This window comes from Thunnus albacares, chromosome 9 (assembly GCF_914725855.1).
Source record: "Thunnus albacares chromosome 9, fThuAlb1.1, whole genome shotgun sequence".
Lineage (NCBI taxonomy): Eukaryota > Metazoa > Chordata > Actinopteri > Scombriformes > Scombridae > Thunnus > Thunnus albacares.
This window is the reverse complement of record NC_058114.1, coordinates 11,839,214-11,945,048: the sequence shown is the minus strand read 5'-3', so window position 1 is coordinate 11,945,048 and position 105,835 is coordinate 11,839,214. Positions and strand designations below refer to the sequence as shown.

At 39.0% G+C, this 105,835-nt stretch overlaps 5 protein-coding genes and 1 long non-coding RNA gene across 11 annotated transcripts; 3 read left to right on the top strand and 3 right to left on the bottom strand.

The window, feature by feature from the left end:
* Positions 1 to 2,044: 2,044 nt before the first annotated feature.
* Positions 2,045 to 23,937, top strand: ptprc (protein tyrosine phosphatase receptor type C). Its single transcript, XM_044361500.1, has 30 exons — positions 2,045 to 2,153; positions 2,266 to 2,375; positions 7,265 to 7,279; positions 10,146 to 10,163; positions 10,372 to 10,650; positions 10,751 to 10,981; positions 11,076 to 11,195; positions 11,576 to 11,704; positions 11,795 to 11,950; positions 12,609 to 12,749; positions 13,792 to 14,000; positions 14,105 to 14,162; positions 14,318 to 14,426; positions 14,704 to 14,741; positions 15,158 to 15,267; positions 15,514 to 15,604; positions 16,213 to 16,289; positions 16,473 to 16,509; positions 16,619 to 16,716; positions 17,178 to 17,303; positions 17,482 to 17,639; positions 18,000 to 18,135; positions 19,591 to 19,740; positions 20,179 to 20,269; positions 20,425 to 20,561; positions 20,861 to 20,995; positions 21,165 to 21,281; positions 21,443 to 21,603; positions 22,155 to 22,290; positions 23,121 to 23,937. Exons 2-30 carry the CDS (start codon positions 2,312 to 2,314, stop codon positions 23,415 to 23,417), a joined length of 3,624 nt encoding a protein of 1,207 aa, XP_044217435.1. The 5' UTR covers positions 2,045 to 2,153; positions 2,266 to 2,311; the 3' UTR covers positions 23,418 to 23,937.
* Positions 7,771 to 30,943, bottom strand: LOC122988862. The gene is made up of 4 exons (XR_006404906.1): positions 30,931 to 30,943; positions 24,756 to 24,762; positions 19,550 to 19,554; positions 7,771 to 8,588 (listed from the first exon to the last, which is right to left on the bottom strand). It is a non-coding gene; the product is annotated as an uncharacterized LOC122988862 (long non-coding RNA).
* On the bottom strand, positions 23,446 to 34,435 carry abhd8b (abhydrolase domain containing 8b). Its single transcript, XM_044361501.1, has 5 exons — positions 34,046 to 34,435; positions 29,562 to 30,368; positions 28,362 to 28,532; positions 27,851 to 28,067; positions 23,446 to 26,790 (listed from the first exon to the last, which is right to left on the bottom strand). The coding sequence occupies exons 2-5, from the start codon at positions 30,356 to 30,358 to the stop codon at positions 26,506 to 26,508; spliced, it is 1,470 nt and encodes a 489-aa protein (XP_044217436.1). The 5' UTR covers positions 30,359 to 30,368; positions 34,046 to 34,435; the 3' UTR covers positions 23,446 to 26,505.
* A 2,535-nt stretch (positions 34,436 to 36,970) lies between these two features.
* On the top strand, positions 36,971 to 41,233 carry dda1 (DET1 and DDB1 associated 1). Its single transcript, XM_044362651.1, has 5 exons — positions 36,971 to 37,296; positions 38,321 to 38,401; positions 38,590 to 38,641; positions 38,882 to 38,943; positions 39,127 to 41,233. Exons 1-5 carry the CDS (start codon positions 37,288 to 37,290, stop codon positions 39,229 to 39,231), a joined length of 309 nt encoding a protein of 102 aa, XP_044218586.1. The 5' UTR covers positions 36,971 to 37,287; the 3' UTR covers positions 39,232 to 41,233.
* A 119-nt stretch (positions 41,234 to 41,352) lies between these two features.
* On the bottom strand, positions 41,353 to 83,689 carry ano8b (anoctamin 8b). Of its 5 annotated transcripts, none has more exons than XM_044362649.1 (21): positions 83,254 to 83,689; positions 64,709 to 64,819; positions 63,460 to 63,592; positions 55,003 to 55,141; positions 54,808 to 54,904; positions 54,445 to 54,561; positions 54,130 to 54,257; positions 53,582 to 53,743; positions 53,347 to 53,499; positions 52,933 to 53,059; positions 52,619 to 52,674; positions 52,407 to 52,481; positions 52,070 to 52,204; positions 49,334 to 49,581; positions 48,897 to 49,056; positions 48,312 to 48,725; positions 47,420 to 47,611; positions 46,959 to 47,090; positions 45,942 to 46,052; positions 44,976 to 45,450; positions 41,353 to 42,242 (listed from the first exon to the last, which is right to left on the bottom strand). In XM_044362649.1, exons 1-21 carry the CDS (start codon positions 83,426 to 83,428, stop codon positions 42,223 to 42,225), a joined length of 3,360 nt encoding a protein of 1,119 aa, XP_044218584.1. In that variant the 5' UTR covers positions 83,429 to 83,689; the 3' UTR covers positions 41,353 to 42,222. The 5 variants fall into 5 exon arrangements, with proteins under 5 accessions (XP_044218584.1, XP_044218585.1, XP_044218580.1 ...); XM_044362650.1 differs by having other exon boundaries at positions 45,165 to 45,450; XM_044362645.1 differs by having other exon boundaries at positions 41,353 to 45,450.
* Positions 83,690 to 86,491: 2,802 nt separating this feature from the next.
* gtpbp3 (GTP binding protein 3, mitochondrial) lies at positions 86,492 to 105,586 on the top strand. Of its 2 annotated transcripts, none has more exons than XM_044361137.1 (11): positions 86,492 to 86,830; positions 88,381 to 88,649; positions 89,602 to 89,688; positions 90,591 to 90,673; positions 91,498 to 91,617; positions 96,141 to 96,213; positions 98,892 to 99,035; positions 100,901 to 101,066; positions 102,593 to 102,723; positions 102,884 to 103,070; positions 103,617 to 105,586. In XM_044361137.1, the coding sequence occupies exons 1-11, from the start codon at positions 86,766 to 86,768 to the stop codon at positions 103,846 to 103,848; spliced, it is 1,557 nt and encodes a 518-aa protein (XP_044217072.1). In that variant the 5' UTR covers positions 86,492 to 86,765; the 3' UTR covers positions 103,849 to 105,586. The 2 variants fall into 2 exon arrangements, with proteins under 2 accessions (XP_044217072.1, XP_044217071.1); XM_044361136.1 differs by having other exon boundaries at positions 88,378 to 88,649.
* Positions 105,587 to 105,835: the final 249 nt, after the last annotated feature.

Here is a 105,835-nt window from a genome sequence, read left to right as displayed (position 1 = left end):
ATATGACAATGTTGACACAGATTAGACAGGACGAGCTGTTAGATATTTTAAAGTCAGAATTGGATTTGTAGGCTTCGTTTGTAGGCTACACACAAGGAAACTGATTGGACAGGCCCTGACCTTAACTACACCATTGTTCCTCTCTCTAGCTCTGTCACACACGGACACACACAAACACCATGTAAGACACTGCACACGAGAATCATAGCTGATTAAAATTTGTAGTATGTAGTATTGGTTTTCAATAGTCATCAGCACATTGGGATAATACAACTGAATTTTCTAGACCAGCAAACCTCTGCACTGGAGTGGCCAGCTGTCCTTAGTCCACTGAAATGTGCTCACAGAGGCAGCCACCAATAGGTGCAATAGTACTGCAATTTATTTTCCATTTCTTAATTTTCTGTATATCCATACAATAAACAATAAAAATGTAAGTAACTCTGCTCAGTGGATTCCTCTGCATGAAAGAAAATGTGCTTGGTGCTCCACTTTTGGTTTAATATGTATGTGATTCTTGTAAAGGTTAAGATGTTGGCATTTCTAATCACATACAGTTGTGCTTATTTCAGTGATGTCATATCTGACAGAATTAAGAGACAACAGCCTCAGCGAAAACACTTGTCTGCCTTTGAGGACAAAAAAACAAAAAAAATTACACTGGATAAAGTGTCACTCAGATTGCATGAACATGACACTGCTTACTTAAGAGCTACTTCCTGATTACAAGAATCTATACTCTCAAGAAGTGGAAATAGCTTAATACCAAATGTTTCACTGTTTTTTGAGGAAATCCATATTTAGATGTTCATACTAAAAATGCAAGCTGGTTGTCGGAAACATGTTGCCATTGGGTTTCAGGTTTGAACTTATTTCCGCATAATTATCATATTGCGTAACAAGAAAGCAACTGATGTTAACACCTTTAAAAGTTTGATGCGATTTATGTGTTCTTGACTGTATTTTGTAGACTATGTATAGGGAGATTCATATTATTCTGCTTCACCCTATCGACTTACAGTTTCATACTGTACAACTGCTGTAGGATTAAGTAAAAGTCTGAGCCTCTATCGGCTCAGTATCTCACTGCATCAACTAAGAAATGGGTCTGTTTAGTTACATGTATTATTTCATTTAACTGCATGAAATAACTGACTGTGTTTCATCCAGATTCACATCAGCACCCAGTGTGTGAGTCTCACTCCCTGGAGAGTTTCTCAACTCCTTTCTTTCCTCTTTTATCCCCTATTTTCTTGTGTATGTAAACAGAAGTAAAGCATTTTGGGCTCCAAGGCAGAGCATGATGATCAAACACTGTGCACGATCAATGACTTTGAAGAGATCTAACATCCTTTATGAATGTATTTCACAGAAGGAACAGCAGAAATGAAGAAATTCACTTCTGGAGCCAATGGCCACATGTTTTCTCTCTTTAGTCTGCAAAAAAAAAAAAACAGAGAACAGAGTTTAAGAAAGGAAAGACAGCATTGCTTTTCTTGGGCGTTGCATTGCTAGCTCCTCGTGCGTTTTTTGACTAAATGGCCAACAGTACATACAGTACTGTAGGCCTGTAAGCTTAAGAGCAGGGAGGAGTCTGTGAAGAAGAAGATGAACTCTAAAGAAGTTTCACTACTGTTTCTCTCGTGTCTCAAATATGAAGTTCTGAAGAAGAATCTGGTTTTGAACAGAAGTTCTACCAACTAGACAGAAGACTAACCTGCACATCTATGTGTGTTAACATGACCAAAACTTCAATTCTGCCATATCAATGTCTGTTGATATGGCATTAAACTGAATTTTAAAACAGCTGTGACTCAAGCATGTATCTAAAAGTCTAATATATCAATTAAAATAAAAATAAAAATAAATAAAATCTCCACCTTAAAAATAAACTTTACTCTTTCCACTTTTCACAAGTCAGATTGTTTTCACACTTGAGCAAAAAGCAGGAGGTGGATTAGATGATAGATGAGAAGACTTCCTGTTCTTAGTGGCGTCGCTGAAATGAAGCTTCCTGTTACTGAACGTTAAGGTAAAGGCACTCTCTTTTTGGTGTGACATCACTCCCTCTCGCTTGACTTGAAACCTAGAGGCGAGGTTTAGGGTTTGGGGAACAAGTCCAGGAAGCTGCGTCAACTGATAAGACAGAAAACGTATGTAGCTTAAAATAAGACAACGTTTTTGACTTATTTCTCTCTTAGAATTGAGTGAAGAATTGGAAATATAGCTTAAATTTGGTGTGATCTGCCTGTTGGTCCCCACTAGGACTAGACTGTATGGTGTGTGGCCGCACACACCCTAACTCCTGGACATGGCCCGTCTCTGCGGTCCCAAGATCCTCCTGCTCTGGACTGGGATCATCGGTTTAGCCTACTGTAAGTAACCATCTGCAATTTGGCGTTCTTCTGTGGAAAGTCAGTGGTGTTTTATGAAGTTATGTCCTCGTGTCTGTCATCTTAAAGTCTTCAAGAAGTAGAAAAAAACATCTGTAAATGATGCAAAACATGAGTGAGGATGAGGTCTCTTAATCTAAAGTCATAACTTAACTGTTTTTGAAGTTTTAGCATATGGTTGTTTAGCAAGTGATTCATGAGAAAAGGTGAAACACATTCCACGCCTGAGATAGAGACATGAATCTGTCAGCGCAAACGCTTGACAATTTGCCTTTTTTGAAAAACCGGGAAACATCACCGCACAGAACGTAATCATTTAAAGTAAAAACTAAAAGGGCAGAAATGACAAGCTACAGTATATCATGTCTTTGAATTATGTTTCTACATTTCTTAAACTTTCTAAATCCAAGAACACAATACAGTACAGCGCGTACTTGTGATGTGAGAAGCCAAAAAAGTGACAGGTTCGTGAGCCCCTTTGGCAAAAGAATAAACAGTTGTGTTCAATCAAAGAAATCTGTTAATAAGAAGACGCTTTTTAAACGTGTTCTTTCATTTGGTATAAAGCTATGGGAATTTTTGCAATCATGTTTCTGTTCTGCTTTGACATTGTGTGTGTGTGTGTGTGTGTGTGTGTGCATACGTGCATGCGTGCATGCATGTGTGTGTATGTGTGTGTGTGCGCGCGTTTGCGTGCATATGTGTGTGTGTGTGTGTGTGTGTGTCTGCGTGTGTGTGTGTGTGCATGCGTGTGCGTGTCTGTGTGTGTCTGTGCATGTGTCTGTGTGTGTCTGTGTGTGGGTGGGGGGGTAGAGGTGGGGGTATAATGTCTGTCAGAGATGAGAGAATTTTTTGGGGTGTGTCCCTGCAAGCTCTTCACTTCAACCCCAGTGGCTCTGCGTGTTTTATATGATACACATCTGAGTGTGTGCGTGCGTGTGTGTCTGTGTGCGTGTATGCATGTCTGCGTGTGTGTGTGTGTGTGCTTTCAGTCAGACCCATCTTACCGCCTCTAGCATCACTCACAGTTCTGCTACTGTTCAACACATCAAACATTTTCTGATATTTTCAGCTTAGACGTCTTTTACACGAGCTGAAATAAACCTTTCTCACTCTATTTATTTCACTCTGTTGTCTTTATCTGTAGTTGAGGTCAGTGTTTGTCATTTGTCTGTAACGCACAGTATTTGTCAACTAGCGTGTGAAGTGAGTCATTGTGGTACACCGCATCAACAGTCATTTATTTCAAATTTTTATTTATAAATGTTCAATTTTCCAATGACCAACTGCTTTTTTATGAGTAAATTGAAGAGCGTTACAAAAACAGCAATGAGGCTACATTTTTAATAATTTTAAATTAATTAATTCAGCTATCTTAACATTTATTGGCATATAACTAGTGGTGGAAAGTTACTACATTTACCCAAGTAATGTACTTAAGTGTAGTTCTGAGGTACGTACACTTAACTTCCACTCCACTACATTTCATCGGGATATATTGTACTATTTTACTCCACTACATTTATCTTACAGCTGTAGTTATTTTTCAGATTAAGATTTTAAAAACTTATAATCAATATAAAAAATAAAATTTGTTGTTTTACAGTTAATTAAACCACCCAGAAGTACATAAAATAGTCAGAATTAAAACTACCCAGACCGATTACTACATTAAATTGCTGTTTAAATGTAAATTTATCGGTAATAGTTATCCGAAATAGTATGATATATAACAATATAACTAGGACGGCGGCCATTTTGCCTCAAAAGTGGGTACTTTTTCTTTTAGACTTGAAGTAAATTTTGTTGCTTTTACTCAAGTTCAGTTAGAAATGTGAGAATTTTACTCGTAACTGAGTGTTTTTATAGGCGGGAACCGCTACTTTTACCTGCGTAAAGCATCTGAACATTTCTCCGCACCACTTCATATGACATATAATAGCATTTAATTTATTTAGTTATTTTGAAGTTTAACATATCATTCAAAATGATACCTGTATATAAGGAAAATATTTATTAATACAGTGAATATTAATCTTGTATTAATCATTAATCATTTAATTTCACGTTTTATTATTTAACCAGGTATGAATGACTCTGACATCAAAATCTCTTCAAGAGAGACCTTGAAAAGAAGAAAGTATTAAAATAAACATGTATACACGCTTTTGAAACACACATATGTATGTATTTGGATCACAATATGATGGTGTTTTGCCATAAAATGTATATGGCAGACTAGTAAATTAAACTTTCTCTCAACAGACATACTACTCAGTGTTAAATCGAATTTAAAAACTTTACTAAACTTAGTTTGTCCATTTTATTTAGTTTGCTAATAATTCTTGTTGGTTAAAGAGTTACAAGGGTCAAAGATCATGTGAGCAATTTCATTTTCTTAAACAAACTGGGTGACAGATGTAAAAAATGGATGCAGATTTTCAAGCTTGCTTTAGCTACAGCAGGACTGAGCAATGTGATCAAAAAGTTGACCACTTCCGTGTTCCATTCTGAGTTGCCTTCATTTCCTGGCAGAGCAGCGTAGCGTGGGCCAAGCAGACTGAGACAGAGCACAAGTAAATGACTTGAGAATTCATGAAGAAAAGGGGAAGTACAATGTCTAAAATGAAGAAGTAAGGTGTTAAAAATGTTGAGCATGCTGCACGATTAAAGCAGTTTCTGGAAGGAGGGGGAGGGTGCTTGTCATAACCAGTGGACGGTGCTTTGCGGTGAATGCAATAAGAAGAAAGAAGAGGCAGAGGGGGGGGGGGGGGACTGATAAAGAGCACTGATAGAGAGAAAACTGACACACGAGAGACAGATCCGGACACTGTTTCGAAGCGAGTTAAATGGATTTAGGGACAAACATCTGGAGGAATTTGAGCTCTGATCATCACTAAACTGTAACTGCTGTCAACTTAACAACTTAACAACTTAATTTCATTTCTATGGTCGCCCTGCCTCCCTTCCCGTACCTCTTTCTTTTTCTACTTCTGCTTCTTTCTCTGTCAAACTTCTACAACACATGTGACTTTGAACAGGCTGATGTAACATTGTTACACCTTTTTGTCACACTTGGCCCTGAAGACACTGAAAAAGAAAGTATCTAGAGCACCAGTGAGGATTCAATTCATAATTAGTTTTAAAAACAAAGTAAATACTTAAAAACAGAATATGGAAGTTGTTTATGATACCACCACATTTACGTAAAAAGAAGAATTGCATTTCTCACACCCTTCACAGAAACTATTGAAACCAGTCACCACAGAACTATAAAGAGACATAAAGAGGCCGTGTAAAGTGGTGAAATGTCATTGCAGAGAGCATGCATTTCTGCTCAATACAGTGATACAAAGACGTGCTAAACCACATCCTGAGACTCATTGTTCAACTGTCCCCCATCACTTCATCATGCTCTACTTTTATTGTAAAGTGCAGTGAGAAAGGACAAAAAACAAGACTGCAAACACATGCATACGGTAAATTAATTCCTAAGAGCAGGGATGTAGTGAACACATGGATGAACACGCTTTTTTATCCCATGTCATCGTATTTACTGATGTAATATTAGAAGAGACATAAAAGATTTTAAAAATTCAACAGGGCATTGTAATAAGATTTTTTTTTTTTTTTGCATTTCTATTGACAAAAAACAAGAATAGAAGGGAAAAGGTGAAAGTCCATTTGCGCTTCAGTGTGAGCCAGCGATCTGGCCAAACAGAAACTAATTTTGCAAGTATGGGGAGGTTCGAAGTTTCGGTGCAAAGCAGGAAATAGCGGTTTGCTTTCTGAAAAAGCAAATGTGTCTCTGCACTGCATTGTCATAGCAACCAGGTTGTGCAGCGCTGCCTCAGACAGAGCTTCTGATGAAATGGTTGCTTTCCTCTTTTTGAACCGATAAAGCTTTGGAAGAGTTTTATCAATCAGATTGGAGGTGGACTTTCTAATTAAACTTAACAAGAAAAAAAAAACATTTAAAATATTACACTGTTGATGTTTTTGTTTGTTTTTTCTACATATTTATATGCATTATACTCTATACATAATAACTATGCTTAAAATCGGCAGTGTCTATGAGTATAAGATGGATGGCAATACGTAGGTTATCTAAAATATAGCATTTAATTATCATTACAACATTTAACATGCGTTATTTTAATTATGCCACCAGCGTGTGCCATACCTTTACCTAAGCCTCCCACTATTTCATACTCCATTTGTACTGTCTCATCTCTTCATGACCATAGCAGCGTCAAAGTCAGCATCTCCTACAAAATGTCATTAAATGAGCATCATATTCAAATGGGAATAATGTGCTCTATGCTCAGTGCATTACAGAAATATGTTGTGTTGTTAGTTACAAAGTAAACTACATGCAGAAATGTAACAATTAAGCTACATGATAAACTGGTGAAAATGATGTGTATTTATGAGATTTCCTAACCCATGTGCTTTTCACACAATCCTTTTATTCTAGTCTTACTGTAATTTTTATCTTAACACATTCACACAAAACAAGTCTATTGTTTTCTTTTTTGTGCTCATTTCAGAGAAAGCAGTATGAAGCTTAAGTGTATCACAGTCTTGCCTGTACAATTCTTATGTTCATATGCAACTAAATGGAAAAAAACCCTACAGTATGCCTGTCTATTTGGCGCGAATCACATCCCCTGTCCTGTACCTCTTACCTCTGCTGATATCGCCACAAAGCTACAGCCAGTTTAGATGGAAATGAATGTTTTAATAAAACAAATCAAAAAACCTATAAAATTCCTGTTTGTGATGTGTTTATATTTATGTTATTCTGCATAGTATTAATATACACCCTTTCATCACAAGTGTGTAAATATCTTTCTCTTTTGTTATTCCAGGTCAGGCTTCATCAGGTGAGTGACTACAACTAAATTCTCTTAATATATAACATTCAGTTGTAATTCTAATGTTTATAATGTTTACTTCTACCATCAGCTGTGCTATACCATGTACCATACCTTCACCTCAGCCTCCCTTTACCTCAAGCTCACTTTTAACTGTCTCATGTCTTCATGTTCATAGCAGCACAAAAGCCAACATCTTGTTCAAAATTATATGAAATGAACACAGCCTTCAAATTGAAATTATGTACTCTTTGCACAAAAAGTGGATACCCAAGTTCTGGGAAATTGTAGTAGTTGCCTAAATTAAGTAAGGTTTAACGCCAAAAAGAGAACAACCCCAAAAACACGTCTAACACCACCAACTACACACAAATAAAGTGTGAGAGGAAAAAATTGCAATATGCTATTTTTATTCACTAGTAACATTCAGTGCCAATGTATGAAGTAGTGTGATGTTCATATAGTCCAAAGAAAAGAAACTGATCCTTTTTAATCTCAATTTATTTTTTTGGAATTTCTTTCTGTCCTAATCTAACCAGTTAATTAAAGGTCAAATTATGGGATGGTCCCAGTGAGGGCCTTCATTCAGTATTCATGATGATGAAATATATTCATGATTTTTGCTTTTTGTCTAATTTGTCTGAAAGCCTGCAAAGCAAGTTATGAACAAAGTCAGATTTCTGATTTCTGAACTGATGATGTGATTTGCTCTGTTCATCCTCTTTGTAAAGATATACTAAAAGAAAGTAGAAACATTACAACAGTAGAATATTTCATTGCATCCCTGATCAGTATTTCTTATCATGTTGATGTGTTTTGAATGTTTAGGTTGGATAATTTAAGTTATGTGGCCCAAGGATCAGAGGATTTAGTTGTAATAATATCTACATGTATTTATTTTTGTTTTGGGGCAATGTCTCTCAAACAAAGTTAGTGTGGAGAATTTAAACAGAAAATGTATTCTTTAAAAAGTGAAGTAAGTTTTTTTTAAACAGTCACTTTTCATAAGGGCTGATAATAGCAGCTTTCTCCCTCACAGGAACAAGTAGGTTACTGGTAGTGATAGTAAGGAGGCAGTTTGAACATGAAAGGTATTATTTGGTGCTTCTGGTTTTATGGAATGAAATGTGAGAGATTATTATATGGTTTTCACAAGCAGGACAAAAAAATTTTCATCAAAGTTGAATAGGTCACAATTTCATCAGCTTCATCAGCTCTATCTAGTTTAATATTTAGCAGTATGAAGTGTACTCTATAAAGCATCTAAGCTGCCTATGCTATTGTGCATCTTGTTTGCACCTTCATCAATATAATGAGTCTTGAGAGGGGACAGATGCGACTGTAGATGACAGCAAAAGCAGAAGTTCAACCAGAAGAGACCAACATGACAATATAGATCATTGCGCAGCATATTTTAAAATATATTTACGATCCTAAATAATTTAGCCAAAAACCCAGAAAAATCTTTAATACTCAAAGTGAAATGGCAGGAAATTATTAACTTCCACCTGCTCCTTTTCAGACATGTAGTATTTTTTGGTTTGTTTACTGAGAGTTTGTTGCTCATGGTAAACTCTATTGGTCATTATTGTTTGTTTTTTGTTTTTATTCATGTTTGTTTTTATGTATGTTTCGAAATAAGTTTATGAAATGGGTGTTAAGTCTATGGAGAATTAATATGTGTGTGTAAGAAGTTCTGGGCTGAATTGGCCATCTTGGTTGAACTTCTGCTGAATTACTTTATTATGCAAATGGAAACTGCATTACAGGGTAGGTCGAAACAAACAAGGAAGTGTTTTGTTTTGGGGTTTTTTTACAACTAGTACAATATTAAGTGGTAGTTCCACTATGCCAGCTTCATAGTCCCACTTAACTCTGTCTTACCTCCTCTGCTCCTCAGGGCTACTTTTTTTGTTTTTTTTAAATTATTTCTTACCTTTTTAATTTTAAGACAAATGTGCAGTTGACATTAATGAGGAAGGTTAGACAAGAAGCAATAACAGATGAAATAGTTTAACACCATGAGAAGCAAACTGCTACATGAAACATCTTCCGTAATGTAGGAGATGTTATTGTGATATTGTGTCTGTCCTGATTTTTCGTATTCTTGGAATGTAGATGTTGTTTCAACCACCTCACCTGCACGCACTACCACAAATTTGAACTCATCTCCAGTAGTCAGCCCAACTTTCACCTCCTCAACTCCACGCACCACGGCAACTCCTGCCGTGGCTTCAGACACGCCTGCAGCTGCCAACACACCTTCACTCATCTTGTCAACCCCTCCCTCAAACACTTCAATTCAGAAAACCATTCCAACTAATGCATCTGATGGTAATGTATTCAGCCTCAGTTTACAGTTTTGTTTTCCACATTAGCGTTGCATTTGGCATGATATTTTCCTGAAATGGAAGTAAGGCATCATGTCAGGTAAGGCTGTTGCAAAATAGAGTATTTCTGCCAGAATGTGACCTCCATGATCTCCGTCCTCCAGCCAATGCCAATCTTACAACCTCCTCAAATGAGACCACACCCACAACCACTTCCACCAGCAACCAAACAGTCTCTCAGGCACTCGGCAATCAAACTCAGATCTCACCTCCAATCACCCAGTCCAACACCACAGTGACTCCTACCACCAAAGGTTGGAATTTTCTCATTTATATAGGATTGTAATAAGATTGTGTTGTGCATACACTCGCACTGTGGATAAAAGGGTTACAAATACTCTATAAGCTAAAGGCACATACTTTACCTTTAGTGTGCTTTGGGAGTATTTTAAATCACTTGTGTTGTTTAACTAAATGTTAATGTTTTTTGTATTTTTTATTCCTTTCTAATTTCTTTTGAATGTGTCCTCCACGCCCTGCACCAGCCCCGACACCTCCACAGTGTGAGTATCAGTTTAAAAGATAATCCATCTAATGTTGTTTTAATGTTTGTATGTCTCTCTTACTTTACAATGAATATGTTGAAAGTGGAGTGTACAGAATGATGCTCGGCATACACAGGAACGTTTTCAACACCTATATAAACAAGGTTAAAATAAATGGCAGGTGGTTCATCTTACTAACAGGTTTTACTGTGTATTGTTTGTACAGGTTCTTACACTGTTACACCTATCAAGTTTGGCCTCGAGATCGAGTTCAAAAACTCTCCCCTTGGCAACTACACCATAAATGTTAAAGAAGAAGGCCAAAATCAGATTGGAGGCAAAGCCATTTTTTTTCAGCACTCCAATCCAAACATAACAACACATAATATCATACACCTGAAGCCCTGTACTGACTACGAGCATAATGTGATATTTGACCATGCTGGCATAGAAATATCCTGTAACCACAGTGATAATAAAACTACAGTGAAGACAAATGAAATGAGTGAGTAAAAATAATTCATACTGTTGTATTGTATTTTTCTTTTTAATTTGGAAAAGAATGAAATTGGGAGAGACATTTGTGCATCACTTCTGTATTTCAGCTAAAGATGACATTGAACGTAGCAGCTGCATCCCTGGATATCTTTGTTACAAGAGTGACTGGGACATCAGCTCTGTGCAAATAAATAATATTGAAGCCGTGCAATGCCCAAGTGACAATAAAACGTTCTGTATCAAACCTGGTTATAATGACATTTGCACAAATTTGACGACAACCTTCACTCAAGAAAAGTGTGTGAACTCCTTTAACCACATCCAAAACATCAGTGCTGGTATGTATAATACAGTCTACATGTATTTTTAAATGCATGTTATGTAGACCTCCTTTCATCATGTTTTATATATGTGCTTTTTTCTCTTTTTCAGCTGAATTTTTAAATTCAAGTGAAATAAATGTGACTCCTCCCACTAAACTTCCTGCAAAAATAGACAGAAAAAATGTACTTCCAAACTGCACTGATCTCACCATTGATTACATCTGTTCTGGTAAGTGGTCAGACTGAAAGTAGAGAGACTTTGTTTGTCAGCAACATTATAAATGGATTTACATGGATACAGATAGTGATTCAAATCTGCATTTCCATTGTTTTGTACTCATAGTGTAAAAGAGATGAAGATGTAAAGTGGAGTAATTTTTGCAGGGGTAAAAAACATATTTTTCTAATAACTGTAGTGACATAAATTGTGTCTTCTGGTATGAAAGGAAGGTGGTGGTGAGGTATTGCTTTGTGAGCTCTGTGAATCAGTTTTGAATAGAATATTGGTTTTTGTTTTGAATGTCCAAATCTAAACTGTTTAAAACTGATCTTAAATTCTGAGGTAATATTAGTTGATGGAGAAATGTTGTCACCCTTCTGTCTCCTCAGATTCTGACAATAATCCCAAGAATTTGTCTGAGCTGGAGCCTTTTACAAAATACACCTGTACTGGTCAGATCAAGAGAGACAATGTCACCATTAAAAACACAACTGCTATCCATGTCAGGATTGACTGTGGTATGTTGTTGCAATGATAGCTTGTAATCTAAGATACTAAAGACCAGATTACTCAGTTCAGTGTTAAAGATGTGTGATGTGTTCTTACAGATTTTAAAATTGAAAATAAATCAAGCAACTCAACCGATACCTCCATTGGGTTGAACTGGACAACAACCAGTCAGAACTGTCAAGAGGTCCTTCCAAAACTCAAGAGGCTTTCATACGACTGCAGTTGTCGTTCACAGGATCAGACACATACAAACTGTAAGTAAAATTTTAAAAACCTTTTCCATTTTAGATCAATGTATATTTTGGAGTCTTGCAGATTAATTTGCTGGTCAGTTTATATGACAAGTGAGATATACAATGAAGACATTTAAAACTTCCATTTGCCTCAAGTATATAATTTTTTCTTCTGTGCTCACATTTTAGCACGTTGAGGGATAATAGGTGTAAATAAGCTGAGATGAAACGACAAGTCACACTTTGGTATAAGTTATTAATGAAAAATTAAAATCAATTAAATATGATACAGAAATAATATTGAGATGAAAGAGTTTAATTACCTTTTTAGAACAACATGATGAGAAACTGATTACAGCTAAAATTGTTGCACTTCATATGATTTGCTGGTTATTTATTTGAAATAGTTTTTAGAAAGTGTGATATTAGTTGATTCTCTGTCTGTCAGCCATGTAGTACATAGTGTATACAAAAGTGTTACCTCGCAGGACCAGACAGTGATCTACAGTCGCAGTGACACATTGATGATTTAGATATCTATATTCTTGTCAGTTAATGGTAACTCAACAAATGTTTCTTAACTATAGGTTCAGTCTTTTAACATCTCTTTATATGTTCCTGTTGTTATTAAATCGGACACCAAAAGCAGCTAATGAAAACTAAAATGTTACATCTACAGTTGACAAACAGAAACCAGGAGGAGCATGTAATGTTTCTGGACTGAAACCATACACCAATTACACCTGTGAAGTCCAACCCACCTACAACAAGACCAATAAACCCCAATCAACTGATGTTAAAGAGAAAACTAAGCCTGGAGGTAAGTAAACAGCAAACTGTCTTTGGAAAATATTACAGTCAACACTTATACATAGTTATATTTAGTTCAAAAGGGCTAAAAATGTATTATATAATGTTCATAGTTGAATATTAAGTTAAGATGACCACGAGCCAGTAAAAGTAACAGTTTTAACAACAGCACTGAAACTGTGAATATTTGGGGAGAAAACTGACATCACGTATTGAACTACAGCTACATTAAATTATGCTTAATATGGTTTCTAAATGAATCATGTCAATTTTTGGCATTGACTCAACACAAGATTTACTGTAATGAATTATTTAGTTATTATTTAAGAAAAGGATAGTAATCATAATTATAAACACAATTTATCTTACTTTTTATCATAATAATAATGATAATTAAGAATGATGTACTTTATATCGTTACTTGTCCCGTCTTATTTTAATTAAATGGTGATAAATATTGATAATCAAACAACATCTCATTCCCTGATAGCAATACCAATAATAATAATGATACCAATATATAGTATACTGTATATTATATAAGAAAATGTATTTTCTACATCACACACACATCCAAACCTTCCTCTTCCTCTCTCCATCTTCTCTACTTTTCCTCCGTTTTTGGCCTCTGCCCTCTGACAGGCTCATATTAAGACTCACCTTCTTCACATTCGACAACCAGTCAGTAGGACAAATGACAACCTGTGACCGTGACAGTCTGACAACCCCACTGAGTTTCAGGCACTCTGATTAGCCAGACTCCTAACACAGCTCCGGCCAACACATAACAGATGTGTGGGATAAATGGAATAACAAAAAGTAAAATTTTGAAAGCTGTTTTAAAATAATTTCGCAATTCCATTTCAAAATTCAGATATTAATTAATCATTTAAAGGAAATACTGATGCCCAAGACAATCAACACAGTAACACTAATGAGCTTAATCAGTGTTAAAACTGCTGGTATTTTAAACTCAACAATCACTTAAACTGTGAATAAGCATAAAGTGTTGCATCTAAAGGAAAATATGTTGTTTTTTCACTCTCTTACAGTACCAGGAGATTTTTCCATGTTTAAAATAAATGTTCCAGAGCATAATGTGATTAAAGTAACCTGTCGTGTGGAACATTTCCGTGGGCCTAAGGAGCTATACAGTGCAACTCTTCATTATAATAATGATTTCATTGAGAAGAAGAAATCACGAAACAATTGTGACTTTACATTCAAAGATCTAAGCTACTTAACGACCTACGACGTGGAGGTTTGTATAATCCTACTTTTCATTTAACAGTGTTGTTCAGTTTATTCCTCATACTTATATGAGTTCCATAATTCCTAAGTTAAAGGGATGATCTGTCTTTTCAGGTGGTTGCTTTCAACGGACACCACAGTAACACCAAGACAGAACGTGTTGACACTCGCTGTATGTGTGGTTTTAATTAATGCCATAAATTGCTTAGATAAAACATTTCATTCAGACTAACCATACATGTCAATTTCTGCACATTTTAATCTTTGATATAAATGCCACCCCTTTGATTTTTTTTTTTTTTTTTTGCCATAACCATCATTTTGCAGACAATGACAAAGCTCTCATTGGCTTTCTGGTCTTCCTCATCATCCTCACGTCTGTGGCCCTTCTCGTGGTCGTCTACAAGATCTTCATTCTGAAACGCAGAAAGTCTCAGTAAGCATTGCTCAGCATCTGTCAGCTTGCTTCCATTTGTTGTTGTTTTTTTTGTTTTGTTTTGTTTTACACAAATAAACCTCCATGTATCTACTGATAAAGTTCTACTACTTCATTCTACGTTCTACTAGTTTCTACTTTATTGCATTTGAATTACATTTGAGCCAGGAACCTACATTGCTGTACTCAAACTATTTGTTTAGCCCTCCTTACTCCATCCTATTTTCTATATAATTTAACTTCTTTCAAACAAATCTTCACTATTTTTTTTTCACAGCGACATGGGTGAAAACATGATGCTTATTTCAACAACAAGTGAGTAGATCTTAGTTGTAGACTTTAGATTTCCTGTTTTCTCTACAACAGCCATGTTCAAGTATGTAATAGATAACATTCACATGTAGCAGCTATTGTTATGATGTTTATAACAATCAGAATATACAGATATATTCCTTTATTCCTTGTTAGATAATGCAGAAGCATGTTTGAAGAGAAGTCATTTATAAAAACTGAGAAAAATATTCAAATATAACATTATATTTACAATACTATAGCATTACATAGGAGTAATTCATTACATATAACATTGTGTACTGTGTAATAATTTAACCCAGCCTGCTAATATTGAATGCATACAAACTACACATATAACAAGTATCAAACTACAAATTGCAGAATTTTCTGTTTGTATTTAAAGTGTTTCTCATTTGCTGACCGGTTTCCTGTTGTAGATGATGAGGAGAACCTGCTGCCTGTCGAACCAATCGCAGCGGACGCCTTGCTGGAAGCTTACAAGAGGAAACTTGCTGATGAAGGAAGACTTTTTCTGGCTGAGTTCCAGGTAACTTTTCTTTCTGTGTTTATATTATAATTTATTTTGGGTTTTTTTAGTTTTTTAGTTATAGTTTGCAATGGGGGGAGAAAGGGGAAGATGAGACATTGTACACTGTAATGAAAGTTGAAGAAACCAGCCACTTGGCCACCTACAGAGTACAAAGAATGTGAACAGTACTCTACAATTGCATGTATTGTATAGTGTTTTTGTCTTTCACACTAACTAATAACATGATTTGTTTCTTTTTTTCAGAGCATCCCCCGAATTTTCTCAAGGTACACCGTGAAAGAGGCCAAAAAGGCTTGCAACACCCCCAAGAACCGCTACGTGGACATCCTACCATGTGAGTCTGTCGTCTGTTTACTGTTTTGGTGCTGAGAGGTTCAGTGGGCACAGCTTGGTACAACACACAAGGCTCTTTAGATAAAAGCAGCAATCAGATGTGTATTGTGTATTTTTATTCGCTCTTTTTGACCATTAAGATGCACCAACATCACATCATCAGTCGAAATATACTACCCTGTAAATAGGTTTCAGCAACATGACAGAACTGTGATACTATGAGAAAATAGACTGTAGTAATTGAATGTATATTCTGTGGTAACTACCCCTCTGATATCTGTAGGTGTATAAAACCATTGTGGGAAATGTTGCAAATCAGTGAGCAGGAATATTTTATGGCAATATTGGATTCACATATTTTTAGTATAATAAAATACCTTGATTTTTAGGTAATAAATATCTAAAAGCAGTTTCTCAACTCAATTTGCAGATATTTTACAACAGTATGTTGTGATACAATGTATATTGTTATTTTGACATAAAATTAGTATACCAGCATATCAGTTAGACTTACAAATATGCTAAACACACATCATTAAGGTGTGTGTTAATTTCATTAAGGCTGTGTGAAGTTAATATACGTGATGTTGTTTCTCTGTCTTGAAACAGATGATTATAACCGTGTCCAGCTGACCACAGGAAATGGAGAGACAGGATGTGACTACATCAACGCCAGCTTCATTGATGTATGGAAAACAACCGGATCATACTACTTTTACATATAACACTGCTGGCACTGTAATAAAAAAATATAAAAATGATAGCAAGTATATTTGTCTGAACAGTGTACCTGCACTAAATAGACAAAGTTCATGACCTCTGTCTGGGAAGACACACCTTATTGAACATGTTTGATTTCTTATTCGCAGGGATACAAGGAATCCAAGAAGTACATTGCAGCTCAAGGTCAAATAATGCTCTCATATCCTTTACACACTCACTCAGTGAACTTGTATTATGTTTCTGTTTGATAAATGTGTGTGTGTGTGTGTGTGTGTGTGTATGTGTGTTTTAGGGCCGAAGGAAGAGACTGTGGGTGACTTCTGGAGGATGATCTGGGAGCAGCAGTCCTCTATCATTGTCATGGTAACACGCTGTGAAGAGGGAAACAGGGTAAGAACAGTAGTTTTGCCATTTTGTTGACTTTGGTTAAGAAACTCTCAATATTGTAAAGTTTGTACAACATAGTAATAATTAGTAAAACATTACACTGACAGAAAATATGATGTGAATGTTAGATTGTATAATATGTGATTAATGACAGTTGATACAATGGATACATAGGTATTTGTTTTTTAAATTACCAGTTCAAAACTGTACGGTATGTAAGTGTCAAGAGCAAATCTTCCTACGACTGACTGACTTGAGTATCTCATTCATTTTAACACACTCACACCATCAGATATAGACAAGCCCAAAATTCTGTGGCCTCATTTTTTGGAGAATGTTTTACCTGTTTGCTTTTAACATCCACCAACTACAGAACATATTTGACTTCTGACTTTCAGTGTGTTACAGATTTGCGAAACTGGGTTGTCACTGACTATCTGCTCCTCTCACATGTTGTGTTAAAGGTCAAGTGTGCGCAGTACTGGCCATCTCCAGACCGAGAGACGGAGATTTTTGATGAGTTTATCGTGAAGCTGAACTCAGAGGACCAATGCCCCGATTACACCATCCGCCACCTCAGCCTAACTAATGTGAGTCTCCATCAAACCCGCAGATAAAATGTTAAAAAAGGGCAGTATGCTATAGCTGCAGCCCACCCAGACAATACAATTTTGCGTGTATCTATTAATCTACAATATTAATAGCTCTGTGTAAGTGTTTATATGTCTTTATGGAGGTTTGCATATCCATTTTGGTTTGTATGTTCAGAAGAGAGAAAAGAATTCAGAGAGGGAGGTCACCCACATCCAGTTCATGAGTTGGCCAGACCATGGCGTCCCAGGGGAGCCCCACCTTCTCCTGAAACTGAGGCGTCGAGTCAACGCTTTTAAAAACTTCTTCAGTGGCCCAATTGTCGTCCACTGCAGGTAAATACACACAAGGTCACATTTTCTGGTCAGCTTACCTTCACTTCTATCAGTTTAAGATATTGACATGAAACAGAGCGTTAGGACCTCGTTAGGAAAGGTATAACTGGATCACTTTCTCTATACTAATGATCAAAATCCTTAGATTCTTTCATGCACTCAGTAGATCTGTTAAAGTGTCATTTTCAACTTGCATCTAATTGCTTCCATGACCACCTAAGCAGATTAAATGATGTGATTGGCAATCAAGGGACTTATCAGACCACTTCCGCTTGCTCATGAACTTCATCTATAAGTACCGTTCATTGACATGTACACTGACAGAAATATTTGAACACATTGTCATTCTCTCATGTGTAGCGCTGGAGTGGGCAGGACTGGCACCTACATTTGCATTGATGCCATGATGGAGGGTCTGGAGGCAGAGAACAGAGTGGACATCTACGGATACGTAGTCAGACTCCGCAGACAGAGATGTCTTATGGTTCAAGTCGAGGTAAAATGTCTGTTTAGACCATATTTTAAACACAGTATTGTATGTGTGTGTCTATGTGTGTGTGCGTGTCTGATTAGAATCAGCGTTAAGTTAATGTCGTTAAGTTTGTTGAAACATACAAGGAATCAGACTGCAGTTCTCAGTAATCCTCAGTGTGCTCACACTCAATGAAAAAAAAACACACAGGAAGGAAACCAACATGAACATACAGCTAAACAGAGATAATACAGCAAGACAAGGATACGCAAGCATAGAGACAGTCATTATGCACACAAAATATACATAAGGCATAGAAATAGTTAAGTGACAACAGCTGGACAAAATAAACATAACTGTCTATAAACAGGTTCAAACTGGATAACCATAACTATAATGCAGCTATACTATGTAACCAAACAAGTACAAATAGTAGTAATAATACAAGTAGAGTGCATGGCAGTGCAAAGAACACCGCAACAAATATTACTGGGAAGTACAATGAATTACTATACATACAATGGTGGCTTCATATGGAAATTAGTAAATGTTAAAGCAGGAAACAAAGGAACTGTAGATAGAATATGAAGGTAGGTTTATAAGTAAATGGAATAAAAGGTAAAATCAAAAAGCAATGTTGCAATTCCATTTTAAAATGTGTTTATTTGAAGACAGAATAAGAAAATTGAATAATTTATTGGCAAATATAATTATTTTGTTCTTTTATTCTGAGTTTATTGATGCATTATTTATTATGAGACAATGTGATAGTCTATAATTATTTCAGATGCACACTCCAGGCTCAATATATTTTAGTATCTCTCTTGTCAGATTTTAAAAAAGCATATTTTAATGAAATGTACAGCTATTACACCATACGTGTTTTATGTGTTACATTATGATAAAGTATAAATATGTAATACGTAAAGATATCAATATATGTTTGACATTTGGCATTGACGGGTTATTTTACAGGAAATGTATTGAGACCTCACATAGGCGGTTTAACTGTTCGTGAGTTTGATGGCATGTGGAAACAAACTGTTCTTGTTTGTGGTCATTTTGGCGCACAGTGCTCTCTAGCGCCCACTAGAGGCGAGAAGCTGAAGTAGGTTGTAGAGTATGTGTTTGATTATATACTGTATTTTTGAATTGCACATTTATTTAAGTGTAAGTACATTGAGTGCAGAACATAAGGAAGCTGACCATGAAGAATACTGATGATGATGATACAGTACATGCATAGTATTTCCTTTGTTAACTCTACACTAATCACAAAGGAGCAGGCAGTGATAAACAGAAATGGATGAGTTAGAGAGTAAACTTGGAGAAATCTGAGATGTGAATTGTGCAGAAGTTTCTGCAGCTCAGTAGCAGTTTGTCTTGTGTGTGTATTTGTGTGTACTGTCATGTATATTTGTTCTGTCTCCAACTGTACATCTGCTGTGTATTTAGAAAAGTGCATTTGTCCTCACATAGGCCCAGTACATCCTGATTCACCAGGCACTGCTGGAATACAACCAGTTTGGAGAGACTGAGATCCCCCTGTCTGAGCTCCACAGCGCATTGAGCACGCTCAAACAGAAAAGCAACGGCAATGAACCCACCTTGTTGGAGGATGAGTTTGAAGTATGACACTTTGTTATTTACCTTAAAGTGTATAAATTATCATATTTCTCTGAAAAGAAAAGCTTTGTGTGGACTAAAGTAAACATGATTACATTTGATCTAACCAAAGTAAGGCAATTACCAATGATGTTCACCTACATTTGATTTTAAGAAAACTGAACTGTGTGGTTGCACAGTAAACAACAGTGTGTAAGAAGGATTATTGACTAATAAATCACCTAGAAGCAGTTAACATGAAAATTTTTCATTATCACTAAAAATATGTTTTAATGTTTATCCTTTAAAATATATTTAAAAGCGTATTGCCATAGCCCTTTCCTGTTCCTTTATCTTTCTCCTCTTCTTATTAAATAATATTGAGGATATTACTGTTATATGTATCACTATTATCACTATTAATTACTTTATGATTAAAAAAAATGTTGTCTTGCAATTCAGAGACTGCCCAACTATAAAACCTGGAGGACATTCAACACAGGGATCACAGAAGAAAACAAGAAGAAGAATCGCTCCTCATCTGTTGTCCCATGTAAATATCAGCCTTACATGATACTTATTACATTTTACACTATAGAGATCCAGCTGTCAGTGTATGTGCACTTTATATGTAGTGTTCATATATTTTATATTCCAGAATAAATGTGTTAATTTTTTCACTTGTGTCTCAACATATCAACCCTTCAGACGACTACAACCGAGTGTTGCTGAAGCTGGATGAAGGACACAGTCGTGATAGTGATCACGATGAAGATGAAGAGGAAGAGTCATCGGATGAAGAGGATGAGGAGTCCACAAAATACATCAATGCGTCCCACATTGACGTATGTTACTTTATTGACACTTTGAGCTTATTTAGTAACCTTCTTTCTGTGTAAAATCGACCGCTCTGAACCTGGATGCCAGAACAAAAATAACAGTGTTTTGTCCAATAAAAGCACAAAAAACTGTTTTCCTCTGACTATCTTTCTTGATGTAGCGGGTATCATTTCATTAACTCTAAATTAATTCCCATCTTTCATGCCGCCAGCTAAATTTTAAAACAAGTCTAATTAAGTTTATTACATCTTATTTGTTTGGATGGTGTACAACAATAGATGGATGTGTTTTCTTGTCCACACAGGGTTACTGGGGCCCGCGCACCCTCATCACAGCACAGACTCCACTGCCAGACACCATCCCTGACTTCTGGACTATGGTTCATCAGAAGAAAGCATCCACTATTGTCATGCTCTCAGACGGCAGTGAGGGCGATGAGGTATTTAAAGTATCATGCATGCTGTCCTTGCACACAAATGTCCATACCATACACATATAATGTTGTAGGATTAAACGTGCCTTACATATAGCTGATATACCATACACACTGATGGTAGATATATTGTGAATAAATTTTTTCAATGTTTTGTGTATCTTCTTGTTCATAGGACTCTGTCTACTGGGATAAAGAGAAGAAAACATTTGGGGAAATTGAGGTAGAGGTGACAAGCACAGAAGCCTCCCCAACTGTTATCAGACGCAACATGCAGATCCGTCACGTCAAGGTAAGAGGACAGCCACCTATTTGTATTCAAGAGGCTTTAAGTTGTAACAAAGTCTGCTCTGTCTCCATATTTGTCACTGTCATCCTGTAATGTGACTCATCAACTCACCAGAATTTTACCATTACAAGCTATTTTAACCCAACAACGTCTTTTGTCAACAGAGGAAAGAGAGTCGGTCGGTGAAACAGTTCCAGTTCCTGAAGTGGGTGAACACAGAGCTGCCAGAGAAACCTCAAGATCTGACAGACATGATCAAGGACATCAAGCACAGCTGTGGCAGCAGTAAATCACAGGGAAGAGTGCCCATTTTGGTCCACTGCAAGTAAGACAACCTCAGAGGAAATGTCCTCTGCTACACAGAATCTTTTCATTTCAGCATTTCATATTGTTCACGTCACCTCGGCATATCCAGTTTTTAGCATAAGAATGACTCAACTTTACCAAATGCTAAGATCTCTGGCTTTCAAAAATCATTTTTGAGCCTGAAACCTCTTTTGGAACCAAACCTTCACCTACTTCAGTTTCAAGACAGTCCCGAGTTGTAATTCCACAAGATTGTCTAAAAATGTTTGATTAAAGTCACAGACTTTTTGATGCTCCTTCAACCTATATAATCACACACACCTGTTTGAAAATAAACAAGCATATAGAGAGAAACACTTTGAGCATCAGAGGAAGAGTAAAGAATTTTTATGGAGCCCTGAATTTTAACAGAACATTTTAAGGGGTGCTCTCCACCATGCCTCTTCTAATTTGAGCAAATTATAGTGGGTATAAGGCTTACATGATAAATTAAGGGTAAATAAATATCTTACTAAAAAAAATATTGTTATAGTAGTACTCAGTGAGTGTGTGTGTGTTCCCTTTCTTCAGTGACGGCTCATCCCGTTCGGGGATTTTCTGTGCTCTGTGGAACCTGCTGGACAGCGCTGAGACCGAGAAGCTGGTGGATGTTTTCCAAGTGGTCAAAACCATACGCAAGGAGAGACAGGGCTGTATCCCCAGCGTGGTAAGAAAGGAAAAGGAACCTAACATCTGTCTGCACACAGTTTCATACATTTTAATTCCAACAGCAGAAAAAGTAGTGCTATATATATAGCACTTGGCTGCTCAGTCAGACGATCTTCTGCAAAAGCTGACATGCTTAATTTAGACGTTTTTTTTTATGTCCCTTTAGTATCTGTTCATAAATCTACTGTGATATATTTAACAAAGAGACAAAGACTGAAATTCTGTCTATAAGGTGTTGTTAATTGGTTGATTTGAGGAAACAACCAGGAGGAAAGGTCATCCACACATGCTTGATGTTTTTAGTACCCTAAAAAGTGTGTTGAGTGACCGGATAAAGATGCCGAGATGCTCCACAGAATGATTTTGAAGGTCCACAGCTGTGAAACTTGAATGATATGTGATGATAGCTTACTTTCAGAGATATGGGTTCCATTCTGGATATGGTTTTAAAGGGTTTGTTTTATATGTAATGTTTCAACAGTTCATATTTAATGCCTGTTTTATTGGTCCTGTATTCAGGTGCATCACCTATGGTCAGAATTAATATTTACAAATACAAAAGCGTAAATGTAATGTTTTTCACACACCAGAAGCCCACACAACATTTGCTCTGACTCACTTTAAATGCTGAAAAAATTCAGTTTCTTTGCTTATAATACTATTTAGAAAGAATTGAAGCTTTTTCTGGTGTTCTGATCTGTGTTAGGCCTACTTAAGAAAAAATGAGCTTAAAGTCTACAAAGTGAATTGAAATATAAGGCTTATTGTTATAAGAAACTAGCATTGTATCATTATTTTTCCACTCAAACTGGTCTGTGTCTATTACAGGACCAGTACCAGTTCTTGTATGATGCCCTGGAGGGGGTCTACCCTGTCCAGAATGGGGAGGTGAAAGCAGCACAGGCCCCTGCAGCCGACTCGGTCCAGATTGTAAATGAAACCAAAGCAGCAGAGCAGCCTGAGCAGTTAGCCAGCACTACCAGCAACGACCAGCAGGGGGCAGCAGAGAGCGCTCCTCTGGTGGCTGATGGAGGGAAGGAGGAGGACAAAGTGTCCAGCAGCCCCACAGAGACAACGCCACTGGAGGACACCAGCAACGGCACCACTGTCACTTCGGATGTCTGAGAGGAGGAGCAGGTTTTTGCCACTTGTCTGGGAATGATGGCTTTGGTTTAATACTTTCCTTTGATTACTTTATGAATGTATAAATGTAAAGCTTTAACACAGTGTGGTTTTCTTTGAGATTTGTTAAAGAATTTGATCAAATGTTGTAATGTCGATCTCCAAAAAAATATGATTTAAGTTATAAATATTTTTAGTGAGAAATGTTTCAGGATGCAAATAGTTTTTTCTTTTAGCTAAGTTTACCTAAAATGCTGTTTTCAAACTAGGATTCCTTTGATTTATAGTGAGAGACATCTACATGAAAACTAAATTTTAAATATAGATAGAGGTTGTTATTTACATTCCACTATTACATTGCATTTTAAGTTTGAATTAGTTTATCCATTAATATCCTTGCTAAAATAATGGATGCTATAGTCTACATTTATATATCTGATATATCCGATTTTGAGTTCATAACATGTAATGTGACACTGTCCGATTTTATTAAATAAGACTTATAAGGAGTGTCTTATCTCTGCAGAGTACTTGTTTATTTGTCATTGCCATTTTGAAGTGTTGTTTTTCATAATTCTCTGTTAAAGCTGTCATATGTGTGTATTTGATCTGTATATATCACTTTTATGGCTAAGGTGACCACTAATCATTAGCCAGGTCTTACTCTCAACAAACACCAGTGCTCATCAAAAAACAGGTGCAGACATAGGAATCTAAAGTTTAGAAAGGAAGGGGTTTTTTGAAAGGGGAACTAGCACCTTAGATATATAAATTGTTAAAGTAAAGTTACAATATTGTAAAACACAATATAAAAGACAAAACTGTTGAAAATTCCCAATAATTTACTTTGATAACATTTTAAAATCAGCAGTTAATTTCTGGAATTATTGTGAAAGGCAAACAGTTACAAAAATTTAAGACACACAAGATATAAACATGGACAGTTCCTCAAATTCAGGACAATCATATCAGAAAAACATTCATGTCATTTCTCTGCCACGTGGAAAAGATTAGCTTCTGTGAGCTCCAGTCTCAATAAACATCAGCTGTTGCATTTCTCTGAACAAAGCTGCATCTTCTATTGATTCAGTGAATTCCCTGCTACAATTAATTAAATCGACCAACAATTACATCTCTAAAAAGCCATCACAAATACAAGTACAATGTATAAAAAGTATAATCTACATGTAAAAACAATCAAGCACTATTAAATCAGAGAGAAAACAATGAAATCTAAGTGTTATCTACACCTTCTACAAACCAAACTGATTGTTCAAGGTTAGAGATTCAGAGACGGTTTGTGAATCTAATAAATACCTGAATTCTTACAGCACGAAGAACATATCAGCTAACATAAAGACATACACATGATTGCCACGGTCAAATAACAGACAATTTAATAACTTCCTGGTGCTGTCTGCTCTGGTGTTCACAATAAACTGTGAAGGAGTTAAATAGAGTGTTATGATACACTCATGCAGTCAATGTTCTGCATGAGGACATTTATCTTAACACTTTGCCTCTCGTGATAAAACCCGACTCAAAAATACTTAGAAGAGAGGGAGGGGGTGGATGTGTCAAAATACAGTTTATATACTAATGTATTAGTAATATGCTAGAGCTTAACTTTACTTTTCCTCGGGGGAAAAGGTCAGTTTAGCATAGTTTTGGTGAGAAATAAATGCCTAATATTTATTGAACAATCAAAGTCTTCATTAGGGCAAATCCTCTGGCAAAGACAGGCTAATGCCCTAAAAAATCAATGTTTATGAAATATAATATATTTTAAAGCTGAATGGACAACATGTCTTGCAGGAAATAGATAGAAAACTCATTAAAAACAAGTCTTCGAATACTGCATAGAGGTTGATAATACAGTAGTGGGGATTTGAATTACCAAAGATGCTACAGTACATACCAGCACATGGCTACATTGCAAAAATAAAAACTGAATATCTTCAAAAGGCATCAAACATCAGTACAGTAGTGTGGTTAAGTCTAGGGGCATTTCTATAATAAAATCCTGGTTTTGCATTCACCTGATGCATCTCAATACTTCCCCTATTATTACTGATTAAACATTGCATCATGTACATTAGATTTTTGCAAAATATTTGGTCCATTCTGTCCATAAAAGGTTATGATTCACTGCTGACTGCTGCTAAATTTAGCAAGACAGACTTAACTGAGAAAACATTTCCCTGAATTTCTTGGAAGAAGCAGATTTACTTTCACTTCTGTCTTGATCAGCTTGAGGTCAGGTCACACCCCAAACAACCACAAAAGAAAAAGCTTTTTGTTTGACTGTTAAATAGCAGAGCCAGCTACATAAAACCTGTAAATACAGTGAGTAGGATGCTCATGCAGTGTGCAAAATTAACATTCACTTCTAAGGTGTGTCACTCTATAAAAAATACTACATTTACATTTTTAGTTGAGAAATATCATCCCACACAACACAGACAAACACAGAGACACTCTGTGGTTCAACCCAGCTGTGTTACATTTTTATATTAAACCTATAGTAATGATCCAGTCAGTTTCCAGAGATCTGTTTTACAAAAAGTTTCATACAAACCAGTTACTTTGCTTTGCTCAGAAATGGCAAAGATAAATGACAGTCTATATCTGAGGCATTCAATTGTTATCCTCTCTGACAGGTCACACCTTTACAAAAATTCAATTATTACTGTGCAACATTTGGCGCTTCACAACTGCCTCACAGTCTAGGCTGCATGTTTCTGTCTCTTGCTGCACTTACTCTCACATAACCACCTCAAGGCACAATCATACCTTCCCTAGTGTATGTTACAGACAGGAAGCTGTAAGCATCCTTGTCTGGTCACGTTATTGGAGAACCTTTTCCTTTGTCCTTCGGCTCTTCAGTTGACGTAATCAGAGTCAAACTCCCTGCACAGTGTTCCACCTTCACAACTCCAACCTTTCGCTAGACCAGTTCAGACAAACTGGCTATTTTGGCTCATCATCAGGTCCAACAGCTCAAACCAACAGCTCAGTTCATCAGGATACACAGAGTGCATGGCCAGCCATGATATAATGTAAAAACCACTGGAAGCTTCAGCTTTAATCTTCATTTTTTGGCCTTGCTGTCTGGCGTCTCCTCTGCACCATCGTTTGATGAGGTTTGCCTGGCAGTTGCAGGTCGGACCTTGGCGGGGTCAGATGTAGCCTTGGTGTTGTCAGATTGGGCCTTGGCAGTCTCTGGACGTGCTTTGGACTCTTTCTTTGGTGGTGGAGGGGTAGCGGGCTCCCAGAGGAAAAACTCATGCAGGAGTGTGTTGACGGGCTCAGGACATTCCATCATGATCATGTGACTGCCATCCTCCAGGACCTTTAGGAAGGCCATGAGGAGGATCTGAAAGAAAGCAAACAGCAAAAAAAAAAAAAAAAGTTACAGTTTGGAGTCATCAACAAAACACTGCCACTTTATATTTGGTGCCAAAGTACTTGTCTGGTGCCAGACCTCTGAATCACCCACATCAAAGAACTGGCAAATCAGTCTGATTTTCATGGTACCAAGGGACTAATGTAGTGGAGGGAAATTAAGTTTTAAAGTCCCACTCAACTCAAACATATGTTTCGCTTATTGTTACTTCGCTTAGATGTTTAACCATCGCTGTGCAGAGTGATGTATGTGCAGAGTTTGACACTAGAAGGCTGTTTTAACATTCATCTGCTGAAAGTGGAAAGTTTCTCTGAGCTCAACTTATATCTAAGTTAAAGAGATCTACTTACAAACATGATTTGTGACATCACAACAATTTTGGAGTCAATTATGGTTCAGTGTGCAACTGTGCAACTTACACACATTTAATATGAAAACTCAAGCGCGCATTTACTATGAATGGACTTTTTTTTATGAGGAAGGAAGAACAGATGTCATTTTAAGGATTTTAAGTAACTGAACGTTTTTGTGGAAACCCCATATTAGATGCAAATTATTAGACAAAGCAGAGTATTTTTATGTCTTCAAACATGTCTGGAGGGGAACTTTAAACTCTAATGCACATACACATATACTAAGAATGGACTATTTAGTGAAGTGAGAAACCCACAGTGAAGCATCCCACAATTTCATTTTTGCTTTCGTTTCTGGATTTTTTAATGAGGGAGAAGGAATAGATATTCAATAGAATAGAATTTTAACCAGGTAATTGAACTTTTTTTGTGGAAAAAACATATCAGAAACAAATATTAAAGCAGAGTATTTTTATGTCTTAAAACATGTCTGAAGGGGATCTTTTAGTTGGCTTGTCAAGTCAGTTTGGGTGGAGCACCTATAATTTTAGTAGGGTGCAGCCAACCATGATATGTTGTACTGTGGAAGTCACTAAAGGGAATACTTTGAGAGTCTATTTTTTCCCCCCAGTTTGCGTCACAATATGACATGCAGTTTCCCAGTTTGAATCCTTTACCTCTGCCATTCGCTGGTCCTCTTCAACAGGGACAAACTTGTCATGCATGCCGTGAACCAGCAGGATGGGCACAGTGAGCTCAGCATGGTAGACCTCGTCCCCCTCAGGCCAGTACTGCCCGCTCATCATGGCACGCAGCACAAAAGACGACACGTTGAAGGCATTGTTCTCTTTCAGCAGCTGCTTTTCCTTTGCACCCTGCCGAGCAAAACCAGCCCTGCAGAGGGCAGAGAAGAGGAGGCATAGACAGGCTTCATAAAACAGTATCAGGATTCTGAAACTCTGGGTGAAATAAACACACACGGTGCCTTGCCGGTAAAATTTGTATAAATATCACCCTCAACACTGTGAGCGACAGGTATGTGTGAATATCTCAGTTAAAAACAGAGCTGTTCTGAAAGTAAAATTACTGGTAAATTTATTCATGGTAGTTTTATCACTTTAAAGACAACCAAGTGAACCAAAAAGTCAGTGTTTGTCTCTATCTGTGTCACACTGCTGTCTGTCTTACTTGAGAAAGCTCCAGGCTAGCAGCGGGGAGAGGCAGTGAAGCACACATGTGGGCAGGTTGAAGATGGAGCAGAGGCTGGGTTCCAGAGCTGTGGGACCACCTCCGTTGATCATCACCATCTTGTGGATCTGTTCTGGATACTCGTGAGCCAGGAACGTACAGAACGACACACTAGGCAAGCAGAACAGAATCGTGGTTACAGTACAGGCTGTTGTTTGTTTTGAGGTATTTTTATTTTAATTACAACATACTGATATAGAAAGTCTGTTGGGAGTTGAACATTTTTAAGTATTTGGGGAACTTATAAAAATAAATCAAAGTACTGTATTCACATAATAGCAAATAGCTGCAACAGTATAAAACACTGTAATAAGTAACAAATTAGGTCTGCAAGAAATGATTAATTTTTATTTTGTTAATCTGTTGATTTTCATTTGATTTATCTTTCAGGCTTTATAATGTTTAAAAGTAGCAAAAATGCCCATCACTATTTTCTCAGAGCCTAGGGTTACGTCTACAATATGAATGCAACTAACGATTATTTTCATTATCAATAAATCTGTCAATTATTTTCTCGATTAGTTGTTTGGACTATAAAATGTTTGAAAATGTTAAAAATGTTGATCAGTGTCTCCCAAAGCTCAAGATGACTAACTCAAATGTCTTCTTTTGTCTTGACCAACAATGATAGTTTACTGTCATAGAACAGTAAATAAAACAGAAAATATTCTCATTTTAGATGCTGAGAATTCTCAAAACTATTACTTGATCATTAAAATAGTTGGAGATTACTTTTCTGCTCTACAAATAGCTTTTTTCCCCCAAAACCTTAAGTCACTTAAGTCAATTTATACAACTGATTGTTTCACTACAATTCTGTGAAGGTTTCTTTAAATGATAGTTGATGTAATGACACAATATGTAAATGAGAAACCCTGACATGCTCACATTGCCTGTCTAGACTTCTCATTCTACTTCTTAATACTATGGGAAACCAAACCAGAGACATGCACAAGTGAACAAAAAAGTTTTTGGCTTTGTACAATCTAAAATGTCTTTCTAAAGAAAAGCTTGTAACTGAAGATTTTAGAAAGTTATGGTGACATTGAACCAGATTTTTCATTTGATCCCCTGAACCCTCCAGGATGTTCTCTTTCAGTTCGACAGTGTGTTATGTGAAGGTTATGATATTAAATTTACCCATAAGAATGTCCTATGAGAATATTCCTCTTGCGTGCATATCTCTTGAAGATAAGTCTTATATCCTCAGCCAGGGCATAGAAAGTATACGCTGCAGCTATCTGTGGTGCTGAGCTGGCACCGTGACCTGCCAGGTCCGGGGCGATCACCTCATAGCCCAGCCGAGAAAAGAAGTCCAACTGGCTTCCCCAGATATCCAGCGAGCCTCCCACTCCGTGGATAAAGAACAGGGCCACATCTGGATGAGTCCCTTTACAAGCTGATATCTTCCTCTCACAGTCGATCACCACAGTGCGCTTGGGCTTTCGCCTGCGCTTCCTGGGTTGCTGCAACTGGTCTGGCTGACCGGCAGTAGGTGCCTCTCCCCCTGCTCCTGTTTCAGATGCCACATCTTTTCCTGCTGTGACAGAGTCAGACCTGGAATTAGGGATGCTGACGGGCGGTGAGGAGTTGCTACAATCTGTCAGTTCGACCTCTAGAGTGCTGTTGGGTTCTGTCTCTCCATTTTGGCCGTTTTTCAGCTCCGCACTCGCCCTGTCACCCAAGTTCTCAATGAATAGCTGTCCATTACGATATACTGTGATCTTCCGTTTGCAACTGACACTACCACCCTGCCCTGTGGGTTCCTCCACCACTGGCCGGTCAGGGATGATATGTCGAACCCGTAGGACCCGGCCTGGTTTCACCTCTACAAACTCGTAGCCATCAGCAGGTTCTGAGGTTTCTACAGGAACCACAATGTTGACTGACTTTGATGTTAGGCAGCAGAGAAGACCCTCCATAAAGCTGGTCAGCATGGCTGCCAGTCTGTAGGGAACACATTCAAACAAAAAAACACACACATAAATCAGGACACAAATACAAACGTGAATGAACAGGTACACATACACATTGTCAGTAATGTGAGTCAAAGGTACATGAATTATGAAAGGAACCATGAGAACAAGCAAGTTCTCCATTTAACTTAGCTAATCAGACTATTAGGACTGTAAAATCTGGTAAAATAGCTTATAGTGAAGCCTAACAATCCAAGTGTACCATATTAATCATTTTGTTATTTGTTTGTTATTATTAACTTTTTATCAGGCTTTAATTTTCTTTCGATCAACTTGTCAATTCATTGTTGCAGCTCTTAAAAATATCAAACTTTGCATAATACTTTCAATAAAACAAATGCAACTTAAAGCTAATTTAAAGACAAATAATTATATATTATAATTCTTTATAATATATAATTCTAATATATCTAGTTTTTTATTATTATATTATAAAAATAACATAAAGGAAGTGTTAAAATAAATATCAGCAAAGAATCATTTAAGTTCAAAGTGCAAAATATTTAATCAGGAGCTCTAATTAAGATGCATACTCGAACAAAAGAACATCCACCTTTTTTAAAAAACATGTCTGTTCTCATTTATTTTCAGGAGAATATTAAATCTCTACAACAAATGAGCAACTGGGAACCTTCAAATGTACCATTCAGAGAGGTAAACATGTTCTTTTGCCTTTACAATCTGGCGTCTAATTACAACTTAAACCCTTGCGACTTTCTGTCAGACGTAACTGAGCATCGTCTTCCCTCAGCGTAGCCTTTGGCGGTATTAATAGCTGGGGACACAAATAGCTCTGTGGGTTAAAGCTGCCCGCCATGTGATAACACTGCACAGGCCCACACTGCTGCACTGTCAGTCAAAACCTCACAACGGCCATTTAACAGTAATTAATGCTACTTTTTACAAGTTTAGTACAGTACGGATTTATGTTTCTTAAATCACATTCAATAATAAAGGAAAGTTAGATTATTATCTTGTCATAGCACTCCTTGCATGTTATAATAAATGTGTAGGGATGTTAAATGTGCACAACAACAACAGGTAAGGATACTGATTTTAACTCCTTGTTTTTAAATGATCTATTCATGCTGCACTATTACAACCACCTACAGTAACAGATTGGCTTCTTTGTGAGCTCTAAAGCGCCTCTTTTGAAAAAGCACAAAATATCTTTCACACCACAATTCACTATCAGATTAATATTTTTTTCTTTGGTATAGATGAGACTATGTATAATATGGGTCTCATTCACAATACAGTGTGTTTGGTTGTCAGTTGATTACCAGCCATGGCAACAGCAATGCAGCCAAGCAGGGTCTGCAAGTCTCTGCTGGTGGCATTATCCTACCTTCCTGTTGCTCCCCTCCCTACTAGAGGAGATTATACTTTCTAAGTCCACACAACACAATCTGCCTACAGTGTATCTCCTCTCTCGATGAAAACAGTCACACTGTACAGCAATAGTTTACCCCCTAATGTGTGATTTGTAGCATCTTTTTCTATACTTGCAACCCATCAGCTACTGCTTTCATCCGGGGATTATGGGCACAATGTAATAGAGCGTTCCTGCTTCGCTGGCTATTCTCGTGCCCTTTCTGCTTATACTTGCACATCCTCTTTCCAAACGGCAGGGTTGTACAGTGCTGTCTGTTTATTGACTGGAGGAGGCTGAGCAGGCCATTGTGATATTACTGAGGGTGTCACATTCACCTCTAATATTATCCTTGCATCAAAAGGCAATCACTGACACAAACAAATATGTTTCTTGAGTGGTCTACGTCAATTTCAAAAGCCTTTAAATACCCCTAAAAACTCCAATCCATCCATCACCTCCCACTTTTAAAGTACCACATCATCTTCATCCACCTCAAATGTTAGAATCAACTTTAAAAGACTGTTGCTGTGTGATAGTACCCAAATACAGAAAAGGTGCATGTCTTATGTCCCCTTTTCAGCATAGTAACCCCTTTTTTTCTAATCTAGTCTGTAGATATTATTCAATAAGCAGGAAAAAAGATGGCACTTTTTCTTTCATACAGTTGGAAAAAGTCCTTGCAGGGAAACATAGGGATAGAAGAACAGAACAGAAGACTGTTGACGTAATTCTGTGATCTGCAAGTCACTGACCAAAAGATTCTCTGATCTGGCAACATAAACTGTCCCACTCGTCTCTTAATTGAGGCTGAAAGAGTAGGCTGCATTACGCATGATGAGCCTGCATGTTGATTCATATTGCATTTCGTAACTCATCCGGTTGGGTGAAACACACAGACCGTCTTTTACCATATCTGTGATGGTAGTGATTAGTTGACTGATTCATTCCATTTCTGTTGGCCGCTGGCGCAGTCAGGTGTCATCTGTCTTGTTTACCGTCATCAGAGGGTAATGAGGGAGACCTCTCATTCACTTTCCAGCTCAGATTAATGAAGCTGGTCCAGAGATGAACCAGAAATTAGCCAATAACCTCATTGTCACAAGCCAGCTTCCCTGACTTGGTTGTTCAAATTAAAATGTAAAATGTTATGTTATGTGGAGAAAGCATTGTTTTCTCTTCAACAGCATCCCAGTGTTATTGATAGGTTTCATACTGTAATTGTAGGTGTTTGCCTTTACATTGTTGCTATCCTTTCTAATCGCAGTGAGTTTGATTCTTGTTGCAGTCCCTTAGTGACTTCTGTTGTCAGTGGCTGCAGGAGGCTGTTATATAACACAATCACAGTGGGGACTCGTGCCCAGAAAAGAGCAGAGACTGTCACATGGATTAAGAACAATTACAGTGCATTCACTGTTGATAGACCCTGGCTACTGTAGGTAGTGCACTTGCTTACTGTGGTGTATCATACTTTTATCAATGCATCCTGTAGTGATTTGAATTTGAATTAGTGCAATCCACTATCTTCAAAATAGGCCTAAGTCTTTCTTACAGACTGCTGCATGGAGAGAGGATGCACATTTTAAGCAATAGATGATCACTGTCTGTATGTTGCTTTGTATGAAAACAAATGCTCTAAACACAGCTGATGAGAAACACTGGCTTTTAATGAAATTCAAAAGTTATTTCGAAGCATTTAGCCAAAGGCTGGTGAGACAGATGCATCCGTTATTATGTCGATATGATAATGTATTCAAAAATAAACATATTTTGAGTCATTTCACGCATTATGTGCGGAATTCAATTAGTCTAAAATTGGACATTTTTGGTGACCATTAAACAAAAATGTAAAGCTGACAGATAGTTTAGGCTCATAATATAACACCTATTACACAACAGAAAAACAACTTTTCACAAAGGAAACGATACGAGAGCTTCATTGCGCACTAAAATAACATTGCTGCTTGTTGTAGAAGAATAAGACGTCTTTTACCTGATATTTTACGTGAAACAAAAGGTCCATCTATTCCTTAATAACAATCCGAGGTGAATAGGCCACTCACTGGGGTCTGATGCTGCATATGAGGTCAGAATATCCTTCCCTTTTAGTTCAATTTCATTTCAGAATTTTACTCTCGACACAGTAAATAACCTGCTTGCCTTTAAAGCGCAACTTCATATGCAGAAACCTAATCCTTGTCTGTTGCCAAACATTATCAAAACAATCTCAGTCCAAGAAAAACAAAAAATACATGGCAATACAGCAAAAAACATACCTTTATATTTCCAAAATTCCGCGTGAAATATGATCAGATTGATGCGGTTTTTCTTATGAGGCACCGAGGAAGTAGGGGAGCTATAATCTGTTGCAGTCAATCCAATAATCTAATTTATCTCCTGTCCAGTAGGTAGCCTCCACATGGCGGCCAGTATCAGCCTGTTGACAGCATATCTGTCTACTGTTCAGAGGCTCCAGGTGTGTCCCAGTGTTTCAGTTCCATGTTGGGATATTGGAGACGCGCCGGAGCGCAGCCGGATGTCAGCGGTGTTTTTACTCCAACAACTGAATTGTTGGTGCGTCCGAACCACTGAAACGTCCTGGTTGAGTTTGTGGATAGGGAGAGCTGCCCCCTGCTGCTCTGTGACGCAAGACAACCAGAGGATATGCTCATGCTCATGAAAAAACAGTGGTAAAAAAAAGTAAATAAATATATACATTTTACTGCCAGTAGTGTAAAAAGTAGCAAAACTGAAATTTTAGATTTAAAGTAACTTAAAAATTAAAGTGAAAGAAATGTGACAACAGCTTGTGCCTTATCTAAAAATATTCTTACTCTGTGGTAACTACAGTCTAACTATTCAAATGAGAATCTTATAAAAACCAACATTTTGCAAGTTTGCAAACCTCTGACCATCATAACTGGTATCTGAGGTGGTGTATAAGGGTCATGCATGAATCTACCAATGATTTCAACTGGCTTTCACAATGCAGTGTGTAGATGTTTTCATTAACTGACTCTGTAGTCAGAATTTGTGGATTGAAACTACAGTTGCTGCACAGAAAACTTCAGAGGAGATCAAGTTAGCTAAGTCACTATCTCCTTATAAATGTACTTGGTTTGCTAAATCTTTTTTTCTACTAAATATTTTACTTAACAGTGTAGCTTTTTCACTTTTGGCACTATGCTTGAAAAAGTTCCTATTGATAGTTTTATTCAATGCATGCCATTGCAGCAAGACATCCTCTTCTAGTTATTTGTTGTTATTTTTAATTTTAATCAAAAATATTCAAGTTACTATGGACAAATATTCCACAACAGCAAAGAATATCCACTTTGTCTTATTCAGTTCTCCAGCATCACAAGAAGCTGGTGCTGTTGCAGTTGCCATGGCTGTTGTTGCTAGGTAACTATATGTAAGGAGCCCATGAAGGCAGGTGCTAGGGTGAGGTGAGAGAGGACCACAGACATCAAGATGCAACCTCCTCATCAGCCATAACAAATTAAGGTTAATTTGAGGTCTATCATAATATACTGCATGTTGGTCATAAACTGGGATATATTGATATTGATAATACTGTATGTTTTAGCTTGAGATAGCTGAAATGAGCATATCTGGGTATCAAAGAACATTGAATAAAGGGGAAAAAAGGACAGAGGCATTGTAGCAGCTTTAAAACTATGTTTTTAAGCAGAACCATGAGCTTGAAACTGCAACAGTGCCTCTGTACTCTTGTATGTTTAAAATATCAGGGGCTTTCCTGGTTTAAGAAACATCATGGTGTCAGTGGTGTAATTGTCAAACACTTGGATTGTCTTCAATCATATGAGATTTCTGCTGCTTTTCTCCACAGGATGTCCTTGACACACTCCCAGATCGCTCATTAATGTGGTAAACTCACCAGTCCTCAAATCCAGGATATGTAATTATTTAATTAATTTTTTTTAAATACCCCATATTGTATCCATCTCCAATTTTGTTTGAAAAGAATAGCTGGATGTTTTTTATGTTATTTTGTCTCATGTTTTTTTTTTTTTTGTTTTTTTTTTTTAATTTTTTAGCCTAAGCTTGTTTTTTATGCTCTGGTCCTCAGAGAAATTATATTTCATTCAGCTATATTTTGGACATTGGTGGAAGAAGTACTGAGATCTTTTACTTATGTAAAAGTTGCCACAAAAAATACTCAATTACAAGTAAAAGTCCTGCATTCAAAATCATATGTAAGTAAAAGTACATAAGTTTTATCAGTAAAATATACTTAAAGTATTAAAGTAAAAGTACTTGTTTCGTCCCTCTGACTAATATATTATTATATATGACATCATTAGATTATTATTACTGAAGCATCAGTGTGTAGGCAGCAGGTTACTGTTGTAGCTGCTGGAGGTGGAGCTTGTTTGAACTACTTCATATACAGTTAGCTAGTTTAGTCCAGTGGTTCCCAACCTAGGGGTCGGGCCCCTCCAAAGGGTCACCAGATAAATCTGAGGGTCATGAGATGATTAATGGGAGAGGAAAGAAGAAAAAACAAAGTTCTGATACACAAATCTGTTTTAAGTTTTTGGCCTTTTTTTTTCTAATCTTTGATTTTTGGTGAAATATGGCATTATTATCATTATTATTTGAACATTTATTGAAATGAAACCATGTGAGAAGTTTAGAGGGAAAAATCACTATTTGGTGGAGCAGTTAACAACTCATAGACATCTCAAATGTGACCCGACTACACACTGCTTTTTGTAAGACGTCAAAAGCCAAAAAGGTTGGAAACCACTAGTTTCATCTTTATCAGTTCGTTGTATTTTAAAAGCTTCATGTATTATCCATTGTGACAAATCTTCATCTGAAAAGTAACTAAAGCTGTTAAAGTGTAGTGGAGTAGAAAGTACAATATTTTCCTCTGAAATGTAGTAGAGTGGAAGTATAAAGTAGTATCAAATGGAAATACTCGTACAAGTACCTCAAAATTGCACTTAAGTACAGTACTTGAGTAAATGTACTTAGTTACTCTCCACAACTGCTGTTTGCAGACGGAGGTCAGTAACGTCACATGCACTAAGTAATTCTTCCCAAGCTGTGACGCTTTTTACATGTTGCTGCCTGGTCAATATTTTAGGGAGGGGTCAGAGTTTGTTCTGCTTAATGATTGGCTGTTTGGTCGAGGGGCTAACACGTGGGGGCAAAATCAAGCCAATGGGCGCTTTTCGGGGGCGTGGCCAAGGAAGCATCGCTCCCACACAGCCATCATGCTAGCTGAGGAAGTCCTGTGTAACTAGCTTTGCCAACTCATGGGCTATTTTTTCTTGAGTTGATATATTTTTTTCCATGGGCACCGGGATCTAGAATGGAAACAATAATTTGTATGTGAAGGTCGTTGTTTTCTTTTGGCAAGAAGACCCGATAGGACAGCTGTGTCGGCTAACTGTTCAGTAAGCTAGCGCGGCTAACCGTAACGCACTCGACAACAGACGCCAAGTCACAAGTCGGCGACTCGACGTTGGAGATTTCAACCATTACCATGGAGAAGGTACATGCTTCACATACCAGTACAGAGCTACTAAAGTCAGCTCAAGCTGCGGTAGCGATATTAGAGGGCATATGTTAGTTAGCTGACTGGTAGCTGCTCGCCACACCTGCTTCTCCTGGTGGTTATTCATTCACTAAAGGCCGAACCGGCTTCGTTTTGTGCTCAGAGCTGCTCAGCTCCGACTCGCTAATTTGACACCACTTGCTTGTAACGTTACATTCAACCTCATGTCATCGCCTGCAGTTGGGAGGTTATTGGGGACGTTACGGGGCCGGCTGCAGGCCCGTTAGCGTGCACCGGGTATGAGGGAACGCCCAGCACAGCTGTCTGTATTCTGTATCCACAGTCACCGTGTTCTCCGCCTCCCTATCTAATCTAATATATGCATTACAGAACTCAGGATGCCTACACTGACGTCAATTGATGTTAATTTGTTGTGGCCAGTGGTGGAAAGTAACTAAGTACTATTTTGGGGTACTTGTACTTGAGTATTTCCATCTGATGCTACTTTATACTTCCGCTCCAACACATTTCAGAGGGAAATATTGCACTTTCTAGTCCACCACTTTTATTTTACAGCTTTATGTACTTTTCACATGAAGATTTTTCACAATGGATGATATAAGAAGCTTTTAAAATACAACACATTGATAAAGATGAAACTAGTGGTTTCCAACCTTTTTGGCTTTTGACATTTTACAAAAAGCCGTGTGTAATCGTGTAGCTAACTGTACATAAAGTAGTTCAAACTACCTCCACCTCCAGCAGCTACAACAGTAACTGCTAATATTTATGGACTTTAACTCAGAATGGAGTATTTTTACTTTGCTGTATTTGTACTTTTACTTAAATTGCCACAGGTGATTAACAACTGAAATGGGTATGCATGCAAAAAGTAGAATCACTATGGAAGAGAGATAGGCAGGAGACATGAGATTAATTTTAGAGTTAAGTCATAGATGAAAGGGAATATTTCAGCAAACCAGACCTGCAGGGTTAACTGATCACCTCACTCTTCCCACAGGCTGATTTCTTGAAAGGACTTCCTGTCTACAATAAGAGCAACTTCAGCAGGTTTCATGCAGACTCTGTTTGTAAAGCATCTGTAAGTAGACTATGGTGATATTTATTTCCTTACACTGTCATTAATCCCAATAGTCTAATATGTTTGCACATACATCAAGACAAATCACATAGATGCTGTGATGGTTCTTTAAATCATTTATACATTAAAAATGCAAAAAGTCGCATTCACAACTGTAATTTGTAACCTCTTACTGTCTTGTTTCACAGAATCGAAGGCCTTCTGTTTACCTTCCAACACGTGAATACCCTTCTGAACAGAGTAAGTACCAGACTCACAGCAAAAGGCTCAAGGTCAAAACAGTGGGAGAATAGTCATTTGAAACCATACATGTACTTTAAGGCTGTACCAACAGAAGCCTTTGTTGTAGTTTATCACTGACGTGTCTTCAATAAATGCATATTAACCAAGGCTAAACTGGCATTGTTTCAGACTGTGCTCTGAGCTGGTCAGCTTTAAATGTAATGTCTCTGTAATGTGCTGGTTGTGTTTTCTCTGCAGTTATTGTAACAGAGAAAACCAACATTCTCCTGCGTTACCTCCATCAGCAGTGGGACAAAAAGGTGAGCGTCGTCAGTTCTTCTGAGTTAATTTTTAAAATTTGGCTTTACTTGTCACCAGTCTTAATTAAGTCTCAGTTAATTGTGAGCCTCATAATACAATGATTAATCGTTGATAGCTGGATTACTATTAAAGTTTAATTGTGTGATTTTACTGACTGCTGTATAATCCTTTGTGTCAAACAGAATGCAGCAAAGAAAAGGGAACAGGAACAAGGTGAGGGCGACAGCCCAGCGCCCCCAAGGAAGATCGCCAGGACAGATAGCCAAGAGATGAATGAGGACTCATAAGTGTGTATGTGAGTGTGTGAGTGTGAGTGTGTGTGTATGTGTGTGTGTATACAGGGCATAGTCAATACAAACAAAGAACAGAAAGAATAATCCCACCTGAGCAAACACTTCTGGCCATTCTATACTGTGGCAGGATGCCTTTCCTGGCATGAAATTAAGAGTCACCCACAGAGAATTGGGGAAATTTCCGATAACAAAGCTGCCATTTATGACCTGCAGATAAGTGTGCATGGAAAAACATAATGATAAATGGTTGTAAATGATGTAGTTGGTTCTAGGAAAATTTTACAGCAATATCTTTTCCCTAGTTATCTCCCAAACTCACTGTTAGTCAGTGACACTTTGGCCTTGAGGACAGGACTTCATACTGATGTTTCTTTAATTTGTATTGACTATTTCCTGTGTGGATTAGTGTATGTGTATATGTTTGTATGCATGCAGAGCTGTGAGTGTGTATTGTGTGTTGTAATGTATGTGTGAGGTGAATGAATAGTTGGAAAAAGTGGCAGAGTAGATTTAAGATCAGTGATGGACTTGACAGATAAAGTCAGACTTTACCCTAAAAACAGTCTCATACTGGTACATGACTTGTGTAGCCTTCTGTCACCTGGAGAGTCTGTCCTGATTTGTGCAAAGATAACATTTGTTACTGTTTTAATTTTATTATAACTATTATTGTTTATGTATGGCAATGCGCTTCCTGCCAGCCACAGTGCCCACCCTCTCAGTTTCACTGCCTACTCTGCAACCACATGGGGGCAATTGCATTATTTCTCCACACTGTTTGAATCAACAGAACCAAGAATGCACTGTGAAGAACAGCACAAAGTAGAAGCAACTCTTCCAGATTTCCCCTTAGACGTGTATGTTTATGGTGAATATGCATAACTCCATTCTATCCGGGAACTTGTGCTTGTAGGATTAAGTGTTGTCTTGGTGTTTCTAAGAAATATTTTTGCATCTAGCACCACCTTCTGGCTAACTGAGGCTAGTATGAATATGATTGGCTCTGAGTTTTAGCTGTTCTGTCATCAATGAGTGTAAAAGGAAAAAAGAAGTTGAGCTTAATATGGAGTTGTAATTCCTAATGTCGGACTATTTTGCACAACTTGGTAACAGCACAGATAGTGAGGAAAAATATGTAAAGTAATGTCTGGAAAAGGGAAAAACAATACATTATGTGTAAATAATTGCCAGTACCAGAATTAGTTTATCCAATGAAGTATCTTTGTGTCTGCCTTTTTGTAAAATAATACATGCCCACGGATACAATAGGAAACGACCCATGTGAAGGTAAAGACGAGCCCCGGTGCCCAGTGGATTTTATCTTGCCTTGCATGTTGATGTTTTCACAGCTGGGCATTATATTCCTGGACCAGTAATAAAACTAAAGGGGTTTGGGGTTGTGGCATTATCTTGTGTGACTGTGGAAGGTATTAGCCTTAGAGGCCTTACAACCTGTCATCATGGTTTGGACCCTTTTCCTCTCCCAGCTCAGGTCCGGGATAGCTGTACTGTTCGTCCTGTACTTGTGACAGCCCTGGGTGGTTTTCGTCTTGAGAGCTGGCACAGAGGAACACTGGGGCTGAAAGGGGTATTATAATTTCAGCCATAGAGTGCACAATAAGCATGCACAGCAAAGTGCAGTCGCCATCCTGCCTTGTTCCTGAGATTCAGTTTGTATTGGTGTCACATACTGAGCAACACTGAATAAAGCTTTTTTTTTTATTTAAAGAAAAGATGTTCTTATCACTGCCCAGCAGAGTCACATCAAAGCATCCTGTTGTTCTGTAAGTCTATGCTGCAATGTGGGTTGACAGTGTGGTCAGTCATCCTCCTACCTACAGTGTAAATATCCTGTCTGTTTTTGAAGTGAAAAAAAAAAAAACACATTATGCTTCTGCTCAGACTGTTCTACAACACCCCAGGCCTTGCCCCATCTCATGTGTGTTAGATCAGATATGTTTTTAGCTTTACTGAAATAAAACTGGACTGAAACTGGGTATTTGTCATGTGGTACTTTAAATTGATCATTATGTTTCTAAAATCCTTGAACTAAGTGAGAAAAAAACTTGCACAGTGATGATTTTGCAGGGAACAAATTGGTCATGACACATGAAATGCATTTGAAATAGTTTTATTAACTATTTTTCAGGTCTTACAAAAATATGACAAAATAAATTAAAAGAAATAAATAGTCCCATTTCCCAGTATTTTTCTTTAAAAGATCTTTTTTTTTTGTACAGTGGTACATTGGAAGAGCATATGATGTTCAGTAAGTGAGGCTTCCATGAAGATGTCTAATCTTAAACTCTGAGGTTAGGGTCAGGATTTAATGTAGCTGTGGTGAGAATCTCACCTCTTCATATCCACTCTTAAAATCCAGAAGAAGATAGAACATTTGCTAAAGTCATTCAGTCCTATCCCTCTGATTTCACATAGTGTTTCATGGTGTTTGTAAAGTCTAAATAAGCCAAAAACCTTTTAAAGAACCGCTGTTGCTTTGATAGTGAATTTGAGACGTCTGATGAGGTGTCTCAGTTGTCTGAGCTGCTGTACTTCTGCAACGGACGCCTGTGCTGGGCCCGAGAAAACCGTGATGGTGCTGTCTCTGGCTTGGGATGCCTCTTGATGAAGTTTTCTACTGTATCCAAAACTGTCCAATATCTAGATTTACTTCAACCAAAGCTTATTTAAAGACCTCCATAATAACATTATTCAGAAGATGACAATATGTTGCTGCTGCCAAAAGTGCAAGGATGAAAGAAGCAATAAGTTGGTTAATGCTTTCTATTTCCATTCTATGAAGTTGTATGTTTTCCCTGAATAAGGAGGAACTATATAGAGGCCTAAGCTTAGTTTCACTACCAATGTCAGCACATTCCCTTATCTTCTCTCTTCTCACTTAACTCGCCTCTGCTTTGTTGCCGGTTTCTCCTTTCAACACAAACTTTCAAATGATATATGGAGTCTATTGCATCATGAAGTCATTCATCCCTGAAATCCAAATGCTGCAAGAAAAAAAAAAAAAGGTTTTGATGAGACTAAGCTCAGCTACACGGTGCCATCCTGATCTCTATCATGTGTCCTTTTAGCAATGACCAGCCTGTGAGAAAGATACAAAAGACACTGATCATATTGCATTTCTCTCAGCCTTGCACTTCTCATTTTACATTTATAATAAACAATGACTTCCAAATATAAAAAAGAACACAGATTGACAGTAAAATGATACCGTGACTACACAAATTAATGTCCTGTCTATGTCCTTATTGCATTTAATGTCATTAAGAGAATCTCACATTTTTGCCTATCTTGTCTTTTCTTTATGCATGTGATTGAAAAGGTGCACTAGACTTATTGTTAAGTTGTTACAGATATCATGAAAGCAGCAGCAAAATGCAGAAACTTGAAGGTCAATGTCATCACCACCCCGAGGTGAGACAGATTCAGTGAACGTAAAGCAGAGGATGAATGAGATTATTGGTATTATTTTAATTGTGAGTTGAGGGGGGCGTTCCTTGCATTAAACATGAGACAGGAAGGAGCTCATAGAGTGCTGCATTCACTGACATTGACGGTGAATATTGAGCGGACACAAAGAAAAGGTTTTGTAGCAGGGACATGGTGCATAGAGTCTGGCTAGGGATAATGCAGGAAGGATGGGTGCCGCGGGTGGAGGGGTTAGTTTAGACGTATAGTATTACAGATAAGTCTCCTGCAACTCAGTGTTATTGCCAAAATCCTTGCCAGAGGTGGTGGTATTGAAATGCATAGTTAATGTTTTCGTCTCTCAAACTACGGTGGTCTCTATGTGTACCTTTTCTAATGGCCATCTAATACATTTGTCTTTCAAAGCGCTCTAAAACTGCAGCCTGCTCCCCTTGCTGTATCACACACTGATGGCATGGGTAAATAGTCGATGGTACATCAAAATAAGTGGCTCAACAACACTGTTTGCTATGCAGATAAACTCTGGCACCACCTTCTGGACACCCTGCAGTAGTGAAATACTGGTTAATGGTAGATGATGGGCTTGATTACTCTTAACAATTTACAGTAGATCCATGGTGTACATGATCAACAGAACATACAGCACATATGTCTTGGGTTAACAGTATAATCCGAAAAATACCGCTTTGGTTGAAAAAGGAAATTCCCATCATCAGCACTGCAATAAAGCAATGCAGCAAATAGTGCGTATAAAAAGATATGGAGCTCAACAGAAATAAGAGCAACTATTGTAAAAAAAAAACAGAAAAATGCCTAATCTGAATATTTAGGAAAAATCCCTCGGTTGCTGGGAGCAGGGACCGGTGAGTAGATAGCATGTACTGTGTGTGAAAGGAGGAAAACAGAACGATCCAGCTTTTGCATAATGTTATGAGGCAGGCTGGTGTCGGCCCTCTCTCCTGCAGAGAGAGAGATATGTTTCTATGCAGGGCGTAAGGGTTTAGTGCAAATGTATCTTCTTTAACTCTGCGCTCATGGAATGGCGCACCATCTGTGTTTACAAGGCGGTCTACAAGCTCGGACGGGGAACAGCAAGCAACAGGCTTCCATGCTCCTTTTTCTCAAAATCACCTACGTCTACTTCTGCATTTATTTTTATTTTTTTTTGCTTTTTCTCTTGGGAAACATATCGGTATGTGACAGCTTGACTTACTAAGCTCTTTACTTTCTTTTCAAACAGATCTGATACTGCCACAGGATGGGAAGAAGTGTACAAAGCTCAGACATCACCTCAGCTTTGAAAATAAAGCTGGTGATATATCCGGGATGCTTATTAAGGGAGGGTTTGTGTGATGATTGATAAGAATTGCAGTACTACTTATAATTAAAACACTGATTGATATTGCTTTTCCATTTTTCCACTTCAATATAAAAGTGAAGGGCCCAAGAATTCTTCACAGTTAAAAATGAGACAGTTATCTAATAATCACTTGTGTTGTGATGGCTAAAAACACTCTCAGTAGTTATTCGATGTACAATCGGTGATCCTTTCATACCACTGTATACCTTTTTTTTTTTAAAAATCTTTTTCCTCCACAACAGGCTGTTACGTCCTAGTGGGAGGCCACCGAGATGCTTACAATTTCTGACTAGAAGAACTCAAGAAACACAGCTCTTTGCTTTAAAGGCTTAAAAACATTAGAAACGCAGCTCATGCATTTCTTTATGTATTGCAGACAAGGAAGGATTTGTATGTTTGTGTGTGTAAGGGAGTGCATGTGTGTGTGTATTTTCTGTCATGATAGGAGGGTTTCGTCTTTCTTAAGAAGCCTGTTTTTTTGTCTCTCAGCAAAAAAGGCAAACCAAATCAACAGTCACCTCTTATCAGTTTCAACTTTTCCTTTCTCTGCTTCAAGTACTTCGACACATGGCCTGTGACAGCACAGAAGGAAGGTTAGGCCTTTCCTCACAGTAAACACATCTTTAGTTGAGATGTAACCAAAGACAAGTTTGTTCAATCTGGAGCTACTAGACTTTCGGACCAACTGGGTCCAAGTCTGATGAATGTCCATTTTCTGACCCTTCCCCTCCAGGAGAGGGGATCTCATCTGGTACGCCATTCAAGTCAGACCTGGAAACTTGTCTATCTGACGTCTGTGATGATCCTTCCCCAGATCTGGGCAGCGGAGCCCCATTCACACATGTCCCCCCCTCAGATTTCCCAAAATTAAACAGTTTCCCAGGGTTGAAGGCTTTGCTGGGTGACTGAGAACGCTCCTGAGAGCTGCTACCTGATGATGAGGATGATGATGATGCTGTCGCTGTGGCGTTTGTGGCTGTGGTGGCAGCCGAAGAAGCCGCAGCACATTCCTTCTTATTCTCAGGTGACTTGAGGAATTTGAAGCTCAGGAACCCAGGCAGCTTTGGCTCACTGCCTGTGGGTGACTGAGGGGAGCGGGCACCACCCGAGGAGAACTTACTCTGCAGTGGGATGATCTGTTTCAGCTTCATCACGTTATTATTGGCCAGCAGAGAGCTGGGCCTCTTGGGCTTGTCTGACCCGCCGCCCCCTCCTCCACCACCACCGGGGCGTGATTTGCTGCCGTGACTTTTGTCATGGTGGTGATCCCCAGAGGAGTCGCCCTTGCTGTCGTCCCGCTCCCTTTCTCTACGGGCCATATGCTCCGCCTGCCTCTGCCTCTCCTCCTCCTCCCTCTTCCTCCTCTGCAGCTGCTGGTAATGCTGCTGCGCCTGCCGCTCATGCTTCTGCAGAGGAAAGGAAACATCCAGTGTATTTACTAGAATCAGCACTAACCCAGCTAACCATTACAATACTGCAGTGCTACCCATCGAACAAATCCCTTACTAAGAATCCTCCTAGTACAGAAGAGGCCAGCACATGTCTTTTCTTACAGTGCAGCTGATTGAACTTACAATACAAAGTTTTGTTGCTAAAATTTGACCAAAAGTTTAAAATAAACAATTTGTCTACAAAGGAATGCTGCAGTGCTGCAGTACATTCTGTTAGCAGCAGCAAGTCTGGCTCCTCTGACAGCTACTGCTATCGATTTTTATTATATTACAGTACAGAAATGACAGCGCAATACAGTACGCAAATAATAATAAAGGTTGGATTGGTGAGGGAAAAACACAGATGTGTCAGCTTGCTCAAACTGCCTGATACAACTTCATCCCTCTCTTGCAACTTTTCCATGACAAATAAAATTTTCCACATCTTACGCTGTCTCATAACTTACCTTAAAGGCCTCCCTGCGCTGATAATCCAGTTTAGCCATCTCCTCTCGGACCCATGTAGGAATGTCGGGAATGGCCACATGGATGATATACTTCAGGAGGATGGCAAAGTGCTGCAGACAGACAGGCAGGTAGAAAGAGGGACAAAACAAAAAATAGTTATATGAAAATACAAGGCAAATCAGATATAGAAGACAATGCATCAGAATATACTTACGAGTATGTAACTTGAACTAATTCTGGGACAACAACATTTGTGCCTTGATATTCTCCCTCTGATAGGCCTGACTTCTTTATCAGGCCAAGACAGAGCTGCAGGCTGTTTACCTTTTTCCGAATATAGGCAGCCACAGAGTGCAGAGCTGACAGAGCCAGAATCTAAATATATTACAAGTAGTTGGAGAAACATGAAGAGAGCTTTTAACTCTATAGGTTTATACAAAAGACTGGTAAATTGGAACTCATTTCACATGAACTATTTTTGATCAGCTTCAACAACATTCATGTTGCACTTCTGTCATTCACTTGGGTAATATAAGAGATTGTTGTTGTTTTTTTGCAGCACTGACTGATCCAACTAGTGTAGAACAGAGACTGTATGTGCATATCGGGCATCAGCACACACAGCATTTGCAACAAGCACATAACACAGTTCATATTACTGTTATGCATTGTGTTATGTATATACAATTGCAGTGCCTGACCAGCACACCTCCCACAAATTTCCTGGGTCACTTGATGATTCCATGTTGATATAAAATAAGTGTAACATTTGCTGAAGAGATTTAAGTATGTTCTGCCATACATCTCTGCTAATTCTCTGCAGGCAGAAAATACTGTTTATATACAATAGTAAACCTGTTTGCAGCCAAAATACCTGGCACATTTTCTGATTAGCATACAATTTGTGCTGGGTCATAAGAAAAGATGATGTTGAAAACGCTGGTGCCCTGAGAAAAAGCTTGCAAAAGCACTGCTCTAAGCACTTCAGATTGGCTAGCAGGAACAAGCGGTGGTACCTCGAGGATGACGATTGAGATGATGGCCATCTCAGGGCTGAGCCACGGGAAGAGACGCTGCAGCTGACCACACTGACCAATCAGGTAACAGTTCACTATGATGGCAATCAGACCCATGGCTTCCATCGCAGTCTGTGCAGGAGAAAAAAAAACTTAGATTATCCTGACACTTGTGGTACTATACACATAACATAGAAGAAGAGAATAATTTCTGTTATTTCAGTTCAATTCTGTTCAGTTACTTCATCTGAATTTATAAATTTAAAGCCATTATTAAATAGGTCTACTGTTTACTTAATCATCCATTGTACTCAACCTTCAAAGCCAGTGTTTCTGCATCTAGTCAGCATAATGTTTTTAACTGTCTCCGTCTTCAGGTGACAATCAATTCAATCAATTTAGGACTCAGTCAGAAAAAGCCTCATGAGCACTTCTTAATGTGCAAAGTGTATATTTCTGACCTGCCACTGGCCAATGCTCTCCACTCTCAGTCCAAAGGGCCTCTGCAGACCAGTGCAAAGCTTAAAGGCATCACTGCGGATCTCAATGATGTTGTTGATGAGAGCGCACATGGCAGCCAAGGGGAAGGCTGAGGAGAAGAGCACCACGTAGCCAAATTGGACAAACATCTCTTGGTAGTCCTGGAAGGTGTCCTGAGAGAAGCGAAGTGGATCGTTACACCAGATCTACCGTGAGTAACAGTACTTTGCAGCTAGAAGACAAGACTGCATTTCTGTGGCTCAAAATACCAAAAAAAGTTGTTTAGCTTTGATAGTCAATTATCACTGCTCTGTTTCAAAGTGTAAAGGGTGATAAATTATGTAGCAGACTGTATAAAGGGACTCCTCAGGATCTCTTAGTTTCAACAAAAACCTTAAAAAGGTGGTTCACCCAAATTACAAGAAAACATATTTTCTCTCTTACTCCTAGGGCTACCTACCTATCAGATTTTTATTTTATTATACACCTTGTCAGCAGTTTTCATAAGAGATTACCAGGACTTCTTTGACAGAAAATAGATCCAATGAAAACAAAGATTTTCCAACCCTGGAAATAGTTTCTGAACTGATATGTTGCTGTTTAATTTTTAAATGGTGTGAGCATCAAAAATTAAATTCAAGCCAGCCTCTTTTTATTAGGGGCAAGGCAAAATCTGAGAGATGGATATTTCTAAACCGGGGCGAATAAGACCAAAACTGTGCATGTGGCAAGACCACACACTACCAGTAGCAGTTAAGTGAGAAAATGTATTTCTTTTGTACTTTTAGTGAACTGACCTTTGAAATATTTTTAAAGGAAATCTTTTAAAATCAAATGCAGAGTTTTTTGTTTTGGTATATCAGTCCTTCTTACCTCATAAGTCTGCATGCAGCTCTCTATCTCAGCCTGAGTGAGTGTGGTGTTCTCTCTTTCCTCGGGGGGGTCAATCCATGAATCCCTTTTCGTTTTAGGTTCAACCCTCTCTACACTCCTGCCTCTTCTTCTGTGTCGCAATGATGTGCTGCTCTCAGGCCCAGAAGGCAGCTGGGCACCACTGGCGGCAGCAGCAGTAGCACCAGCAGCAGCAGCAGCAGCATTAATTCCCTCAGCTGCACCTGTCCCTGCCCCACCTGACTCTTTCACATCATGGATGCCGTTATCATCGTCGTCGTCACACATTTCAAACACAGAAGCGGGGTCCATTCCTTTTTCCACCATAGTAGGGCTTCCCTCCTCCAGGAAACTGTTGTCCATAGGTGGCACACTGCAGGCTGGCCTTCTGTCCACCTTCACAACAACATGATTAGCAACAATGAAAAACACTATTACTACTATTAAAACTACTGATTGTTGGTACTATATTTGTATAACACATTTCTTTCAACAAGTACTAAAATATAAGCATATGAACCATATTAACATCACATAAATTCATTATGTTATTACACAGCTTTGTACCTTCTCTATGAAGCTGACTTTCCTCAGTTTCAAACCGCAGTCGATCAGACTTTCCTCCTCCGTCTCTCCTTCACTGAACCTCCCGCTGTCAGCCTCGTCCCTCTCACCTCTCTCCTCTTCATCAGGCACCCCGCATCCCCCGTTCAAACACTTCTTTTCCCTAACAGGTGTAGAAGAGAGAGACAGACTTCAGATAAAACGTGTGTTAACCGCTCACGGTGATGTTCAAATGGTCTATTTACTCAGTGTCCGACTGGTGTGAATCATAACTGCATGCAGTGCACAGACAATGACACAAGCAGATAAAGAGGATATCTATTTAAACCCATGCTGGTCTGTTTTTAGTGACTGATGAGTTTTTTTTTGTATTTAACTTCAGTGTATCTTTATTGCATTATTTTTACGGATTAATTTATTGGGTAAGTAATGAGTGTGACCTTCTGTCTGGCTGCCCCACCCCAGGCCTGGTGCCCCTCAGGCCAGGTCCTGGCATGGCCTGGTCGGAGGGAGAGGCCTGGGCTTTTCCAGCTGCCAGCCGGGCGTATTTCAGCAGCACTGAGAGCAGCAGATCCCACACAGCTCGCAGTGTAAGTTCGCCCAGCTTGTGGCGCTCATACAGGTAAGGCTGCAGCACCTCCTTCACATTTTGAAGGAACTGACGTATGATGAGCAGAGTGGCCAGCATCTGAGACGGACAGAGAGAAACAGTAACAACGAATGAAGGGATTGTTGTGATTCTGCCACACTGAGTGAACAGAATATACTATCAAACTAATCAGAGCATTGAAAATTAACACTATCTTGGAAAAATGCAAACAGCTTAAAATGCAATGGGCTAAAGACAGGTGGGAGAGCAAGAGGAGCATCAGGACAAAGAAGAGAACACGATAATGGCTAGTATGCAAACACTTTATCCACAAGCAAATCACAAGGGTCAGAAATCTTTTGCTGAACTGTTAAGTACAAGTTTAAACTTTCAACTATGACATCACTGATTTGAGTGTGTCAAGAGGTGCAGATGCAGTTTTCTGCCCCATGTGATTCACTGAACATCTGCCCTTTATGACCATTGAAACCACTTTTCAATGACCTATGATGCACAGAGGCCAATGACAGATGAACACTCAAGCTCTTCCAATAACACTCATACCTTACAGAGCAAACACAAATCACACATAACAGGAAGTACAAACACACTTAACTTAAAGAATGATGCCAGTTTTGGGTTTTTTTGATAAATTTTGTAGTTTTACACTTCATTGCTATTGGTAATAATCGTCAAGTTGCTGAGATCTGGGAACAAGTCTGACAGATCAAGCAATACTAGCAGGACATCATACAGGTTTTAAACAAACCTTCATGGTGGTATGTTTAGTATATTTGGAAGAAAAACAAAGGCAAACTGTAAAATCAGTTGTTTACAACCAACTTCTTGTTTCAACTTTAACTTACCCTACTTGCTATAGTCACTTTTTGTGCAGTGAGGGATAATTACCAACATTTTCAGGTGGGATCGCTTTCGGTTCCACCTCCAAAAACTGGGTTTAAGATCATCTGGCTGAACTGTGTCATGATCTGACTGCTCATGTTTCTCTGCCCTCGCAGTCTTTACAATCATAACAAACAGAGCTGATGACCCAAACTATATACCGTATGTACAGTATAGCACCCAAGCTGTAATAAACTAGAATTGTTCTTTAATACTCAAAGCCGGGCAGGGACAATTTCTTCAGCCCTTTAATAAAAACCCAGAGGATATACATTTTCAAGGATTGGAGCATCACAAAGCTCACTATCGTAATTTAAAAATAAATTGTTTCCGAGTCAAATAACGCTGATGCAAAATATACTGCAGTTCCTTGCTAGAGCACAACATAAATCCACAATTAGTTCCTGATAAGGACATAGACAAAATGTTATTTTCAGTCAGTGATGGCAGACATCTTAAATGGAGAAAAGCAGATACTGTTCTCTCACTGCTACCTACTGGATGTGTCAGTGTCAGACACTGGCAGAATCAGGCTGACAACACCAGATGGTTTTCATTTCAGGTGATTAAAGGACCAAACCAGTGTTTTTACAATGTTTTAGCCAGCTTTTTCCACTTTTTTTCTATTCGTTTTACGTAAGTATCAAAATAAACGTAAGAAGTCATGGCTGCTTATAAGGTTATTTTACTGTTGCATTGTACAGTAATCCAGTCGAAAGTGGACTGACTGACTTGACAAAAAAGTAAAATATTCTCTGACAAATAAGTGTAGAAGCTGGGCTTTATTTATTGGGACCCAGACATGAGAGAACTATGAAGGCAGGTGACATAACAGATTATAATATGCTGAATGAGGTGGCACACCAGGCTGAGAGTGTAACAGAAACTGACAGACAAAGTGAGAAAGTGATGTATGAGTGATGAGTGTTGTATCGACAAAAACTGCACAGAAGGAAACGTAATAAAAAAACTCCACATTGAGTCCCAGGTGCATAATCGCCATGTAGGATGGTGATTATGTACACCCCCCAGTATATGAAATATGGAAATTATAAATACTGAAAAATTAGAAAATAACCAGTCACATGATCAGATCCCTCTGAAAGCTGAAAGACAGCTATTTTTTCCCCTCAATATTCAATGTTAAACCTGCTGGAACAAGCTGGAGAAATATCCTTTTCACACAGACACTTGCCCTTTGAAAACTGGGTGTGTGGTTGATTTGCTACTAAACTTTGTTGCTATTAACCAACCAGGTAATCGTGAATTGGTAATCACATGATTCTTATTGTTCAGAGTACGGTGTTCTGTGTTTTACTGTATATCTAACATGTAGCCACAGGTTAAAGAGTATAAAACTGAAAACATGGAAAAATGTAACTGACATTATAAGAAAAACGTCATCATATTTCACATGGTGACATTGTGAAATTATATTTTGGCTTTTGAACCTCAATGTTGTAGAGAGCGGTGTAATATTTTAAGTCAAAACAAAACCATGAAAATGACCAAATTTGGAGTTTTCACGATATAGAGACAATCAAAGACAAACCATTGTATTTTTTTACAAAGCAGGTTGGTAGTTAAGCGTGGTTGACATGACATGCCACACAAGGGATGATGGAGGTGGTCATAAATTGACCTCTGACCTCCCACTCAGATAGAGTATGTGCAGGGGTCATACTTTGGACCTGAGTAAAGCCCTGAAGAACCAGGGAACAGAGACCACAAGCATCTGGATCTTGATGAAGAGGGAAGGCAGCACATTGACCCGAACCTGCCTCTGTAGGCTCCTTAACAGAGACAACACCAGCAGCATCTTCCACGGATGGACAAATGGATGGACGGGGTGGAATGGCGGATATGTTGATGGACGGTTATGGAAATAAAAGCATTTAAGCAGAGAGAGCAAAGCGTTTAAGAATGGGGGATTATAACGACACACAAAGGTAGACAGAAGGATTGCTGAAGCTAATGCGTGACGGAGAAACATCCAAACTGAGATTGTGATTGTTTCTTACCTCTTTCAGCCGCTCCATGTCTTTGAGGTAGAATCCAATGTAAAAAAGGCTGAGATAAGAATTTACAAACTGAAACTGCAAGAGAAAAGAATTAAAAGACATCATATCAAGAGAGAAAGAAATGTGTGAACATGAATTCGAAAATTTGTTTTAAAAATATGACTGTAAATCAGATGGGTAGGTTAGATGTTATGAAATGAAAAGTCACTCACAAGAACCATTTTGATGATGAGATTTTTCTCATAGGCACTCTGGAGTCTATAGTTTTCTGTGGAAACAAAATATAAATCATCATTTAGTGTAATGAAGCACTCTTTAGCAATGCAATGCACTGAAAACTGTAAATAAAGTTTACAAGAGATTATCAAATATCCATTAAGACCATTTAATATTTTCTGATGAAAGCAATCTTTTATAATCGGTCTTAATATTTATTTCATTCACCAGTGTGAATGTTTGCAGTATATGATGTCTTGCTCTAAATGTAAATGTAGATTTGGATCAGTCTGGGGAACTACACTCTTACCCATGTCATTGAGCCAGCAGGCAATTTTCCTGTACACCTCGTCACATGCAGTCACAGTGATAGCTAGCATGATTTTGGGGATGAAGCGAGCTAGCCGAGGCATTTCCTTGATCCCCATCACAAACTCCTGCAGAGACACAATCGCAGATTTTTTATTTGTCATCTCCAAGAAACAACATCAACAGTTGTGTCCTTGGACAAACATTTTTAGGAAGCTGTCTTTCCTTTTTTCTTTATTATTCTGCTTTATTCATAAGTTCCACTCATAGTCTGTCTAGTCTATGGTTCTATACACAGCCATCAAAGAAGTTTCTGTATCATTGCATCTGTCCTTTTTCGAAGATTTTCACCATCTATTTCTACTCTATTCATACAAGCAGGTGACATAAAAACAGATGCTGACAGCTGACTGACCTGCAGCTCGAAGCAGATGAGCATGACCAGGAAGACAAAACAGAGACAGAGGATACAGATGGGCAGGCTGACTAGCCACCTGAACACACGTCTCCGCCATGGAGGATAGTAGAACTCCTCACATCCTGTTATAGGACTGCAGCGCTTGACTCCCTGCCGAGAAAGAAAAGCATGAAAGGGCCTGAAAGAGGAGAGAAGAGGAAGATGAAGGAGTCAGAGCTTTAGTGTTTCTCACCCGGAACTGAGGACGTGGTTCCTCCAGGGATTCAGCAGGCGTGTCCAGTGTTCCCCACTTGTACGCTAGCTCAGCCCCCCTCCTCTTCCACCGTTCCAGAAACAGAGTGGCCCACACCACATTGAACAGTGCAAACACCACGCAGCAGATATCACGGCTTGTCTGAAACACATACATGCAGATACTTTAAACTGTAGTGTATATTAATGACGAATTTCATAATTTATTGATTTACGACCCCTTAAAAAGCACCGGCCTGAAGGTGGGCCTTTATTAACCTCATGTTAAATTATACAAGCAATTCAAAGTTTCAAAACATACAGATAAAAAAATGAAGTTGGAACTACTGATGCAGAATCTAATGTGATATTGTGTCAATGTGGAGGGGAAATTGTATGTTATAGATTTGATACTCTTGTTTTTATTTGTTCATACACTTTTTTAACGTCAGTCATTAAAATCTCTCGAATGCTTAAGTTGTCTGTTTTGCCTACAGTAGATCACTTCTGGTTGAAGTTGTTTTAGGCTATGGCAGCTTCTCTCCTCACCTGATCTGACTCGGTGAGCATCCACAACACAAAACCAATCACAGCAGGATATAACATTGAAGTGGTGTAGAAACCCAGCCAGGCAAAATACATGGCAATCTTCACGCCAAAGTAGTCACAGATATCATCTGTAAACACCATAAAAACAATATTAAGAAAAATATATTTTGAGACAGACATCACAAAACATTGAAGGTAAAAAAAAAAAGTTAAAAAAAGATGTTAAGTATGTGATTCAAACTGTGTTATAAGTACTTCATTGTACTATTATATGAATGTTAGAGTTTCACTGTGTGAGTGTTATCTTCTACTGACCTAAGGGTTGTTTCTCACAAACAGCCTGGACCCAAGACTTCATCAGCTGACTCAGGATCCTCTGCTCATGGAGAGGAAACACCTGCTGGATCACACCTCTTGCACTCAACTCTGGGACTGCAGAGAGAGTAATTAGTGTAAGTTACTGTAAAATTAATTTGATCAAAGAGAGAAACATAGATAGAAGAAGAGCAGATATAAAATAAATCTACTGAGTGCAGTAAAATATCAGATTTATCACATTCGGCTTCTCGTGATTTAAGACCAGACCAGATTATTTCTAAAGCCTGCCAAGGAAGCTGTGCAATTAAGACAAAAACCTAAGCATCTAGCAACAGCGTACTGATAAAAGTTGCCGCTTACTGATTGGCTGGCCCTCCAGGAAGTTGATATTATGAAGCACCTCCCCATGTTTGGCACGTAGATTGTCCAGCCAGTATTTAATGATGCTCTGCCTCTCCTGCAGTAAAGAAAAGGTGAGTGTAAATTCCTGTAATGCATTTTTAGCATGTTTACATGTTTGCATATGGGTGTGTGTGTGTGTGTACCAAAACTGACCTGTGAGGTAAAGAAGCACAGCTCACTCTCAATGTTCTCGTAGATGTAGTCCTCCTCACAGGAGAAGCTCCGTGTTCCTCCTCCAAACTCAGGCTTCACCGCTTTCCTCAGTCCCATCTCTTCTGCACCTCGCAACAAACTGCAGGACAAACATACACACCATGAACACAAAATCTACCCTCTATTTGACTTCAGTCTGTGATGCTGCAGAGCACAGTAATAACAGCACAGTAGCAGAGTGTTGTTTTTCCAATTAAGCATTCCTGTTAATCAGACCATGCCTTATAGATGCAATGCACACTGGTCTACTGTTTTTCTTTGTTTGGTTGTTGAGCATTGCGGCAAAATGGTCAGTCTTTAAAAACATTGCTCATTGTTCTTGAAACTGAGAGTTGTTGTGTTGTGTGTTATGTTGATGTTGTAAAACAATTAAACAATTAGTCATTCGACAGAAAATTGATTGATTGTTAAAGTACTTTATCAAGCAAAAATGCCAAATATTTGCTGCTTTTCTCTGTTTTTTTATTGTCATAAATTGAATCTCTTTTGGTTTTGCACTGTTTATTGGACAGAAAAGGAAGTTTGAATATGTTACCTTGTGCTCTAGGGAATTGTGATGGGCTCTATTTGCTATTTACTCTATTTAGCTGTGTAAGAAATGTTTCACTGTATTTGGTCAGTTTTTCACAGGAATAAGAAAACCAACAGCAACCAACAAAATGAGCAGAGATGTATTGTCCTTTGTAGTGTTAAAGTCATCTCAACTCTCCTCTAATACCTTAACCTCATCACTCTGCCTCATCATCTCATTTCCCATCAACCCCCTCCTCCACGTCTCCTCTCTTCCTCCCTCCTCCTCCTCCTCCTCCTTCTCCTTTCTTCAGCCAGTCCTCTCCCCTCCCCTCTCTCTTCCCTCCCCATTCACTCTTCATCCTTTTATCTCTCAGAGTCCTCTCCTCTTGTTTTCTCTCCCCCCTCCTCCTTTATCCCATCATCCTTTTCTCCTCTCCTTCTGTCCTTCCCAGCGGCTTTGTGCTGAAATCGCAGTAATAATGCAGCACCACGCCCTCTGTTCCCTACTGGCTGAAAGCTCACCTCTCTCTTTCACATGTACATGTATATATAGCATACACACACACACACACACACACACACACACACACACACACATACACATACATACAGGGGAACAACCCAGGTGGGCCTCTAAAATCCATCCATCATGCAGCTCCAGGCACATGGAGGAGCAGTACAGTGAAGTACAATCAACGCCATGATGGATTACAGCAGAAATGTGAGGTGTAAGCTTCTGTATCACTGCTGAATACTGCTTACTGCGCAGCACCATCACAATAAAGGTCCTTGTCAGAGAAAAAAACAAGGCTATATCTATTTAAACCAACTGTTTGGTAATCTAAGCCAATAACTGCAAGGCCCTTCAAAAGGTTCACTGCTGCCAGGAATCTTAATGAGATTCCCCCTCTCTTATTTAATCAAAAACTCTATCGCCTTTTACGCTCTCCAAAAATTCAAGGAGTCTTCTTTTGGAGACACAGTCAAAGGCAATGTGTGGACAAAGCTAACCTTGTAAGAGAGCAGAATACTGCTGAGGGAGAGTACCAGCACTGCACGCAAGGTTTATGCTAATTTAGCAAATATCTATTGGACGTAATATAGAAACTCAGCAGAACAGGGTGGAAATGTTGTAAAGTGCCTGGTCAGAGTTGAGGAATGAGTAATGGACGGCAGGTCAGGTAAGAGGAGGAGGACACTGGTGTCACACTGAGTATGTTAATTGTTAAAATTGTGCTTTCTGCTAAAGTTGTTTTCAAAGCAATAAATGGAGCCTAACTGATAATAACACACAGAACAACACTGAACACAAGCTGTCCTGGATCGGGTTGCACCAGCTGTGTGTAAATCTACCACCAAGTTTGTGCATAAAGTTCTTAATTAATACTAGCCAGTTTCAAACTAGGAATTTATTTAATCAGGTTGCAGCATTAAAACTTAAAAAAGGTCTTAGCTAGTAAAAACTTAGTAATGTGTAAATTGGTTGCTAGGAAACATCTGTAGCACTGTCTAATAAGAGACAACCAACTATGTAAACAGGAAGTGAGTGTGACATAACATAATAATTTTAGGGGCCAAAAGACAAAATAAATTTAACTGCCAGTCTGACTGGCACTGTAGGTATGATTTTGTTTTATTTTTATCTGCATACCTGGAGAAATATGTGTGTTTAGAATTAGTAGTATTCATGCAATTTACAGTTAGAGGGAAATATCCAAAAATGCTAAGCTAACCATTGTTATTTGGTCATTTAGTCTAAAGTTACTGGCTTTAAGTTTTTTTCCTGTGAAATTTTAAGTGTCAGGTCAGATATGTCAACCATATTTCTTATTTACCTCTTTTAGTCTTCGATCTGTACGGGTCTAATATTGGCAAGCTAACATTAGTTCAATTTGTTGATTCATCTAACTTTTGCTACAGTTCCACCTGGCAGTCAAATGGTGTAAATATTTAGTAACAACTAAATTCTACTTAAAAACCAGCTAGTTTGTGTGGTGTAATTGGTTGTAATTTAGTGATAAGGACTATAAATTTCCACTTAGATTTCCACTTATGTTATAACTAAGCTAAGTTTGAACTTACAAACAGCTGGTGCATCTCATACTCTCAGAATTTCTACATGGACTACTATTCTCTTTAAAACTAAACACATACGAAAAAGAACAATGTCATTTCAGTTGATAGGATGATATAAAACAAGGCTACATTTAGTAAATAACACACCTGCTTACTTAGCTACACAACAGAAAGACAGAAAAATTCTCCCTGGTTTAGTACATAAAGGAAATTCAAGGTGAATTTGAGAGGACGGAATACTTTCTGGGTTATCTTTTCTATCACATAAAATGTAGGTCAACCTATCTAACAGCAGGTGAGTGCGTGTAGAGAGAGGAGAGTGTGCTTCGTGTCACACAGCAATCATTTTCCTTGAGCATTTTATCTAAAACCCACTGGCACACTTTCAGAAAGCTCTCTCTGCATCCTCCCACCACATTACCCTGCTTCACTCCTTCCATTTCCTTATCTTTGTCTTTCTGCCTCCCTCTTTCTTTTCTCCTTCTATTATCTCTCCGTCTCTCTATCACTCACATCTCTTTCTTCTTTCCTCCTGGCCATCTGTCTATTCCCATTCCATTTATGTGTAAAAGGTTTGGACTCTCAGGATTTTTCAAGAGGCCCGTTCTTTAATGCACAGTCAGCAGAGAGGACTCAACATTTGTCAAGAGGTGAAATGCAGTATGGAGTATTTTTTTGGTGCTTGTGCTGCTGTGAGAGAGAGGCTACTCTGCATTACGAGGGAATCCTGGCACATACTGGCTACTCTTTGCTAAACAGACAATTGAAAGTGAACTTCACTACTCGTGTGATTAACGTGGCCTTCCTGCATTTTGCTTGAGCTTTTTATGTTTTTTTGTCTGTGTGTTTCAATCACTCCCTGAGTTGGAATATGTTCTATCGAACTGGTGGACTTTAGATTAACTTAAGTAGAGTACTGCCTATCTTCTTTACTGGGATTCACGGATTTTGGCTTATTCAACATAAAGTGCTTCCCACCTTCTTTACTGAGATCTGTTTTCTCTGGAGGACAGCAGCTGACTCTTCCTCCAGCCTGCCAGTTCAGGTGTGCCACAAAGTCTGTTCTGGCTCCCCTGCACTCTCTCTCAGCACCCAGAGCAGCACTGTCACTGACAGACTCTAGTGACTGGGGTTTCTCTTTAGTTGGAGCTCCCCTCATGTTTGCTGTAATTATCTACACTCTGTGACTGTGGCTGTTAGCAACACTGTCTCTCTGCCCAAATGACACAAGTGCTTTAATTATGATGTCCTACACCCCCACACAGCTACAGAGTTTACACGGCTTCCTAATTACACCCGACAAGGGGTTTTTAACCCCGCTGCCAAGAATTTGGGACTTTAAGAAACAGATCTTGTTACATCCATAGAGGCTTGCACCGTGGTTTCAATGTGGAATACAGAAGCAAAACAAACTTGGGTGTCAGTATTGGAAACATCATGAGACTACCCTATACCAGGTGAGATGCAAAATATAAAGTGGATCATAGTGTCCTGCAGAATTTGCAGAGACTTCCATCTTCAGCTCTGTCTCCTGCAACCATGGAACTATTTAATACACAATCTCTCACCAATAAATCCCTCTTCGTACACAATCACATCTTGGACAAGGGGCTTGATTTCATGTGCCTAACTGAAACCTGGCATAAACCAGGGGACTACTTTGTGCCTAATGAGGCCTGTCTTCCTGGCTATAGTTACATGGAAAAAGCCCACAACTCTGGCCGTGGTGGTGGTTTAGCAGTCATACACCAGGCTGAACTGAAACTATATCCCCTTCCAATGCCTGATCTTTCTTCTATTGAATACCTTGCTCTAAAATGTAAACCTCCATACTCCATGACGGTGCTTATCATCTACCGCCCCCCCCCCCAAACCAAACTTATCTTTCCTCCCTGAGATAGACAACCTCCTCACCTCACTCTGTGCCATGTCAACCAACACTGTCATTGTTGGTGATATGAATATACATGTTGACAACCCCTCCTGTCATTTTGCAGTGGAGTTCCTGAGTCTGATTGAGTGTCTCGGCCTAAAGCAGCATGTTTATGTTTCTACTCACACCAGAGGGCACACGCTTGACCTGGTCATCACTGACTCCGCCCCCATCAATAACCTACAGATCTATGATCTGGTCTGATCTGTGTCCGACCTTAATGGATTTGACATCCCTGTCACCCCCTACTAAACCTAACTGTCAAATGCTTTTTGCACATCACCTGCCCTGCTTCTGCATCAGTGGATGAACTAGTGGAACTCTACAATACATCTCTGAGCAGTGTCTTTGATCTTCATGCCCCTGTCAAGACACGTGAGGTCAATTTTTCACGCACTGCTCCCTGGTTCACTCATGACTTGTGAAAAATAAGAACAGCTGGACGTGTCCTGGAACAACACTTCAGAAGCTCTGGGCTCACTGTTTGTAAACTGGCCTTCCGTGAACATCAAAGGACTTACTCAAAGTCCCTTAAAGATGCTTGGTCACACTTCTACTCCAACGTAATGAATGACAATCCTGGCAACCCTAAGCATCTTTACTTTTAAATATATTTTTTAGGGCATTTTTGTGCCTTTATTATACCGACAGTAGAGAAAGTTGACAGGAAACAAAAGGGAGAGAGAGAGAGATAGGGGTGATATGTAACAAAGGTCCACTGCCGGAATCAAACCGCGGACGTTGTGGTTCCGTGGCATATGTCTTTACCTGTTTTTTGTTTGTTTCTTTGACTTTTTTTTTTTTATGGGGGGGCGCTTAATGGATAGTGCAGTGGTGGACAGAAAACAAGGGGAGAGAGATGGATATGACATGCAACAAAGGTCCCTGGCTGGAATCAAACCAGGGATGTTGCAGTTATGTGGTATGTGCAGTAACCATTAGGCTACCAAGGTGATTCTCTTTTTTCTACCATAAATCACCTCCTGGAGCTAAAATCATCTTCCCTAGTTGAGACTACAGAAGAGTGATGTAAGAGCTTCATTGACTTTTTCAGGGCCAAGGTCAACAACATCCGCTCTCTAATGTCCAGCTCTTCCTCTCTGCCTCCTCCTGTCATTGACACTCTCTCTGGGAGCTCACTGTCCCTACTCCATTTTACTGGCGTCAGGCCGAGCCACATTGAGGAAATCCTCAGGAAGATGAAACCCTGTACTTGTTCCCCGGACCCCCACCCCCTCCTCAAGAAGCCCACCCTGGACCCAGAAGATCTTGCCAGCTACAGACCTATCTCTAACCTCTCCAATCTGTCCAAGGTGTTGGAGAAGGTGGTTGCTTCTGAACTTCAGGACCACCTTAAACACAACAACCTATTTGAAAAAATTCAGTCAGGTTATCATTCAGCACACAGCACTGAAACAGCTCTGCTCAGGGTTGTGAATGACCTGCTGATGGCAGCTGATGCAGGGTCCCCTTCTATCCTGATTCTCCTTGACCTGAGTGCTGCGTTTGACACTGTGGATCATACTATCCTCTTAGACTGCCTCCACACCACCATTGGACTGTCAGACTCTGCACTTAAATGGTGAGTATGTCTCACTAGGAGGATGCAGGTCTAGATTGCTACCTGTCACCTGTGGTGTTCCACAAGGATCGGTTCTCGGCCCCATCCTGTTTACCCCTTAGATTTTCCCCCTTGGACGTATCATCAGCAGACATGGGATGTCTTTTCATTGCTATGCTGATGATATCCAGCTGTACATCAAAACTGCCAAAAGCCCTTCTGCAGCCACATAACACCTCAGCATATGTCTTAAGGAGATTAAGGCCTGGATGAGCACAAATTTCCTCCAGTTAAACAGCGGCAAAACTGAAGCTCTTCTTATTGGCACTCCACAACAGATTTAGTCATCCCCCATAGCTTATCTCACCTTTGACAGCCAGGACATCCCCTTTCCTCCTTAGTCACTAATCTAGGTGTTAGGTTTGACCCTCAGCTGACTTTTGATGACCATATAAGACATCTATGCAAAACCTCTTTCTACCATCTCAAAAACATCTTTAAACTACACCCCTCTCTAACCCTGTCAGACGCAGAGAAACTTGTCCATGCCTTTATCTCCTCAAGACTGGACTACTGCAATGCACTCTTCACAGGGATCCCTGGCAGGAGCATCCAGGAGCTCCTGTACATTCAGAACAGCACTGCCGGGATTGTGATGAGAGTGCAAAAACACGAACATGTAACACCAATTCTGTTTTTATTGCACTGGCTCCCTGTCTCCTTCAGGATTGACTACGAAGTCCTGCTACTCACATACAAATACACCATGGGGGATCAAGCCTTCTGCTCTGCTGCACGGCACTTTGTGGAACAGCCTTCCTAGCCATCTTAAGGCACCACAGACCCTAGACTCTTAAAAAAAAAAAAAAAGGCCTAAAAACCTCTCTTTTCAGGAAGGCTTTTTCCTCTTAACTTCTATTACTATTTTCTTTATGTTGTGTGTTCTATGTTATTAATACTGTAGCACTTTGAGTTTCACTATGAATGAAAAGTGTGGTACAAAAATAAATGCATTATTATTTATTACATCACTTGGATTGTATTTCTCAGTATTTATACACCAAAGTCAGCGCCAAGATTAAAATGACCCTGGGCTCATCCACAGTTCCCCTAGGGATTTATTCAAAAACAAGACAACGCTGAACTGAGTCTGGGCAATGTAATCAGAGTTAATACAATCCATACTGTTTAGCCTGACTCTAACCTTCAGCAAAACTTTAAATAACCTGCAGCACAGAGGCCACAAGCAGAAGAGCGGTGCAGATACACCAGGCACCATGGCAACTTCACTAACTGCAGCTAAATATAATACTATGATAAACGAAGGCACTATTTTACACCTGCAAAGAACGGCAGAGATATTTTTGTCTTTAAAATCCCAACTTCAGTAGTAGCATTTAAATATATCTCAACCTCAAACTACCAGGAGAAGTAACATATACTGTATTATTCATTAGGCAGTTTATTCTTGCTCTGCTTCTTGCCTGTGCTCCTTCCACTATAACAGGGTGACAAATTCACACACATACAGATAAAGCAGTAACAGCACTACCTTTAAGAGGTCATGACAACAAAACAGAAAATACACAGCAAGTTGCTTTCAGATCTGATGTTCAGGAGGGTTGAATATTGCTCAGTGTACAATTTAATACAACAGTGTTGAAATTAACTATTTTTATATAAATCTGAGAATATTTTAATCAATTTCAAGGAATAGTTTAACATTTTGAGAAATGTGCTTATTCGCTTTCTTGCCAAGAGAAGATCAATATGTCTGTATGCTAAATATGTATAAATACGTATTTCCAAAAATGTCAAACCACTCCTTTAAGAATATGAAATCTATCTTTATAAAACTCAAGGTATTGTAACTTACTTTTTTCTTCTTTTTCATACTTAGTAACTTTTTATTGTATTACTGTATTATTCTCATACTAATTTAACTTAAATAATTAATCAATAAGTCTATCAATTTTGATGGATTAATCATTAGTTTAACTAAAAATGACAAACGTTTACTTGTTCCAGCTTTCCTGTTTTATGTGATTGTACTGAATATCTTTGGGTTTTGAATGGTTGGTTAGACAAAACAACACATTTAGAATATTATTACATTGTGTTCTGGGAGACTGTAAACATTTTCACTATTGTCCCGCCTTTTATGGACAAAACAATTTGTTGATCAATCAAAAAATATTTGACAAATGAATCGATGAAAAAAGTATTAGTTGCAGCCCTTCTGTCAATAAGACAAAGTACATAAAAATGAATGAGTAAATACATGCTTGACATTTATTTAGTGCAGCGTTCTTACTTTTCATATGTGGCGGTGACGAAGAATGCGTAGACACGTGTGTGCTTGTGATGTCGGATTTGGATGATGAGTTCTGGGATTCCCAGCCGGATGTGATTCAGCAGCCATAGCAACGTGTGGTCATCTGTAGTGTCTGTGGCAGGAAATAGAAAACAAAATACATTTTCAACCATACTCACGCATCACTGTAAACAGGAACTGCCGAGTACCCCCACAGTCTTATGCCATTTACTCCTGAACAGCTGGAGGTTAAGCGTTGTACTAACAAACACTTGAGAATGACTTTTCTCCTCTGCTGGTCATAAACAATGTTTCTCTGACCTTCACGCTATGACTAAGAAAGTTTAAGAAGTGGTATTATTAACATCACAGTCATAATCCCCATCTTCATTATCAACAGTTTACAACTACAGGTTCGCATATTAGCTGAAAACACTCTGCTGCTTAGTGGTGGGTTGCTCTTTAAGAGATACAGAATCATCCAAAAATAATTTAACTGGAGGAAATTAAAAGGAACAAAAAGAGTATTGCTTTCTTTCTTGCCATCATAGAGAATTTGAAGGTAAATGTTGAAAAGTTGAAATGGAATTATGAATTTACAGAGCATCAAACTAAAATTATGTTTCATATGGCAAATTTGTGTTAAACAGCATAATACAAAGGTGTATGTGCTCTTGTACATCTATATTTGTGAGGACTAATATTAGATAAAGAACCTGACAGTGAAGATATTTTTGAAAAGAAATTTTGAAAAAAAAAAAATTCTGTCTGTTCCTCACTTCTTCAAAGGCTGTTTGAAGGTTAAAAATTGGTTTTAGGCTTTAGCAGAGCTAAAAATATTAGTCGAATAGTCAGAAAATTAAGTTTCAACTATTTTGATAATCGTCTTAGTCACTTTTCAAGCAAAAATACCAAACATTTTCTGGTTCCAGCTGCTCAAAAGTGAAGACATGCTGATTTTCTTTGCATATAATAGGATACTGGATATATTTAGGTTTTGCACAGTTAGTTGGACAAAACAAGCAATTGGAATATATCACCTTGGACTATTTATTGACATTTTATGGACAAGACAATTCATTAAAAAATGATCTGCAGATTCATTGTTAATCAAAGCTCTAGGCATGTAGTTACAATGGTTAAGGTTAGGGTTAAGGAATGCATTACTATCTGTCAACGAGAGTCCTCACAAGTATAGAAGTGCAAACGTGTGTGAGTGTGTGTGCGTGTCTGTGTTTGAGTACTTGACCTGCAAATGTCATGAGCACATCACAGTTCTCTGTGGGCACCGTTTTCATCCAAGACTTATGAGACATGATGTGTCTCCCAGCCTGCAGCAGCCGCTTTCCAAACAACTTATCTGAGAGGGCGAGAAGAGGAGAGAGCGGGAGAAAAAGAGAGAGAGAGAGAGTCACCTTTTCAAAGTGAAACAGTGTAAGAAGCAATGACATTTCTAACATTTTCAGCAAAACTCCTCCTCCAAATCTCTTACCCCCGCTGCCCCTGCTGCCCCAACACACAGACACAAAATCGTCCTTCTCGACGGGACAGATTTAAATGTCACGCCCCTTAACCTCACAACATGAGACTGACAGAGCTAATCCTGCCCTGCCAAGACCAGAGGCCACACATTGTCCACACTCTCAGAATTGTCACATTCACACACACACACACACACACACTCAGCTCAATCAATTCAAAACATGCGGTGCAGTCACTTCTCTGTACTGTGATATCTCATGGACGTCCTTTAAAGAACACTCTTCAAGGTTCACTAGACGACAGTTAAATATTTTGACTGTGCTGCATATACAACCATGAATTCAGCTCCTGTGTAGAATTACCATCTCTCTATTTCTGAAGTCAACAGCACACCAAAAATAGCTTTACTGTAGCCACACAGTAATGTCACATTATAACACAGCTGCCCTTAATGCAGCAGTCTGAAGGAAAATAATGCACAGTACAATTCTTCTATGGTTACGTCATGGGAAAAAAAAAAAAAAAAAAAAATCACACTTTTGTCTCCAGGCTCAAATGAACTTTATCTTCAATTTGACACCTCATTCATCTGTCACTGACCCACTGGAGTCTCATATTCTCACAGATTTGTTCTTCAGAAAGGCAGCAGTGCCAGTAGTTTAAACAGGACTAAGCCATTCTTTAACCCCAGACCCTGCTCAGCTGTCAGAGAACAGTTTGTGAAAAATGTTTCCCGGGTCCTGAATAATAATGACAGCAGCCTGGAGAGAACGCCTGTCCCACAACAGCCCTGTGATCACCGAGGCGTGGGTCGTTAGAGGAGCCAGAGAGTGGAACACTTTTCAGAAATCACACACAAGCACGTTTAGTATCACAACATTAATCATTTATATAGAATATTGTTTATTTATATGTATTTGAAAGCAGAAGGATATGGTAGATATCTAAGAGTGGAAGCAAAAGAGAGCAAATATGAAATATGAGAGTTACGTATCATTTTACATATAAAGTTGCTGTGTATATGATCTGGTTTAGGTAGTATTACTTACATTACAAAACAGAATGCATGCCATGCACACACACACAGAAAGATCAAGGGCATGGCAGGCTGTAAATTTAACCATGACACACATGATGCCGTAAATCACACAGTATCTGTGTGTTCTGGGGATCCAATAAACACCTGTCACATAAAAACATCATTGTGCTGCTGCTCAGCATGTTCTTCTACTTCCTGGAAGAGAGTGATGACAGAGCGACAGAGTGAGGCGTGCCACAAACTTGATGGTCTGTTCCAGAGGATATACTGTATATGTATTTGTTTTCCATGTTTACAGTATGTATGGACATGAGCACTACACTAAACAACAGTGTAAAGCTGTTGCACAAACAAAGTCACTATTTTAAATCCATTTTTCACTTCACTCCCCTCAGCTCTACAGAGTCTTTTAGTCTACTTTGGATTAATGTTTTGATTTTCCGGCCTGTAAAATTAGCTCTCTGTCTTGTTTACAGACACAGCAGGCAGCTATTTTTTTTACCTAAAAAGCTCAAATAAACCCATTGTACACTACCTGCCCAGCACCAAACAGCAGACATACAAAGTTAGCAACTGGATGGTAAAAACAGAGCATTTAGCCACTAAACCAAGTTCAAGCAAAACGGTGGACAGAAACAAGACTCCAAAACCAAAACAACTTTATTATGTGATAATATGTCAACACCATGTTTAAAGCTTGTTCCGCTGCCCCAAAGTGGCCAAAAAATTTGAATGCAGCTTTAAATCTTTCCACAGAAGCGTCTGAAAAGATTCTCAGTCATCCAGGTCATAGTTATCCATCATTCTTATCCATCATTCTTATCCATTCTGTAAAATTAGTTCAATGTCCAACTACATTTATTTGTTGCTCACTTGTCACATTAACAATTAATGACAGTATTTTAGCATCCTATTTTACTCTGTTTTTATTTATTAGTGTTGTATTACCTCTTTGTTGTAGTTATGCAGTTTTACAACATTATGAAGATCATTTCATGATTTTTACCCTTGTTATTATCTTTTAAAGGCTGTAACTCATATAGATCTCCCATGTAATTTTATTCCTTTATGTACGAGTATTGTAGTTTTATCTCATCTTGTTGCTCTTTTTGTCCCCCTTTTCTTCTCCAGAATGCACGATAAAGTAAAAAGAAGTTAAAGAGACACTGAAAGGATGCCAACTAAATAAAAGCTTTACCCAGTAAAATCTGAGGACTTGTCTACCTTTAAAATTCAACTTAACATATTTGGCTGAGGATGATATTTTCTGTCATGATACATCAAAACACTCTGGTTCCTACAAGGAGAATTTGACTTGAAGGTAGCAGTACTATTAAAAGGATCTCTCTCTTCTCAGTACTTACAAAGAGGTTGTGACAACTTTATCTGGTTCCACGCCGCTTTTCCCTTTTGAAGAACATTTTCAAACATCGCAGCAGGCCGAACAGGAAACAGAGTGAGGTATTTTTGACTTTTTAATCTTGAGTGGTACTCCTGAAATCTGACTGGCCGCACCACTGTGCTTTAGATGAAATGCTGCAGGCAGCGCTGCGGCATGACAGCAATTCTAATGAGTCCTGTATTCATCACTGAGGGCAACACACACAGCACACATCCACAATCCTGGAACAGCAACCAGATTGGTTTCTCTACCAACACTTTAATTTATGAGCCCCAATAGTGAGTGTGTGCTCGAATGGTTTGCACGCATTTGTGTGTTTGTTACTTGGTTGAAATTGAATAGTGTTTCATACACAATCCATCAAGGCTCGACTGCTCTGATCAGAGCAGTTTGACAGGTGTGTGTATATGTTTGTGTAAGAGTCTGTTTTGTACCGCACAAACATTTTTACATTATTTTATTAAAAATCAATACTTGAGAATTCTCTATATTGAGGTTTTCTCATATAAACTACATGCAGTTTACAGAATACACAACATATTCTGAGCATCATCTTGATTTTGAGCCCATTACTTATTATCGTTTTTAAACTCATTTGCTTCTCATTATCTCTTGCTCCCCCCCCCTGTGATTGATTTAACAAGGATAATCAATTTGCATTGATGGCTACCCAGTTTTAGCCCATTAGTCTTCTTCATGAAAATAGTGAGTGCCACAGATATTTTGCACATGCACTGTATGTTGGATTTTGAACTGTCAACACATTTAACTGTTTGAAAGTTTGATTTAAAAGTAGAGTTACAGGTTTAAAGTTCTTCTAAAGTTTTAAAGTCTACCCAGTTCTATATACATTTTTTACATTACAGCCCAGAAAATCTTTATATATATATATATAATATACAGACAACTAAATAGAAAAATAATCACAAATGTTGTTTATGTTGGCAAAATAAGAGAATTTCTGAGCTTGAAAGCACCCTTTGGCCCTGTAACAGAAACCAGGTCGCTGTTGAGCAGGTTGGCCCAAGGCTAGCAGTGATACAGATAAAGCCTGTATTACTCACGGCCCTCACAGAGAGACGGCCGTTCCAGGGCTAACGCTTATCAGACAGCAGCCAGGCAGGCGTAACAAGCAGGGTGTCTTTCTGTGATCTGAGTCGCTCTCTGAAGCATTTCTGTGGGGTGTTTATGTGTGTTAATGTGTGTGTCCACGCAGGTATTTGTCTATGTGCGTGTGTGTGAGCCTGAGATATAAAGTACCAGATTAATAGGGTGTAAGTCAGTTATGAAACTCAGGCGAAACACTAAAATGAAGGTCACAGACACTTTAAGAAAGACTTGATGATGCATTTACGGTCCTCGCTGGCTGTGTGAGCCTGTTTGATAATTGGCTGGTCTTTATGCTTGACTGGAGCACTTTTATTTCATCAGGTGAAGGTTATTTTAAGTTTTGGGCTGAATCTTTAAGCAGTTGAAACAAAAGTTTGGGTTGAGTTTAAAGAATACGCATTATATTTGTGAATGTCACTCAAGTCAATCATATGGTTGACTGTGTAAACTGGTATATGTCTATTTGGAAGATATATCATATATAATATTACTGAAAATACACCCTCATCTAGTCATAGACTGACTAGGGTGATTTATGACAAAAAAACATACTGTATTTTTCCCTTGCTGTCAACTTAAGTCAAAGACCTGAACACAATATGAGATAAAAGTGTCTTTTGCATCAAAATATGAGATCATTTGAATCTTCCTTGAAAGGAACAAAGTGGATGGTACTTTAAGCATTTCTGCTTTTCCTAAACGGTACCCTGTGGAGTTTCTGACCTGTAGTAGCACCATGGAGCTGTTTTACACAGTCCTGCCAATGGTTTTACACTATTCCAATGATCTACAAGCAGCAATAATGCACCAAGAAATGCAGCAATGCATCAGCAAAGGCAGGGAAGAAGAAGACGGCAAGTGAAAAAAATCAGCTATGCAAATGCTTTATAAGGAAGAAAATGCATTCATTACGCATGTTAAACTCCAAGTATACACACATGCATTTTGGTCATTAACACTTAATGTAAACATAACTTATATTTGTTTATAAGAAAACTCCACAGGCCCCCCTAAACTACATTATATGGATAATGCAGTGATGGGTGTGGAGGGGGGGAACAGAAATATAGAAGAACTTGATGACAAGAAACAGTATAATTAAAGAATAATGCAACTGTGCAACCTTACAGCATCATATACCAAAGACTAGCAGGACCTAAAACGTAGCCTTGGATCTTTGCAGACCACACATTTACAACTTTATAAAATGAAAGATAAAAAGACAAATCTAATTTCAAGTTCACATCACTTTCCTGAAGGTAGTATATGGAGAAATTCATGGTGAAGTAGGCTATGCAGTATGGCACTTAACAGAGGAAATAATGTGTAAGTTAAAGTGATAACCTCAAAAGGTGCTTGTTTTCTCTGACAACCACCTTGGTGATTAGCAGTTACTGCCTCAGTGTTTTGCATGAGAGCTACTAAATAAGGCAAACTACACTGTACATTTCCTCTGCCTTATTTCAAACAAGATGCTGTTGTTGCGTCAGTAGATGTGAAACATCACTTTTGGAGCAGAGAACTGTTCAAAGAAAAGCAACTTAACCTTATGCAACATATGACATTACCAATAGTGTTAATGGTATGTAAGCAGGACGTTGTGTAATGTTATTATTATTTGATAGGAGGAAATCAATATTATCTCATTCTGAATTATGACTGGGAACAAAGTTTGTTTGACCAAACATCCAATCATGAGACGACAACATGTTTGCTGAATCACCATAAATGGTCTAAAATTACAGGTGTGTTCAGGTGATCATTTTACATGATGAAAGCCTTACGTGGTCATTGAATTCACAGCATTGAAGTGAAACAAAAATGAATTCACAGTGCATGAATGTGGAATTGATTTTGATTTCAACTCACATCAGGTAAAAACAAACAAAATACTGGAATACTTTTGCTGCCTGTCCTGGATCAGCTGTTAACAGTGGCATCTTGATGCTTACATACAGCATTTGGCACCATTTGGGGAGACAAAATGCCACCTTTCTGACTCTTTGAGGACCTACAGCACTGGTTTACTGCACTGCTGTGAAGCTGAGGAGTTACATTTTCAAATGCACCTCTAGAAAAAGATACCCTCACTAAGTGTGCCTGGCAACAGTGTGTATTTCCTCGGAGGCTGGAGACTACAACAGGATTTGACCATTTTTCGCAGCCAAGAAAGGCTTTGTGTCGAGTCATTTTAAAGTACGACTCTTATCTACACAGACTAACAGAGAGACAGACACAAACACAATAATAGTGATGGCAGGAAGACTGACAGAACTCCCAACAGACATGAAGGGAGGATAACAAATAAAACAGGCAGAAAACATCCATTGTCACGTCTACGGAGAGAGAGTGAGTGTGTATGTGTGTGTGAATGAAGCAAATGACCCTATTAGACCGATTACATCAGTAAGTGGGACTAGATTAGAGCCTGATCGAGTTCAAGCACCCAATAATTTTCTTAATAAGAGTAATCTCTGTCCCCAATTGTACAGTATGTCGCCATCCTGTACAGTCCACACCCAGCCACACTGGACCATGAGGCAACATTACTGATAGACAGTGCCCTTTCAAACCTGTTCCCAACTCTCCGCCTGTCTACACAAACGCACACAGGCACACAGTAAAACATGCAGACGGAATCACAGAGCATCACTACATATGTATGTCCTGTATATGGAAGGGTCCACCAATGACATGCATACTGAGTCATCAAATCATGCAGCTGAAATGTCTTAAATAAATACCAAATAAGACAGTTCCACCTGTGAAGATAATGCGACTGCAGCCCATATTTTTTGAGGGAAAAATGCAAACCATAATCCTACCTTCTCTTATCTGTCCCTTTCTCTGTCTCCCTCTTCCTTTCCCTCCCTCTATCTCCAACTTCCAAACACTGACTTGCTTTATTGCTTCTCGCAACAGCAACCTCACTGCACCCTCCCAATGCAAGGTACTATGCACAGTCTGCATACATTTAGGCACCAAATCGACAAACACCAACACCCCCAGTTGCACACTGCATCTTTTTTTTTCCCACTGGCAGCTGCACACACAGATGTGTTTTAGATGATATGAAAGCCCTTCTTCCCATTGAAGCAGAGCACTCCTTCTGTCTCTCATCGCTCTCTTTCACCTCAGACTGTTCCTCTCTTCCATGCCATAGCCATCTCTCAGTCTTTCTCTCTCTCTCCTCTTTATATCTTTTTGCTACTACCATCTTTGCCTCTCTATCTCATCCAAATCCTCTCTCTCAGTCCCCCCTGGACAGAATCCCTCAGTCCCTCCTTGCTTTCTTTTTATTTATTTTTCTCTCTCAGCTCTCCTGCTTAGCCTCTCACTCAGGCTGTCTCGAGAGTTATTTGTGATCACTGTGAACATGGAGCTCCTATGGATAATGCCTTCAAGCTAGGCAGAAAGGGAAAAAAGAGGGTGACTGCTTGATTCTGATACAAATAAACTTTGGTTAACAGAGCGCAGATGCTCTAGTGGCCAAATACTAACACAGCATATTTTTTTTGTGTGTGTGCAAAAGCTTAATTTCAGGAATTAGCAGTAACATTACAACTACTGCAAAAACCATCACTCATCACTTCAAACACTGACATTGAAAGGACTTAAGATGAACATGCTGCAAGTTTTCTTTCAGAGACGAGTGCTAGTCAGTGATCAGAACTGGTTTCCTGTAGCTGTATTGCAATCAGCCTGCAATCAAGTTTGCTCCTCATCATCTTCCTTCTCCAGCCATTAATAAATCACTTTATCATACAAGACTCAGATTCAATACAGTCCTCAGAAGGAAACTTAAATGTATTTTTATTTTGGATCAACAAAAGAAAGTGAGACAGTCTACAGACATGCTCGCAGCTCTGCAAGGCGGTGCGTAAGCGCAGTGGGACTTTGAGCTAAAGGCTAATGTCAGCATGCTAACATTCTCACAATGGCAACGCTAACATGTTAATGTTAAGTAGGTGCAATGTTTACCATGTTCTCCATCTTATGCTGAATTAGTGTGTTGACATGCTAACGTGTGCTAATTAGCACTAAATCCAGGGTACAGCTGAGGCTGATGGGAATGTGATACGTTTTGCAGGTATTTTGTCATTAACTCAAATATTTTGATCTGCTGATGGTGATACAGGAAAAGTCTAGGGATCACCAAAGTTATTACAGTTCATTTTGAGGGGGACATGAGTGGCTGTACAAAATTTTGTGGCAAAGCATCCAGTAGTTGTCAAGATATTTTACTGAAACCCACAAATGTAAAACCTCCACCTGAGGAAAACTCAGGAGATCACCAAAGTCAGTAGAAATCATCTGAACCATGAATTTTTGCAAAATTTCATAGCAATGCATGTAATAGTTGCTACGTTATTTCAGTTTGGAACGAAGTAATGGACCATCCGACCAACATTGCCATGCCTAGACAAAATAATGACTAGAGAGATGTGTGTGGTGATAAGAGAACCTGTATGTGTCATAGCTGAGATTAAGATTGTCTTTCCAAGGCAGGGAGATGGGAGGTGTCTGTTCCACCTTTGTGACAAATGGGATGAAGATGTCAATGCCGGTGGATGTCAGAACTCTGGTTTCCTCATTAACAGGCGCGGGGAGGATTATAGGGACTCGTCCTTGGCTTCAAAATAACAATGATTACATGTGACACTGGAGCCGCCTGAGGCTGAGAGCCAAGAGAAGGACGAGGCAAGACCATGCAAGAAGAAAAGAGCCACAGTGCTCACACAGCAGAATAGTTGAAGTATCACTTTTCCCCATCCTGTCCTCTTTCTCTCCTTTACATCACTCTTTTGTCTCCGCACTAAGTCTCACTAAATCTGCCTCCTTCATTTCCCACTCTTTCTTTCTGCCGAGCAGACTAATGGCTGGTTCATTCTAGGTTAGCTGGTTAATTTGGGTGAAAAAGCAAAGAAACCTGTAATATCTGTATCTTAGAAGCAGTACTGTCTACAATGCAGTCAGGTAACAATCATGAACAGAAGCCAGTGTTGAATCCCTTTCATGCCCAGTCAATGCAGACTACTCCTTCAGACAACCACAGACCGGTTATCTGACTGGCTGAATTGACTATTGTCAGAGGGGCGGATTACGAATTATGAATACACCAGTGGTGATGATGAATATAGTGGAGTGAATAGCAGCCTTTGTGGAGCAAACAGACCTCCTTGTTGAGCAGTGGGCAACTGCCAAAGTGGAGGAAGGATTTTCTGATGAACACACAGAACAAAAAAGGACACGGATTACACTTGTGAACACGCATAAATGGTCATTTTTGTGTTTTTTGGAGCAGGTTAAAGGTTACTGCAGCACCATGGTACAAGATACTGGTCTTGTACCTTGAAACAAATTAAAAATAAGATGGAACTGATATCAAAGTCTTAAAGGATAAGTCAGGGAAATATTCTTTATTTTTCTTAATGTCAACAAATCTCATGATCAGACCAAAACCAACAATGAATTGATCCTATTAACAAGTGTTATCTTTAAGCCTGATGTAGCTTATTTCTGTTTGGCCCAGACCTCCATAGTTGTCAAAAAACTATTGAAAACGCATCAATGAGCTACATCATTGTACTGTACTGTCCTTTCATCATCATGAACATGGGCACTAGTTTCTTTTGAGTCAATCCTGTATTCACTTTCCTTGTCCTGTAAATTCTTGCTGGTGTTTATTAATCCAGAGAGGAAAATAGTCCCCAACAAATGTACAATTTACTCCTAAAAAACAGAAGGGACTGGAGCACGCTGATTAATTTTGCAGCCTTTAATTGTGCAAACAGACGTTTCAACACTACTGTGTCTTCATCAGAGTCAGGGTGTATAATTTGCTCCTATTTGAGTAATGTTTGCTAAAAACTGCAATGCTCAGCTGTTTTAGAAAATTACTGAGCATTTTTAAAAATGTAACTTTGTATTTGCCATCTATTTTAAAGATTTACTTATTCTTCGGTAAATCTTAAGACCGAGTGCCACAGACAGGGTATAGAAGAGAAATGGACATATTTTCAGTTTTGGTCTTTTTATTACATTTGTTGACAGTAAAAAGACATGGAGCGACACAAGCTTTTTCATTTAACCTAAAAATGTGTGCTGCTCTGCGCAATGCAAATTTGACTACTATAAACACAAATTATTTTTTATTCAGAGCACACTGAGGATTCAGAGGAAAACATACGCATAAATTATTAAGGAGCTTTAACAAAGGGCATTAGTCTCTAATGTAGGTGTGTTACTGTACATTTGACTGACTGTACCGGGCTCAAACCCAGCAACTATCTCGGGAAAAAAATTAAAGGCTACAGACAACAGTTGAGAAACTCAGACCTTTTTGTAACCACATCTATTTAGTGAAGGTTAATTGAATTATGAGATGAAATACAGGAATGAGATTGCTTTCCTGAAAATTGAAGGGATCCAGTTTGTGCCAGTGTCTCAGGGGGTCATTCATAATTATAATCACTAGATAATCAGGCACTTTCGTGTAGTGAGAGATTTCAATAATATACCGTCACACAAACTGGGTATTTTATATCAGAAGTAATCCTGGGTACTACAGCAACAGAAGAAGGAAGGATAATAACAGAGTGAATTTAGAGAAATACATTTCGATACTGTAGCTGTGAGTCAGTCTGTCTGACGGCTGTGCACTAACTGATCTGTATGATGGTACGATACTCTATTCCTGGACAGGAAAGATGAGGAGGAAGGCTCAGAGTCGGATCAATACCCAGAGGAACCAGGGATTATTGTACATTACTACACCATTCCTCCTATTTCCTTCTCCGCTCAATGACAAGCAGAGGAAGACATCATTAATGACTTAGGCAGCTTTGATTCCTTGCGTCTTTCAAAAAGAAGCTTGAGGAAGATCTATGCAGCATTTCATATCGACTTATTTAGCGCTGCAGTTTCAACAGTGCAACATTAGGAAGGTACTACTACTATACAAATGACACAAAACATATACAATCCAATACACATTCTTGAGTAAAAGCAGTAGAAGAGTGTAGTAAGTGTGGTATAGTTATTTTATTAAAATGTGTATTGACTGGTTAATCTGCGGCCAAGAGCAGGGTTGAGAAAATAACAGTAAAACAAACTGATTTTACAATTTTCCAAAGTCTTTGTATCTTTAAGTCAGTGAAACCTCTTCATTTAAAAAGGAAAACTAATTAATTTTCTCCATGTGAATGGAGACAATCACATTCAAGGACCTTTAGACGAACAACAGGCTGGCGAAAGGAGCAAAGTGAATTTGCTCTGGAGATATTTCTCTCAAATGTATATACAGGTGTTAGAGCAGTGGCAATGCAGTTTATTTTCCTTGACAGCTCGTTTCTTCAGGCATCATCGGAAACACTGCACAGTCGCAGCCTTCTCATACTATAGCACTTTGCCAAGTGAAATGAACAGGAGTAAAAACTGCAGCAAGCATAACACAGAGAGCCAGAATTGTGAGTGTCTGACCATATGACAAAAAGACGTGTAGCCAAACAACAGATGCTGCTGTAGATGACACATACATTATATGGATTTTTATACGTGATTGTGTGGCCTGAACAGTAAGAAAAAGGCAAGGAGAAAGGAGAAAATAGAGGGATAAAGGCAGAGGAAATATATGAGAGGGAAGCATAATAAAAGCCTGTATTTTTCTGTTGTAGGCTTCCATCAGTCAACACCGACTATGTGCAAATATATGAGCGAGAACAGAATGTTCCCCTTAGCTGTGGACAGACTTTCACCACATCCAAATTCTTATTAAAGGCAGGGGCCAGAATCTGACTGGGCTTTTCAGACAAAGAGGCAAAGATGCAAACCAAAACAGTGCTAATAACATACTCAATCCTCTTCACCCCCCCTGAACAAACCCCTGCTGTGCAGCCATGCCTTGTTTAAACCCACAGAACTTTATTCCAAATTTTAGTGGAGATCCCAAAGTTTTCATAGATACTAAACATGTCTATAAAAAACTGTATAATGATGATGATGATGATGATGATGATGCATGAGACATTAAGAATATTTCCATTTGCTGAAACACCAAAAAACCATAGGATGGCTGGTCCTTGGCTGTTTTTTGAAGGTTAATGGCATTGGCATGATAGAAAGCTCAACAAGGACCAATAAAAATAATGCAGTGCCTCGGTGATTGATGTTGCCTCTGGCAAGCATAAAAATGAACACTGTATGAAAAGTGATTCTCCTTCATCTATCATCTACCTCAACAAGGAATACAGATATAAAAAAAAAAAGGGCCAGAAAAGGGAAAACATTTTTGTATTTTGTACAAAATTGTATTTTGTATTCTTCTGTATTTTTTACAGATAGTTGTTGACCTACAGTCAAGTTCTTATCTGTCATCATCTTATCTCTCACCTTAGCTCTATTGCTAATAATTAAGCAAAAAGTGTTGTTTCCCCAATTAGTGTAGTTTCCCCCTTTACAGAGTTGCCTATAAATTACTCTCTCAAAACACTTCAGTCAGCAGAAAGGGTAGAAGCAGATGAGCACCGATTCTGTTCAACATATGCACTTCCTGCCCTACTCTCCTACCAAACAAGATAAAAACAAAGAGCTGTGCAGGACAAATTAGGGTGAAAATGTTTGTATGTTGCAGCATTTTTGAGCGTGCATCACCTGGAACAAACAGAGTATGCTGCTTTCTACTCAGCTACTACTAACTTAGACATTCAGCCTGCTTTAGAGGGTAATGAGGAGAAGACAATAAGGATTGACTCAACTTCTCTAACTACCAAACAAATATTAAAGTATAGTGGCTAAACAACACAAGTGACAGGAGAGTACTAGGAGGGAAACAAGTATGATGGAGAGGATGGAGACCTACAGAATATTACAGACTGATTGTGCTTTATAATTCCCTTGCTTATCATTGACTGACTGTGCTAACACTGACATGGATAATATGTCTAGTTATTAACTGGAGGAGAAAGATCTTCCTCCCCTTGTGCTGTATGTTACTTTCATAGCCCTTTAGCCTTCTCTGGAGGCTGCAGAGGCTAAAAACAGCATTCTTCACCGTGGTCATTGTATTTCTCCTGGCTTTGCTTGGCAACTACAAAAAAAAGGAAATAAAATCCAGGCCTAGTCAGTGCATTCACAGAGGATAAACTAAGGACAGGGTGACCGAATGTACTACAATCCTACTTTTTCCTTCAGGAATGCACTATCAGTTTCACACAGGAGGAGGCTGGTTATTGACTCTGCTTTGATCACAGTGAATGGAGCCTAAACTCACCGATGAGATCTCTGCAACAAGCCAGTGGCTCCACACAAGGCAGAAGACAGGCAACACCAGCAGCATGCCGGCTGTGCTTCGAATGCATTAAGCTCTGGAGTGTGCATTATCATTTTCTGCTTACAGTTTGATAATCTCCATGGCTATAAATGGAAAAGTGTAAACTTCCAGAGGGCATGAATGGGGATTTAGAAGTTGGTTGGCTAGAAGCAAAGAGGCATTAAGGGTGATATGATAAAGCCATTCAAAACTTGAGAATCTAGGGCAAGTGAATCACCACTGGCAAGACAGATGGTTTATCATAACTCAGGGGAAGTGTTTGTAACTTCCTAAAACATTACCATATCGAATTCATGTGGTTGAAAGTGATCTACACAGCAGCATAGTTACAGGGGGATGCCGTCCCCTGAAGGTCTCTGATGATACAGGTGGTACAAGTAAAGCATCATCTCTGCCGCAGCTGCAGGGTAGCATCTGGAAAACCAAGCCATCAAGAATCAGGTAACAGATAGGCAGACTGTGCTGTTGGTCGGAGGGTGTAGCCACATTGGTTGATCCGTCACTAAATGGATATAAATTCAGCAGAGCGTGTCGCTCTCAGTTTGTTTTAGGTTTTATTTAATACAAGGAACACTTCCTTGATGATAGCATGATAGCCACACATCAACCAGCTTCAAAAAATATTTCTCAAGCTTTTTTTTTTTTTTTTGCTGAAAATGGATATAAATCTGGTAACAACTGTTGTATCATGAGCTCTGCACAATAAAAACAGACTTTTCTCAGTGAACAAAAGAAATTTGTTCAAATTGGTTCAATTTCTCTATTTGGACACACTCTCACCCTCTCTGTGTCAACCAAGGTCACCAAGGTTTTCAGGTACTGAAAAAGATAATGATTCCAATACCTCGACTTGGGGTATCTCTGAGAAAGCGATCCAACACCAGTGCTCTGTTTTTCCTGATTTTAAAATCTGCATGCCTCACTTTGTGGGGCTCATTGGAACCAATTTTATGTAAAGTAACATGAATCCAGGGATTGCTGTGGCGCTAAAGACTGAGCCAGAAGCCCAACATGACTGAATGACTGTAACTGATAGCAGAAACACTGACACTGATGATGAAACTGCATTTAATGTGGATAAGTCACATCATTGCCGATACATATCCGCCTAATACGGTCGGTATTTAGCACAGTATTGATGAGGTGATGAATCTTATATTTCTGACAACAGAGAGATCAGTTTGGGCAGTTAGCATGAGCACATACAGCCACTATGCTCACAAATAGACCATGAAACAACTGCCAGCCACACAAACTCTATCATCATCAACAGAAAATCTATTAAATTGATTGCAGCAGTAACTGCAGTGTTTACCATCATCTGACCAGCGCCTGCTTTACTGTAATGATCTCAATTTTAAGGCAAGCTGCACATAATAAATATGAAGAGTTATATCAGTGAAGAGCTGGCCACTTAATTTTATAGTTAGTCTGATGGCCTGCTTAAAGCGTGAAATGTCTTACCCAATCAAGACCTGGTTCACATAAGTAATCTGTCGTGTGTCTGACTGATCAGGTAAGGTTAATAAACCACCGACATTACTAACAGCAAGGTCATCCTACATACAGATGATTTTCCTTGATCGCTAATGCAGCTCATATGCAGCTCATGTGAAGCTCAGCACTTACTCTTGATGGGGATAGGAGAGGGAGAACAAGAAATATATCTCTGGGGAGCATGCAATGAATAAGAGTGAGTTAGGCAAAGAGAACCGGAGAGAGAGAGAGACATTAAGTTCGGAGTCATTAGGCACAACACACTGCTGTCATTATATCATACTGCATTACATTCATCAGCCCCTTCATTTATGAAGCTGTAGGAGGGCACAAAACCGGTGGCTCAGTCTGTCTGCTGCTGCTGCTGCTGCTGAGAAAAACAGCTCTTCATTTAGGAAGTTCAGTGTGATGCTTTTTCCTCTCAACACTGCCCTGCCTTACACTGCTGTATTTAAAGCAACCTGTGTGACACTGAACCTAACTAAATCTGTCTGAAGCAAAGCTGAGGTATTCTACTTGCTTAAGAGGCAGTGAGAGCAAGAGATAAGAGAGAGCAGAGCCCTAGCCAAGTGGCCATGCTTAATACATTTTTTCTCATGCATTTTGCAGACTATAAAGTGCATCTATTAATGCAAAGCATTCAGAATAGAGTTAAATAAAGTTTACACAGATGAAAATGGACCCTTCAGATCTCACCACCGCCTCACAACAGACCTTCACTTTCAGATCAGAACACAGGTGAAAAAAGGGTTTTGTACTTAGACTGGCTCTACTTGCTAAATCTGAACACTTTTATATATTTTATACAGTGAAACTAAATTTATCTAGAGTAGCTGTTAATAAAAAAAGAAACTAAAAATAAATCCATGACACTGACTGTCCTGTAATAGTGTGGCAAAAATGTGAAATTTTGCAATGGCCCAATTAAGAGTTAGTGTCATAGCTGTTGTGAAGAGTCCCCTTGCATGAGACTACAATGCATTAATTACTAAAGAATTTTGGAAACTGTCCTGATGAGAGAAACTATTCAGTTGTCACAAAAGCTCATTAGGCCCCATGCTACAGGGGCTCCCAATGAAAAACTGTACTAAACCTGAACTAAACCTGAAGTAAAAAAAAAAGTAATTTGAGGTAAAATGAGGTCAGTGCAAATCATATCAGATTTACAGGAAAGTATGCGGGGGACATACATTTACAGCTGCAACATATTATCATCATGTCTTTTCCAAAGTACGAATGAATCTCACTGTATATCCTGACAAATGTCCTAAATCCTAAACCTCTGTGCTGGCTGATTGGGCAACCACAAATTACATGACCTGATTTTCATAACACAGAATCTTATCAACACTGGCCTCAGAGGGAACACAAACTAATTGGTGAGACTTCTGCGTTGCTTTTTCTAATGATGGGCGCTTAATTAATCTTTGAAACATGGGCTTGTGAGTGTTGGAGCTACAAAGGAAGATGGCTGAGAGGATCAAAGCCGTTCCAGTCTACTGTGATGGGATTAGGAAAATATGGTGGAGGCATGGAGACAATCGAGCATCCAAGCCTCCAGTGAGGAAAATCCTTCCAGGCTGCAATCAAAATCTCGGCTGGAGAAATCACCCTGCAGTCGTGCTGTGCTAGCTGACTGACACTGACACGTGTGAGGGCGGTTATATGATATCAGGTAATCCCACTGAAGTCTCCAAACCCAATCCTTCCCTCTCATGACCCATGAAAGGAAATATACAGCCAAGTGGGAGCAGGAGGTTTCCAGAGGGCAAGACAGTCACTGCTCTTTACATTTCAGATACACACCCTACTTTTAATACTTTCTAACAGCAAATTGTTCAGCTGTGACATAGTTTTTTGTTGTTGTCTTGGATTACTGTTTGCATGCATCAATTTAGACATTTTACAGTCCTTAAAGTTATAGTTTGACCAATTCGGAAATATGCTTATTCACATTCTTGCTGAGAGTTAGATGAGAACATCAATACCACTCTCATATCTGTCCATTCAATTATATGCTGGAGCCAGGAGGCGGCTAGCTTAGCTTCACATTAAGACTGAAAACAAGGGGAAACAGCTAGCCTGGCTCTTTCTAAGGTAAAATAATCTGCCAACCAGCACTCCTGGACTCACTGAATATGGGTTATGTGTCAGGCTGTTTCTTGGCCAGGAGCAGTGACTGCGACCAGCGGAGACTGCGGGAAGCGACTGCTTTCTTAAAAATGTTCCTAAAACTGTTCTTTTAAGGCTGTGGCTTTTCCACAGTCAGAAATAAGATTCCCCATCTTAGAAGTGGGATCAATGCAGGATCTCAAACCTATTGAAGTCAAAGAAACCCAAGTAAAGACATTTTAGTAGGTCTGGGTGAGCATTATTTGAATGTTGCAATACTTCTGCTGATATGATACAAGAGTTTTGGTATCAAAATGATACTTTTTTCCATAATTTCTTTGACAAATATTCACATGTTTTACGCTACAAAACTTGGATTTCATTTAACAAAAGAAGACAAAGCTCTCAGATGTTAAATATTGTCTCAATACAAGCCAACCAAGAACTTTTTCTGAAAAAAAAATGGCAGAATTTTGTTTTAAATCATGAAGGATTATTAAGGGTTTGGTACCCAGGAACCATAATCTGAGTACATGTTTGGTGACTCCGGCCAGTTGACCATAATACGTCTTCCTATACAGTACTATCTGCTGACACCTCAACTGTCCTGCAACCCATTCTTGGACCCAAGCTGACACCACTGGACTCCAGTTTGGTAACCACCGAGTGCCACCTTCTCTACAAGCTGACATCAGGCTGCTCTTCCATTCAGCAGTAGCCTTTCTCAGGTTACCTCAACCAAGTGTGGAAATGAGCGCTCATCGGCTGACGGCCCACTGCTCCACTGCATCACTCTGCAGCAGTACTCGCAGGGAGCACAGAGGCTGTGTCTGCGCCTTGCACACAGGAAAACAACCCTGGCTCGGCAGCTGAGGCTATACCCAGACTAATATTGTGGTCTGTTCCAAAAATAGCCTCACTTGCAGTTCTTGCAAGGAGACAACTATGATATAGCCAAATCCACTATTCATGTCAAGGAGTGTAAACAGAAAGCATGCTTTCCCTTTATAAAAAGTAGATAAACCTATGATTTTAGGAGTCCCTAAAAAGTAATAGAGACCGTACCGAAAAGAAAAATACAATTAAATGCAATGAGGTCTATAAACTACACCAAATGTACACACAGTAACAAATTATGTAAATATTAGGGATATTAGGGATAGGCCTATTTAGAATGACAAAACATGCAGCTGCCTGTTATCCAATGGCATGACAACTTCAACTGAAGCAATAACAGGGAAGTAGACAGTCAGACTGGAGATCAAAGCTGCACTGGATAGTTTAGAGAACACTGGATGACATCATGAAGTTGATAAACATTTGGTTACCAAGAGGAAAGGCTGGCAGATCACACACATAATACAGAACTGAACGGAAAACCCTTAAATAAAAACAGCTAGCAGCCAATCATAGGCTTCTAGTGCTCTACAGTATAAGGATGCTGTAGAAAACTACAGCAGCAATGACTCTAAGTGTCCATAAAAATACTGTGAGCATAGGCTTGTGAATGATGACAGGAGATAATATAGGCTACAATAACCGACAAAAAGGTCAAATATTGCCATTTTCCTAAAAAAAAGAAGATATTGCATCAATATTTTTTAAAAGCAGCTGCGATAGGAACATGCAATACAAGTCAAAGCCATTATTTATAGGCCTGTAGTCTAATCAGTGGGTAATTTTAGGACGCCCTCGTGGAGACAAAAGAACAGTGCTGCGAGGTGCTCGTCTCGTTTCCCAGCATCACGTCCACCTGTCCTCTCTTCCTTTATACGCTCCCTAGGCGCATCGTCCGAGCAAAAAGAGGCATACTCGACTCACCCAGTACACCGGAGGAGGCTTGTGGCGGGGCAGCGCCCGGCTCCGGCCTCTCCGCGTCTCCCTGCTGCGCTCGGTGTCGGTGCCGGGAGCTCTCGGGGCCGTCGCCGGCGGTGGTCGCAGCGCTGGCGGCCGCCGCGGCTGCGGCGCCCGCCGCTGCCGACCCCGTGTCGGGCATGCTCTCTATCAGCGAGGAGCGACGGAAGATGAAGATATTCTCCGGGAAATTGTGCAGTGGTATCGCATCTCAGGAGGAGGGTAAAGCATGGGTATAGCGCGGCGGCCGGCAGGGGGGTCCGAGTGAAGGGTCAAACGAGTGTGAAAGTGAAGTGAAGGTTGTCGGTGTCGGTGCGGCGGCGGATCATCCTGGTCTGGAGCAGGATGCGCGGCTAGATGGAGAGCGATCTTCCGACGACTCCAGAGGAGGGGCAAAGAAAGAGAGAGGGGAGGGGGCTGGGTGACACACACACCTTGGACAATCCACTACAGTAGCCTAATTTTATGAGGATTTTATAGCCTCAAAAAAGCAAATTTGCGACGCTAATTTCCTCATGAGAAATATAAATATCAAAGTCAGATTAGGTGACTGTATGGCCTACTTCAAACTCACTCCACTTACAGTGCACTTTAAGTCTCTAAAGGCATACTTTGGGAACATAATAGTAATTTTCCATGAATGCATGTCCATGCAGTCTCATCCTCAAAAACACACCTCCAGTGACCTCTGTCTGGCTTCAAAATTATGCCAGAAATAGCATCTGCTTTGCTAAATGAAGGCAATAAAAATTACATTGATGTCAATTGCCCATTCATCTGATCACCAAGATGCTGTTAATAAATAACATATGATAACATACCTTTGTACCTACCTTTAATTCTCTCAGCAGTGCTTTCTATCAGGCAGGTGGTTTATCCAGTCCAGTAGGTAGACTATTGCTCCTATGTGAGTGTGACTGCACTATACCCTGTCTTCAAAGATTAAATAGACTATGACTTATTTATTAATGCAAAAAATATCTTCATAGATTAAATTTTTAGTGACACTCAGGTCTTGGGACAAGTTATGTCTCCTCTCCTCAGTCCACTGGACACTCAAAACACGCTAAAATATACTTTGCAGGCAGTTGTATAATACTCATTTTTGCCTACACAGCATTGCTTGATCTAGTTATTTCATACTATCCACATCAACAAACTATAAACATGCAGACTTACTTTACAGGAGAAATTATGTTGTCATATTTGCTCACGTTCGCCTTGTTATGTCTTTCAAAATGGGAAAGCAATAGTGGACTTAAGACAAGGTAAGCCTACACCTTAAGCAAACTCACATCCTTCAAAGCAAACACTGTTTACAGTTAAGATGCAGACTCAGTCATATGATCTACTACAGTCAAATATGTATTTCTCTCATAAATAGTCCTGCTTGTCCTATTTTAAACAATGTGTGTGTGTGTGTGTGTGTGTGTGTGTGTGTGTGTGTGTGTGTGTGTGTGTTTACCATCTTTTCCATGGTTTTATTAAACAGTCTATTTGCTAATTAATAGTCTTTTTGGTCAGAAGAGACAAAGATGTTTGTGCATTGATGTTGCTCAACAGCTGTGAGGTGGCAGCTGTCATGCTTTGTTACCACACAATGCAGACTATAAATTATTGAGATCCCAGGTTAAAGATTGCTCCCCGGGCCTCAGACCGTGCCTCTTCAGCGTGTACACAATCCATCTCCTTGGCCAGCCCCCCTGGATGCCGTGTTTCACTGTGCAGCCATCCAGGCAGGCTGGCAGGCAAGCAGCCCTCCCCCACGTATGGCTCAGCGCTCAGAAGTACCCCGTCTGAGAGCAGAAATTCTGCTTACTCACCACCCTCTGGGCTGACAGCTGCAAGGATCTGCAGTGGGGCACACACGCCAACGCACATGTAGCCTATACTCTGTATTTATATTCAGCGATATGCATGATATACTCTATGTAGGCCACGACGGACCACAGACCACAACACCAATAATTTACAAAGCACAAAAAACATATTCTAAGCAACACAAAGCAAAACATTGAGTGACAATTTAACTTTGTAAAAGTTAACATGGTGACAGTGTTGTTTGAAAAAATGATCAATTAATGCACACAATCCACTTTATTAGGGACACATAATCCAAAGTAAGGCAGACTAGTACAACAGTCATGCAATACTGTAGATAATGGCAGGTATAATGATTAGTTTTAGTTTAAACTGTTTTAGAAAGATGTTGATTTTGTTTTTATGGCCCTTTTGGAAGCTGTAGTTTGTGGTTATACTGAAATGTGTTTCTAATACTTAGTCTTCCCTCATTGATATGAACTGAATGGACAAAACATCAGAAACATCCCTCATTTTAAATTGATAACAAGATTCAAATAACAAGAAAGCTAAAGAATAACCAATTTATTAAATAAACAATTTATTGACACTGATTTGCTGTATTTATATTGGCATTTTGTCTTTAAAGAAACACCATTGTCTGCCCTTTTGTTTTTTGCTCTAAATTACTCATTCTTTAATCTAAATTGATTTGTTCCTTACTGGTATTTCTGTTTTGCAGAAAGCACCACAACTAGTCATCTCTCTTTCTGCAGAGAGATGGGCATTTTTCATGATCTGTTACAGGGTTTCCCCCACTTCTCTACTTTTAAGCTATTTGAAAATAAAATGAACATGTTAAGGAAGAACCAGACTTATGTTTGTTCTGCATTGTGTTGCATTTTACAACTGGACTGATCTGCACCTTCCCATGGAGGAACCACAAACCAATGAGATAGATTATACCACAAATAACATCCTTTACCACCTAGATACATGGTGCATTAGTGTGGAAATCATTCAGACTGATATAAAGCAAAGAAATAAATAATCATAGTACAAAAAGGTTAGAATAAAAAATGAAAATATTAATCAAATAAACAACAAGTAAAAAGAAAATAAATTCAAGATGTGTGCGGTGCGTACGCATTTTCTGTTTGTAGTTAGTCAATGTATAAGTACACGTTTCTACATGCACTGTGATCTATTTATCTCTCGAAATTACTATTTATTTAGCGGTCAGTGACGTAAGTGTCATGAAGGGCAACGGGAGCTACACGGACCGAATTTAACGGCGCACAGTAGGCGGGACTTACTGTTGATTGACAGGTCCGTGAACAAATGGGACTGCAGAGACTGCCGCTGTTGTGGAAACCGTTAACCAATGACAATCAACAGGGGGAGCAACAGCCTCACCGTGGTAAATGTAAACGGTAGGAGCTGTGAACATGGGTTTGTTAGTCTCTTAGAGACAGTTGCTGATGAATAACTGTCTCTTTTTATCAGCTAACGTTACATTAAAACGTTATCCTGACATCAGCTTACAGGGGGGAATTGTAAACATAATGATTTTGTCAAGGACAGGGCATATTTTTGCAATGTCAGTCCCTGAAATGAACCACACGTGAAACAGCGAGTACATTAAACGTTTGGTTTTAGTATTATTAGTATCTTATATTATGCTGCCACTGCCGTCCATATATCGTGGGATATGGAGAGCTGCTGTCCACACACTTAGGACAAGGTTTGTTGCTAAATATCTGTTTTCTAACCACTATTTCTGAAACTGCCCCTTTTGTCGTTTTCCTTGTAGTAGACAGTAGTGGAAGAAGTACTCAGAACCATTACTTAAGTAAAAGTACCAACACAACAATGTAAAAATACTCACTTACAAGTAAAAGTCCAGTATGAAAAATCATACTGAAGCAAAAGTACCTGTTTTACCAGCAAAATGTACTTGTAGTATTAAAGTAAAAGTACTAATTTCGTCCTTCTGACTGATAAAACGTATGACATTATATTATTAATACTGAAGCATCAGTGTTAGAGCAGCATGTTACTGTTGTAGCTGCTGGAAGTGGAGCTTGTTTGAACTACTTTATATACAGGTAGCTAGTTTAGTCCAGTGGTTCCCAACCTAGGGGTCGGGCCCCTCCAAAGGGTTACCAGACAAATCTGAGGGGTCATGAGATGATTAATGGGAGAGAAAAGATGACAAAACGAAGTTCTGATACACAAATCTGTTTTCAGTTTTTGGACTTTTTCTTTAATCTTTGATTTTTGATGAAATATTGGATCATTTGAACATTTATTGAAATGAAACCATGTGAGAAGTTTAGAGGAAGAATCACTATTTGGTGGAGCTGTTAACAACTCATAGACATCTGAGATATGACCCCGACTACACACTGCTTTTTGTAAGATGTCAAAAGCCAAAAAGGTTGGAAACCACTGGTTTCATCTTTAACGATGAGTTGTATTTTAAAAGCTCGTTATATTATCCATTGTGTCAAATCTTTATCTGAAAAATAACTAAAGCTGTCAAATAAATGTAGTGGAGTAGAAAGTACAATATTTCCCTCTGAAATGTAGTTCACTGAAACTGTGCCAAGTAAATGTACTTGGTTACTTTCCACGGCTGGTAGTAGATTAATACAGAAATACGAACACTGTAGAAATGAAATATTGCCATTTAGCTTGTTTCAAAGGTGATTTCATGTATGTTTCAATACATATGGCGCCCCAAAACAGACAAAAGGCAGTAAAAGATTATCAGATCAAAAACATGATGAAACACATCAATAAATAATACTGTTAGTTAAATAATACGGATGGGATGTAAGAAGAAATATCTTTATACTTTTCTTTAAACTTCAGTTTGTTATTAAATGAGAAACGCTTTTTATATTTTCCTTTTTACCACCAACAAATTTTATTAAATTATTTTCAACTCCATAGTTTTCCTGTGATTTTGGTCTTGGCACATATTTAATAATTTATTTTTTCCCTTTTTTCTCAATGTAAATATAAAGGTTTATATTTCATAATACACTCGATTTTTTATTCTAACAGTATTATTTGTTGACATACCCTACTATATTTTTGATTTGATAACCTTCACTTCCCTTTGTCAGTTTCAGGGCTCTATAATATAAGGATTGTCATTATATAATACAACTTATAGCATGCCTATATAGATAAGTAACCAACATATTAGACCCTATATTAGACTTAAATAATCTAATATATAATTAGAGGTTACATTGTGTCTCACTATTTTCTTTTCCCCAGCAGAGGAAATCCATTCAGCAGACACCTGGGCACCTGTGATGGAGTCCCAGCTGGACTGGTGGATGCTGAAACCATCTTTGCCTTGTCATCAGGCCATGGCAGGTGTGGGGTGGCCGTGGTACGGGTCAGTGGTCCCGCCTCAGTTACAGCCCTCAGGTGCATGGCCGGGCTAACACGTAGCCTGCCTTCTCCTCGCACCGCCCTGTTACGGAGCATCACAGATCCCCGATCCAAAGAAGTGCTGGACCGAGGACTTGTCCTCTGGTTCCCAGGTGTGCTCACTTGGACCACACACACATTTCATCTCTTCACCTTTCATCTGTGCTTTTTTAAGGATGGATGGATGGTGGATGGATGATACAGTACAGTATAGGATAATGCTGATGAATAGAGTGTTTTAAGTGACTTTTTCTCATATCAAAATTTGTGTTACATTATATCTCCATGTGTTAAGGATATACATGGATGTTCAAGCACTTTCAAGTCTATGCGAGTGGATTTTTATGCCATACTGATGTAAAAGTAACATACCATACCCTAAGTACTTAGAAAAAATACAAACCATCTTGCAAGACGGCACTGAGTGCCTGAGTGAGTGAGTGAGTGAGTGAGCAACTATCATTTCATTATCAATTAACCAGTCGTTTTGGGGTTTTTTTACGATTCATTGTTTGGTTTATAAAATGTCAAAAAATAGTGAAGAATTAGAAGTTCTAGGAGACCAAGGTGACTTTTTGGGACTCTCTGTTTGTTTTGTCAAAACAGCATTTCAAAACACAAATCAAATTTAACATAATAAACTGCAAATCCTCATATCTGATCAACTGGAAGTAGTGAATGTTTGGCATTTTTGCATGATAAACGATCAAAAGGATTATTGATTATCAGAATTGCTTTTTCTAATCTTCTTTTAATCAGTTTATTGATTAATGAACTCATTTTTTCAGTAGTATTTAGAATCCTTTGGTGTAAGGTGATGCCAGAACAGCATGCTTGCTGAATATTGATGTTAATTTCCGTCTCCCATGTTAAGAATATTTAGATCAATCATCTTTCACTGCCTGTTGAAGCCCGATAAGCCAAAGCTGATGTGTTTTATGTCATCACAGTATTATGTCTTCACCCTTGTAAACATGAAAGTATTTCTTGGATTTTGCTCCTTCTACATATTTAAATGACTAAAGAACATTCGTCCTGTTGTTTCTCTTGTGTTCTTGTCATCAGCTCCTCACAGTTTCACAGGAGAGGACAGCGTAGAGTTCCACATCCACGGCGGCCCCGCTGTCATTACTGCTGTCTTACAGGCTCTGGGTAACATCCAGTTGTCATTATGAATATGATAATTATGTGTTATACAACTTGATATAATGCAGTATAACACACATACAGCACCATGTGATGTACAGTCAATGTTGTTTTAACATTTTTCTCAATGTTTGTGCCCATTCTATTTGATTCTATTCACAGCCTCGACTTCTCAAGCTTTAAGCCTGCATAAATATTCTAAACACAGTATGTGGTCGAGTTATGTGACTGTCCATCAGTGTGACTTAAAAGGAAAAACTGACACACATATTCCTATTTCAAAGATACTTATAATATGGGCCTTGGCAGGCATGTCAATCCCACCGTGACCAACAAATACATGTTATACTGCAGTTCTCAAATTGGCCTTCTAGAGGGCAGTATTGTATAAATCTGAAATGGTTCACATTTCAAGGTTATCACCAGTTAATATAAGGTTATCATTAATCATGAATAGTGAGATAAGAAAATAGTACAGTGCATTTATAAGACATTTTTGAATAATTCTTGATTTTGAAAACTGAATAAAAGGTAGTCACACTGTTAGAAGGATGATAACTAGTCAGTAGCTTGTTAAACAGAATATTTTGCTCCAGTTAACAGATTGTGATCTTATTTGGCCAAATGGTTTTGTGCTTACTGTTGTCTCCTCCTCAGAAAACTGTTGTGAAAACAATGAAAATGTAACTTTTTAAACCTGCACAGTTGTCTGTTGAACCCTGAGTGACACATTGACTCTGTGTTTGATCCTCTCTGGTTTGTGTGTGTGTGTGTGTGTGTGTGTGTATGTGTGTGTGTGTGTGTGTGTGTGTGTGTATGTGTGTGTGTATTGTGTGCATGATGCATACCAACCACCCGACTCATACATTTTTTCATGTTTGTATGCTGTGTGTGTGTTTGTTTCTCAGGAAGCGTGCCTGGCATGAGGCCTGCTGAAGCTGGAGAGTTCACGCGGAGGGCCTTTCAAGCAGGGAAGCTTGGCCTGACAGAGGTAGGTCAAGAAGAGCATGTACAAACAAATCTCTGCAGATTTGTATCATATTTTTGATTAATTATACAGGACAAATATGGAAAAAACAAGTTAAGATATGAACAGGGATTTCAAGTTCATATAATGTCAACATTGAATTTTTTTTACATATTTTGCCCTTTGTACATTTCTTTCATTGGGTTGTCAAAAATTTCTGCATAAATGCAGCTGTGGGTCCCTCAAGATGGTAAATTATGGCTGAGAGAAATGGTGTTTGTTCTATTTTTTTCGCCAATGAGCAGCCGAGTATGCAGCCACAAACAGTAATACAGGTCTGTTCAGGATTGTCTGTCTACTGTGTATGACGTGATATCATGATTTAAAGTAAATTTTAGCATTATAAATTGAGTTTTTATTTATCAGTCGGCAATGCAAATGTATTTTTACATTTTAATTTTTACAGTATAACAGAATTGCCCCTGAAAATGATCAAAATGTTTTGTAAAATCAGAACAAGGAAGTAAAATTCTTCCTGAGAGAAGAAGCTAATGTCTTATCCCAGTAAGATATGAGATACGATAAACTTTACTGTCCCTAAAAATAATTTTTCTTGTCAAGAACATAAAAACAGTCTAATGAGCACCATAAATCGTACACACAGCAGCATCACATGCTTATAAAGCCATATAACTGGTTCTGTAAATAACACGTTTGGAGGGGAATCCTGCAATCACACAGTTAGTCATAACATTAGTATTGCAATATCTAGCTTTATAAAGATAGATATTGCAATATAAAAGTGTTTCTTTTGTACTGGTTCTTATTTATAATAATGCTCCTTGAAGGTTGAGGGGCTTGGGGATCTGATTCATGCTGAGACAGAGGCCCAGAGGAGGCAGGCTCTCCGGCAGATGTCAGGAGAACTGGGACGCCTCTATCAGGACTGGACTCACAAACTGAAACGGGTAGGTTGTCCTGTAGATACTGATGGTGTACACAGTGGTTTTCTCCATAATAAACAGATAGTAGACATGCAAACAGATAGATGTTGTCATTAGACTTGGAGCTGTGAGCTTAAAGGTAAAAAAAAGTGTAGTACTGCATGTGTGGCAAGAACTGAAGAGTCCGGCTTCAAATCAGGTTTTGAGCGCTTTTCTGACGTTGTGGTTTTATCGTGGTCTCTGATGCTAGAATATGGAACTGACTTTCTTTTTTAATTTTTCTATATGATGCAAAACTATGTTTTATTGATGTTTGGTGTGCGATTTTTCCCCAGCCTTTTAAACATTTATGTGGTTTTGTCTCTACTGTAGAAACTGTGATTAGTTGGATGTTACATTTCTGCTTCTCAGACACTTCTAGTCACAAAAATGTACATTTTGCCTTTTGGAATCAGACTTTGCTCTGGATTTAAACTCATCTTGACCACCTTTGGACCTGGTCTTGACTCATAATCTACTAGATATGGTCTTTGAGTCATATCTCAGGTGAACAGGTAGCAACCGTCTTTGTGTTTTGTCTTGACAGCAGAAACAAGCTGAACTCCTCCTTCTCCTTGGAGACACATTGTCCATGTTCATGATGTCTAACATTTCTCTGGAAACAGTGTTATTTACAGTGACGGGAAAAAGCCCGTCTGTACTGTGCTGTAGGTTGGGCCTCAGTAGTTTCACACCCAAAACAATGCTGTCTGTTGTTTTTCTTTGGTATCTCGCAATGGCTTTTGCAGCACACCGTTGATGGATTAACTAATAGGAATTGGAGGCTTCCTGTTTTCATTTGGCTGTTGTACCTACCCATTGTGTTTGTCTTTTTAATACTTAGAATCCCAATATTAATTTTTATGATCCATTTTATGGGGTGCTCCTGTGATTTAGGGGTCAAGATGTCAACCATGAACTGCAGAGTCCCTGGTTTAAGTCTGGCTGGGAACCGTTTCTTGTCATCTCTCTAATAAAGATATTTATCTTGCATCCTATTTAGCACTGGAAACACACAACACACCAAACACATTCGAAGGAAGAAAAGGAATAAATTGGACATAATGTCACTTCACATAGAGAAACCTGTCCGGTTTTCTAAAATACTGATACTTATTCTTGCAGGTATACTAATACATCATTATCAATTGCCAATATTATCAATATACTTTTAAATATAATTTCAAACACATTATGGTGTTACTACCACTGCCATTATTCCTAGTTTGAAACTAATTCAAGTCTTTTTTAAAATATATAATTTATCATATAATTCCAGTAAACTTGAATAAAAATAGTATATTTCCCAGCAGATAAGAGCACAGTTTTGTACGACCATAATATCTGATTCATATTAGTGTTGATCTACTGAAGGACCACATTGTTTCGATTTGTTAATACAGTTTATATGTCGTTGTTGTTGTTTTTACTATTATGTGATAACTGATGTGGCTGAAAGGATGAGGTCAATGACCTCAACACTTCCTCTGGTCAGCACTCTGACTCTCTGTCAAAAAGCTTTGTGATGATTACACAGAACTAGGTGTTCTGTGTATTCTGCTCCGTCCTGGCATCAGAATCACGGTCAAAGCTACTGAGAGTCAGTGACCTTGTTAATTTGGACTTTCCTGAGGAAAGCAACTCATGCGCAGTTCCACCATCACTCAAGTGACACCCATTCAATGTTGTTTCTTCTGAACAGCTGGCTTAGCATTGTTTGGAAGGATTAAACAGCGTAATGCCAAGTACAGCTGTTGTTCGTCTGTCACTCAAGACTGGCACACAAACAAGACATGAATATATTCTATGCAGCAGTATTGTCTTTCTTATCTAAACAGTATCCTGTATACCGCATATATAAATAGTTGTATGAAAGCTGATCCACTCTTTAAGATAAGATATATTAGAGTGAAGGAAGAATCAGTTCAACTGTAAAATTCACATTACTGTACAATAGTTGAGTACAGGGGTTAGTGACTGTTGTTGAAAGCTAGTGATCTGACCAAGACATAGGCTTCTTTTCGCACCACCTGATACTTGAGCAAGCTGTCAAAGAAGTTCAGAAACTTCATGCAGTTGAGCTTGAACTTCTCTGGGAGAGAACTTTTTTGAATGTTGCAGCTATCCAAGGTCACGTTTGTATTTTGTGTTAAGTTTTTTGCATGCAAGTTGTTTGCATACGGTCTCACAATTATTAATGAGACTTCCAGATAATAAGCTACAGGCGCTTATTACAATGATATGGTGGTATATGTGGTCTGGCTTATTTCTGAGTTCTTTTTTCACACCATGTTATGGCAGGTCAGAGCAGCAGGTCACTGAACACAGATGAACGCTTCATGGCTGCGAGCCAAACCCTCCTTTTCTGTGGTATGTTTTGGAGAATGACCAGCGATACTTTGGCACCAGGTCTGACCAACAAGTCCAGGTGTTCTCCCTGGAGAAACTTTGTTGAGCTGCTTGTCTACAGCTCTTTTAGGAAGATTCCTGGAAGCAATTAAAAGGTGCTTTTATTTTGGACGAAGCTTTCTTGGAATCCAGTTAATCAGAAGTATACCATCTGCATGATGCTTTGTGTCATACCCTGATTTGACACCTAAACAATGCAGCTTTTTTAACTGTTGGCTTCCCACTTTTGTGAATGGATTAAAGTATGGGGATTTCATGCTTCCTGTTTTCGTGCAGCTATACTACTATTGTGTTTATGTTCTGCAGTGTCAATCAAGATACTGATCGGTGATGTGGTGGAAATACAATAGCTTTTCTTCTCCTGAACTCCGAGTTAAAGTGAATTTCAAAAGTGTGGCAATGATGTAAATGGAAGAAGGTCAGAGGAAGTAGTATTTATATACACCAGATAGACACACTGTATACATTTATAGTTGAACACTATTTAAAAAAACAGAATAAAAGCAGAAAAGAATACTGAAAATGTTATTTTTTATGCCTCCGTGCTGGCAACAGCCATGGTCAGAGGCATTAGTTTTCCAGTTGTTTGTCTGTCTGTCCGTCTGTCCCATCCTTGTGAATGCGATATCTCAGGAACGCCTTGAGGGAATTTCTTTAAATTTGGCACAGATATCCACTTGGACTCAAGGATCAACTGATATGATGGTTTTTGACCGTAACTCAAGAAATCATGTGCTGTCTAATAGGATAAAATCAAGAAGTGATGACATTTTATACCCAAAAGGTCAAAGGTCAACTTCACTGTGACATCATATTGTTCTGCAAAAACACTTTTCTCGCCATTATTCAATGCCATAACTCAGGCACAGAAGGAGAGATTGTGACCATAGTTCACTTTTGGTCAGATACTGAATTGGTGACACTAATCTTGGGTTCACGCCTTGAAACTGTGGTGATCGTATAGATCTTCCTCTGTGCTGCCAGGTGAAAGATGCGTGTGAAGTGTCCACGTTTTAGAATTTGTAGCTTCTTTGCAACATGCATATCTGAAGCTTTGTCTACTGTCATGGCTGCAACTTTGTGCTCTATCAGAATCAGCTTTATTGACCAAACATGTGAACACATACAAGCAAAATACACTTAATACCTTTTGTTTAATTCCTTCAAAGTCTTCACTTCAAATATTATATGGGTCTGGACAGACATGGATGTAAACTGCAACTTTAGCGGTTGGCGGAGGCATACAACCACAAGGATGAATTTCTAGTTGACCCGCGCTAGAGGGTGCTGCTAGGTGTGGTGCTTTTTTGCTCCAGATAAATAAAGACTTGTGTTTTGTGTCCTGACTGGTTCATGTTTTGAACGTTCAATGAATTCGTTACAGTAGCCTTTATTTTTATTATGCACAAGTATCACCAGCAACATGGTAATATGCCCATGGTTGAAAAAGCTACGGCAGCAGCAAGATATACTGCCTGTTTACTGTCGCTGGCATTTTCTGTGCTACTCACCTTTTAACATTTCAACATACAAATAAACTTGACAGTATCACTAGAGAACAATTTTAAAAAATGCATTTTGATGCAAGTCGCACTGAAGCGAGTATGAGGCTTTAGCAGTCTGGGTTCGACAAATCAAGAGGGTATCTTCCATAGTTACAGTGTTTTTAGTACTTTTTTCCTTTTTGTGTTACAATCTCTGCGCCATGGCTCCGCAGGGAACACTGTCTGTTGAAGCATGAACAGGGAATTTCACACTGAAAAGATAAGTAACTTTTAAATTGGTATCTTACAAAATATGTCTAAGTCAGACTGCTGCAGCCTCACGTTAGCTTCGGCTGAACTTAAGAATGCATTTTTGCACGGAGCAAGGACTGTGGGTTCTTGTCTCCCATGTCTTACAGTGAAACTGAACAGATCTCTTTGTGGTTGAAATGGAGAGGAGGAACAATTTTAGTGACTAACAATGCTTTTAATATACATATAGGCATGTGGGTATTTATTTTAAGATTGATTTCAGTGTGTTAGTTAACTGGTTTAAGTAAAACCTGCATTTCATCCTCTTCCCTTCTCTCCGTTCTGTTTTGCGCTGTCTCACAGTGTCTCGCCCATGTGGAGGCCTTCATAGACTTCAGTGAGGATGAGCTCATTGAGGATGGGATCTTAAACCAAGGTATGTATGCAAAAAAAAAAAATCACAGCACAGTCATTCTTGGGGCTTCAGAGGGAGGTGTGGGGCTCTGTTTCTTTCTAAGGAGAGAGGAGTCAGGCTGTCTTTCCTGTTTGGATCTTCAACTGGCCATCGTGCGCGTTTGCTGCAGTGTAGGGAGAAGCCATAGACATCAAACTGCTTAAAAAACAATTTCCTTTTAGGAAGTGTGGAGAGAAGGCCAGGGGGACAGTAGAGGCATTCGTCTTGCCTTCAAAGCCAACCTGCCATGTCACTCACAGGAATAGTACTATCAGTAGCACCGTCTGCAGCCCAACTGTGCTTTCTATGCACAGGTTTCCCATTCTCACAGTGCATGCGAAGGTGAGTGTGTGTGTGTGTGTGTGTATGTATGTGTGAGGGATGTCCCCCTTGAGTCTGTCGCCTGCTGTCTGGCACTGGCAGAGCTCTTTAGAAGCCTCAGATGTTGTGAAGTTCCGACACAATAAACCCTGGGAACTATTTGTTTGTTTTGGTGGCATGGAATGTTGGCTCACGCCTCGGAGGCAAGCTACAAATAAATAATAGACCTGTTTCCAAAAATAGAAAAGCTGGCATAAATACTTTCCATCGCCACCTGCAAACATACAGATAATGACAGGACAAGTTATCTCAAGTTGGGTGTATTAATGTGCTCGATTCAGGTTCACCAGAAATTAACATTTTTCACTCTAAGAAAAATGATGTACAGTGCATTCAGAAAGTATTCAGACCCCTTCGCTTTTTTCACATTTTGTTATGTTGCAGTCTTATGCAGTTGTTTAAATTCATTTTTTGCCCTTATCAGTCTACACTTAATAGCCTATAATGACAAAGTGAAAACAAAATTTAAAAAATTTTGGCAAATTAATTAAAAAGGAGATGTTTCTGCACCTTGATTGGAGTCTACTTGTGGTAAATTCAATTGATTGGACATGATTTGGAAACCTGTCTATATAAGGTCTCACAGCTGACAATGCATATCAGAGCAAAAACCAAACCATGAGGTCGAAGGAACTGCCTGCAGAGCTTAGAAGCAGGATTGCGTTGAGACACAGATCTGAGGAAGGCTACAAAAAATTCTGCTGCATTGACGGTTCCCAACAGCACAGTGGCCTCCATAATTCTTATATGGAAGAAGTTTGGAACAACCAGGACTCTTCCTAGAGCTGGCCGCCCAGCCAAACTGAGCAATCAGGGATGAAGGGCCTTGGTAAAAGAGGTGACCAAGAACCCAATGGTCACTCTGGCTGAGCTCCAGAGATCCTGTGTGGAGATGGGAGAAACGTCTAGAAGGACAACCATCACTGCAACACTCCACCGATCTGGGTTTTACGGCAGAGCGGCCAGACGGAATCCTCTCCTCAATGAAAGACACAGGAAAACCTGCTTGGAGTTTGCGAAAAATCACCCAAAGGACTCTCAGACTGTGAGAAACAAGATTCTCTGGTCTGATGACACCAAGATCGAACTGTTTGGCCTCAATTCTAAGTATCATTTCTGGAGGAAACCAGGCAGTGCTCATCACCTGCCCAATACCATCCTAACGGTGAAACATGGTGGTGGCAGCATCATGCTGTGGGGGTGTTTTTCAGCGGCAGGGACTAGGGGACTGGTCAGGGTGGAGGGAAAGCTGAACGGAGCAAAGTGCAGAGATATCCTTAATGAAAACCTGGTCCAGGAGTGTTCGGGACCTCAGACTGGGCCGAAAGTTCACCTTCCAACTGGACAATGACCCTAAGCACACATCCAAGACAACGTAGGAGTGAATGACCTTGAGTGACCCAGCCACAGCCCTGACTTGAACCCAATCAAACATCTCTGGAGAGACCTGAAAATGGCTGTCCACCGATGGTCCCCATCCAACCTGACAGAGATTGAGAGGATCTGCAGAAAGGCAGAAAATCCCCAAATCCAGGTGTGCAAAGCTTGTTGCATCATACCCAAGAAGACTTGATGCTGTAATCGCTGCCAAAGGTGCTTCAATTAAGTACTGAGTAAAGAGTCTGAATCCTTATGTCAATGTGATATTTAAATTTTTCCTTTTTAATATAATATTTTTGTTTTTTGTTTGATTTGATAGAGATGGATATCATGGACACATACTAATCATAAAAGTTTATTGTTAAGGCAAAAAAAGGACTAGAAAAGTATTGAATTTTAATTTGATGAATTTCTGTTTGCTGATGATTTTGTTTGTCTTGTTTTCTTAATTATATATATTTTTACTTTTAACATGTTTTAAATAAAAATTGAATTGACTGAATAAATTTGCCCAAATTTCTAAAATTCTGTCATCACTTTGTTTTAAGTGTAGATTTGATGAGTGGAAAAAATGAATTTAAACTATTTTAGCGAAAGGCTGCAACATAACAAAATTTGAAAAAAGTGAAGAGGTCTGAATACTTTATGAATGCACTGAATTGTTGAAGCATCATATTGTAAAAAAAAGAAGAACCTTTCCCCGTCTGTCATATGCGGAAAGAGACAGGCCATGACCTATTTTTCGTCCAGACAAAAGATGTCAGACACCGGAGGACAGGGTCTTTTTTCCTTCAAAGGACAAAAATTCCTTTTACAAGGTCACGAAAGTGAAGTTAAACATGAAACCTTCGTCACGTCCTTTTCCCTCCTCTGTCTCTCTCTCCCTGTCACCGCCACAGTGGACGGTTCATTGTATGATCTGCAAACAGAGATGGAGCGACACCTAAAAGATGAGAGGAGGGGCGAGCGGCTACGCAGCGGAGTCCAGGTGGTCATCGCTGGAGCTACTAATGCAGGGAAAAGTAGCCTCCTGAACACACTCTGTAAGAGAACCAAGAAAACCCACACACACACTCCATGAAGGGATTAAGATTAGAACGTGACATACTATCTTCTAAATGCAGACTTAAGGACTTAAGTGTTGAATCATGCTGCTGTCAGTCACGAAGGAGAAGAAGGTAGAATCAGTCATAAATAAGCAGCATGATTTAAAAAATGTTTTGAAATGTGCATTCATTAAAATGCAAACACTGTGCTCTGTGCACAGAAAGTGAGAAAAAAAATCAAACATCCTTGCCAAGACAGGATTTTGTGGAGAAGACGAATCTAGAAACAAGCAGCAGTCTGACTCTGAAATCAGGCAGTGTGAAAGTTGTCATGGGGATTAGTGTTGTACGCTTTGACCCTCAGCTCCAACATTCAGGGTTTGGTTTAAATTTGTTTAAAAAATAGCTGAAGTTTCATTTTGAGCAGAAGTTTTTTCTTGTTTCCCTAAAATCAAAAGTAAACATCACAAAAGTTGAGCGTAAAATTTTTGACCTTGGAAATAGTGTTTTGACACGATGAAGTTAACTTAAGGTCCATTTATTAGCTTTTTTCTTTCAACCACATCTTGCAGTCTTCATTAGCAAAAGCAGTTTGCAAGCTTTGATTATTTTGTAAAACAAGCACAAGTTATTTTATTTGCTTAAATGTTACAGTCTCTAACCTTTTCATCTAAAAATCAGAATGTGAGGCGTATTATCTTAATCTACTTTCATAGCACAGGAACACAATCTTAGTCTTTTAAATCTGGTCAGGCATTCGAGACACAGTCTGCAATAATTTGCAATTGATAGTGAAGCAATGACAGTTAATAATGACATGTGTATATACAGTAAATAAATATAGTAAATATAGAAGTAAACATTCTATATTTAACACATTTCACACGTAATGTTGTAGCGTCTCAATTTTCTCACTCCCAGGCAGTTCCTAAAACCCTTGTTGTTTATGCTGTAAAGTTATATTTGTTTAGAATATTGTATCCTGAAATCATTTAGGATCATTTTATATAAACTACTCAGAGTGAAGGCTTGGCAGGGGCCCCTCACAACTTCCTATCGGAATAACAGGAGTATTTGTCAAACTTAAGATAAAATCCTGTTATCATTTCCTCTCCTGATAAGTCTACCCAATGACGTGAGCTCACCCAGTCTGCACTGACAAGTAATAATGAGGTGTTTGGATTGAATAAATAAAGAATAATCAGTTATTTAACATAGGAAAATCTTTAAAAAAAGAACAAAAACATGAGGAAGGGGGATTGTTTTTCCTCTGTTTTGAGATTTTGACGCCAGCTTTTAGAAAATTATTAAAACAAAGGAAAATGTACAAAATTATTTTGATGATGACTTTTTTTAGACTAATTCTGCAACTTTGGGCTCACTTTTGATTTTGTGATTTCTATATTTTTTTTCTTGTCAATAAATTCATATAAGAACCAACGATGAATTGATCCTACTAACATGTATTGCCTGTGTAGCCAATGGCTAATATAGTGGAGCTCATTCCTCTGTGCCGTCGACCTCCATCGTTGTCCAAAAACCATTAAAATGCATTTGTGAGTCACACTGTTGCCTCAGGAGACATATTCACTAGAGCACCAAATCTCCTGCTAAAAATAGGCCCCAACAAATGTACTATTTAATCCTGTTTGAGTAACATTTTCAAAAACTGGTGCCCAGCAGTTTAGGAACAAATGGGCTTCTGGCTGAGAGCCATAGACAGGTTAGGTAAGCTGGAAAGTACTGAAAGACGGACAAACACACTGTTGGTTTCAGTCTTTTCATGGAATTTGTTGATGAAGAAGAAAAATATAGAATATCACCAGCTTTATCCTCTAACTTTTAACCTTTTTTAAATCCAGGCCAGAGACCTGCAGCCATTGTGTCTCCCATTGCTGGGACCACCAGGGACGTAGTGGAGACAGCACTGGACATCGGTGGCTTCCCTGTCCTCTTGAGTGACACAGCCGGCCTCAGGGACAGCCCGGACATGGTGGAGAGAGAGGGGGTCCGCCGGGCTCGGGAAAGGTAGCAGAACATTTACTGCTCATGTGCTGCTCATTTGTCCATAATGTGAGACAGGCAAACTAGCCCTGAGATGGATGCTGCACTTGCTGCTGAACAAAGAAAGGAAGAAATAAGTCATTCCTTTCCCCTGTTCATATGTAATTTAATGTAATGTCTGTGTAACCTCCTGAGTTTATATTATTGCTGACAATTGTATTTATAACTATTGCACAGTTATAAATACATGGAACAAACACCCTGAGGAGGTTATGCAATGAAGTTGTAGAGTATTTACCTCAAGTAGTGTGATGTAAATGACATGGCCATTCACTGACAGCCGCTTCCACTGTTTACACGGAGGAAGAATAGTAATACTTGTTGGAGTCGTCATCACTACTTTGTCATATACAAACAGGCTAACAGACAATGGACGCTCGCACACACACACACTGTTCAATCAACTTTTATACACATGTATGTACACATGACATGACATGTTTTATCACATATGGGTACTTTGTGTTTCACTATACAGTATGTTAATTTACATGCCAAAAAAAGATGAAGTGTTTCCCCAGTACTTGTGTTCTTGGCAGGGGGGGATCGCATCTGACACAGTAATTAGGCTTTAAATCACATTGAAACTGCTACCAGTAACATTTGTTAAATGGTAGAAGACGAAACCTTTTCAATGGGAAAACATGCTGTTTGTTGCTGTTTGTTTGTTGCTGTTTTTCATTTGAAAAACAACATAAACATGAATCTCTTAAGATTTGTTTCGTAACTAGTAAAAACAGATGGAAGACAAATGGAAAGAAAACCTAACTGCACAAATACAATTTTCAGCGCAAACACTCATCCTTTATGGATTGTGTAAGTTAGTTGGGTGACCTGGTGGCTCTATAGGAAGCGTGGGCAGTTTGTCTTCTATAGGGAACTTTCTGTGCAGGGAGCAGGTCAGAGGCTCGTGACCCAGGTCACTAGAGGAAGGACGTGGCGAGTACAAGCATCCGCTGCTGCTGCTGCTACCTCACAGTGAGACCCGAGGCAAAGTAGTGGCTTTGTGCTGGTGGCAACATCAACCTCAGTATTTAAAGTGAATAAGATTTAGATTAATTCATCTTTTAAAAATGACTTAAATACCAAAATTAGAGACCAGGGAACCACGCTTCTACCCTGAGGCATCATATCAGCGTACATTTGCAGCTTCTACAGTAACCAGAAATTTTATTATATTGTAATAATGCAAAATGCTATCAAGTAGAAAATGTACCTGAGTAACCAGAAAATCTTAGTGGACTCTTTTACAGCCACCTTTGAAATCATTTTGTCTTGATCGATATGAAGAATCAATATGGTCTCTGGGGAAAAAAAATCAATAATGTGTATATTATGGCCAAAAGGTATTTGTTATTTTACGTGATGTTGATATGATATTAGTGCATCTCTCAGTTCTAGGTTTGCCTACAGTGTAAAGATTAAGATTAAAAAAGTATTCTGCATTAAAAATAAAAAGTCTTAATAATGAATTGCTTTGTTTTCTGCAGGGTGGAGCAGGCAGATCTGACTCTGGTGGTTGTGGACTGTGCTCACCTCCCCCCTGATGCCCAGCAAGCTTCAGCTTTCCTTGAGGAACACCTGAGGAGCGTCCTGCCCTCACAGGAGCAGTGTCAGACAGGTATCATAGCTAGACTTCATCTGCTTCTTCTTCTGCTGGACTACCAGTGAGGCTTTCAACTTAATTTTGAAGGATTATGTGCAGTGGGACAGTAAAAGAGTTTTTATCATTATCATTTTGGCATTTCTTATTAAAAATCCCCCTTCTCTACGTATCACAGCATTTCCTGTAGACAGGTGCCTCCTGGTGCTGAATAAGACGGACCTGCTGCCTGAGGAACAGAGGAAAACGTTGGACAGGGAGCTGAGACAGATCTCTGGACTCCCTCCTGTCTGTCTGGTCTCCTGCCACACTAATGACGGACTGCATGACTTCCTCACAGTGCTACACAGCAGTGTCAAGACTCTGTGAGTTCCTATAATATATTAAATTTTGTTGTGCCAGGGCGACGATGTATGAGAAAGATTAATTTCTTGTTTCTTCTGTAGGACGTGTGATGATTATATAAAAACCAAAATTAATATCAGCATGGACACATCTTAAAGGAATACGCTTAGGTTTTTGTACAGATTAAACTAAAGCCATAAAGTGTAAATTAGCGAGAGTCAGGTTAGCTGTTTCCCCCTGCTTCCAGTCTTTATGCTTAGCTAACCGAGTGCTGTCTCAAGTTTCATATTACACAGGCAGATATAACAGCGGTATCAGTCTTCTCATCTTAGTTTGGGCAAGTTTGGTCAACATAATGTTTTTAAATGTGCTCAATGAATAAATTTGACTTGAGAGTTGCCAAAGTCAGAAATAAAAAAGGAACCAAACTACAATATGTTTGTGCTGCAAATTGATTGTTTAAATCAGATTTTTTTTTCAGCCATGTGCTTTTTTTCATAGAGTTTTAGTATAAAAACACATAATAATGAGTGTTTTATTTCCCTGTACTCTGACTTCCTCTCTAGGTGTGGCGACCCTCTGTCTGGTGCCCCCACCCTGACCCAGGCTCGTCACAGGGCCCACCTGCAGCAGTGTGTTGCGGCCCTGGCTCAGTACCAACGATATCGCGACACCGACCTCGCTCTGGCAGCCGAGGGTGTCCGGTTGGCCCTCACCAGCCTGGGCCGGATCACTGGACGGGTCGGAGCAGAGGAGATCCTGGATATCATCTTCAAAGACTTCTGCATTGGGAAATAGTCAGATGAGTAGCAGCAAAAACATGAAGCACATGTAATAATAGCCCGCTCAGAGAGGAAGGCCGCATTCTCATATGGTCCCAGAGTACCAGTAGAGAAAATGAGACAAAAGGGGCACAGCTTCGGCATTATGCCAGGCTTCGAGGCACAGCGAGAGTAAGAAGAATGAAATTCATGTTCTTGGCTGCAGAATCACTCTGCTCCCAAGACAATGTTTGTTTTTTGTTAATACACTGAAAATAGTCGAGCGTGATGACAGGTGCCTCAGAGGCCTCATTTATGCTGGACAAGTGTTTGGAAAGTCTTGAGTCGTAGTTATTAAAAATAGATTTTGAAGGCCTTTGATAGGGGAATATTAGGCTCTTGGGTCACATCTTAACAGCCAAAGTAAATTTTGTGCTGCAAAATAAAGCCAGCTGCAGAACTCTGCAAGGTCATGGATTCAAAGTTTGGATGTTTGTTTGTACAGCAAGACAATGAAGAATTTGTTCTTAGGAGCAGGTATAATTTCAGCTGTATTCCTTTGTGTGTGTGTTTCTCCAGGTTGTTCTCTTTGTGAAATCTGTTATTATTTTTAGGTAAAGTATTTATGGGTATTTTTGGCTTTAATTGAGACAGAGGAGAGAGAGATGAGGGATGATGTGCAACAAATGTCCCTGGATAGTCTTGAACCATGGATGGTACAATTACATGGTTAGCGTCTGAAACCCCTTGGCTACCCCTAGATGCCCCTTTGCATGATTTATCTGACTTTGACGCAGTAGACATAGGTAGTGACTATTTGCTGCAACTTACATTGCAGCTTACTTGAAAATCAACTAAATTAAAAGAGTAGTTTGACATTTTTTGACCCTGTCTTTCCAAGAATAATATGAGAAAAACGATACCACTGGGACTTCCATTCAATATGAAGTTGTGTGAGTGTTTTCTTTATCGCGAGGTTACCAGGCAACCACCTTCGACTTCAGGAAGTCATTGGCTGAGCCAAGAAATAGTTTGGCACGCAACGCCCCGTAAGACCACAACTTGTCATTTTTACACTTCATTTTTTGAATGGATTGAAAAAAACAAAACATAACATGTTAAGTGAACTTCAGAGGTGCGGGCGGGCAGATTCTGTTACCTCAGGACAGAGTCAGGCTACTTGTTTCAGTCTTTATGCTAAGGTAAGCTAACCAGCTGCGGCCAGACACGAGAGTGGTATCGATCTTTTCATCTAACTCTCAATTAATAATCATATTTCCCAAAATATCGAACTATTTCTTTAACATGTTGACAGTTAATTCACATATATGGGATCTTTGATATGGACTAAAAGTGATAATGTGCGTTTTTGGAACAAATCTTTTTTTTTTTTTCTTGTAAATCAAACAGATATAAGGCAGACAATTGTTTGTCTCGTGTACAAGGTACTATAGATTTTAGTCATTATCATGCATTGGTTTGTTACTGTAAGTCTTTCTCTCTTTTTTTGCACTTTTCCACATTTGCTTTTATAATTCCAAATGAAAGTTCACATAACAATACACCTTCACATCATATGCTGCCATACAAATGCCCAATGCACTTGCAAGAATTTCTTAACTTGCCAAACCCTGTACTTCACGTGTGATAGTACCCTCATCACTTGAAATGTATGAATGTGTTTTTCAAAAGCTTACTTGTCCTTACAAAGATTGAATTGACATTTAAATTGTTGCCTCACTGTAGCTGTCATTAAATTAAGTACAAATTGTGAAGGCTTTTGTTTTCTGGTGTGTTTCATTGGTCCACCTCTCAGCATAAAGCACAAATCGACATACAGTATGTAAAGAAAGTCAGACCGACCCAACTCCCTTCTCTGCTCTGTGGGAAAGAGACATTTTTGGAGGCGATGCTCTATGTGGCCTTTGTTCCCCTGTCAGTCTGGCCTTGATCAAATATTTATGTTTCCTTGTTGAACTCCTCACCCTTTTTTCCCGGTTGGTTTCTTCTCTCCCAGTCTCTGA

What these genes read in the sequence shown, in the direction of transcription:
- ptprc (XM_044361500.1), top strand. Translation starts at nt 2,312, where the DNA reads ATGGCCCGTCTCTGCGGTCCCAAGATCCTCCTGCTCTGGACTGGGATC. An exon ending in CTGAAACGCAGAAAGTCTCA is followed by an intron (nt 14,427 to 14,703) that starts GTAAGCATTGCT and finishes TTTTTTTCACAG; the next exon opens with CGACATGGGTGAAAACATGA. An exon ending in ACGGCAGTGAGGGCGATGAG is followed by an intron (nt 20,996 to 21,164) that starts GTATTTAAAGTA and finishes TCTTGTTCATAG; the next exon opens with GACTCTGTCTACTGGGATAA.
- abhd8b (XM_044361501.1), bottom strand. Translation starts at nt 30,358, where the DNA reads ATGCTGACCAGCTTTATGGAGGGTCTTCTCTGCTGCCTAACATCAAAG. An exon ending in CTCATAGGACATTCTTATGG is followed by an intron (nt 28,533 to 29,561) that starts GTAAATTTAATA and finishes CTGCTTGCCTAG; the next exon opens with TGTGTCGTTCTGTACGTTCC. An exon ending in AGGACCAGCGAATGGCAGAG is followed by an intron (nt 26,791 to 27,850) that starts GTAAAGGATTCA and finishes GCTTTCTTTCAG; the next exon opens with ATCCTCCTCATGGCCTTCCT.
- dda1 (XM_044362651.1), top strand. An exon ending in ACTCTGTTTGTAAAGCATCT is followed by an intron (nt 38,402 to 38,589) that starts GTAAGTAGACTA and finishes CTTGTTTCACAG; the next exon opens with AATCGAAGGCCTTCTGTTTA. An exon ending in ATCAGCAGTGGGACAAAAAG is followed by an intron (nt 38,944 to 39,126) that starts GTGAGCGTCGTC and finishes TGTGTCAAACAG; the next exon opens with AATGCAGCAAAGAAAAGGGA.
- ano8b (XM_044362645.1), bottom strand. Translation starts at nt 83,428, where the DNA reads ATGCCCGACACGGGGTCGGCAGCGGCGGGCGCCGCAGCCGCGGCGGCC. An exon ending in CTGCTGGCTCAATGACATGG is followed by an intron (nt 52,675 to 52,932) that starts GTAAGAGTGTAG and finishes TTGTTTCCACAG; the next exon opens with AAAACTATAGACTCCAGAGT. An exon ending in AGAGCATTGGCCAGTGGCAG is followed by an intron (nt 47,091 to 47,419) that starts GTCAGAAATATA and finishes TCTCCTGCACAG; the next exon opens with ACTGCGATGGAAGCCATGGG.
- gtpbp3 (XM_044361136.1), top strand. Translation starts at nt 86,766, where the DNA reads ATGCTGCCACTGCCGTCCATATATCGTGGGATATGGAGAGCTGCTGTC. An exon ending in GGAAGCTTGGCCTGACAGAG is followed by an intron (nt 90,674 to 91,497) that starts GTAGGTCAAGAA and finishes TGCTCCTTGAAG; the next exon opens with GTTGAGGGGCTTGGGGATCT. An exon ending in CACAGCAGTGTCAAGACTCT is followed by an intron (nt 103,071 to 103,616) that starts GTGAGTTCCTAT and finishes CTTCCTCTCTAG; the next exon opens with GTGTGGCGACCCTCTGTCTG.